This window comes from Patiria miniata, unplaced genomic scaffold, assembly GCF_015706575.1.
Source record: "Patiria miniata isolate m_02_andy unplaced genomic scaffold, ASM1570657v1 HiC_scaffold_8, whole genome shotgun sequence".
NCBI classification, from domain to species: Eukaryota; Metazoa; Echinodermata; class Asteroidea; order Valvatida; family Asterinidae; genus Patiria; species Patiria miniata.
Window position 1 is genome coordinate 13,202,899 of NW_024037075.1, and position 144,179 is coordinate 13,347,077.

Consider the following 144,179-nt stretch of genomic DNA (forward strand, 5'->3'; position numbering starts at 1 on the left):
GCCAAGCACAGTTTTACCATATCTTTTGTGAAACACCCCTCGTACTAAAAACCTCCTTTATATGGAGATTTGCAAACACACGGTGCGTATAATGCGCAATGTCGCGCAGGACGCAGCGGTGCAGGAATTATGTGTTTAAATGTGTTTAAAAACAGTTGATGTTTCATCAACTGTTTAAAACCACCCACGTGACGGGTTCTCGACCAAAAGGAATACGTAAAGTGTCTTAGGTATTTATGAATTGTCAATGTGCTTAAAGTTGCTACAAAATGAGCACCTGGCTTTTTTTCTGGTTTAAGGTACAGGCTGCAGCTCAGACCAGTTCACCTGCAACAGTGGATGGTGCATTCCCGGCTATTGGCAATGTGACGGCATGGATGACTGCTATGGTGGAGAAGACGAAATGAACTGCCCAAGTAAGTTAGAGTTAAGTAAGCACGTGGAAAGGAACAAATAATAAACACATACACACTGCCAAAATAGAGAAACTGTATTTCTTTTGGAGGTGTGGCGATCCCCCCACAGCAGCATATGAGTCTGGCCTAATCGCTAAAGAAAGAGAGATGGGCGTTCCTGTGAATACAGGTTCGCCCTCTTTACCTTTTTTGTTTCTTTTGCAAAGCGGAATACAGTGATGCACGCGGTTACCACTTTACCCATATATGCCTAGTTGTGCATTCTTATGCGAATCACTCAGTGTAACTTGGTCTTGCGAAGCATTGGGATTTATGTTTATATACTATTCAAAAAGTAACTACATTGTATACGCCTCCTCTTAATTCGTTGCACTAGAATTTTCATTCAGTCTGACCAGTGAGGGAGAAAAAGATGGTGTGATTATTCCTGCATGTAAACTGCCGGGCAAATCATTGTGCAAAAGGAATGCAGTTAAGGGAACAAAATGGCCTGGAGTGTGCCCAATTTGGCTACAAAACAAAGTGCTCAAGAGCTAGGATAAAAAAAGTTTCATAGCGGGGCAGATCGTGACCCGAGTCCTGATAGGGTTAAATTTCCACGAAGGGTATAGAGGGTAGTAAAAAAAAAAAACCTTGAAACCCAAATGGCGGGACCAGTGTTTTTAGTGAAGTTCTTTTTCTGCATGTAGCACTTTCAAAATCTAGGATATCATAAGCCCAATTCATAAGCCTTCTTTTAGTACAAGAATCATTCAAACCACTCATGTACTTTTCAAGTTAAACACAAGCATCGTTTTAAAGTTCTGTCCACGGATCACAAGAATGTAAGTGTTCTTTCAGCAAAACGAAAACAAATCACAAAGGGATGTGTGTGAATTTTTTTTGTGATCCATGGACAGAACTTTAAAACAGTGGTTGTATTTACAATTCCATAACTTGAAAGTAAATGAGTGATTTTAATGATTTTTGTACTAAAAGAAAGCTTATGGGCTTTCATATATATTCTAGAATTTTGAAAGTGCTACCTGCAGAACTTCACTAAAACAATGGTTCCGACATTAGGGTTTTTTTGCGGTTTTTTTACTCACCCTGCATACTGATCTTTGAACTACATAGCTTTTCATCAGGGCCACGGCATTCAGTTGTAGTCAGTTGATAGAGTCAGCCTGCATCCAATGTTACTGTTTCCGTGGAACACAGTCAAGTTAAACACACTTTTTTCTACTAGTGAAAGGTATTCCCCCAAAAGGAGGAAAAACATGAAACCGTCTCTGCCCAGACTTACTCTTCTTTTTTTCATAGGTTATAAGAGAGCTCCTAAGGAAAAGTGGGAGAAGCTAACCCGAAAAGTGGAGCAAAAGAAGAAAGACATGCGCAAGTAAACTCATAGGAGGTAAGAATCTCGAATAGTGTCATGATGATTGCAACGAAGAGATGGGATTATTTCAGACTTTATTCTGTGATAAATGAATCAAGTTTTTGAATGAAAATGTTAGTCCGGCAGTGGATAGTAAAACGTTCACCGTCAAGCCTGGGCGCTAGGGAGTTTGTACGCCGTAGAAAGTGGTTACGTCATACGCCGCTGAGGTCACGCGTTGCCTGGGGCGAATTGTCCACACAAACCTGTACTTATAATTACGTAGCGATACGCGCACGGTGCCCACTTTTCATCATTTTTTATTCCTTCAACAAGAAAAATAACGGTTCTGAGTAAACACAAAGCACTGTCCCATTTTCCAGTTTTAAGTTCTGAATGTCTGAGAAATTTCAACTATAAAACGTTCACTTAAATCGCCCGTACATGGGGAAAATGGCGGTCGGGACATTGTGTGGAACGACCACTTTTGTAGACGACCCCGCGTGACGTCACACTTCTCTACGGCGTATATATCTTATGTCAAAGGGCAGAGTTAGGGGGCAGTGGTATTGTGGATAGGAATGAGTACATCTGTTTGCATTCACTGTTAATTAATTAAAATAACAAGGCATACCCTCCGGGACTCCCGCAACGCATACGGTCTGTTCTTACTCAAACTACCACCTCAAGATATGGAGTCAACTAGCCGTAGGTCTTCGTAAGCTAATTAGCCAATCACAAGTCATACAGTCACATATTGCGTGCGGAAATTCCAAGTGGTATTTACGTGACTTACGATTGATTGATTGATTTGCGATTCAACTTGCCCAAAATGATACGCGTGCGTTTAAGCAGTAATGTGCATTTCACATCAAAATATTGAGATGTAACCCATGATGTAACTATGTGAGTCTGGTGAAATAGCTATTGGAATGGCGATCATACTCACCCAAGTTGGTAGTATAATCATGGGAGAATAGGCCTACGCATTTATACTACTAAAAATATGCTGTTACATAAGTCTTCTCGCGGAGTTTCCCATGTGTCTTTTTAATAGCAGAGTTTTCAAAGAATTCGTTACATTGCTACAGTAACGTCTATCAATGCTATCGTTCCAAAGCCTGTAACGCCATCTATTTGTTGTGATTTCTTGTGACAAGGGTAGTGCAACCGGGAAAGACCGACAAGGCCTCGGGATCCGACCACGGACAACGGACAACGGACTTTCGTTTTCCACTGCCACAATAGCTAGTCGTATAGTTCACAAGATTTTTCATTTCTGCATTGTTTTTCCTTTTTTTCATGGGTGATTTGTCATTTCAAGTGATTGTCACTTTTATCGTTCAATTAAATGAATAACCATTCCTCAGTTCTGAATTCACAAACAATTATAAAAATCACTAGTTTCTCCAAAAGCAAACTCAGACCACATGCATGGTCATGCCAGTCTTTATATTGGTTTGGAAAAAAACACATGCATCATAAGGAGATATTCCGATTGACTAGTGTCTAAACAATTGAGAGGGATTAGTTCCTCAAACCCGTCATGAAGTTTTCGTTGGGGAGTACATGTACAGTACTAAAATACCAACACGGCGACTAACATGCCACAAATTTAAAGTGGACTAGTCATTCTCAGTGGTCTTCATCATAAAAACAATGATAATATCAGATACATACAACAAAAGTCAGTGATTAAAATTACCAGTATCGAAAATAGCGTGTCTTCTACTACCCAATACGTTTTAGAGCTCACAACGTTTTGGCACGATCGTCTAACAAACCTCTTTACGTAATGAGGGAAAAGTTGCATACTTTAAATTAACGCAATAATTGTATTGAAAACGAAATACACTCGTTCACAATCAGAAATCTTGAGTTCTTTCTTCGTTCTTCTGTGTAGTAACCTTATAAGCACGGTAGTTTAATTCTGTGCTAGTTCGTTAATAAAATAGCGTGGCAGCTAATTCAATAAAGCAAATGGACTTGTTTCAGTGTGCCTTATTGACGTGTTTTCATTACAGAGGAAATTCGATAAAGGGTTAATCTTTCCATTTCTTTGCGATATTCAGAGAGTAGCCCTTTCTCACAATTCTTCACGGTTGTGACCAAACGGGTCTTGATTTTTGTACACTCACCAAATTTGAAGTAGAGTTACATAAAGAACTGTGGCCTCACTCCTTTTGTTTCTGTAAATACGTTTAAGATGTTGGAACATCTCCTACAATGGCTGTGAGACTGACTGGCTTGTTACATGTGATTCCTCCCGGTATCACTCGGTGAATAATTATCGGTCAATTTGATCTGGTTGGACATTCGTTTTACACTTCTGAAAATAATGGAAGCGTCGTTCCCCTAGACTTGGTTATACATGTACTTGGTTAAAATAGATCCTACTGTAACTATGGAAAATACGATTTATAGCAAATTTCAGTATCGAATAAACCTAGTTTGCACTCAAGTCACCGAACTGTGTTTTTTAAAGGTTTTTTTTCAAGTTTTTAAAATCTTAAATGATAGTGATTTTCATTTTAAACCATCTGATCCCTATAATTAGAGAGCACATTGTGAAAATCTGCATACTTACAAGTGTCATAGACAGAGGGCGCAATTTTCTCGCCAACTGGTATTACTACACGATGGAAGTTACTCACATCAACGCTAGGAATCGGTGAAAATTTTAGAATTTGTAAGAATTAAGCACGGTGACCATTAAAAAGAATGAAGCTGGGAAACAAAGCCTTCGAACCAAGGCTACGGAGGTCGTGCAGTCACTTAGCTATATTGAATAGCTTGTGCATTGGTCAAGCCTATAGGAGGCGCATTGCGCATACGTTACACCGCCCAACACATTGTCATCAAGTGACGTCATGTGCATGTGTACTATAGTTTCTCTTTTCCAATAAATATAGCCAACTAGCCGTGATATCTAGGTTACTAGTACACGTTAAAGTAGTTTCAATACATCTTCCACCTGAAATGGTGATCAAACGCTTTGAACGAAATAATAATAATAAGAAGAACACATAACACGTTTTATCAAATTAGGTTTTGCCCTTCACCGACGTTTAAACACTGTGTACTCAGTGTGTTACCTCCAACTCCAACAAAAATTCCATCTTATATTAACACGTTTACTGTGGTTTTAACATGGAAATATGAACAGAAGGAGTCAGAACTCCAGTATTTCAAAGTATTATAAGATCATCGCCGCGCTCGAAAGCAACAATGAAATGCACCTGGCGGCCAGATTATTCAGTCGCTCACTATAGGCCTACGCTAATATATTAAATAGAAATCCGGCTCTAGCGGTAGAAGAAAGAGTTTGCGTAATACGCATGCACAGTTGTCATACATCGCCAAAAATGAATAATTTTGAAAGTGTTTGTTCGGAGTTGGCTAATATAATACTGGCTATATCAATGTGGTCAACATCTGAAACAATCATTTCATGACTAACAAAATGCTCTATGCCTTCAGTATGAAAACTTTTGACATTTTCCAAAATATCACATTTATATATTTTTCAAAAAGAGCAACGACGTGACATGACTTAATATACAGCATATAGGGAGGTTGTTTGTTATACCAACTAAAAAGAAGGCGACGATCACCGTGTTCAAACTGAAGGCCGCTTGCATTCACGCTTTGAATGGGCGAGGCCTGCGGTCACATGGCGCTTTAGCTATGGACATTTCCGAGGGATTGGAATGTTAACGGTCAAAATTTAAATCGCCCAAGAGTTCTGACTCCTTCCTTTCATCGCGTATATTTGTGCCTTCCACTTTCTCTCGTACCCCTGCAAACAGGGCGCTGGGATACTCTGATGAGCTTCACAGAATCTTGTGAAGGAATTGACCTATGTATAAAGCATCTGGCTGCAGCTGTTCAAGACCGCAGTTATGATACAATGTGCGCAAATGCTCTCCAAAAACTTCCCATAGAAATGCGCGCATTCCACACCAAATGTGATTTCTGTTTCATTGCAGACCATGTGGACAAAATTTTGACTGTTCGTGATTCGAAACAGAGCCTGAGAAAGTGACGGGAATTGTAAATTTACAACACAGATAAGTTTTACAGAATTTCCTACATTATTACGTTTTTCAACAAAAATAAAACGTCTCTAAATTGGAATAAAAGAGTAATGAATCAATCTTTACGACCGTTTCAAACCTTGCAGAGTCATGACCTTGATGACGCTCTGGTCACAGGTTGCCCAAAATCTAACCAATCAGAGCGTGAATTCATCAGTTTGCAGGGCGGGGTACGAAAGAACCTTCCACTTTGTTTGTCTATTGTGCCCAGGTATCCCACTCGACGCCATCAGCCTTGGCTTAGTAAATGCGGCATGACATAATCAGTCTTTCTTACTCAAATTTTTGTTTCAATAGGTCTATTGATGTTCTTTCCCTTAAAAATCTGAGTTTTTAGGAATAAGGGGACCTTATGAATAGCCCATTGCGGGTGTATTCACTTGGGGGTTATACTTGCTGCACATGCGCAGTGGGAGACATCTACTATAGTCTTCCCATGTTGGCGACATTTTACCAACATATTCTGGCGCTATGGTGGCATAGAATGTCCAAAATTTCCATTATGTGAGTTTTCCCAAAGTTTTTCCCCAAAAAATTATACACTCAAAATAAGTTGCCAATAAAACTCACCATTATAATCAGCTGGGCTACATTTCTTTAAAAGGAATATTCGTTGCCTTCTTTTTGCCATGCAAATTGACCGTGAATTATACTGATAAAGAGCAAATCAATCAATTGTGAATTAAAAAAAACCACAATTGTGGCTCCCTATTTATCACCTGGAAGGGAACATCGACATTGCTGGCTTCACTTCCATAGATCTCCCTTATACCTAAAAACTTACATTTTTAAGGGAAAAAACAATCTTAATCAAAGAAATCACTGCTTGCGAAAAGACTACTACATCATTTGAATACGGAGCATCAATAGACCTATTGAAACAAAAATTAGAGTAAGAAAGAATAATTTGTCATGCCATATTTAAGTTTTATAAAGGGACAAGGCTGATGGCCTCGATTATGGCCTCGATTGGGATACCTGGGCACAATGAGACAAGGCTAAGCAGAAGGCACAAATATATACGTGATATACGTGGCTTCTCGTCTACGCACTGGAAACACCACACTCCCGCAGACCCAGTTGAGCCGACCACACCTTGTCAACCACCAAGAGAGAGAATGTTTCGTCTTTTCCTTCTTACTCTGGCGTTGTGCCATGCTGTCTTTGCATTTCCACAGGAAGCCAATAACGAGGTGGGCTTTTAACAATTTTGTAGCACTGTTATAGTCACAGAGCAAGCATTTATAAATATGCATTTTCCTACTTGTGTTTGACATTATAGACTTGCAAAACTCTAAGGGAGTGAATCGTGTGCAATTGAACTGGGTGGTAGAACGCAAGCCAGATAATATGCAAAATAGATTCAATCCCTTCTCGAGCCGATTTCTTCTGTTTTAACCAATAATAATCATGCCCAACTGTTTACTGAAAGGTCCTGATACTAGTTATACATAGTTGTGGAATGACTTCGGCCTTAATATTCTGCCTTGGTATTTTGCCTTGACATCAGACTAAAAAAATTGAGATTTTCTGTATGTGTTGACTAGTCACGAAATAGGCCTGGAAAGTGAAAATATAGTAAGGATCAGGAAGGATTCCAATCTTTGGCCGTCACTAATTTTTCCTTTCAGTGGCCTATCAGCCATCAGAGAGTGATAAATGTCCTTAAAGTCAAATCTAGCAGGGAAAATATTGAAGTATTTACTGAGAAAACACAGACATTTTCAGACCAGTCTCATACGGTTTGTGAATAAGGTTAAAAGTTATGGCCAGATATAGGAATCTTTCCTATAATAATATTAAGCTGAAAAAAAGAGAACTCGAGTACTTTCACCACGTTTTCGTTTCGAGCCGCAAACATTTACATGCTTTGCAAAATTCTTGTAGCGTTTCAGGTCTTATTTATGGAGTGATACAGATATATGAAGTATCAAAGTTTTACATTGGTTTTTCTCTATCAAGGATGAACTTTCACGAGACATGAACTGTTAAAGCGTGCCTTGGAAAGGAAGTACTTGGATCAGGCAGGTATGTGTTGTGTGGTCAAACCTATAGAGTAAGGAGCAAGATTAAAGATGTAGTTTAACCTTTTTTTGTGTGTCATTGGAGGAAAATGAAACGTTCTACCTCTTTTAACCCGCTGTAATAAGAAAGACTTTGAAATCAAGTTATCAAATAAAAAGGGATGGTACGGTAATTAAGTAAGGCAAAATAGGTTTTGATTTTTAAAATAAAATAAATAATAATAATTAAATCGGGCTTAGAAACTTTTAAATTCCTGGCTTTGACCTTCAAAATAAAGCCTTGTTTTGAATTGATAAGAGTTCAGGCGCTTCCATTGCTAAATTCCCGCCTTTTCTCAGCTATCAGCCACAACCCCATGGCTCAATTCTTGCGGCGAGTGAACTCGCATCACTACACTGTATACTATCAATGGGGACGTCTCTATAGTCCGATTTCCCATTGTTTTATACGTCCCACTGGCCCGACGTCCCATTGGTCTATACGTCCCATTGGTCCGACGTCCCATTAGTCGTACGGCTCATTCAGGGTTAGGGTTATAACAACTTCGTCCCCAGTGCTTACTTTATTTCCAACATCGTTTCCAATAGTAAACCCTGGATAGGAAACTTTCTTCCTGTATCCTGATTCGATATCGCACTTTTTGGCTAGAAATGGATTTATATCGTGTACTTGGTGTTGTTATTCGCAACGTGCAGTACGTGTTTTCGTGGTCATTCGTCCATGCCTTCTCGAAAATATTCATTTACTTTCCAATTTGTTCATATTAATATGAAATGTGATACTGCATGTTGTCTTGATAAGATCGTAACAGTTTAATTGAAAAAAATCGTGTTTTCGTAGCTCACGCAATGCTCGCGCTGCGACAATTTGACTCTGTTTTTACCCCAGACGCCACATACAAAAAAATGCGAATGTAACGCACAGACAGGCACCAGACTAGTCTTAATTTGGATACGTGTTCAAAAATTTTGCACATGCAAATGATCCAATACCAGGGTGAGAGAGCAGGTAGTGGTGGGCGCGTGCTGCTCGACACCCTGGGGACGAGGTTGGGGTTAAGGATAAGGGTCAGTCAACCTGAACCATGTTTCATCTGACCAATGGGACAGTGGCGCACTCAAGGGGGGGGGGGGGGGGCTGGGGGGGGGCTTGAGCCTTTTGTCGAGTAGTATAATAGGGGTGTAATAGGGACGCCAGAATAAAAATTCTGCGGCCAAAAAAATTGGGCAACATTTTTTTTTTTAATTAAACTTATGAAATGTTTGGAAAAAAATTGGGGCTCCCCAAAGCCAAATCCTGGGTGCGCCACTACAATGGGACGTCGGACTTGGAGATTAACCACTATCAATTACATCGAAGGCTGTTTCCGGTACTTCATTGCCAGATTTCAGACATGACTGTATAGGCCTACTATACGGCATCGGTAAAATTATTAGACAAACCTTTACGCAATGCAATACGCCAATTTGTTGGACAGGCGTGCATAAGTATAATGGAACGGACTAACATCAACCAATCTTTGAACAATTTAAAAATTTTATTCCGATTTCAATGGGTTTTTTTCCATGTTCGAACAGCTCCTGCGGTTACATTGGTAGATATCGTCAACCTTCAAACAGAACAGAGTTCCACCCTCGTATTCAATGACGTCACTTACGGTTCTGGTAACGCAGTGGACAAGAATTTCAACTCGGATCTGATCCAGGGACGAAGCTGCGCGCACACAGGTAAATCAGTCGTTTATCTATAGATAGCTGATACTCACGGGCTGGGTTAGTGAAGTGATATTTTCCTCGCATTTCACTATGTTCAAAGGTACATGCAGTGGCGGCGCCAGACTCTTGTGGATGGGGGGGGGGGGGCAATTGGGGGGCAAAGAAATATTTTGGGGGGGGGGGGGGCTGTCAAAAAAAAATCTTATGCCTCATGTGTACGCCCATTGTCAATGGTCCGGAAATAAGCCACTAGAGCAGCTTAGATGTGTAGTCGTTTTTATGAATGAGAAATGCATCTAACCGCAGAATGGTCTGTATACCAAATGTACAAAGACGTTGGCTGCACAGTATATGGGATCCGTGCGCCAACGAAAGAGGGCGCCCTTTTACCTAGCAACGACGTCCCATGGGCGGGACATTTAGCTGGATAACGCGCGCCGTTCCTTGTGTGTGACGCACGTACACCATGTACCAGGGGGTGATGCACACGCAGTGGTACGGCCGCACGTCACGGCAAAATTGCAGTCGGGCAAGACAGCGTCGGTCGGTCACCCCCACTGTTCCTTCTTTGCCAGTGAGGGGGTACTTGTGAACAGAGCGGATACGGCTGTATGAATACATGTGTGGCGTGTTTTGTCTGCCAAAGTACCAATAATTATTATGCTTTCATCGGCCAACAAATTAATGTGTCCACATTTTATGAATCTTAACAGCGAAGAAAATAAATCTATTTGTTGATAATTTTTTGGGAAAAAACTGGGGGGGGGGGGGGGGGGGGGGGCGGGGCGGGGCAGGGCAATGTGCGTACAGCCCTTCCCATACGTTAACACGCATACCCCCCCCCCCCCCTCCCCGTAGCGCCGCCACTGCATCAATGGAACATCTCAGCCTGGGACTTGCATGCTTTGTAACACTCCCCGTCTGAATCAGATGTATATCAAGTTTTATTTACTTTCGTTTATTGTAGCACCTCAGAACAACCCGTGGTGGAGAGTGTATCTTCGTGAGCCTCACTGTATTGTGCAGGTCGGCATTGTGAACCGTGGAGACGGCGACTGTGAGTTACAAAACTCGTGTTCAAATTTACACTAGGAAGATCGGTTTGCTCTGATTTTTTGTGTCTTTAAAATTGGCCCAGTTTGGTTTAAATATTTTATAAAGCCTCTCTTTTTATATACCCTCATTTCCAGAATAAAACTTTTAAGTCATTCTATTCGAGTGACATTTACTCCCATGACTGACTAGGGACCAGACGAAATTCATTCAGTCGGATAGATCGACCTTTTCACCAGAGTCTCTATAACAAGAGCGAGTGCACAATAAGCTCTGGCCGTCTTGCATACAAGTCAAAAATGCAACGCACAAAAGTGCGACGTCGATGGCACATAAATAATGAAACACAATACTTTAGATTTCTGCCTCGATTCATAGCACTCTGTGATAAATACCAGTGACTTTAACATTACTGCACATTTCTTGCCTCCATGTACAAACTTTTCAAAAACGTCTTTCCTACAATACAATTAAGTATTTAATTTATTTTGTTTGCTTTTTTTGAAAATGAAAATTTGGTAGCCACATTTTGTGGGAAACTTGGGGGCTTATTTTGGTCATTTTGGTAAGTTTTTTTTCGTTTGTTTTAGTCCAAAATCAGTCTGGTCCCTTGTTTCACTCTTTAGAATCTTAGAAGGATAATCGATTTCTTCCTTTTCTTATTTTGCTATCGCATTCTTTTTTTTTACAATAATGAACTAGGAGCTAGAGTATCCAAAGATGATGCAGGGATGAGTGCAACTTTCGAAAATACGAACTTTGCTCAAAGCAATGTTCTTTGTAAATTCAGTTTCGTCTTGAGATAATCTGGCTATATACGAGTGGTAGATGAAACACCGGCATAGTCGGTCATTATAAACAGAAACATTAATTTTACCTCATCTTATGTCTAACATTAAATCATTTCTTTCACACAGATGACCGTTTGGCCGGAGCTGTGGTGCGTGTAGGCGGACCAGCGTGCGGCTCACCAGTTACCGCGCAGTCGGCCAACATTCCCGGCGGGATGAACCTCGTCATTTGCGATAAGCCAATTGCGGGAGATCAGATCGTTATTCACATTCCAAGAGACGGGGCCATTTTGCAGATTTGCGAAGTCCAGGTCTGGGCCGTTCCCATGAAATTTTGCATGTAGAGCATGGAGGTAAGAATAACTCGCATATCTGTGCCTTCAAAAGATTAAGGCTAAAGAGGTCACAGCATATTGCATGAAATTGTTGCATTTGTTCTTCGTCGTTTACTTTTAAAACAAAACAAAATCGGTTCCCTAGACCATTAGGCCAAAAACGTCTCCGGTTTCTGGTACGGAGCTTGCCCAGAAAGTGGTGCGGTGACGCGGCTTTTTTTTTTTACCTGTTTTTTTTTTTTTGCTTCAAATGTCGGCTGATGACTGCAAATGGTGCCCGACTAAACTTAGTGCAAATATAATATGGGAGTCCAGAGAGGCCACATAAAGATATATTCTCGATCATAACCCCATCTAAAAACACGTTAAAATTGTGCAGCAGCAGGATTCCAGTCAAACCAGTGAGTTTGGCGGTTTTGAGGCATCATCTTTCATTGAAAAAAAAAACGTTTTCATTTTGCCGACGCACATGGCTACGGCGACGCGCGAGCATACCAGAAACCGGAGACTTTTTTTTTGGCCTTATCATGTTGCGGCCATATTGATTATTTCCCATTCCAATCAACGTAACCAAAGCGAGGCTGGAAGGAAAAATAGTCTGGTTCCTTTTTGCACAAACACATCATTCAGTACTGATAATGGATACAGGGAACATGACTGAAATGGTGGCAGCATGCATGATACAGGTCTATTGCTGGTGTTAGAGGGGCCAGCCTATAGTGCTCTTTCTTTCTACCGGGCTTGAGTCGCTGACTGTCCTTGTGACTTAGAATGCTCCAGTCTTTAATACCCAAGTTGCCCCAAAAGTTTGAAATATTCATGTACTGCTCTGAACGCATGAATCGGCTAAACTCCGCCGCATTGATTGTGTAGTCAGTGAAAACACTACCCCCTTCCAGTGAATAGCCGTTCTTTATCGATTCAATAGAATATAATATTGTACGTGCGTATAACTAGGGTTTTGTTTGCCCGTTGCAAAATAGAATTTTCGTCTGGTCAATCCATTTTCACCGTCCCGATTTTGCTTTTGAAATCTCCATCCCCTTGCAATCTTCCACTCTGCCCCCCCCCCCCCCCCCCCCGTGACCTGGGAAAAGCTTTGCTAATTAAGCTTGCCTGCTTGTATTTTGACATTATTTTGGCTACCCAGAGTTGGGAATTAAGCAAAATAATAAGGTTCATAACTTATATTTTCTTTCATATATATTTCATTGTGACGGTCTAAAGCCCATACACAAAAGAATTAAAAACTGGCCTATTTTATGGACAAGAAGTTAAATGCATACATAATTATGTCCTACAACGCATACGGTCTGTTCTTATACTCAAACTACCACCTCAAGATATGGAGTCAACTACTGAGGTCCTCGCAAGCGGAAATTGCAAGTGGTATTTACGCGACTTACGATTGATTGATTTACGATTCAACCTGCCCAAAAAGATACGCGTGCGTTTAAGTTATGACTATTAACTATTGACTATTTATGTAGACTAGCTAACAGCACTGGGCACCCTATGAGCAATGTGCATTTCACATCAAAATGTTGAGATGTACTATGTGAGTCTGGTGAAATAACTATTGAAATGGCAATCATACTCACCCCAGTTGGTATAGTATAAGGCCAAAAAAAGTCTCCGGTTTCTGGTATGCGCGCGCGTCGCCGTAGCCATGCGCGTCGGCAAAAGGAAAAAGGTTTTTTTTCAATGAAAGATGATGTCTCAAAACTGCAACATTCACTGGTTTGACTGGAATCCTGCTGCTGCACAATTTCAACGTGTTTTTAGATGGGGTTATGATCGAGAATAAGCTTTATGTGGCTTCTCTGGACTCCCATGTAATTACACTAAGTCTAGTCGGGCACCATTTGCAGTCATCAGCCGACATTTGAGGCAAAAAAATCAGGTGAATAAAAAAAAATTAAAAAACGCGTCGCCGCACCATTTTTTGGGCAAGCTCCATACCAGTAACCGGAGACTTATTTTTTGGGGGCCTAATCATGGGGAGAATAGGCCTACGCACTTATACTACTAAAAATATGCTGTTACATAAGTCTTTTCGCGGAGTTTCTCATGTGTCTTTTTTATAGCAGAGTTTTCAAAGAATTTGTTACATTGCTAGAGTATACAAATATTGAATGCTTCGAGTGGTGTAGTAAAACTAGCCTCCCGAGCTAGGTGGCCGAGGGAAAATAGAATGCTCCATGGATCACCGAGGGAGGCTAGTTTTACTTCACCAAGAGATAAATCATTATATATTGTTTTACAACACTTCAACCACAGATTCTGCTTGGTTTTAATATTTTAAATTATCTAAATCTGAACACAGTTGAAATAAACTTCAATTTCAATACAAAATTGGTTGAAAATGTATTTCTCTCTTCCAAACTACCCCTTCGTTAAATGTTTGAACCCAACTCTGTGGCGCGCTTCTCTTTGGAACAAAGCGCACAACGCGCACACAAGCATGCATTTGCACACACATGCCGCGCCGTGGAAATAGTACTTTTGTTGCTAATGGTGTAGTGCTTTGGTTGCTACGGGCTTAGTACTTTTGGCCGTGCACAGAAAGATAGCCAAAATAGAAAGTATCATGTGACTCGCTCTCGGCCAATCAAGACACAGAATCTGCGGGTGAGGTGTTATAATAACGTTTAACGTAACGTAAAACTAGCCTCCCTTGGTGGTCCATGGACCATTCTATTTTCCCTCGGCTACGCCTCGGGAAAATAGAATGTCCATGGATCAGCTAGTTTTACTATACTACTCGAAGCATTCAATATTTGTATACTATCAACGCTATCGTTCCAAAGCCTATAACGCTATATATTTGTTGTGATTTCTTGTGACAAGGGTCGTGCAACCGGGAAGGACCGACAAGGCCACGGGATCGACAAGACCACGGACAACGGACAACGGACTTTCGTTTCCACTGCCACAATAGCTAGTCGTATAGTCCTTTTGATTGTCACTTTTATCGTTCAATTAAATGAATAACCATTCCTCGATTCTGAATTCACAAACAATTATAAAAATCACTAGTTTCTCCAAAAGCAAACTCAGACCACATGCATGGTCATGCCAGTCTTTATATTGGTTTGGAAAAAAACACATGCATCATAAGGAGATATTCCGACTGACTAGTGTCTAAACAATTGAGAAAGATTAGTTCCTCAAACCCGTCATGAAGTTTTCATTGGGGAGTACATGTACAGTACTAAAATACCAACACGGCGACTAACATGCCACGAATTTAAAGTGGACTAGTCATTCTCAGTGGTCTTCATCATAAAAACAATGATAATATTAGATACATACAACAAAAGTCAGTGATTAAAATTACCAGTATCGAAAATAGCGTGACTTTTACTACCCAATACGTTTTAGAGCTCACAGCGTTTTGGCACACTCGTCTAACAAACCTCTTTACGTAATGAGGGAAAAGTTGCATACTTTAAATAAACGCAATAATTGTATTGAAAACGAAATACACTCGTTCACAATCAGGGATCTTGAGTTCTTTCTTCGTTCTTTTGTGCAGTAGCCTTAGAAGCACGGTAGTTCAATTCTGTGCTAGTTCGTTAATAAAATAGCGTGGCAGCTAATTCAATAAAGCAAATGGACTTGTTTCAGTGTGCCTTATTGACGTGTTTTCATTACAGAGGAAATTCGATAAAGGGTTAATCTTTCCATTTCTTTGCGATATTCAGAGAGTAGCCCTTTCCTGCAATTCTTCACGGTTGTGACCAAACGGGTCTTGATTTTTGCAGAGTTGTAACGAGTCACTGATTTTTGTGACTCGAGTCGAGTCGAGTCATTTTAAAGAAGTGACTCGAGTCGAGTCGAGTCATTAGGTCAACAAGGTCGAGTCGAGTCGAGTCGAGTCGAGTCACAGAGTGTGGTCGAGTCGAGTCGAGTCGAGTCAAGTATTTAGCTCGAGTCAATTCGAGTCACAAATATTTGAACACTAAATTACAATAAAAAGCAACAAACACAAGAGAGAAAGAATACAAGGCACCAGTCTATTACGGAAATCCAAAGACATAAAGTATGCTGTATGGTACCCAACCAACAGTTTCCATTGCTAGCTCACGTCACAGATAAGAAGATGTGAAACTTCGGTCTTATACATGTAACTGTAGTTAGTCGGAAAAGGGGGGTATCGTGCACCCTCGGAAATCAATTTCTAATCAACGTTTCTAGGTAAGAAAAAATGCGTAGAAAACGATTTGCTATGTTAAAAAATTCAAAAAATGTCCCACGTATTGTTTTTATGCAAATTAGTGCCGCCATTACCGAAAAATCTATTTTTAATTATATCTCAGCCAATATTGCAGATAACTGAACAAACTAGGTGTCTAAACCCATGTTTTCAAGGTCATAGATCACAATAAAACTAGTCTGGAAGTGACCACATGTGTCTGTGGCATAGGAATATGCAAATTAGTGCCGCTAATACCGGAAAGTCATGTTTTTGGCATATCTCGGCAAATATAGCACATAACTACACCAGTAAGGTGTCTAAATCCATGTTTTGAGGGTCAAGTATCATTAGAAGACTATTCATGAAGTAACTATGTGTGTCTTTGGCATGAAAATATGTAAATAATAAAGTGTCGGTTTATCCGCTCTTTGATTTTTAGCCAATATCTCGGCCAATATTGCACTTAACTACACAAGTAAGGTGTCTAAACCCATGTTTTGAGGGTCAGGTATCATTAGAAGACCATTCACGAAGTAACTATGTGTGTCTTTGGCATGAAAATATGTAAATTCTAAATTGCCGGTTTATCAAAAAAATGATTTTCCGCCAAATTATATTCAATTTCAGCCATATTACAGTTTATTTTGAATATGATGGCTTAAAATAAACTTTGATCATTATTGCTTATCAAAAACCTTCTGTCAACATTAGCTGCAATATTGGCCGAGATATTGGCTAAAAATCAAATTTCTGATAAATCGACACTTTAGATTTACATATTTACCTGCCAGAGACACACATAGTACTTCGTGAATGGTTTTCTAATGATACCTGACCATCAAAACATGGGTTTAGACACCTTACTTGTGTAGTTAAGTGCAATATTGGCCGAGATATTGGCTAAAAATCAAATAGCGATAAACCGACACTTTATTATTTACATATTTTCATGCCAAAGACACACATAGGTACTTCGTGAATGGTCTTCTAATGATACTTGACCCTCAAAACATGGTTTAGACACCTTAATGGTGTAGTTATGTGCTATATTGGCGAGATATGCCAAAAACATGACTTTCCGGTATTTGCGGCACTAATTTGCATATTCCTATGCCACAGACACATGTGGTCACTTCCAGACTAGTTTTATTGTGATCTCCGACCTTGAAAACATGGGTTTAGACACCTAGTTCGTTCAGTTATCTGCAATATTGGCTGAGATATAATTAAAATAGATTTTCGGTAATGGCGGCACTAATTTGCATAAAAACAATACGTGGGACATTTTTTGAATTTTTTAACATAGCAAATCGTTTCTACGCATTTTTTCTAACCTAGAAACGTTGATTAGAAATTGATTTCCGAGGGTGCACGATACCCCCTTTTCCGACTGAACTACTGGTTTGGCTTCGGGTCTAGATTTTGTTGTTCGCTAATCGCTGACAATGTTAAAACCTAATTGCATTATACAAAACTGTTTCTGATTATTTAAAGGTGGGCCCGTCCGTATCCATTTTTTTTTGTGTGAAATCGGGACATGAATTTAGCCAGCGTTCCACCAAGAACTTCAAAATCGCCCGAAACCAATGATGAAACCACGGAATGAGAAATGCGTTTTAAGTCTGGTTCCGGGTTTAGCATTACATGCTATAGAACCACAAGGTGGGAGTCCGCGACACGGTGTATGTTTGTTGTTTCATTATGGAGGAAGGAAACAGACTGCCGCTGTATATAAACGTACATTATTCGCGAACATTAACGTGACGTGAACAAAAACTGGCAACGCGAACGGCGCAGCGTAAGTCATTGCAAATATTTTTCGCAATTAAGTTTTGCTTTATTTTGGGACTCGAGTCTTATTAGCCTTCCTCGAGTCGAGTCGAGTCATTCTGATGAGGGACTCAAGTCGAGTCGAGTCATTTGCTCACAGTGACTCGAGTCGAGTCGAGTCATTTACCCGTCGGGACTCGAGTCGAGTCGAGTCGCCAAAAAATGTGACTCGAGTCGGACTCGAGTCGAGTCATCGACTCGAGTCATTACAACTCTGGATTTTTGTACACTCACCAAATTTGAAGTAGAGTTACATAAAGAACTGTGGCCTCACTCCTTTTGTTTCTGTAAATACGTTTAAGATGTTGGAACATCTCCTACAGTGGCTGTGAGACTGACTGGCTTGTTACATGTGATTCTTCCCGGTATCACTCAGTGAATAATTATTGGTCAATTTTATCTGGGTGGAAATTCGTTTTTCACTTCTGAAAATAATGGAAGCGTCGTTCCCCTATACTTGGTTATACCATAGGTCTAGAACCCATGTACTTGGTTAAAATAGATCCTACTGTAACTATGGAAAATACGATTAATAGCAAATTTCAGTATCGAATAAAAATAGTTTGCACTCAAGACACCGAACTGTGTTTAAAAAAAGAAATTCAAGTTTTTAAAATCTTAAATGATATTGATTTTCATTTTAAACCATCTGATCCCTATAGTATCAGTCTTTGGAAATTAGAGAGCACATTGTGAAAATCTGCATACTTACAAGTGTCATAGACAGAGGGCGCAATTTACTCGCCAACTGGTATTATATACTACACGATGGAAATTACTCACATCAACGCTAGGAATCGGTGAAAATTATAGAATTTGTAAGAATTAAGCACGGTGACCATTAAACAGAATGAAAGTGGGAAACAACGCCTTCGAACCAAGGCTACGGAGGTCGTGCAGTCACTTAACTATATTGAATAGCTTGTGCATTGGTCAAGCCTAGGAGGCGCATTGCGCATACGTTACACCGCCCAACACATTGTCCATTAGATCAAGTGACGTCATACTACGTGACGTGTACTATAGTTTCTCCTTTCCAATATAGCCAACAAGCCGTGATTTCTAGGTTAAGGCCCTGTCACACTGTCTGCAATCTTATATGCGCTCTCACTGCGTCCTTGAAAAATAGCTGGGGCGCAAAAACAACTACTAGATCGCAGCGACAACTACATAGGTCGCCAGGTGGGCGCCAGTGGGTCCTACGCCAGTGGGCGCAAGTGACGTCACATGAGCGTATTTTGGTCGAATAGGACGTATCAACAGCGAGCAGAGCGTAGTGTGAGCACAGTGACAGCGTAGCGGCAGCGACTAGATCGAGTAATTGAGCTTGACAGGGGCGCATAGAGAGCGAGTTGAGCGCATCGTAAGCGCGGGAAGAGCACAGTATGAGCGTAGCTTAAGCTTCTTTGAGACAGAAAGTTGTCATTTTCTTGCGACCTCGCTGCGATTGATAAATTTATGAAATATTTTTGCTCGCCGAAAGGTCTCCTATGAGATCGCAAATAATGTGACAGGCCCTTTACTAGTACACGTTAAAGCAATTTCAATACCTGTTCCACCTGAAAAAGGTGATCAAACGCTTGAACGAAATAATGCGGTTTTTTTTCAAGTTTTATACAAGAGAACACATAACACGTTTTAGTTACTGTGGTTTAAGCATGGTGATATGAACAGAAGGAGTGGGAGCTTCAGTACTTCAAAGTGTTATTATCGCCGCGCTCGAAAGCAACAATGAAATGCACCTGACGGCCGGCATCTTATTCAGTCGCCCACTACGCTAATCTCGATATAATAGAAATCCGGCTCACTAGTGCTGGAAGAAAGATTTTGTATTGCTTCTTGGATAGCACCATGGTAATACGCATGCGCAGTTCTCATACATCGCCAAAAATGAATAATTTTGAAAGTGTTTGTTCGGAATTGGCTAATACTGGCTATATCAATGTGGTCAACATCTGAAACAATCATTTCACAAAATGCTCTATGCCTTCAGTATGAAAACTTATGACATTTTCCAAAATCTCACATTTAATGTATTTTTCAAAAAAGAGCAACGACGTGACATGACTTATTATGCAGCATACAGGGAGGTTGTTGGTTACCAACTAAAAAGGCGGTGACGATCATCGCGTTCAAAGGCCGCTTGCATTCACGCTTTGAATGGGCGAGGCCTGCGGTCACAAAGCTTTGGACATTTCCGAGGGATTGGAATGTTAATGTCAAAATCTAAATCGCCCAAGAGTTCTGACTCCTTCCCTTCATATCTCCCTGGTTTAAGCATGAGTCAATCATCTTCTATGCTTGCAGAAAAGCAGATTATAGAGCGTTCGAGACTGAAAGCAGTCTACTTGTCTGTTATAATGCGTACAGGCAAGAAACCGCAAGCACAAACGAAATTTGTCTTGGTAAAGACCCGTGGAATTTTCAAGCGCAAATTAAGTAGATTAAAGCGCGTAATCCTTCGTTCTAGTCTAAGCCAATCCCACATTGTTGAGAACAATTAAAGAAGTGGGCAGCCTAGTGCTATATATAAATCCCCCGACATTGGGTCCCTTCCATCATTCCATTAACGCTTCCTGTCAACACGTACTGGAAACACCACACCCCAGACCAAGTTGAGCTGACCACACCTTGTCGACCACCAACAGCAAGAATGCTTCGTCTTTTCCTTCTTACTCTGGCGCTGTGCCATGCTGTCTTTGCATTTCCACAGGAAGCCAATAACGAGGTGGGCTTTTAACTATTTGTAGCACTGTTCATTAAATAGTCACCGAGCAAGCATTTATAAACATGTATTTTCTGACTAGTGTTTGACATTATAGACTTGCAAAACTCTAAGGGAGTGAATCGTGTGCAATTGAACTGGGTCGGTAGAACGCAAGGCAGATAATATGCAAAATGGGTTCGAATCTTTTCTCGAGCCGATTTCTTCTTTTAACCAATAATAATCATGCCCGACTGTTTATTGAAAGGTCCTTATAAATAGTTGTGAAATGACTTCGGCCTTAATATTCTGCCTTGGTATTTTGCCTTGACATCAGACTAAAAATTGTTATTTCAGTAAGTGTTGACTAGTCATGAAATAGGCATGGAAAGTGAAAATATAATAAGGAAAGATTCCCATATCTGGCCGTCACTAATTTTTCCCTTCAGTGGCCTATCGGCCATCAGAAAGTGATAATATGTCCTTAAAAGTCAAATTTAGCAGGGAATATATTGAAGTATTTACTGACAAAACAAGGACATTTTCAGATCAGTCTCATACGGTTTGTGCACAGGGTTAAAAGTTATGGCCCGATATGGGAATCTTTCCTGTAATAATATTAAGCTGAAAAAACCCCAAAGAACTCGAGTACTTTCACCACGCTTTCGTTTCGAGCTGAAAACATTGACATGATTGTCTTGCAAAAGTCTTGTATCGTTTCAGGTCGTAATTATGGAACGATACAAGTATCGTGGTTTTACATTGTTTTTTTTTCTCTATCAAGGATGAACTTTCACGAGACATGGAACTGTTAATGCGTGCCTTGGAAAGGAAGGTCTTGGATGAGGCAGGTATGTGTTGTGTGGTCAAACCTATAGAGTAAGGAGCAAGATCCAAGATGTAGTTTAACCTTCATTTTGTGTCATTGGAGAAGAATGAAATGTTCTACCTCTTTCAACCCGCTGTAATAAGAAAGACTTTGAAATCAAGTTATCAAATAAAAAGGGATGGTACGGTAATTAAGTAAGGCAAAATAGGTTTTGATTTTTAAAATAAAATAAATAATAAATAAATCGGGCTTAGAAACTTTCAAATTCCTGCTTTGACCTTCAAAATTAAACCTTGTTTTGATAAGAGTTCAGGCGCTTCCATTGCTAAATTCCTGCCTTTTCTCGGCTATCAGCCACAACCCCAGGCTCAATTCTTGCGGCGAGTGAACTCGCATCACTACACTGATAATATCAATGGGGAAGTCTCTATAGTCCGATTCCCCATTGTTTTATACGTCCCACTGGCCCGACGTCCCATTGGTCTATATACGTCCCATTGGTCCGACGTCCCATTAGTCGTACGGCTCATTCAGGGTTAGGGTTATAACAACATCGTCCCCAGTGCTTACTTTATTTCCAACATCGTTTCCAATAGTAAACCCTGGATAGGAAACTTTCTTCCTGTATCCTGATTCGATATTGCAATTGGCTAGAAATGGATTTATATCGTGTACTTGGTGTTGTTATTCACAACGTGCAGTACGTGTTTTCGGGATCATTCGTCCATGCCTTCTCGAAAATATTCATTTACTTTCCAATTTGTTCATATTAATATGAAATGTGATACTGCATGTTGTCTCGATAAGATCGTAACAGTATAATTGAAAAAAAAAATCGTGTTTTCGTAACTCACCGTGCTCGCGCTGCGACAAATTGACTCTGTTTTTACCCCAGACACCGCATACAAAAAATACAAATGTAACGCACAGGCAGGCACCAGACTATTCCTAATTTGGATACGTGTTCAAAAATCTTGCACATGCAAATGATCCAATACCAGGGTGAGTAGAGCAGGTAGTGGTGGGCGCGTACTGCTCGACACCCTGGGGACGAGGTTGGGGTTAAGGATAAGGGTCAGTCAACCTGAACCATGTTTCATCTGACCAATGGGACAGTGGCACACCCAAGGGGGGGGGGGGCTCGGGGGGGGGGGGGGGGCTTGAGCCTTTTGTCGAGTAGTATATTAAATAGGGGTGTAACAGGGACGCCAGAATAAAAATTCTGCGGCCAAAAAAATTGGGCAACATTTTTTTTTTAAATTAAACTTATGAAATGTTTGAATTTTTTATGGGGGCTCCCCTCCCCCCCCCCCCCCCAAGCCAAATCCTGGGTGCGCCACTACAATGGGACGTCGGACTTGGAGATTAAACACTATCAATTACATCGAAGGCTGTTTCCGGTACTTCATTGCCAGATTTCAGACATGTATACTATACGGCATCGGTAAAATTATTAGACAAACCTTTACGCAATGCAATACGCCAATTTGTTGGACAGGCGTGCATAAGTATAATGGAACGGACTAACATCAACCAATCATTGAACAATTTAAAATTTTTATTCCGATTTCAATGTTTTTTTCCATGTTCGAACAGCTCCTGCAGTTACATTGGTAGATATCGTCAACCTTCAAACAGAACAGAGTTCCACCCTCGTATTCAATGACGTCACTTTCGGCTCTGGTAACGCAGTGGACAAGAATTTCAACTCGGATCTGATCCAGGGACAAAGCTGCACACACACAGGTAAATCAGTCGTTTATCTATAGATAGCTGATACTCACGGGCCTGGTTAATGAAGTGATGTTTTCCTCGCATTTCACTATGTTTAAAGGTACATCAATGCAGTGGCGGCGCCAGACTCTTGTGGGTGGGGGCAATGGGAGGGGGGGGGGGCAAAGAAAATTGGGGGGGGGCAGTCAAAATAAAAAGTTATGCCTGTGTACGCGCGCGCGTGCCCATTGTCAATGGTACGGAAATAGGCCACTAGAGCAACTTAGACGTGTAGTCGTTTTTATGAATGAGAAATGCATCGAACCGCAGAATGGTCTATATACCAAATGTACAAAGACGTTGGCTGCACAGTATATGAGCTCCGTGCGCCAACAAAGAGGGCGCCCTTTTACCTAGCAACGACGTCCCATGGGCGGGACATTTAGCTGGTTGACGCGCACCGCTCCTTGTGTGTGACGCACGTACACCAGGGGATGATGCACACGCAGTGGTACGGCCGCACGTCACGGCAAAATTGCAGTCAGGCAAGATGGCGTCGGTCGGTCACCCCCACTGTTCCTTCTTTGCCAGTGAGGGGGTACTTGTGAACGGAGCGGATACGGCTGTATGAATACATGTGTGGCGTGTTTTGTCTGCCAAAGTACCAATAATTCTTATGCTTTCATCGGCCCACAAATTAATGTGTCCACATTTTATGAATCTTAACAGCGAAGAAAATAAACAATCTATTTGTTGATAAAGGTTTGGGAGAAAACTGGGGGGGGGGGGGGGGGGGGGCGGGGCAGGGCAATGTGCGTACAGCCCTTCCCATACGTTAACACGCATACCCCCCCCCCTCCCTTCCCCGTAGCGCCGCCACTGCATCAATGGAACATCTCAGCCTGGGACTTGCATGCTTTGTAACACTCCCCGTCTGAATCAGATGTATATCTAGTTTTATTTACTTTCGTTTATTGTAGCACCTCAGAACAACCCGTGGTGGAGAGTGTATCTTCGTGAGCCTCACTGTATTGTGCAGGTCGGCATTGTGAACCGTCGAGACGGCGACTGTGAGTTACAAAACTCGTGTTCAAATTTACACTAGGAAGATCGGTTTACTCTGATTTTTTGTGTCTTTAAAATTGGCCCAGTTTGGTTTAAATATTTTATAAAGCCTCTCTTTTTATATACTCTCATTTCCAGAATAAAACTTTTAAGTCATTCTATTCGAGTGACATTTACTCCCATGACTGACTAGGGACCAGACGAAATTCATTTAGTCGGATAGATCGACCTTTTCTCCAGAGTCTCTAGTATAACAAGAGCGAGTGCACAATAAGCTCTGGCCGTCTTGCATACAAGTCAAAAATGTAACGCACAAAAGTGCGACGATGGCACATAAAATAATGAAACACAATACTTTAGATTTCTACCTCGATTCATAGCACTCTGTGATAAATACCAGTGACTTTAACATTACTGCACATTTCTTGCCTCATTGTCAAACTTTTCAAAAACATCTTTCCTACAATACAATTAAGTATTTAATTCATTTTGTTTGCTTTTTTTGAAAATTAAAATTTGGTAGCCACATTTTGTGGGAAACTTGGGGGCTTATTTTGGTCATTTTGGTAAGTTTTTTTTTCGTTTGTTTTAGTCCAAAATCAGTCTGGTCCCTTGTTTCACACTTTAGAATCTTAGAAGGATAATCGATTTCTTTCTTTTCTTATTTTGCTATCGCATTCATTTGTTTTACAATAGTGAACTAGGAGCTAGAGAATCCAAATATATGCAGGGATGAGTGCAACTTTCGAAAATACGAACTTTGCTAAAAAAGCAATGTTCTTTGTAAATTCAGTTTCGTCTCGAGATCATCTGGCTATACGAGTGGTAGATGAAACACCGGCATGGTCGGTCATTATAAACAGAAACATTAATTTTACCTCATCTTATGTCTGACATTAAAATAATAATTTCTTTCATACAGATGACCGTTTGACCGGAGCTGTGGTGCGTGTAGGGGGGATAGGCGGACCAGCGTGCGGCTCACCAGTTACCGCCCAGTCGGCCAACATTCCTGGCGGGATGAACCTCGTCATTTGCGATAGGCCAATTGTGGGAGATCAGATCGTTATTCACATTCCAAGAGACGGGGCCGTTTTGCAGATTTGCGAAGTCCAGGTCTGGGCCGTTCCCATGAAATTTTGCATGTAGAGCATGGAGGTAAGAATAACTCGCATATCTGTGCCTTTAATGCTAAAGAGGTCACAGCATATTGCATGAAATTGTTGCATTTGTTCTTCGTTCTTGGTTTACTTTTAAAAGAAAAAAAATCGGTTCCCTAGACCATTATCATGTTGCGGCAATATTGATTTTTTTCCCATTCAAATCAACGTAACCAAAGCGAGGCGGGAAGGAAAAATAGTGTGGTTCCTTTTTGCACAAAAACATCATTCAGTACTGATAATGGATACAGGGAACATGACTGAAATGGTGGCAGCATGCATGATACAGGTCTATTGCTGGTGTTAGAGGGGCCAACCTATAGTGCTCTTTCTTTCTACCGGACTTGAGTCTCTGACTCAGAATGCTCCAGTCTTTAATGCCAAAGTTGCCCAGTAAGTTTGAAATATTCATGTACTGCTCTGAAGCATGAATGGGATAAACTCCGCCGCATTGATTGTTTAGTCAGCGAAAATACTTCCAGTGTATAGCCGTTCTTAATCGATTCAATAGAATATAATATTGTACGTGCGTATAACTAGGGTTTTGTTTGCCCGTCGCGTCTGGTCACTCCATTTTCACCGTTTTCCATTTTGGTAAAAGCTTTGCTAAGCTTGCCTGCTTGTATTTTTACATTATTTTGGCTACCCAGAGTTGGGAATTAAACAAAATATTCAAGTTCATAACCTAAATTTTCTTTCATATATTTCATTGTGACGGTCTAAAGCTCATACACACAAGAATTAAAAACGGGTCTATTTTATGGACAAGAAGTTAAATGCATACATATGTTTTTATTTTTCAGGCGTGAACTGCAGAATTTGTCGAGAATTTGGAATGGTCTTCAAGCCGAGGGATTAACAACTTTGGACGACTGATATAAAGACTAACATAAACTAGTTTGCTATCATCGAATGATACGAAAATCGTTTGCATATTCATCACAAGGGTTTTTCGACTTGTCTTCAGCTCCACTTGAGAAACTTTCGTTTGAGTTGGCGTAGGGTTGATTGAAGTTTGCATGTATTTTCATCATTCATAACCGTTTTTGTCTTCTTTTGACAATTTAGTGAAGTCGCTTAGCAACTTTTATATTCTGTAAGGAATTCAAAGTAAATGAATAATTCAGGGCATATAAACATATATTTTGGAAAATATTGTCTTTGATATTAAACTATAGTTTAAACTTTTGTAGTTACTTTGTTACATGCCGAGCATAAGAACCAAGCATAAAAAGTCTATACGAGTGGAGTGTAACAATAAACGGAAGAAACTCCAGCCATCATGATAAATGTTTGAATTCCTATCTTCAAAGATTATTTAACAAGCAATGAGCAGGAAGTGGGACCACGCTTTTAGTAAAAAAAATAATTACATTGAAAGAGTTCGAAGAGAACTTGTCTGGAAGAGGACTTTTAATTTTCTCGCGTATGGTTCCAACCCCCCCCCCCCCCCCCGCACACATTTCAAAAATAATTAACAGAGGCAAGGTGTCCGTTGAAGAAACAAAACCTGTCTATCTTTCAGCACGGATGATGGGCAAATTGCCCTTTTCACGTCTAACCCCCCCCCCCCCAAAAAAAAAATTTTTTTAATGACCTTGCAACGCTGCTGTCACTCGACCAGATCCCACTGGAAATAAGGCAATCTGGGAAAAATCACGAAACCATGATTATCGGGTTTAACATGAAGTGACCATTTTCACATTTTAAATTTATTTTTGGCGAAAACCCTGTTTTTCGCGATTGGCTGTATATTTTAACGTCCCGTGGAAAGCGTATAGCGATACATGTTATCTGACAATGACCACGAATTCGGTTTTGAACAGCGCCCCCATTGAAAGATAGTGACCAGTCCCCCGTCTACGATCCCCCACATAAAGCTCGCCGAACACAGAGCTATCCGTGCTGAGAACAAAATCAAACGGGATAGATATTTGCCTCACGGCCTCGCGAGGCAAAAAACTCGTGTTGAGCAAACGGCCTCGAATGACTTTTTGCTTAGCACGACGTAGCTCTCGTGTGCGGCACGCATAATGCATGCTAGGTGGGGCTGTACCTTCTCTCATGGATAACCAAGCTAAGGACATTTCGCACCAAGACTATACTCTCTCTCTCTCTCCTCTGTCATGTTTAAACGATCCTGAAAATAGAATGTCGTATTCCTATTTCATGATGGCTTTGACGAATAGCGCGACTACTTCCTACTTTCCTCTCCTCCCCGGCTAATGTTCGGATTTACTCCTGTAATTCGAGACTAAGGTTTAAGCATGTATATTTGATTTGTCTGTGGGCGCGCGCGCGATTAAGCGCGATAAAATTCTTAGATGTAGGCCCAGGTTTTGAGAAACTGATATGGGGCGTCACTTCCCTCGTACTGCCTTTTAATTCTGAATGGATTTCATTCTGAACGGATCGTACATCATTCTCGCCGCGTCTGAGTGCGACGCGAGCCTGGTGCCACCACAGAAAATGGCCGTCGCATGCGAATTTAACTAGAAAGCACTCGGAGAACGCAAATCTCCGCCAAAGCTAAACAATTTCCCGCCATATTGTGCCAAATGTAGGACCCTCGATGGGGCGCAAGGGCGGATCCAGAACACAATTTTTGGGGGAGGGGGCAAAAAATATTTTCCCAAAAAAGTGGGTCCAAATATTTGCAGCGTGGGGTTCGGGACCCGCTTAAGGGCTCCGAAGAATGTTGAATTCTACACGCTCGGTGGTATATGGTACGGTGGTGCGATCTGAGGCAACTTCTGACAACTTTAACCATTTCTGTTTGAGCAAAAGACCATCATTTATTAAACATCCTTTTCGAGCTATTCTGAGCTATAGAATAAATTGTAGGCTACAAATTCTATTCGGGGACGAAAAAAAGGGGGGGGGGACAAACTATATGATATCTCCCACTTTAACAAAGCTAATCCGATTACGTACTTAAACGCTGTAACAGAGCAGTGAAATTCGTGAACCCCCAAAAACATGGCCTTTTGAACGTTGTGTTTCTCAGAAAATATGCTCAGTGATTGAAATGTTATATTATAACGGAAGCATAAATTCTAAACTTCATGTTGGTGAAAAAAAAATCGCCGTCATCGATGCCGAAATGTCAATACTAGTCAGCGGTAAAGCTGACCTTCAAGTCTGGAAGAAATCGTTCGAAAACTTCCCCAAATCCATGCATTTATCTCAATTTCTAGGAATCTATACTCAAGTTGTTATTTCACGAGTAGTTGAACACTTATTGTTGCAAACGCTAGTGTTACACCTTGAACTATCTCCAAGAAAAATTTCGACGAGGAATTTTTTTTGACCAAACTCCACGTGCATGGTTTTCAGCAAAGATTCTGTAGCGCCGTAGGCGCTATGGTTGACCGATTTCAGCCCGGCAACACATTGACGAAGTGCATATAGTATATTCATTAGCGTCACTCGGCGTGACTTGACGCGGGTCTCGGTATCGACTAATGAAAGCCGGCAAAAATGGTGATATTTATTAATTATCGTGAAGGAGGCTTTTATGCACATTTTTACTGCACACCATAATGGATAGGAACTTGATCAATATTTGTGAGGCTTGAAAAGATTGACAGATATTGCAAACACCAGTGTTACAACTTTTAAAAATGCACGTAGACAGGCCTATTTTTCCAATTTCAACAAAAAGTACTGAACATGTCAAAACGATTTTAGGCACATACTTGGATCATTATAAGGGAAATAAACCCTGAAAGTTGCATGAAGATACGGTCTTTCAAACGGGAAAAATAATTTTCAAAGATTTCGCACGCCAACGTGAACATGTCTGTGTGCATGTAGTTTCATTCAAAATAAAGTGTTACGTAACCTTTGTAATCGCCCTTCGCAACTACACGGCTGGAAGTGCGTGCGTACTATCTAAGCGCGACGCGAGCCTGGTGCCACTGCAGAAAATGGCCGTCGCATGCGAATTTAACTAGAAAGCACTCAGAGTGCAACCTCGTCCCAAGGGTGTCGAGCAGTACGCGCCCACCACTACCTGCTCTCTCACCCTGGTATTGGATCATTTGCATGTGCAAGATTTTTGCACACGTATGCAAATGAGGAACAGTCTGGTGCCTGGATATGCGTTACACATTAGCGTTTGTTTTTGTATGCGGTGTCTGGGGTAAAAACATAGTCAATTCGTAGCAGCGCGAGCACGGCGTGAGTTACGAAAACACGATTTTTTAAATCAAACTGTTACGATCTTATCGAGACAACATGCAGTATCATATTTCATATTAATATGAGCAAATTGGAAAGGAAATTAGTATTTTCGAGAAGGCGTGGACGAATGATCGCGAAAACACGTACTGCACGTTGTGAATAATAGCACCAAGTACACGATAAAAATCCATTTCTAGCCAATTGCGGTATCCAATCAGGATACAGGAAGAAAGTTTCCTATCCAGGGTTTACTATTGGAAACACGGTTGGAAATAAAGTAAGCACTGGGGACGAGGTTGCTCAGAGTGCGCAAACCTCCGCCAAGCTTAGCTTCCCCGCCAGCGTATTTTTTTTCAGCATACATCGTGTTTTAACCAATCACATCACGCACCCTAACATGAATATTTATCACGCTGTGTGGATGGAAGACACTTAGGTTCTGTTTCCCTTCAATTAAACTTATCCCAACCAACACGAATATTTGATGCAAATGGACATAGGTTCGAACCACAGATCTTGCGCGCGATCCATACAGTGCGAGTCAAAAACAAACTATACGCTTTTAAACTTGGCCATAGTTTTATTCTGTAGCAAAATAGTAGATAAGATATTTTCATATATACTTTAAGAGTAACGCTTCCTGCTTCTTTTTGGTGACATTTTCAGCAGATTAGTTTTATGCTTAACTGCACAGGAGGCAATTAAATGGGTCGGTGAAATCTGACTTGCGCCAACTGGTCAGGGCTGGATAAGAAAGAGACAATTTTAAAGAACACAACCATTGTCTAACAAAGAGACAAAACAGGATTTCATTAGCTTTTAAACTTCGTGTTTATTTAAAATATTTAAATTTAATTAAAAAGGCAATTCAATTCCCCGGTGTCTTAGTCCTCAACATGGCCACCATCTCGTTCAATGCACAGCTGGGCTCGGCGCATCATTCCTGCAACAGCACGGCAAATCACCTCCCTGTCTTGTCTGAGAATGTCAATTTCATGAGTTATCCTTTCCTGGAGGTCATCCAGATTTGCCTGCTGAAACTCTTGCAAGCAAGATCTACAAACCTAAACTGATTATGCATTCCACGACCAGAACCAAGAAGTACATTTGCACTGCTACAATTCGATCTGTTATATAGTCGGCACTCTCATGCATGTTTTTATTTGCATGTACTTTTCAATGGAAAAAGTTAACATTTAGGTCTACCTATGTTGGAAAATTGACATTTTGTGACGAAGGTATTCCACATTTTCATAAACCTGCTTTTCAAAATAACTGCAAGACACCTGAACAACAGAAACTGTCAAAGAAATGCTTTGCGACGATAGGAGCCAAAATGTACGGGGGGGGGGTCGAGGCCCCGCCCCTTTCTGGCTTTACCCGCCGGTCTTAAGGTAATTAGTCTGACCTAAAAGCCCTCTTAAGTAATAATTTCATGTTCCACAGGTGCCAATTAAGGCATTAATAAAAACTGCTTTCATTTCTCCTCTACATTGCGTTGCAACAGTATCAGCAAAAAGGTAAAAGAGAGGGCCACGCCCTCCTCCGCGCTTTTCGGGCCGCTCATAAGTTAATTAGTCTGATCTAAAATCGCTCTTAAGTTATTTCCATAAATTACAAGATCCAAGCTATCAAATAATAATGCTTTTGTTCCTGTTCTCAAAATATTGATTAAATGCAAAATTGGCCACATATATGGCGCCAATGGGCCTTTGTCTGATTTGGCGAAACTTAACTTGAAGACTGGCCATTCTGCATCTGTGATCAGGGTCGGTGATACTATGCTTAAGACAATCAGGGGAGTTGTTCCCAAACTTTTGATTAAACCCTATCCAGCTCTCTCAGTCTCAGTCTAGTGCGTGAGTTCAAGCGAACCATTGCGCGCGCTGCAGACAAAAGTTTCAAAATCATTTACGTTTTTTTCTCTTTTTAAAATTTGCTGAAATTCTCTTGAACTATTTTTGGAAAATGAAATGATACTTGATCAGAAAATATGCTTGATTTGGTTGGTTCTGGCTGAAAAAAAATAGATTTTCTCACATGATTTTTTTTCGCGTGAAGCAGTTTTGATCGATTCAGAACCGATTGAACCGTACCGATATGGGCGATCCGGAACTGGGAAAAGTGACATATCGGTACTTTTGACGTCATAAAATCAAACTAAAAAGAGCATACATTTTGAAAATTATTTCGTGGTCTCTCCATTATGTCCATCACTCAAGGTGAAATTTTTAATCAATGTCACTGGAGTAGTTGAGCTGAAACTGAAAGCAGCCTAAACGATGTTTGCTATCCGGAACTAGGAAAACGACCGTCATTGACTTTATGCCGATGTTTAAAAACAAACTGTCTCACCTCGTGGTTGAGCTGTTGAATCGCCATATCGGACAGAGAAAAGACACTGTGACATGAAAGACGATTCAAGTTTTGATGAAAAAATTGTCAGTTTTCCTAAAATTTGACACCGCACCAAAAGTTCAGCACATTCACATCCATTTGTAAATGTTGCACCGTACGTATGCCTACAGCTGAATTCTATCATTAATTGGTACAGGGGTTGGCAGCCTGCCGCACTATCTTACATTAATTTCCATTGGTTATTGCAGCTGACTGACTTGTTGGGTAAGTTCGATGACCCACGGCTGGTACCCGCCCGCATGCGCTTTGCCAATACAAGGTGGCGCGTTATTTCCGGTTCCCCGCGTACGCGTGTAAATGTATACATTGTAGCTAAAACAGAGACCAGCATCTTGCTCCATGATTCCATGGACCAAACTGCTGGCTGGATGAAACAACTTCCTTGTATTTTGGGTGTTGTTATGATGATAGGACCACAGTTTCTTGCTCATTTTGAATGAATGGTAGGTACAATGTATTAATATTAGTATTGTGATTGGAAAGAATGTTGCAACCTGATGACACTTTTTTCTTCATACATGATTCTCAATTAAAGATCAGTCAATGCATTGCAAAAAAAGTTGAAAAGACATGAATCTTGCCGGACTACAATAGGCCCTAATTAAGAAAGATAGTGGATATTTTGCCGGAGGTAATGACGGCAAACTAACGAATACTAAAGGTTTGCCGGCGGCAATCCATATCAACAGAGGGCGCTGTACTCTTTAAAATAGGGCTGAATTATAAGATGTATTAAATTCCCATCAAAACTTGTGTAGCACGTTTGGTGTAGTGGTTAAGCAAAGGCTCTAGAAAGCGGGATGACTCGCGATTCCCACCACACCACATTTTTAATTTTTTTTTTTTCATCCCCAAATAAATAAGAATATTCTTTTATTATTTTAACATGTCTCAAACACTTTTTTGCAGAGTATTACATTTTCTTTTTCAGATTTGTGGCTCTGGAGGATTTTTTTTAAAAGGGAAATAAAGTCCGAAATTATAAAATGGTCTGAATCCCATCTTGTGAATACGAGGTAATTACGATAATTTTGGCATGGAGCCAGACTAAAACTTGTCACCGGAAAATGTTTTAAGTACAAAAAAACGGTAACTGCGCATGTTCAGTGCATATCCAGCAAACTAACGTTTACTAAAGGTTTGCCGTCTCCGGCGAAATATACACTGCCATTAAGAAACACTTCCAATTTGTTAGGAAATGAATAGAAAATGTTCTTCACTCTCCATAGACTTTGTACACAACCGCTGAAGTGATGTCTGGTTATACATTCTTTTCATCTACTTAAATAAAAAAGAACACTTTGATTAAAAACTAGTCCCATAAAGATGATAAATGTGACTGAAATACTGAAATACCTCCGTATATCAGCCACTCAGCCACGTACGGCCTGTGAGCGGAGTGTCCCGTTGCTAGGGGGAGCCGAAAATTAATTAAAGATCGAAATTATTTTGTCAGCAGAAACTCAACCCAGCTAGCTATAGTATGACTGCTAAATAGCACAAAATCAGAAAATCGTTAAATTCGGTACGTTCAGAGGTCTAGTTATCCAAAAATCATGGAAATTCGTCACGGTTTTGAAAAAGCATGGCGTCTCTGATATTTACCAGACTGTTTCCCGGCCACCCTAATAATAGTCAAGAGGCCAAAAGGGTCAGGGAACCAAACAAGAGCTTTAATCATCTACTGAGCGTGCGTCAACTTTGGCAAAGTGCACCGCGGCTGATTGAAGGTAGCATAAAAAGGTTCGAGAGCAGAGCGAGTAATGAATATGCATGAATATGACGTCACTAGAAGCTCATGAGTAATATATCACGGTACGTATTCGCGTTGAGTGGAGTACTCCTCTTTCTACTGTCGCGCCACCACCCTCTAGTGTCGTCCCACTTACCGATGATCATCACATTTAACAAGTCCTCTTTCCACTGTCACGCCACCACCCTCTCGTGTCACCCCACTTACCAATGATCATCACATTTAACAAGTCCTCTTTCTACTGTCGCGCCGCCACCCTTTAGTCTCGCCCCACTTACCGATGATCATCACATTTAACAAGTCTTCTTTCTACTGTCGCACCACCACCCTTTATTGTCGCCCCACTTAATTACCGATGATCATCACATTTAACAAGTCCTCTTTCTACTGTCGCGCCGCCACCCTCTACTGTTGCCCCACTTACCGATGATCATTGGTAAGTGGGGCGACACTAGAGGGTAGTGGCGCGACAGTAGAAAGAGGACTTGTTAAATGTGATGATCATCTTTAAGTGGGGCGAGACTAAAGGGTGGTGGCGTGACAGTAGAAAGAGGACTTGTTAAATGTGATGATCATCGGTAAGTGGGGCGACACTAGAGGGTGATGGCGCGACAGAACGTATTCGCGTTGAGTGGAGTACTCCTCTTTCTACTGTCGCGCCACCACCCTCTACTGTTGCCCCACTTACCGATGATCATGTGATGATCATCGGTAAGTGGGGCAACAGTAGAGGGTGGCGGCGCGACAGTAGAAAGAGGACTTGTTAAATGTGATGATCATTGGTAAGTGGGACGACACTAGAGGGTGGCGGCACGACAGTAGAAAGAGGACTTGTTAAATGTGATGATCATTGGTAAGTGGGGCGACACAAGAGGGTGGTGGCGCGACAGTAGAAAGAGGACTTGTTAAATGTGATGATCATCGGTAAGTGGGGCGACACTAAAGGGTGGTGGCGCGACAGTAGAAAGAGGACTTGTTAAATGTGATGATCATTGGTAAGTGGGGCGACACGAGAGGGTGGTGGCGGGACAGTAGAAAGAGGACTTGTTAAATGTGATGATCATCGGTAAGTGGGGCGACACTAAAGGGTGGTGGCGCGACAGTAGAAAGAGGACTTGTTAAATGTGATGATCATTGGTAAGTGGGGCGACACGAGAGGGTGGTGGTGCGACAGTAGAAAGAGGACTTGTTAAATGTGATATCATCGGTAAGTGGGACGACACTAGAGGGTGATGGCGCGACAGTAGAAAGAGGACTTGTTAAATGTGATGATCATCGGTAAGTGGGGCGAGACTAAAGGGTGGTGGCGCGACAGTAGAAAGAGGACTTGTTAAATGTGATGATCATCGGTAAGTGGGACGACACTAGAGGGTGGTGGCGCGACAGTAGAAAGAGGAGTACTCCACTCAACGCGAATACGTACCGTGATATATTACTCATGAGCTTCTAGTGACGTCATATTCATGCATATTCATTACTCGCTCCACTCTCGAACCTTTTTATGCTACCCCGATTGAAGCCCTCTGCAGTGAAGCGCGCCCTCTTATGTGCGCTCTATTCGCGGTCGCGTATTGCATCCGGGCACTTCACAGAGCGCCAAAGATTTTGGAATGACAGGCAACAGCCGCGGTCACTTTGCCAAAGTTGACGCATGCTCTGTAGATGATTAAAGCTCTTGTTTGGTTCCCTGACCCTTTTGGCCTCTTGACTATTATTGGGGTGGCCGGGAAACAGTCTGGTAAATATCAGAGACGCCATGCTTTTTCAAAACGGCAAGATTACCATATGTGAAGTTCACTAATTTTCCTCTGTATTGACTAACAAGCCCCCAGATAGCAATTTCATGTCATCAAAGTCAATTTGAGCAGTGAGAAAATACAAGCATTTTCTTAGAAAACACTTAGAATTTTTCAGAGCGAGCGTTGAGTGAACTTCGTATATGGAAATCTTTCCTTCAAAACCGTGACGAATTTCCATGATGGATAACTAGACCTCTGAACTTACCGAATTTAACGATTTTGTGCTATTTAGCAGTCATTCTATAGCTGGGTTAATTTTCTGTCGACAAAATAATTTTGATCTTTAATTAATTTTCGGCTCCCCTAGCAATGGGACGCTCTGCTCACAGGCTGTACGTGGCTGTGTGACTGATATACGGAGGTAGTCCAGTATTTTCAGTCACATTTAAGAAATCTGTTCAAAAATATATATATAAAAAAAAAACGAATAGGGGCCTAGTGCACTGCTGCGCGGGGTTTGAACCAGGGTCCCCAGCTCATTGATCTAGCGTCTGTATCTACAATGTATTGTGCTACCGAAGCGTTCTGTTAACATGCCGTAACGATAGTATTTGAAAATTGCATTACAGCTGTCGTAACGATAGACAATACAAATATTTTTAACTCTAAGAAGAAATTCCAAACTTCAAAATTTTTAACATTATTAGAATCCTTATTATAATAAGTTGATTTTTAAATCAGTTTTTTTATATCTCATTATTAAAAAAGTTATGATTTTCTTCTGGAAAACTACCGCGATATCCTGTCATTACGGGTCCCTCTTTAGTTTCGATCAAATTAGAGTCAAGGGTGTTTTTTATTATTCAAAAATGACCTTTTCAACCTGAAGAAGACTTTTCCCAATTCTAGTGACACCTTTTTTTGTAATTTTCAACAGTTTCCTGGGGTAGAAGTTACAATTTTCGTACGGAATTTACCATGTTTACAGTTGGTACTGTGCAAGTCAGCACGCCTTGCGCTTTCACAGTGCATTGCGGTGATCGCCATCTATATTTTCGTGAACATTTAATTTTTCGTCATTTTATCCACAAATTTCCTCAAAAATTCAAAACCCTTTCTATCTGTGTCATATGTCTGCAAGTTCATAATGTTGCCAACTAGTTTGGTAAGTCAAATAAGTTAAAAGTGGATTTTGTTCTGTTATAGGGAACTGGGCCAGTAACTATACGATCACCCCAAATTAAGTTCAAATCACGCTTCGGACTACACGGCCACGCAGAACATATGTGCGTACACATAATCGTAGTTTCCGCGTGCCAGACTAAATACATGTAGGCATATAAATCGGCTGTGCCGCACCAATGCGCCATCATTTGTTAACAAAAAATTATGTCCTCCTGAAAGTCTAAGTGTTTGAGAAAACACTGTTTCATATACGTTTCATCGACTCCTTACGCATGCATTTTGTAATTAAATAATTGTTACAAAAAATGTTATTTTTTGTTGACTTCGGATAACGAAACAATTGCACCCCTCTATCCTTGGCCAAATTCACCGAACCGCACATCAGAATGACCAGTGTTTTTTTTTTCTTGTACAAGGCTTCAAGTCGACCCTTAACTCCAAGCAAGCAAGACTTAACCACACAATTGTTCATTAAAATGTTTAATTTGATGCACAAAAGTGGGAAAAAAGGTTGATTGAAAATAGGTATTTTTTACTCAGTTCTAGATATAAATTTCTGAAGGGTCGTTTCGCTGGCCTCCCTACCATTTCCACTTCGCCCCTGTCCCTTCGCCTTTTGCCCATTTCCACTATGCCCCATCGCCATCTTCAGCCCACTTCACATTACATGCGCATGTTGTACCAGCATTACGCTGAATATGCACAGTGAGTGTTGTTTGGGACTTTCAAATTGTTACCATGACGAATCTTTGTCTGGTTCCAACGTGTAGAAATGCTTACATTGTCATTGTGACTTTGTATTCAGGAGACGGGAATCAGACCTATTGCAATTTTGGACTTTATTTCCATTAAAAAATCCGTCAGAGCCACGAATCAGATAGCAAAGATGAAATATTCTGCAATTAAATGTATTGTAGGATTTGATTTTAAAACAATAAAGAAAGACAATTCTTAATTTTGAGAGAAAGAAAAAAAAAAATTAATGAGTTGCATGGCTATCATCCCACCTATTTTTTTTCTGGCTTATGAAACTTGGAGCTGAAAATATATATTTTACCAGCTCATTACCCTTATTTGTTATCCAAATGTAGGATGTAATGTTTACAAGGCCTTAATTTATTACTGTATTTGCGCTTAAACTGACGAGAATGTTACCAGTCAGGGTCTTGTTCTGCCTAAAACCTTGGGTCATCTCACAGTATAGAAGTACGAAAGCCTCAGAGATGAGATCCTGGTTCTGCATTAGCAGTTTGTCATAAGATTTGGGATCCTATTACATTGTAAGTCGGGTATAATGTGGGGGGGGGGTCTTTAACTTCAACTGTTGGAGGGAAGGCATCCCCATACAGTGAACCACCACTATAATGAACGCTGCTATAACAAACAGTTGGCTATAACACGCATCCTCTTTGGCTCCCGAAATAGTAAATTCTATAATAATGCACAATCACTATCACGAACGACCACTTTAAGAAACAGTTTGAATGGACCCATCCTGTTCCATTGTTATGAGTGAGAGGTTTTCTATGTGACCAGATGTGGCTTTTTGATGCCCATTTTTTTTTTCTCTATTGTCTGATTCTGGATATTAGCTGGCTGTATAGGGCATAAAGCGATTCACTTCAGTGACTTGGAAGTACCCACATAATACTGGGCAAGGGCCAGCGCTATAGACAAATCTGGCGGCAGCCATTTTCTGCAGTGGTGCAAGGCTTGGGCAAGTCAGGCTTGTGAAAACTATCTGGTCACCGGATTCCACACTACCTGCCAGAGACGATTAGGCCTTTTTAATACAGAACCTAATTGTTGGTAGTTTACATCGGTACAGTAAGATTACTTTAACCCTAACAATACCCATCCAGCCAAACTCCAACACCAGGGTTTGTTGGAATCTGTTAGTGTTAGGACGAGTACTGCACTAGTAAACTGAGGCATACCACCAATAATCAGAGTCCAACAGTCCCTTGTGTGCCTTTTTGGAGAATGTTCAATTTTATTTTTTAAATCTATGTGCGGTGAGTTACCATTGAGTTTACTTGTGACCAGTAAACTCAGTGGTAACTCTCCTGTCAGGAAATCGACAACTAATATGTACAAAGAACACCAAGTTTCCACCTACATGTAAATTTACATGTAGTAATTTTAATTTAAAATTACTACTTAAGTGAAAAATTGGTGTTTCTTTGTACTTGTTAGTTGTCAATTTCCTGACAGTTCATTTTTCTCATCTTTCCCACAGTTAATTGTCTGGATGTATCCAGCTGAGGGGCCTACTGTATCCTGGAAAAAGTTCTTGCAGATAGAAATGGTGGACAACATCCAGCTTCTTTGTGATCCAAGCAACAAAGAAAATCATATGTAAAAAAGTAAGTTGACTTGAGAATTGTAAAGAACATGCTCATTGAGTATTGAGAGAATGTGCATTCTGGCAAAATGCAACGGAACTGGACACAGACCTTGGTGGGGAAAAAATGCCCAAAAAAAAACTGAATGGGAGTGGATTTTTTTGGGGGGGGGATTTTCAGATTTATTGATATTTGTAATCTTTGATATGTCTACTACATATATTTTATAGAAATACCTTACAAGTTGTGGAGTGCAAGTGTTTTCACGGAAAAAAATAATTGGCATCTTTCATTTTCACAAATACAAACCTGAAACTTTAATTGCCTTTTTCTCAGTACTTTACTTTTATAAGAGTGTACTTTAAATAGCCATAACTTGTCAACACAATATCTGATTGGTGGTAAGGAGCATTTTATTCTCTTTCTTAATACGCAAAAAACTCTTATTGAGGGTACCTTTTCTTAGTAAGACATTGGGTTAGTTTCCTTCAACTAATCGGATAAGTAAGCAATCTTAAGTATGAACTTTAAATGAAAAATGAGTATGAAATGTTCATTGGTGTTGCCATTTCACCGCTTTACCATTCATAATTGCTGTAAACTCTGTTCATCACCACAAGCTGTTGTTCCTCCCCAGAGCAAAGAAGTTTGGAAACACCCATCATGGCGGACAGTCAGCAAGGCGTTGGCAGCGGGCGTGCCCGTGGTCGGGGGCGAGGCCGGGGCCGTGGGCAGGCCTCTGCAGGGCAGCAGCAGGGCCTGCCCCGGCGGCCAGGGGAGGCAGCGCCTGCCACGCCCATGCCTAGTGGTGATGCTGAAGCCATGCCTGCCCCAGGGAGGGGCAGAACCAGGGGCGGGGCTTCCCAGGTCCCTGGATCAGGAGGTGGGTGTCTATTGACAGAAATTTTTCAGGCTGAGAGTTACATGTAAGGTTGCTCCATTTTAAAAACCAAATTTTTTTTTTTTGGAGGTTGAAACTTAACACAAAAAACTCAAGCAAATTTACATATACACGTACATGCTCTAATATGATGTTACAAGACATGAATTCTTTGATCACTCTATAAGTTTAGGGTTCAGAGTATGACACTTTTGTCCTACCCTTGGTGCTTTATTTTCCATAAATTTGTATTTGTTGGGTAAGTGGTTTGCTATAAAATCAAGATGTCGGATGTAACAGGGACAGGGAAAAAGTGGACCCCAAATTTGTAAAATGATCCTATAGATACAGTGTGAGTAAAAAACCTATACACTTTTAAAATTGGCCATAGTTTCATTCTGTAGCAACATAGATAAGATATTTTCATAGTGCAGTTTTGAGAGTAACTCTTCCTGCCTCTTCTGGTGACATTTTCACTGGATTAGTTTTCATGCATGACTGCACAGGAGACAATTAAAGGGGTTGGGTGAAATCTGACTTGCGCCAGTTGGTTTATACTCACTCTGTTTAAACTACTTTCTTTGTTACACAGCTGCTATAAGCATGGAGCAAAGAGCGGCCATGGCCGAGAGTTACCATCGTCATGCCCCGAGACCAATGCCAGCTGAAGCGCCCCCTACAGCTCAGATGGCAGCGTTGAGCGTGGGCGGGGCCCAGGGTGCTGAGGGAGGGGGAGTCAGTGGCCGCGGCAGACAGACAGAGCTCCGCTACGGAGAACAAAAAGCACCCAGACCCATTGATAAGAGAGGTAGGTCTGGTGCCCTGTAATCCCTTATTGATGTGCCAATAACAAGGGTGTGAAATCTCAGCTTTAAAGCTGATTTCAGCTATTTTTATTAGTTTTGGATTCAGCCTTTTTCAACTTTTTCCCTCACTTGTTGTGTAAAAAAGTATAGGAAATTTCCAAAGGTCAGCTTTTTTACACCTTTTTCAGATGTTTTCAGCTATTTTTATCAATGGTCACTCACACCCCTGCAATAAATATTCCATTTTCTCATCTAAAAGCTGTCTTTAAAGGTAGGGGTAGATCATTTGTCATTAGTGCAGTTTTTCCCACAGCGCCATGAAAATACGCCTTTGGCCTTAGCTCACTGTGTTGGTTGGTAGGTAAGTTTGTTTCTGCATTCAATAAGGGACAATAACCTAGTCATGTTTTAAATTGCGCCCTAAATCTGCATCTGGGACAACAGAATGATTCAGTATCCAGCATTGCCTTTGCACAGGCACCTACCTCACAGCAACAACAGCATTTAAGTTTGAAGTCATATCTCTCTGTCACAATTGAGTGAGAACACGTGCACAAACTCCATTGTACATTAAAAAAACCACACATTTTTCTCATAATCCTCCAGGCAAGAAAGGAAAGCCGGTGGAGGTCTTGACCAACTGTTTCCGCATGAAGGCTGCTGATCAGTGGCTTCTGCACCAGTACAGCGTGGACTTCAGCCCCGTTGTGGACAACCCTAGGGCACGTCATGCCCTGCTACGGGCTCACTCTGAGATCCTAGGCACCCCCATGGCCTTTGATGGGATGATGTTGTTCCTGCTCCGAAGGCTTGATGAGCCGGTGAGTAGATGTAAAATGTGTTTTTAACCCCAACCTTCCCAAATCTTTCATAATCCTCTCTGCAAAAATGGAGGATTTTGCAAGGCTATACGGCAAAAGTATGTCACTGATTTTGAAAAGAAATATTCTTAACATGAGATAAATGCCATATTTCTAGGAACCTCCCTCAATCTTCTAAAATCCTCAGCTGTATAGGAAATCAAAGTTGCATTCTTTGTTCCTGCCCCATGTTATGTGATTTTAGCTGGGCTCTATACCTTCCTCAAAACTAAGGATCTGAGAGTTACAGGGCTTTCACTACAGGGTAGTAAAAAAAAAAACGAAACCAAAATGTCGGGACTATTGTTTCAGTGAAGTTCTGCATGTAGCACTTTAAAATCTAGCATATTAAAGCCCAATTCATAAGCTTTCTTTTAGTACAAGAATCATTCAAATCACTCATGTACTTTTCAAGTTACAGAATTTTTAACACAACCATCGTTAATCATTCTGTCCACGGATCACAAAAAGGTAAGTGTTTTTTTAGTAAAACGAAAACAAATCAGATAGGGATATGTGTGAATCGTTCTTACTGAAAGAACGCACACTTTTTTGTGATCCATGGACAGAACTTTAAAACGGTGTATGGGTTTAAGATTTTGTAACCTAGCTCACTAGTACATGAGTGATTTGAATGATCTTTGTTCTAAAAGAAAGCTTCTTAATTTGCCTTTCATACCCTAGATTTTGAAAGTGAAACAAGCAGAACTTCACTGAAACAATAGTCCCGACATTTGGGTTTCATTTTTTTGTACTGACACTGTCGAGTTACATACATACATTTCACATATTTTTTAGAAACAATCAATCTCAACACAAGATGCAAAGTTGTGAGATGAGATGTACATATATTTTCTATACATATTTTTGCCTTGTTTTGCAAACTCTAGGTGACCAGGTTTCAAACCAAACGCCGTGACTCTGATGACATCATCACCATTACTGTGGCTCTCAAGAATGCGCTGCCTCCTACCTCACCAACCTGCATGCAGGTTTACAACATCATCTTCCGCAAGTATGTTTTTTTTTTTTTCATCATTGCTAAAATTAACCCTTACCCCCTATTAGGCCATGGGCCAAAATCTGTATCAGGTCTAGAAGTTGAGGTTCGTCTTAACTTTCTGGTGTCAACTTGCAATAAAGTCACTTTTACTAATTTGATAGTGCTGAATCTGAATCTGGTTGTTCACATTGGTCCAAATTGCACATTAATGTTATGACGACATTTTTGCTCATTATTTTGCCCATTTTTGGTCAAAAATAGTATTTTTGCCATAAATTCTATGTTATAAGTTCAAATGCTTTCAAACTCGACACAGATAAATAGGAAGTCGGCATGAAAAATATATGTTATTATTTAAGGTATGACGCGGTGCTTAAATTTTTGAATTTTTTTTTTTGTAGAATCAATCCTTTCAAACATGAGCATGATGAGATTTCAACATGGAGTTATTTAGTAAGGATTTATATTAAATGTACGTACCACTGTCGTCCCTTTACAACACAAATCAATCACAAGTCATTCAGTTTCAAGTCAATAAGTGACACACTATTTGTGACCTGTTCTGTCAAAATCAGACTTTTCTGGGCATAAGGTCGAAAATGATATTTCTACATATTGTTAACATATGTTCTTTTTCGTTTTAATAGGTGGTTTGATTTTTGAAACCGGTCATTCCTGGGCAGAGTTATGCTATTTTGAAGTTCATTGTGTCGAAAAGTAGAAAACGGAGAAAATGGCCACGAATGTCACAAAACAGTTATTTCTTTAACTGATATACCTTATCAAAATCATCAAAAATAGTATATGTAGAGTTCAAATTCGGGTTTCAAACTTTTATAATATATTTTAGACATGTTCAGGATTACAAATATGCAAAAATTTGAAAATCGATAAAAATTACCCCCGCAGCATTTTTTGGCCCTATCTCAATTTCAACCTCTGCCCAGAAGCGTCTGCTTTTGACAGAACAGGTCATTTTTCCCGAATCTTTGATTGAAAAATCTCCAAAACATTTTAATTGGTCATCTTTAAAGCCTCTCTGTATAGAAATTAAAAAGTTGATGGGCTTTGAAAAAAAGTTGAGTTTGGGTGGAAAAGTAGGAATGTAATCAGTTTGCTGTCAGGCTAATTTAAGTTTTATGGACATAATGCAAATTTTCAAAATTGTCAACAAGTTGTTAACAGTGACAAAGATGCACCTTTACAATGCCTTCTAAGCTATTTGCACAAAATGTTTAATTTCATTTCATGGCCTCTTAAAAACAAAGACACAATTTTGAAGTATATTTTTTTAAGAAATTCAATGAAGCATAATATGTGCTCGCAATTATTTTTTCACATTTTTACATTCATTGGTTTAGGATCCTTGGATTGGTTGGCTTTGAGCAGATTGGCCGGAACTATTTCAACCCCAACGCCAAAAGGGAAATCCAGCAACACAAGTAAGTGAAACCATTTAGCTCATGTCTTAAGTTGAACGTAGATGTGAAATATCTGTAGCCATAGGTCAGCATGGCTTTGAGTTTCTTTAAAAATTGTTTGAAGTAGCGGAGATTGTATATAGTAATAGACAGAGCCATGAAGCAGAAATATGGATTGCCATTAAATATGAGAGCCTTTTGTGTGGATTTTGCAAAACATCTTTCATTTTTGCAGGTTTGGTAGTAAAGTGAGGAAATTTGACACTGCACATGTTGGCCTATGTAGACTTGCTATATGTCACCTGCCATATCATAATGAGGAATAACCCCCCCCCCCTTTGACTTTTCAAGTTACGTACATCATGTCAAGTGTAAATCATTAGCGTTCAAATGATACCAAATTTGTTTCTGTAGCTTAATGTTCTCCCAAGATATGCCGCAGGAACTTCATCAGTGTCCCACCGAACTTTACCAACCTCATTTCGAGAAAAACGGCTTTGAAGAAAGAAATGCACATTGCGCCGCAAACGGCAGTGAAAAACGTTCTTCAGTTTCCAACTTTTGGGGATATTTATTTCTCAACAAAAAGGCAAAGTGTGAATATTGGATACCTTGGCTATTCAAAAATAAGAAAAAAACAACATTGATTTCAGGAGTTGATTACATTGTTTTGGGGGACATTCCTCATTTTGCCACAGTAGGTCACATATTGTCGCTTTGCTCACGAAGTGACAAAAACTTTAAAAATCGACAAAAGTTCATCCAGAAACAATCGCATTTGAAGTTATTTATTTTTTCAAAAGACATTTTCGACTACTTCGCAGTAAAAGAATTTGGAAATGTTTGCATTGTCCCATAGCTTATGATTTGCTCTTTGCTGATTCATAGTTGTTTGTTAAAAATAAATAATTAAATTAAACAGTAATTCATTAATAAAACTTGTTTACGCCCTGTGAAAACATCAATACTTTGGGTCCCATATTTTCCCCATTACTTTGTACACAGTTTTTGTGACTTCGTGGGAACATGAATCGCGGAGGCTTTACTTATTTGTACTTTTGTCGATGCAACAAACTTGCAACTTTTACGCGTCATACGACAGTTGAGCGCACGCGCGTCTGTCCTTTTTCAAAGAACGTTCGCGCGCACGTGTATGCTCCCATCCTGACGTGTGTAGTTCCTCCGGCCCTGCCCACGAGGTGACTTTCTGTCACTTCGTGAAAACATTTTACACTTTTTACACTTCGTAAAAACAAAAACACGGATTTCAGGCTTTTTGTCAAATTTTGTTTACAATAAGTAAGAAAGTAAACAATTTTTCGCTTTGAAACTTGGTCAAATTGTTCCTTGAGACAACTATAATAAAAAGGCTAGTAAAACTCAAAATCGAACAGTTATCGATTTTCGAGGTTTTTGTCACTTTGCGAGTAAAGCGACAATATGGCAGATCAAATGTTTACAATGGCAGAAACAAATTAAATTATGCTTACACAGTTTTTAAGACTGTTTTTTCTCCGTCATTTCTCCCCTCATCCCTCCAGGATCCAGCTCCTGCCCGGTTTCATCACCTCCATCTTGCAGTATGAGCAGGAGGTCCTCCTGATGGCGGACGTCTCTCACAAGATCCTGAGGACGGAGACAGTCTTGGACATGCTGGCTGAGATTGAGCAGACCAAGGGAGCAGGCTGGGCGGATGTGGCCAAGAGAGTACTGGCAGGAGAAATTGTCCTGACCAAGTGAGGAAACAGCATGGTTTGGTTAAGTTTGTTTCAGATCAGGTCTGTTTGGTTGGATTGAGTTAGTTAGGTGTGGTCAATTTCAGATCCATCAGTTCAATTGGGTTAAGTTTGGTACATACAGGGTGAGTCAAAAAAAGTAAACACCCAAATGTTGGGACTATTGTTTTCATGAAGTTCTGCATGTAGTACTTTCTAAATCTAGGATATCAAAGCCCAATTCATAAGCTTTCTTTTAGTACAAGAATAATTCAAATTGCTCTCGATTTTTAAACACAACCAACGCTTTAAAGTTCTGTCCACGGATCACAAACAAGGTGTGCGTTCTTTCACATCCCTACAGTGTATATGTGATTCAGTTTCGTTTTGCTGAAAGAATGCTTACCTTTTTGTGATCCATGGACAGAACTTTAAAACAGTGGTTGTGTTTAAATTTCCCTAACTTGAAAATTGCATGAGTGATTTGAATGATTCTTGTACTCAAAAGAAAGCTTTATATTTTGAAAGTGCTACATGCAGAACTTCACTAAAACAATGATCCCGACATTTGGGTTTCTTTTTCTGTTGACTCACCTTGTATATCAGTTCAGTTCACTTGAGTTTGGTTTTTTTTAGTCCGATGTATTCGGTTCTGTTCGGTTCCGTTCTAATCACTTTGGTATGGTTGAGATCGGAATGGTTTGGTTCGGTTCAGTTCGCATCAACTCAGTGTGTTTGATTTGGTTTGCATTGATTCAGTTCAATTTTGTTTGTTTGAGTATGACCTGGTTGACTTTAGATCATTTCGGTTTAGTTCCGTTTAGTTGAATTGGCTTTGGCTTGATTTGGTTTGGTAGGGTTGGGTCGGCCTAGGTTGGGATCAGTTGGGTTGAGATTATCAGTGAATGGATGGTGTTTGGGTTTAGATTAGTTTTGGGTGATATAAGCAACGGCTACCCACCCCCCCCCCCCCCCCCATAAAAAAAACACAGAAAATTTGGCATCCGGAGAAAGCACAGCCATATGAGTTACCACGATTAGCTGAAAGAACATAAAGTCCCTTTTTTCTGTGAAACTTTCAAAAGCAAAACTTTTTTTTTTGCGAGTGGTTGTTTATTGTAAACGTCCCTTAGAAGCGAATAGCGGTAGTTATTGTCTAATGTAGCCATGATATACATTTTGAACGCCCCCCCCCCCCCCCCCATGGGAAGATAGTGTCACTCCTCCCCCCCCCCCCCACACTATTTGGTTGTACAGAGGGCGGGTGTCCAGTGGAAAAAACCTTGTCTACCTTTATAACCTCAAGCCCCACCCCACATGTACCCCCCCCCCCCCACCCTAGGATGAGAACCCTGGCTACGGCATTGGATATTAGTGGATTGAGATCAGTTGGGTTGTGATCAGTGGACTGAGAGAAGTTGGGTTTGGATCAAATAGGTCAAGGTCAGGTGGGTTAAGAGCAGTTTGGTTGAGATCAGTTGGGTTGTGATCGGTCAATTGAGATCAGTTGGGTTGAAATCAGTTGAGTTGAGATCCGTTGGGTTTGGATCAGTTGGTTTGGATCAGTTGGGTTGAGATCAGTTGGGTTTGGATCAGTTGGGTTTGGATCAGTTGGGTTTGGATCAGTTGGGTTTGGATCAGTTGGGTTGAGATCAGTTGAGTTGAGATCAGTTGGGTCGAGAGAAGTTGGGTTTGGATCAGTTGGGTTGAGATCAGTTGGGTTTGGATCAGTTGGGTTTGGATCAGTTGGGTTTGGATCAGTTGGGTTTGGATCACTTGGGTTGTGATCGGTCAATTGAGATCAGTTGGGTTGAGATCACTTGGGTTTGGATCACTTGGGTTTGGATCAGTTGGGTTTGGATCAGTTGGTTTGAATCAGTTGGGTTGAGATCAGTTGGTTTGGATCAGTTGGGTTTGGATCAGTTGGGTTTGGATCAGTTGGGTTGAGATCAGTTGAGTTGAGATCAGTTGGGTTGAGAGAAGTTGGGTTTGGATCAGTTGGGTTTGGATCAGTTGGGTTTGGATCAGTTGGGTTTGGATCAGTTGGGTTTGGATCAGTTGGTTTGGATCAGTTGGGTTTGGATCAGTTGGGTTTGGATCAGTTGGGTTTGGATCAGTTGGTTTGGATCAGTTGGGTTCGGATCAGTTGGGTTTGGATCAGTTGGGTTTGGATCAGTTGGTTTGGATCAGTTGGGTTTCGATCAGTTGGGTTTGGATCAGTTGGGTTGAGATCAGTTGGGTTTGGATCAGTTTGTTTGGATCAGTTGGGTTTGGATCAGTTGGTTTGGATCAGTTGGGTTGAGATCAGTTGGTTTGGATCAGTTGGGTTTGGATCAGTTGGGTTTGGATCAGTTGGGTTGAGATCAGTTGAGTTGAGATCAGTTGGGTTGAGATCAGTTGGGTTTGGATCAGTTGGGTTTGGATCAGTTGGGTTGAGATCAGTTGGGTTTGGATCAGTTGGTTTGGATCAGTTGGTTTGGATCAGTTGGGTTTGGATCAGTTGGGTTTGGATCAGTTGGGTTGAGATCAATTGGGTTGAGATCAGTTGGTTGAGATCAGTTGGGTTTGGATCCGTTGGTTTGGATCAGTTGGGTTGAGATCAGTTGGTTTGGATCAGTTGGGTTTGGATCAGTTGGGTTTGGATCAGTTGGGTTGAGATCAGTTGGGTTGAGATCAGTTGGGTTGAGATCAGTTGGGTTGAGAGAAGTTGGGTTTGGATCAGTTGGGTTTGGATCAGTTGGGTTTGGATCAGTTGGGTTTGGATCAGTTGGGTTTGGATCAGTTGATTTGGATCAGTTGGGTTTGGATCAGTTGGTTTGGATCAGTTGGTTTGGATCAGTTGGGTTTGGATCAGTTGGTTTGGATCAGTTGGGTTTGGATCAGTTGGGTTTGGATCAGTTGGGTTTGGATCAGTTGGGTTGAGATCAGTTGGGTTTGGATCAGTTGGGTTTGGATCAGTTGGGTTTGGATCAGTTGGGTTTGGATCAGTTGGGTTTGGATCAGTTGGGTTTGGATCAGTTGGGTTTGGATCAGTTGGGTTTGGATCAGTTGGGTTTGGATCAGTTGGGTTTGGATCAGTTGGGTTTGGATCAGTTGGTTTGGATCAGTTGGGTTTGGATCAGTTGGTTTGGATCAGTTGGGTTTGGATCAGTTGGGTTTGGATCAGTTGGGTTTGGATCAGTTGGTTTGGATCAGTCTGGTTGGATCAGTTGGTTTGGATCAGTTGGTTTGGATCAGTTGGGTTTGGATCAGTTGGGTTTGGATCAGTTGGGTTGAGATCAATTGGGTTGAGATCAGTTGGGTTTGGATCAGTTGGTTGAGATCAGCTGGGTTTGGATCCGTTGGTTTGGATCAGTTGGGTTGAGATCAGTTGGTTTGGATCAGTTGGGTTTGGATCAGTTGGGTTTGGATCAGTTGGGTTGAGATCAGTTGGGTTGAGAGAAGTTGGGTTGAGAGAAGTTGGGTTTGGATCAGTTGGGTTGAGATCAGTTGGGTTTGGATCAGTTGGGTTTGGATCAGTTGGGTTTGGATCAGTTGGGTTTGGATCAGTTGGGTTTGGATCAGTTGGGTTTGGATCAGTTGGGTTGGGTTCAGTTGGGTTTGGATCAGTTGGGTTTGGATCAGTTGGTTTGGATCAGTTGGGTTTGGATCAGTTGGGTTTGGATCAATTGGGTTTGGATCAGTTGGGTTTGGATCAGTTGGGTTGAGATCAGTTGGGTTTGGATCAGTTGGTTTGGATCAGTTGGGTTGAGATCAGTTGGGTTTGGATCAGTTGGGTTTGGATCAGTTGGGTTTGGGTCAGTTGGGTTTGGATCAGTTGGTTTGGATCAGTTGGGTTTGGATCAGTTGGGTTTGGATCAGTTGGGTTGGGTTCAGTTGGGTTTGGATCAGTTGGTTTGGATCAGTTGGTTTGGATCAGTTGGGTTTGGATCAGTTGGTTTGGATCAGTTTGGTTGGATCAGTTTGGTTGGATCAGTTGGGTTTGGATCAGTTGGGTTGAGATCAGTTGGGTTTGGATCAGTTGGGTTTGGATCAGTTGTTTGGATCAGTTAGGTTGAGATCAGTTGATCAGGCATGGAACTTTTCTTCGGATCAGCTGATTTCCTCTTTTTTTCACTAGAAAAACACTGTACAAAGTCTTGGAAAGATTTCACTTTCCTCTTTTTTTGTGACTTCCCAGTTGCATGCCTGGTTGATAAGATCAGTGGACTGAGAGAGGTTGGGTTTGGATGAAAAAAAGTAACCAAATAAATTCTGGATGGCTGTCATTCAGGTACAACAACAAGACCTACCGAGTGGACGACATCGACTTTAATATCGATCCCATGAACACATTCGACAAGTTGGATGGCACTAAAATAACCTACGCCCAGTACTACCGGGATGCGTACGGGCTAAATATCAGTGATCTAGGACAGCCACTGCTGGTCAGCAATCCAAAGAAAAGGGTGAGTTATTTCAGATCTTATTGAAAGGGCATTATATAACATCCAAGTAAATCCTTGTCATTTGATTGGAGGATTGTAGGTCAAGGGGCATTCAATAAACAAACCATTGCACGGCCTATGTCAAAACCATTCATTTTTGGTTCCATTCACCCTGCATTTTTGTCCCATCTCTTTTGATCTATTGCACGCCGCGCGCACTCTACGACGCGCAGCGGCCCGACACTATACAATCTTTGCGCTATTTAAACCATTATCATGCATAAAGGCAGTACAAAACTTGCCTTTGAAGTTGATGCAGTTGCAAAGATGGGTTTTTTTTTTGCATTGGATTAAGAAATTACAATGTTGATTTTCATTATGGTCAATGATTTGACTTTTCAACCTCTGTTAGCCTTGACCAAGCTGAAAAAAGTAGTGGATATGGTGCAATTTTGTGAGTTTTGTTTGTTCTTCAAGTCTTAACCTCCAATCGAATGACAAAGATCTCATTGGTTGTTATGCAAAACAAATAATGAATGTCTTGCATTCGTGCAATTGTGAGAATATTTTCATTCGTTGAAAGATGGAGTGTTTCATTCAACTCGGCTTCGCCTCGTTGAATAGAACATTAAATCTCTCACTGTCCTAATTATCTTCACTATTAGGCACAAGCTTATTTACCCAATCATAGATCGGGTAGGGCGTAGTGTTGGGGATGACAATTTGGGGAGTTAAATGTAAATGGGGATATAGTTCAGTTCAGGAGACATGCAGTTATAGAAAAGCAATTTCTGTGGCGTGATCTGAGGCAATTTCTGACCACTAAAACCAATTTCTCACCACTAAAACCAATTTCAGCAGATCATCTTTTAAAGTTTGGAGTTTGGAGTAATTGAATCAGCTACATGTATTCTGAGCAATAGAATCATTGTTGTAGGCTACAATTTTTATTCGGGGAAGAAAAAGTGGGGGGGGGGGAACCAAACAATGTCCCCCGCTTTAAAATGGGGGGAGGGGGGGTCCCCCTGTCCCCCGTCGATTTACGCACATGATAATTATGTACCATGGCAATCGCAACTGTCTGTAAATGTTCCCGTTGGTCTGTTAAATTGGCATTTTGTGAGGAGGTCGCATTTGGAAAACGCAGTGAAAAGATTACCGTAGTACACAGGCGAAGGCTGATTGTACAGTTTTGACAATAAATCATAATGCAATAAAACGTGAAGGTGTCATTTGAAATGAAAATGTTGAGTGTTACCCATAAAATTACAAAGGGTCTGAATCATGGAGGAACGTCATAATTAAAGTTCAGTATTGGACTCTTCAACAAACGTAAACTTGAACTTCTTACAATTTGCGAGACCGTCTGCGAGGAAAAAGTCGATTTAACTTTTATTGAAGTTGGTGCAACCATCTATATAAGAGCAAGTTTTACTCGGCCTCCGAGAAATGTTTGCTCCTGAAAGGATCCGAGACCGCGGTCTCCCGCGACACCAAAATGGCTCCACGTCCGTGGAAAAATGTGGGTGTCTTCCGCCGGGTTGGACACTTTTTCGTCGATTTTTTGTGTGAATGCATCGATCCTTCGTTGACCCCAAAAAGGCCCCCGAAATAATAACACGACACTGAATTATACGTCACGTGGCGGGCAGCGAACTCACAACGCTCAGCCTTGGTGGTGGAAGCATGGCCATATGGAGCTGTAAACACATCATGGAAGCAATAGCACTCTATCACGCGATGTCACATGCTTGCGCTTCAAATAGAGAGCACCGTAGACCCAACCTCGTTTCCAGGGTGTGGAGCAGGCTGCAGTATGCGTTGCCATCGACAGTTTTGCATAGCCCGTAAATACTACGCAGTGTAGACTTTCGATTGGTCAGACTGCGCAAGGCATACTAATGTGTAGTCCTTCTGAGTATTCGTTGCACTCGGCGCAGGGGCGGCAAGCAAAGCACAGGAAAGAATAGGGACACTTGGTGGCCACTCTACGTTCCGTAGGCCACGCACCATGGAGAAAAAATATTTTGCCAAGGTCACCCCATACTACCGTTTGGTGAACGCTTTTGCAGTACGGCCGAGTAGAACACGTAAACGAAACCCCTACGTTGACCTCGCTGACCTCGCACAGTCTAGACATGCAGAAAGGCCAGCACAGGGGGCGGCCAGGCAGTCAACGTGAAAGCGCACACGACGGCAAATTCCTGCGCAAAACGTGGTCACGAAAAATCGACGAAACGGATCGCCGGTCCGTACGGGAAAATCAGGACGACCCGAAATGTCCGACCCGGCGGAAGACACCCTCCGCATTTTTCCACGGACGTGGAGCGATTTTGGCGCCACGAGAGACCGCGGTCTCGGATCCTTTCATGAGCAAACATCGTCTCGGAGACCGAGTTAAACTCTCTCTTATATATATAGATGCGTAATACAACTAATGTATCTGTATTTCATAGAGTCCAAATTTCACACAACACTCGCCCGTCAACCACAAAGTAAGGACAAGGAGCCAGTCCATAATCACAGGCAGATTTATTTGTGTTGTTTTTATTGTAATAGGATCAGCGCCGAGGAATGATTGATCACATCCACCTGATCCCTGAGCTGTGTACCCTGACGGGGCTCAGCGAAGCTATGCGCAGTGATTTCCACGTCATGAAGGACCTGTCTGTGTACACTCGCATCACGCCCAACGTCCGCATGAAAGAGCTGACCAACTTCATCGGCAGCTTTCCCAGGTCAGTAAGGTTTATTTTTCCTTACATCCGGAAAAATGTTGTTAAATAACAATTGATGGTAATCTACATACAGCCAAACTTTTGTGCACCATTTTAACAGTAAGCCAGCACTTTACACAAAAATAACCTGCCCAGTGATGTAGAACTGGAGCCCAGGACTCGGATTCAAGTCTGTCTCGAGTCGCAATTTTGTTGACTCTGACTCAACTCGAGTCACGTAGGCAAAAGACTTGGGCTTGGATTCAGACTCGGCCATCATGACTCCGATTTGACACTAATGACTCAGAACTCGTGAGCAGAGAATCATATATTTATTTACACCAAAAACAAACCATTTAAGCATATTTCTTTTTCCCCCAAAAGTAACATTTCAGTAACACTAAAGAATGTTAAGCACATGAAATGTACCACACCTCACTCCAGGTGGTGTTGCAAATGTTGAAAGTTTGTCATTTAATGCACCCCTCCCTATGTCCTGCAACATCTCATATATTACATATCACTTTAAGTGAGTCCATCCTGATTCACATCCATCCATCATCCATCTGTTTATAGTCCGCCCCCCCCCCCCCCCCCAACTAGAGGGTTTGACTCCATGGTGATCATGTCTACTTGACCCAATCGCTTTCTTCCACTCCATTGATCCATAGAAATTTCATCCATTTAATATAAATGTTACTCAGACTCGAACTAGAATCAAATGACTTGTCGCTTGGACTTGGATTTGGACTCAGACGCGACCCAATTGACTTGAGACTCTCACTCGGACTCGACCCTCAAGTGACTCAACCACAATACTGGTGACATGAAACATAATAATGTGTATGCTTTACAGAGTGGACTTTTAATATTAGGTTTTGCCCTTCACCGATGTATAAACACTTTATACTCAGTGCATAGACTGGACCTTTGCTGGTAATTGAAAACATAGCTTGTCAATGGCAAAACTGAGAGCCACAATCACAAAATATTTGATTCGGGCCCAGGCTGACCTAGAAAATAATGATTTGTGACCTGTGTTCTTAACCTTCTTTCAGGAATCAAGAGGCGAGTACTTACCTGCAAAAGTGGCAGGTGAGCTTTGAAGCTCAGCCAGTCAGGATCAACGCTCGCATCATGGATCGGGAGAAAATCCTCACCGGTCACCAGGGAAAGAATGTGAGTCTGACAAAGAGATTGGGACGTTGAGCTGAAGACCAGTTTACAATTAACATGTAGTTTTTGTGAATGCGGAGTGAATTTGACATTTGGCTAGAAAGGTTTGTTGGATACTTTCTATTTCTTTTCTTTTTTTTGGAGCAACACAATTGTTCATAATAAAGAAGGGTGCCTAAAACTAACCTGTTGAAGTTTCAGCTCAGTGGATAAAATACAGGGTGGGTAAAAAAAAAAGTGAAACCCAAATGTCGGGACATCTGTTTTAGGGAAGTTCTGCATGTAGCACTTCCAACATCTAGCATTTGAAAGCCCAATTCATAAGCTTTCTTTGAGTACAAGAATCATTCAAATCACTTATGTACTTTTGAAGTTACGGAATTTTAAACACAACCTTTTCATATCTTAGATTTTGGAAGTGCTACATGCAGAACTTCACTAAAACAATGGTGCCGACATTTGGGTTTCGGGTTTTTTTACTCACCCTGTACATTTCGAGAAAACAAATTACAAAATGTATGCGCAAGTTTTTGTATCTTGTAACCAAATTCAGTTGCTAACACGCGTAAATATGTGTGTGTCCATAACTATATTTTGAAAACACTTTGTTATCAGCACCCAGACTCTAAGTGGTCTTGAACAGAGTGATAAATACCGATGGAGCACATATTTATTCCCATTCATAAATACCTTTTCAGTAAAAAAAATCATTTAATTCTTTCAAAACATCCCGATTTTGTTCAACAAATTGACTTTATGCTTTTTGAAACATCCCTCTTGCAAAATAATGGAGTGTTCAGCTGGCGAGTAAGATGTAAACAACCCTTTTATGGAGATTGACGCACGCGTATCATGTTCTGCGCGATGCCGCGCAGAACGCACCTGGCGCGTTGCGTTTTGAATTTAGAACTATAAAATTCTGACTCCCTGGTAGTGTTGCGCATGCCTACATGAGGATTGTGAACGTTCAACCAATGAAACGATAAGAGGCACTGGATTTTTAGGAGTCCACATTTTATTGTGACACTGGAAAAGTGTTTAAGACCAGCTAGCCATGTCTTTATCATCCGTTTAAGACCGGCCACGTGACGGGCTCTCGACCAATAGGAATGCGTAAACTGTCTTAGGTATTTATGAATGTTACTTTTCTTTTGAATGATATCATTTTAGGTGGAATAATTTCTCAGGATATGTGATACCAGTCCTTTCTTCACTTTGAGCAGGGTTTAACTGACATTAATTAGGTAGAAACTTTTCTTTTGGACATTCTTCTCTGGAATTTTGAACAAAATGCATGAAAAGAAAATGATCCTATATGCCTTTAAACACCAACAGGAGATTTCCTTGGGTGAGAATGCAGAGTGGAGCAGAGATCTGCGGAAGGATCTGCTGAGCTGTATTGGTCTGCACAACTGGCTGCTGATCTACACAGCGCGTGATAGCAAGAACGCCATGGAGTTCCTGAACGCCTTCAACACCGTGGCGCCACGTTTGGGAATGGAAACCAGACCACCCTTAATGTAAGGCTGTTTACAAGATTGTTAGTCGAGTTATTTGAGTCAAGTCCAACTCCAGGTGTTGAGGCAGTTGGGTCGAGTCCGAGTCCAAATTTGGAAGCAATAGGGTCGAGTCTGAGTCCAAGTTTGGAAGCAATAGGGTCGAGTCTGTGAGTCCAAGTTTGGAAGCAATTGGGTCGAGTCTGAGTCCAAATTTGGAAGCAGTTAGGTCGAGTCCGAGTCCAAGTTTTGAAGTGATGGGGTCGAGTCTGGAGTCCAAGCTGGAAGCAACTGGGTCTGAGTCAAGGTTTGAAAGCAGTTTGGTCGAGTCTGAATCCAAGTTTGGAAGCAGTTGGGTCAAGACTGAGTCCAGGTTTGGAAACAAATGGGTCGAGTCTGAGTCCAAGTTTGGAAGCAATTGGAACGAGTCTGAGTCCAACTTTGGAAGCAATTGGGTCGAGTCTGAGTCCAGGTTTGGAAGCAATTTTGTCGAGTCCGAGTCTGAGTCTCAAGTTGTCGGTCAGAGGGCGCTGTTCAAGATGGAAGTTTGCTCTCATTTTCCCTCTGTTACTTTGAGGTTTTAATCCAATTTTATCACCTTTCCTGTGTGCCATCCATCAACTTTTTAACAACTGCTGTCCTTTTGAGGAGTCATAGATCAAAGTAGAATGTATTTTGACAGGAATCTACAAATCACAGCCCGGATTTTTGTGATTGTTGTGATTGTTGTTCTGAACTGGAGGGCTTTTGTTGTGACTTTTACCAGCTCGCCCCAGAAACCACCTTTCAATAGGAGTTGTGCAGGTACGTTTGAAAACATGTTGACTATGCAGTCGCCTATGCTGGGCTACAATGACATTCCTGTTGTGGTTGGGAACCGGCCATTGAGACTTAACAGCTTTCGTGATGTATCCCGCACTCGCGACAATCTACTGCAAGTACATATGACACAACAACAACAACATCATCGAATGCAGTTGACCACGTTCTGCATGCTGAATGCTCGCAGTATCAAAAACAAAACAGATGAGTTTGTGGAGTTTGTGCGCGAAAATGATATGGATGTCATCGGGATTTCTGAGACTTGGCTGACTCCAAATGACCCGGCTGTTATTGCTGGTCTAACTCCCGATGGGTACTCGTTCCATCACGTACCACGAGCCAATAAGCGGGGAGGAGGTGTCGGCTTGTTGTACCGGAGCACCATCAGTGCATCAGTCCGTTCGTTTGTCTTGTCTGTCTGTTGTGTGTGTCTCTTAGTCTGTTGTTTACGTCTCTCTGTCGTGACCGTCGTGCTATTTACATTTTGTGCCGTGTGTGTTGTGTGTTAGTTCATCTGCCTGTCCATCGTTTGTCTCGAGCTTAATTGTGTGTTTTTGACAGTCTTTTATCAACCAGTGTGTGTGTCTTGTCTACTGTTAGTCCGTTCATCTGTTCGTCTAGTGTATGTTTCCCACTCTGTTGTGTAGATGTAAGTCTGTCCATTTATTTATATGCCTATATTAGACAAAACTTGTTCACCGACTTGTATTTGCATATTTTAAATTATTTTTAAGACTTCAATTTAATTGTAACTGGTTATTTGTAGTTCTGTAATGAAGCGTCTTGAGCGTCACTTTTTTTAATGTTTTTTTTTTTTATATTTGATATACGTTATGGCTTTCGTGCTATTAATTCTCTCTGTCATGGTCATCTCTCTGTTTACTTGATTGATGTTCTGTGTCTGTCCGTTTATATCTGCCTGTTTTAGACAATTTTAATTTGTACACCTTTTGTATTTTAAAATTTAACTGGTATATCCGTATTGATGTAAAGCGCCTTGTGCGTCAATTTTTAATTGCCTGTTTGTCTTATTCTTATTGCCTATCTTGACAGTTTGGCTGTCTTTTATCAACCATATTATTTTATAGTTATTTTAAAGGTTTTGTCTTGTATAAGTTTTAGTTTATTCTTAAATTTTAACCTGTTCATTTTTATTTCTGTGAAGCGCCTTGAGCGTCAATTTTGACGGATTTGGCGCTATACAAGAATTAGATATTATTATTATTATTAAGTTGCCAAAAACTTTTCTGTGGAGAGCAGTGAAGCATGACTGAATCTGCCTGCTTGCCATGAGCTTAACGACACCAAAACATTGTGCAGGGATTTGAAGTGTTTCTGTACTCCACAGAATATTGCCTCAAAATATTTTGAAGTGTGGATGCCAACTCGATTGGCTAAAGTGGTTTTGCCAATCTTGAAGGGCAGAATTTGTTGCTATCCTTTTTCTCTCTCTCTCATTATTTTTGTTGGTGTTCTTTAGATGTGAGTTACGTGATGACCGCACTGAAAGCTTTATTCGTGCCATCCGACAGAACTTGAGTCCCCAGACACAGATGGTGAGTGTGATTGAAGGCTGCCTTCTCAATTATGACTTGAAAGCCTGTACTCCCATAGCCTTGACCAAGTCTGTCTACTTGTTCCCTGAGAGAAGACTGTTTACCATAGCCCGTACTACTTATCATAGTGAGCATATAATGTGCGTCAAGGCTGTCTTTTGCCTCGACTGTTGGGGAAAAGTTAGATATGTGTGTGTGGGGCGTAAGCGTGCAGATAAGCAAGGGGATCATTGAGGCTACTGTGCACGGCGCAGTGTTGTGGCAATTCACATGTACAGTACAACGGGTACGCAAATCAGGCTAATATGTAGCGGCCGCTTGCTACGGGAACAAGTAGACAGACTTGGTTATGATCAAGGCTAGTATTCCCATCAAATGTCATTGCAAGCTGTTGTTTGAAGTGATTCTGTATACTCAGTCACCTCATTGCCTTACTTTCACAAAGCCTAATAAGCACTTTTACCAGTAGAGTTCAGAATTTTGTTTACCTTTTTGTTCCACCGTTACCCAGGTTGTGTGTATCCTACCAACTATTCGTAAGGATCGCTACGACGCCATCAAGAAGTTCTGCTGTCTAGAGGCCCCGGTACCCAGCCAGTGCATTGTGGGTCGCACTATCAACAAGAAACAGACCGTCATGTCCGTAGCTACCAAGATTGCTATGCAAATTAACTGCAAGATGGGCGGAGAGTTGTGGACAGTTTTAATTCCAGTAAGTCATACAATGGTATTCAATCTCATGAATATGTATGAGCCTGATGTTCTTTATTCATTTTTTGTAATCATGTCCAAAATATTGACAGTTTTAACGCGAAATTCAAAACAAGGTTTTTCCCAAATACGTCAATGTTGGCAGTTATTTTATGTTTGTATCCAAATGAGAAATTGTTGGCAAACATTTTCATTGTTAACGGTAGGCTTAGACGTGAGTCAATGTCATCTTAAACTGTTAGTCCCTGTACCGCCCCAAAGCACCCTACCTGTTAACTACTTATACTGCCCAAAACCACCTCAGCACTTTGCATTAAATACAGTGTATTACAGGCAAAAATAAGTCTATTACAATGTTATGTGTTTATTACTTAAAGTGCAGTAGATAAATTTGGTGTCTGGTTCTCAGACTGCGGCCTTACTATCATTGCATGAAAAAATAATCAGTGACCCGTCTAATTTCTGGGACACACTAGGGTTTTGTAACTGAGTCACCAAAAAATGTTCCAATTTTTAAAGGGGCTGCAGAGAAACCTTTAAAACATGACCATTAATTCAGGTAGAAACTTGAAAAAACAATTTTAACTAGAGGTTGTAGGAACAACTACACGGTGTTGGGCCATGGATTACCGAAAACTTTGCCACACACATCAACTCAAAATATGCATGTTTAAATCCATGTTTGACTTTTTCAACATTCCGCCAGAGGGCGCTCTAACATTTGATGACGTCTCCTGTAAAAAATTTGTACAGTACTGCCTAGGCAGACACTCACATCATTGAAAGCAAGTTCGCATCTTCTGCCAATTTCTAATAATAAGGCACTTCCGGTTTCGACCGGAAGGAAGGGTCACTTAATACCAAAAATGAAGACCCTGCAATATTGTATCGATTGCCATAAAAAAAACCAAATCAAATCTGTAGCAGTTGATTTTATATTGATTTTCAAAGATTAAATCTAGAAATTTTTGATTGCTTGTAATACGATACTTGATGACGTAATTATGACGTCTTTACCAAAAAGTTCAAGAGCTATTTTAACTGTGGTATATACAGCCATATCTTGATTATATCTATCACGGTATATTTTCTAGCAATTTTTTAAGGTTTAAAGGTCTTTTTATTGTAACTTCCGGTCTGATGACGTTATTATTTTTTTTTCGCGCACAGGTGTTGTCTGCATTACGGTCATCATGTATATTAATTTTGAAGCGATTACCACAAACTTCGCCACAGACATCAAGTGAAAATGCACTTTTGACATTTTTTAAGCTGCCGCTAGAGGGCGCTTCATGGCGTCACCCATTATTTTTTTGAAAGGTCAATCCAGGCAGACACTTAAAATGTTAAAAGCAAGTTCATATCTTTTTCCACTTTTAAATTATTAGGCACTTTCGGTTTCGACCGGAAGGAAGGGTCACGTGATTTTACGCGCACAAGTTAAAATGAAGATCATGTATTACCATGTCGATTCCCACAAATTTCAGGTTCCGGTCTCTCACAGTTGATTTTATATGGAATTTCAAAAATTAAATTTATTAAGCTTTGAAGTGACGTCACGTGACCCGTGATGACGTCATGATTACGTAATTGCAAAAAAGCACATCTGCGGTAGGTTGTGCATTCATGTATTGACAATTGAAGTTCAAATATGTTTTCAGTTTGACGGACAGTTCTGGAAACGAAATGTGTCTTGGAGAATAATAATAACATTGAACCCATACATGCAATAACAATAGGTGTTGGGCTAAAGCCCAACACCTAAAAAGTGCTCCCAAATTCATCCGTGTTGGCCATTTGTGAGAAACTGCTTAATTGTTAGCAACATTATACATGTAGTATGCTCTGTCTCCTGACGACGGGCAGAGTATACTGTCCGAAATGTTGAGTTTCTCCGCGGTTCTTTTCAGAACCTCACACACTCATAAAGAGATTTGTCACATCCATAGTGCTACTGTAAATCTTTATCTTATTGTGAAAATTTGTCAATCTACACAGCCAAATAAAGAGCTGGAGATTCCTTTACATTTTATGTAAATGTTTCACTTTTTGTAAGTTAGTTGCTTTGTGCAGATAGTTTTACATGAACCCTGTTACAGTTTTGAGTTTATTCACAAGTTCCAGTGAATTCATGTATTGATGCATGCTTGCAATACAATGAATTGGTGTTCTACAAAAGTTAAATAGCTTTGTCTTTGGCTCATTCTGTCTCCGTTTGTCTTCCCATTTATTACTTTCAGTCCAAAATGTTGATGATGGTGGTAGGAATCGACTCTTATCACGACTCCGCCACTAGAGGGCGTTCTGTCGGTGGCTTTGTCGCTTCCATGAATCACGACCTTAGCAGGTAAGTACACTATTTGGTCATTGTTTCACAGTGTTACTTTTCATGCAGTCGTAAGCAAAGTAGGCTGCACAGCTTGAGTAACTTGAGCCTCGCGGTTACTGTACACATGAGGAGCAGACAACATCACTTATAGCATGGTCAGTGTCGCTTGCAGAAAGTAAATATCTGCAGGAGTTGTTCTGAATCATGTCCCAATTCCGTGCTGTGGCCTTGTGGTTACGGGCATTGGATTCATGGTCTGCGGGTAATTCTGCAGGTTGTGGGTTCGAGTCCAGCTGGGGTTATGGTGCGTGTGCCCTTGGGCAAGGCACTTTATCACACCATTTGTTTCTCCCCACCCAGGAGTAAATGGTTACCTGTGAGGGCAGAGATAGTTATTGTGGTTGAATTAGCTTTCTTGCGCCTAACAGGCAGCATCGAGCTGTATACTACCCAGGGAGCTGAGATGGTATTTGGAATGTTTAATTGGCCCAATGAGCAGGGGTAATAATGATGTAGCACCATGAGCGCTGGTACCTGGAAGGTACGTGCGCTTTGTAAACACCCACTATTGGTATCATTCTTGGATAAACTTGATGCAATCCAAAATCACATCACAGATGTCATGCGCTGAAACGACCAATAAGCGCAGCCGTGCACGCCTGTGCGTCAAAGTTGATCAAAATGATCCTATGGACCTTTTAAAATATCCACTGTCACTCGCCATGTTATTGTGTTTCCAGGTACTTTTCACGATGTACATTCCAGCACACAGGACAGGAGCTCATTGATGGTCTGAAAGTCTGCATGACAAGTAAGTATCTGACGGAGCAAACATGCTTTGAGGGACAATAAGTGTGAAATAGCTTAATTTTTTCGTCCCAATTTTGCTTCTATCAGCGTCTCAATTTTGCTTCAAATCTCCATGCTATAGACCATTATCACGTTGCAGTTATCTTGATTTTTTTCCCATTCAAATCAACGCAACCAAAGTGAGGCTGGAGGAAAAAAAGTCTGGTTCCTTTTTGCACAAAAAAGGTTATCATTCAGTAGTGTTATAGGATACAGGGAACAGGACCGAAATGGCAGCATGATAAAGGTCTAATGCAATCTGCCACTCTGCCCCTCCCTTGGTTATGCTGCTGGTCATGACTTTTATTGCATGTATATTTTTTCGTTTAGGTGCATTGAGGAAGTTTAAAGAAATCAACGGTAAGTTGCCCGAGAGAGTCATCATCTATCGCGATGGCGTCGGCGATGGGCAACTGCCGGCTGTGGTGGAGTATGAACTACCGCAAGTAATTGATACCTTCAGGATGATAGAAACAGACTATAGGTAGGTTGAGCACTGTCACTAGTGTCATAGTTGAGTCCGTCACCAGTCCATCACACAAGTCGTAAGTAACAGCATAAACAGTGACAAAGGAATGTTTTCGTAGAGTTCGTTTGAATAGCTTGTGACGTGGCTTGTGATGGACTTGTGATGGACTAAACTACAGCGCGTCCCAAAATGCCCGCAACATATTTTTGCGAGGCTCTTGCGTCACTTTGGAGCACGTACTGCAATAATTTGTATATAATTTTAAAGTTTGGAATCTTAAGTTTATCCCTGGGAAGTATTGGTTTGATTTTCAAAAAAGTTTTGAAATGATTTGTGTTCAAATAAGGCATATCAAAAACAAATTTAACTGATTTCAAGGAAAATCAATCATCCACATTTTTTCTAATGTGGAAATGGTTTGTCATGATGCGACGATCTTGTCGTCTTTTACTTTCTGTGTTTTCTATTCTCTTTGATCCACGTAGACTACACCTTAAAAGAATTCACATTATTATTCTTCGCTTCAAGTTTTATTTTGAAGTTTTTAACCTAATGACTCGACTCGTTTCAACTCGAGTCACTTCTTTAAAATTACTAGACTCAACTCGAGTGACTACTTTGAAATAACTCGACTCAGCTCAAGTCACAAAATTAGGACTCGATACAACTCTGCCCAAAAAAAATATGTGACATGGTATATCTGTGTTGTTGCCTCAAATTATATTTCGTTTTGAATCTTTTACATTTTGCTTTTTGACATAGAAGTGCCGTTTACTAGTGTCTCATGTCATGATAGACAAGACTGTACCAATGTTGTCTTTGATTGTTTGTGTTCAGCCCTAAGTGCGCTGTGGTCGTCATTAAGAAGCGAATCAACAATAGATTTTGCTCCTTGAACCAAGGAAATCTCGTCAACCCATCCCCAGGAACGGTGATCGACTCGGTGGTCACAAAACCAGACTTGTAAGTAAACAACTCACTGGAAAAAAATCAAACAGAAAACAAATTATTATCCCTGTACACTGTAACTAACCAAAACTAAAAACCACAAATGTGGTGGTATAGAGGGCAGTGCCCGTAGAAGAGCGCGCCATATCTACACCTCATCGTTGCGCGATCATCCCCTTCAACAAATGGTTGAAGCCCACCACACTGTTGCGCGATCTTTCCCCTTAATTCTGCAGGTTGTGGGTTCGAGTTCAGCCTGGGGTTATGGTGCGCATGTGCCCTTGGGCAAGGCACTTTGTCACTCATTGCTGCTCCCCACCCAGGAGTAAATGGGTACCTGTGAGGGCAGAGATGGTTATTGTTGTTGAATTAGCTTTCGTGCGCCTAACAGGCAGCATCGAGCTGTATACTCCCCAGGGAGCTGAGATGGTATTTGGAATGTTTCATGGGCCCAATGAGCAGGGGTAATAATGATGTAGCCCTGTGAGCGCTGGTACCTGGAAGGTACGTGCTCTTTGTAAACACCCACTATTGGTATTATTCTTGGAAAAGCTTGATGCAATCCAAAATCACATCACAGATGCCATGCGCTGAACCGACTAATAATAGCAACCTTGCACGCCTTAAAGAAATGGTCGAGTCCATGCAGCCAACCCTAACCCTGCTCCGAGTATTTTTATGACCCTGCTGGATCCAACAATCACCAATAGATATTGAAGTATGAAGCCTGCTGAAACTATCATAATTTATTTTGACTGTATGTATCACTCTGACTGGTCTCCATTTTGTGTCCACAGATACGACTTCTTCCTTGTCAGTCAGTCTGTACGCCAGGGCACGGTCACTCCAACCAGTTACAATGTGATCTGGGACAACTCGGGTCTGGCACCAGACAGCATGCAAAGCCTGACCTACAAGCTCACTCATCTGTACTTCAATTGGCCGGTAAGGAGCGGGGCAAGTTATGAACAGCATTCCAAAGCACTGTAACTATCCTGTATGTATGGGGTGGGGGGGAGGGCTAATCGTCCTTGCAGCAAAAGCTGAATTGCAAAGGACGTAGCTACAATGTGGTCTAGCCAAAGGCATGTGAAGGCACCTTAGGCTGCCGCCATACAACCCAATGTCTGACCACGGAGCACAGCCAGATCAAAAGTATTGATTTTTGCAGAGGGAAGAAAACCAGAGGTCTAGGAGAAAAAGCATCATGGCATCATTATGACCCGAGCTGGGAATCGAACCCAGGCCACAGAGTTGGCTTCGGTATGTGCATGTCATAAGACATGTCATTAGGGAACAAAGATGGCAGACGCCTGCTTCAGTATGTGCAATGTCATAAGACACGTCATGAGGGAACAAAGATGGCAGACGGCTGCTTCAGTATGTGCAACGTCATAAGACATGTCATGAGGGAACAAAGATGGCAGACGGCTGCCTCAGTATGTGCATGTCATAAGACACGTCATGAGGGAACAAAGATGGCAGACGGCTGCTTCAGTATGTGCTATGTCATAAGACACGTCATGAGGGAACAAAGATGGCAGACGGCTGCTTCCGTATATGTGCAATGTTATAAGACATGTCATGAGGGAACAAAGATGGCAGACGGCTGCTTCGGTATGTGCATGTCATAAGACACGTCATGAGGGAACAAAGATAGCAGACAGCTGCTTCAGTATGTGCATGTCATAAGACACGTCATGAGGGAACAAAGATGGCAGACGGCTGCTTCAGTATGTGCATGTCATAAGACACGTCATGAGGGAACAAAGATGGCAGACGGCTGCTTCAGTATATGTGCAATGTTATAAGACATGTCATGAGGGAACAAAGATGGCAGACGGCTGCTTCGGTATGTGCATGTCATAAGACACGTCATGAGGGAACAAAGATGGCAGACGGCTGCTTCAGTATATGTGCAATATTATAAGACATGTCATGAGGGAACAAAGATGGCAGACGGCTGCTTCGGTATGTGCATCCCAGCTAACACATTCACGTTGTGACAACGTTGCCAGAAGGTCAGGTTTTCGTTGCCGCAACGTGAGGAAAATGACGTTGCGGCAACGTAAAAATGTCGACTCGCGTGCGCGTTGCTACAACGTTATCACGCAACGTTACAATGACGTTTCCACAACGTAAACGCAACATACATCACAACTTTTGTTTGGTCGTGATTGCACATGATTACCACCTTGACGCCACGTTATTTGCGACCAAATTGACACATAACAGCAACTTCTACGCACGTTTCTACAACCTTTTGGCGACATGATTACCACTTGATTAGCACGTTACTGCAACCTAATTGGGGACGTCACTGCAACTTACTGGACACGTTAATGCAACTTATTGTACACGTTAAAGCAACGTATTGGACACGTTTAAGCAACTTTATGGGCACGTTTCTGCAACTTTATGGGGACGTTACTGCAACTTTATGAGGACATTGCTGCAACTTTGTGGGCACGTTGTTGCAGCTAAATGGGACGTTTCTGCAACTTTAAAGGCACGTTGCTGCAACTTTTCGGACACGTTACTACAACTTAATGGACATGTTGCTGCCACCTTACTGCAACCTACTGGGCATTTATGGAGAAATGTTTCTGAAAACGATAACAAAATAATTAAACATACATGTAATTCATGTTTCTCTAATTTTATTACAAAGAGTGTTCAGAAACAACAGCATGAAAAAACATTACTAAAATGCAATCACTAAAACGGTAAGTGTAATTAATACTCACTGCAATTATTTGGACAGATCAATATGCACATTTTACTACAGTGTCCATTTCGTGAATGGTATAAAATTAAAGTCTTTTACTTAAATCCACAATAAGGAATTCACGCCTTAGTGACCGGGCTGAGCTCTAACGATCGGTTCATACTTCAAGTGAAAGCAAATTTTGATATGTTGACATCGAAACCATTTGACTCAAAATTGCCCAGAGTAAAATGTGGTACACTCTTTTTTCCCCCAATTTTTTAGCGCTGGCGTTAATGATTGCCGTAACTTCACAAAGTGAATTGCCGTAACTTCACAGAGTATGAACCGACCTTTTAACAAGACAATAACGTTGTTACTGAGCAATTAGAAGATAAAGGGTCTGGTCACCAATAATATAGCCAGAGCCGGAATGCAAGGGCTATTATCGTCGACCTAGCCACTAACCGGTTTTATACATCACCTTTAAAGGGGCTCCATATCACAATGTTACCCACACTAGAGAATACCTATTCATGTATTGGATCAATTCATGAAAAATACACAGTGCTATACGTAACGTACATTCAAGCAAAAGTATGGTTTCAAATAGTATTTGAACATTAGTATTTTCCACTGTCCGTGATGAGAAATATAGTATAGGAAGGCGACTTCCACATCGAACAAATAAAATAGATCCGACAACTTTTAATCTACTGAATCACATGCTTTTTAAATCTGTCCTCTATCTAAATCCTTCATTTTCGTTCTCTCCCATGGAACATCTTCAAAAGAAAACTCAAAGGAATTGTTTTGGTTTTTTTGTAGCTACAGAGTCTATGAAAAAGAATAACACTTGAAAGGGATACTTGAATAGCGTTTGTTGGTGAAGATATATTTGTATGCAGGGAACTTGCAAAAAACCTGCATTTTAAAATATTGACATTTCAACATGATTTTCTTTGAATACCTCCATGCACATTGGCTAATTGCCCAATCTATGTTTTAGAGTAACATTCATTTAATGGAACCTTTCATAGAAGACTATCCAGATGTAGAAGTAAGTGGATTCCTTGTTCAGCAAGGTTGTCAATATGGCACTTCTCCAAAGACACGAATCTGACAAGAAAATAAGGAAAACAAAAAACAATGTATCAATTATTTAAACATTATGAACTATTTAATGTTTGCTGCCTTAGGCTTAAAACACTCACTGCGTGTCACGCTGGCTCACCAGATGTGAAATTTAAAACTACATGTATATCCAGATAATGTCTGTCTTCTCAATACATGTAGGCTACTTCAAACAGAGCTGTGCCTGTGTTTCTACATGTACAATCTTTAACCCACGAGAGACAAATTTAAAGGGTAACCAAAAACCCTGGTTGAGAGTTAAAGCGCCAGCCTGTTTTAAGCATTTGTATGTAATCTAAACAACTTCATGTTCAAATGTATGTACGTAACGATCAAAATGTTGGTTCTTTCGCAAGTTTATGGTCTTGGTGGTCGGCATTGCATTAGGTCTATGGTGCTCGTTTCAGAAGTCTATACATGTATAGAAGGTCAGTGTATGTTGAATTACTTACAGCAACAACATTGAAGAGATGTACGGGGTGGTTTTCAAAATAATTAGAAACTTCCTCCCTCGAAGACTGCTGAAGTTAAAAGTTTAAACTTGCCACATCCTGCAGCCAGTGCACTCACGTATGTACTGCCTACCTGGAGAAAGTAACGATGTTTTTTAAGGTTGAGAAATATATAAAACTAATCAAGTTTGAACAAAGTGTAAATATGATGTCCCCGTGCTCTTTAACCCACATAATGTCTTATTTTCACGAAAAAAACTAGGCTACAAATGACCCTTTTTAGAAAAGGCTTTTATAGTTCGCGTATTTTTCATTGATCTTGTAACAGTGCTGACCTGGCCCTGAACCCTACTCCACACACTTTGGTCAAACTCCCTTAAATCACGCCAAGCCCTGGGAGCTATACAGCCCGAAAGCCCGGATTGAAACTGTATACACTTGTTATGTACAAGCCAACGAAAGCCAGATGACCGTTTATACGTGTACAGTCCTGGTACGTGAACTTTAGGCCTGACCCTTGGGACTGAAATGCTAATGCGCGTTGCTATTAGTATTACAACCGTACACTGTGTCTTTGAGCGGGAATTTTATAACGGACTGTTTATGCTTAAATTTGCGCTAGTTTTAGTTGAGAGAAAATCAAATCAGATCTATAAATTAAGAGATACCCCAGGTAACAATTTCACGGTTGTTGGCTCGGGTATCATGGGTATCTCAATACAATATGTTACAGTTTGATTAATTCATCAATTTGAAAAAAATACAAACATAAGCCTATACTATAGTACACAAATCAAAAGTCTTCTCGATATAATGTATACACTTCCAACATTTTGCCATTTGCTCAAACAATATCTGTTTTATCTAAAAATATAACTATCGAACAAATAACTTTCCAACCTAAAGTGTTGTTTAAAAGGTCTAACATGTCTCACATGAATTCAAGTAAATCTGATCCACATGTATATTATTTCCTTGGAATATTACCAAGATTTTATTATTAAATTGAAAACCAGATGACTTGAACATTTCTTTCAGTGTATGATCCTCCAAAACTGTTCGCATTGACGAGCCTCCAATCTCAATTGAGGCACATATTTTCACTCTTAATTAATCTACATTTATTCTGATCGAGTCTGAAGAACTTTTTCAACATTTATAAAAAAAAAACCAAGATGATAGGCATAGAAAAATCTTCATTTTTTTACAGCGACTTTGTTCGAAAAGTTGTTTTACTTTAATTTGATCCAATTTCTTCAGATTTTTAGACAATGTGTTCGACACAAGAATGAAGCCAAGATACAGAAAAAGTCATTCCTACCTTCTAAGAAATGCTGTAGTGAAAATAACTTGCTTGGTGATCATGGCTAATTCACATCAACTGGACGGCGAGTCGGCGACCGTTATACTAGTGAGCTGCTGCTGCTAGATCGCTGACTCGACTGAGCAGAGCGATTCAAATAGGCTATCACGCGGTCTGGACGTGGAATTTCTGCTGACGCGCATGCGCCATGGTAATATTTTCTTTGAGAACAGGAATCATATTTCAAGTTACGTTGGTGTGTGCAATAAATATATACATTGAGTATACAACAATGAATATGAGCGGGAAACAGTCGCGCTTTGACCACGATCTCATCCATCTTGGACCATTAGAACAACACATGGAAACATTATATTCCTACAACGACAAAACAAACATGATGATGTTCGAAATTTCATGAGTTACATTATTAATGCAAGGCGGCACCCAAATGTTCATTATTATCAAATAAAACATCATTGATTAAAACATTATGTTCACTTCACATTCAGTAAATCGTAATCACAATGTTTTTGTCAATACCACAACAGCATGGATCATAACCCACAGCATAATTACAACTTAAATTCAGTGTCAAAACACCTTTATAAAACGTAACAGCAACGTGAGGTTCACAACATAGCAGCAACGCTGTGAAAATACCAAACTGCAACGTCACGACAACATGATATTTACAACTTAACAACGACATTATGATGAGACTTTTATGCAACGTCATCATAACGTCATGAACACAGCAACGTGGTGTAAATTTTTATCTACAACGTCATGACAACGTGAGATTGACAACATACCAACAACGTTGTGAAAGTACCCACATACAATCTTACAACAACGTCATGATTATTACATCACAGCAACGTTTTGAAATACCAAACTACAACGTCGTGTCAATGTAATTTTCACAACTGAAAAAAACGTTATAAAATAACGTAGATGGAACGTTAACTCAACGTCATGATTATAACCTCACAGCAACGTTGTAAATATTCTAAATTACAACGTTCTGACAACGTAACATTGACAACTTAAAAACAACGTCATGAAAACACCTACATTTAACGTAACCACAACGTCAGATTTATTACTTTATTACAACGATTGTGAAACGACCACCATACAACGTCAATAAAATGTCATATGATGACTTTCGTACAACGTTGTACAAATTACCAATATACAACATTTTTACAACCAACAATTATACAGTCAAACGTTGTGTCAAGGTTGCTTGAATGTCATCGTGACACGTTACCAAATGACAACATTTTCACAACTTTGCACAACGTTGTGGCAACGTGATGTGTTAGCTGGGATGTCATAAGACACGTCATGAGGGAACAAAGATGGCAGAGTGCTGCTTCAGTATGTGCAATGTCATAAGACATGTCATGAGGGAACAAAGATGGAAGACCGCTGCTTCAGTATGTGCAACGTCATAAGACACGTCATGAGGGAACAAAGATGGCAGACTGCTGCTTCAGTATGTGCAATGTTCTAAGACATGTCATGAGGGCACAAAGATGGCAGACGGCTGCTTCAGTATGTGCATGTCATAAGACATGTCATGAGGGAACAAAGATGGCAGACGGCTGCTTCAGTATGTGCAATGTCATAAGACATGTCATGAGGGCACAAAGATGGCAGACGGCTGCTTCAGTAGCAGTGTCATAAGACATGTCATGAGGGAACAATGATGGCAGACGGCTGCTTCAGTATGTGCAATGCCATAAGACACTTCATGAGGGAACAAAGATGGCAGACAGCTGCTTCAGTATGTGCAATGTCATAAGACATGTCATGAGGGAACAAAGATGGCAGACGCCTGCTTCAGTATGTGCAATGTCATAAGACACGTCATGAGGGAACAAAGATAGCAGACAGCTGCTTCAGTATGTGCATGTCATAAGACACGTCATGAGGGAACAAAGATGGCAGACGGCTGCTTCAGTATGTGCATTTCATAAGACATGTCATGAGGGAACAAAGATGGCAGACGGCTGCTTCAGTATATGTGCAATGTTATAAGACATGTCATGAGGGAACAAAGATAGCAGACGGCTGCTTCAGTATGTGCATGTCATAAGACATATGTTATGAGGGAACAAAGATGGCAGACGGCTGCTTCAGTATGTGCATGTCATAAGACACGTCATGAGGGAACAAAGATGGCAGAGTGCTGCTTCAGTATGTGCAATGTCATAAGACATGTCATGAGGGAACAAAGATGGCAGACGGCTGCTTCAGTATGTGCAACGTCATAAGACATGCCATGAGGGAACAAAGGGCAAGTTCGCGCAAGGACTATAGTTAACCATTGGTCGACTAACGCTTGCCCGAACTCTGTCTAGTCGACGATAGTTGACTACTCTAGTCGACTATTTGGAACCAGCCTACTGGGGTTGGTTGCTTCGCTGGTAACCATAGCCGCGCGCATTCATAACGCTAGCAGGGAGCCAGGATCCAGAAGTTTTGCGATGCCATTTTGACTAGCGTTTGACTAGAGACGTTCACACGTTGCTATCAGTGCGCAGGCGTAAGGTACGTCACAAATCAACTACTAGTCGACTAATGGTCCTTGCCCGAACTTGGCCAAAGATGGCAGACTGCTGCTTCAGTATGTGCAATGTTCTAAGACATGTCATGAGGGCACAAAGATGGCAGACGGCTGCTTCAGTATATGCATGTCATAAGACATGTCATGAGGGAACAAAGATGGCAGACGGCTGCTTCAGTATGTTCACTATGTCAGCAGACATGCCATAAGGGAACAAAGATGGCAGACTGCTGCTTCAGTATGTGCAATGTCATAAGACATGTCATGAGGGAACAAAGATGGCAGACGGCTGCTTCAGTATATGCAATGTCATAATACTTGTCATGAGGGAACAAAGATGGCAGACGGCTGCTTCAGTATGTGCAATGTCATAAGACATATGTCATGAGGGAACAAAGATGGCAGATGGCTGCTTTAGTATGTGCAATGTTATAAGACACGTCATGAGGGAACAAAGATGGCAGACGGCTGCTTCAGTATGTGCAATGTCATAAGACATGTCATGAGGGAACAAAGATGGCAGACGGCTGCTTCAGTATGTGCAATGTCATAAGACATGTCATGAAGGAACAAAGATGGCAGACGGCTGCTTCAGTATACACATGTCTTTAAGACAGTACAGAAATTATAGAGTTCAGTGTCTAGTTCCATACTCATCTTGTTTGTTTCTTCTGTTGTTTTGCAGGGAACCATTCGTGTACCAGCCCCCTGCCTCTACGCTCACAAGCTGTCTTTTCTTGTTGGCCAAAGCCTCCACAAAGAGCCCCGGATTGAGTTGGCTGACCGGCTGTTCTTCCTATAGGCAGTAATACCAGGGGTAATATGTAAACAATAGCTTACGTTTGCCAACGTTAGCAGCTTTTGCTCAAGTGGGACTGACTTTTTTCTGCTGACATTTGCGAATGTTAACAACAAAGGCATACGGTCTTCCTGTGTCGTATTATCACAAATTTAACTTTCATGCTGTAACGCTAAAGCTTCATGCTGAAGATGTCTTCACTGTTTTGCTCATAGAAAATTTGGAAATTAGCATAAACAAAGTGACTGGAAAGATTCAAAATAATGTAAATGGGGCACAAAACAGCAATTAACGATTACTCCTCTTTCAGTTTGTCATCAGTTAAAAAAAACATGAAAACTACTTCATGATGAGGGTTTTGAGGTCACAAGAAGTTGGGTCATTCCATGGGTCGGATGGTCACCATCTCAGATTTTATTTTTAATATTCTTCCATAAGATCCAATTGTTTGTTATTCTGTAGGATCCAAATTGTTGCAATTTTCCATAAGATCCAGTTTTTGCAATCTTCCATACGATCCAATTGTTGCGTTATTCCAATTGTTGCAATGTTTTTAAGTTCAAAAGAAAAGTTAATTAAGAATTTTTTGTTGTAGAATTGTGAACTTGCACAAAATGTAGGCTTGTAGATATTAGGTGAAATTTTTAAACGTGATTTACTTCAAGTTGCAAAGTTTAAAAAACATCACAATTTTCTGAGGTTTCTACAAGTCTTTTCGAAGTGTATAGCAGTTACAATGTAGAAAATCCATGATGTGGTTTGTTATTTGACTGAAGCATGACAGCAGTGTTTTATTCATCTTACATCCTGCCAAAATGCCTTTGAACAAAAATAATGACTTTGTTAATCTTAAAAATGTATTTTTTTATACCTACAATTTTCGCTGTTTTACAAAATGTGAATCAAAATTGATGTTACTTTTTTGTAAGAAATGTCAGCAATTGCAGATTGAAGTCTAGCAGTGATGTATAGTCAAAGGGGCTTTGAATCAGACTTTGAACATGGACACGTCACTTTGCCGTATGTAGGCTTACAATGTTGCCAAATTTCTGATTGGTATTCTTAACCCAGCCTAGTGTTTGCATGGCACTTGTGTTCTTGAGCAAGCCACTTTACTGTGACTTTATACTCTCGACACCGTGTACTGAGAAACCCAAATCTTAACATAGTGCAACCATGCAGCACAAGAAAACAGACTTTTGCTTGAAGTCCAACACATAGACCTCATGCATCACAGGCATCTCAGAGGCTGTTCGTTGTTATTTTAATCTAGTAACAATGAATACACAAAAGGTAGACTCATGCCTAGCCAAGCAATACAAAACCATTGCCCTCTAACTCCGCCCTAATGCATAAGGTAATAAACATTTCCATAACTGTTATAATATTACAGATGCCAACCCATACAAGTTACATGCTCCAGCACGACGGACAAGGCATGCACATGAACACATCTTCCGTGTCCCATGGAGTCGCGTTGAAGTGACAAAGCGTGGATTTGTTTCTAGGATCTCTACCACCTACAATGGGCTCCATGGGAAATGCGATGTGTTCGGTGCACCGTCTCTTCATGCTTTCCGTAGACAGGTGTCCCGTGCTCTTTCAAATACAAGTGGTTAATGTATGAATGTTTTACCTTTTTTAATGCATTGTTGCTTTCATTTTTAACTCACTTGAATGAATTGTCATCGATTACTTCAAATATATGTATTACCATCCATTTTTTGCAACTCCTTTTAATATTTTTATACTGTCATCACTTCTCTGCAAATTTAGTTCCTTTCATGTGATTTGTTTTTATTATTTTTATTTCTGTAACAAAATTATTGCTATCTTGTTTTTTCGTAGATAGTGTATTTTTTCTTACTTTTTTGTTCTGCTTTCTTTTGTTCAGTTTTGTTCTGTTCTGCTTGGATTGGATTTTTGTTTTTTGTTTTGTTTTGTTCTGTCTTGCACTGTTTGTTTGTTTTTTTATTTTGTTTTCCTTGTCTTGTCTTGTTTTTGTTTTGTTTAGTTAGGTTTGTTGTTTTGTTTCACTCTCCTTTTTTTCTCTTCTTTTTGTTATATTGTTTTGTTAGTTTTGTTGTTGTCTTTGTGTTTGTCTCAAGTATATGTGCGTTGTGTCTTCTGGGTTTTTTTTGTATCCATTACTTTTAGCATTTTATATATCTAAATATGCATATCCAATGAAATCGTCTCCTATCCCAATTCACAGTGCTTGTTTCAACCCTACATACATATAATTTGTTTTTAGTTTGTTTTTATAACATCAATATATATTTTTTATAATGATTCTTTTTGATCATATTTGTGTATATATATTTATATATATATATTTTTTTTTTTAAATAATTGTATAATATTTTTTAACCAGTCCTGTAATTGGCGGTTTGTTCTGCTGTTGGATGTGGATAATAAATAAATAAATACATAAGGTCTATTAGTACTGGTCTGTAATGTTTCAAATCATGTCATAGGTTTCTTCATAAACTCTTTTCACAGCCTTGCATCCAGTCTGCTAAAACTGTCCATCTTTTCAAGTTGGACAGACATGCACATAGACAGATAGATTGTAATGATTATATAGTGCTGTCCATCGTATCAACAATCTGAAAGTGCCCCGTTCATCAGGCCACGAGACCACGCGGCAGCTGATATATATCAGCACACATTCGGTCTTCTACCCTCACAGTATACTGATTTGTACTCCTGGGTGGAGAGAGGCAATTGTAGGAAAGTGTCCTGCCCAAGGACACAAACACCATGTTCCTGGCAGGGTTCGAACCCCGTAACCACAGGACCATGGCATTCTTTAGCCAATCTACACTTGAAATGTTAAAATTGGTCATTATTCAAAATCAGTGGCAATAGTTGATAAGATAGAGGAAACTTCTGGGTTTTTCTTTTTATTTGAATGAAGACATTAATTATACTTGAATCTCATATTTACCTTATTAAAAAAATGGCAAAGTTGTCTATAGGTTTTCCGGGCTATTTTAAAATGTTTATCATTCGAATTCACCGTTTTTTAATATTCAAATTCGTCAATCAACATCGATTTAGTGCACTTCCAGTGTTTAATTTCGTCTTTTGTCAGACAATTTTAAATTTAGTTCAAACAAATTCAAACAAGAGCACACGTTCGATTTCGTCTCGTCCACGCCAAACCTTGTTATTCAGAATTCAAATTCGTCTAATTGATTTATATCGGACGAATTCGATCTCTGAATGCTGCCATTCGGCAACAGCTTATACGAATTTGATGTGTAATGACAAATATTCTTGACCCGGTGACCAAAGAGGGTGACTAAACTTTGAAATTGAATAGTAAATGACTGAATTGGTTTTGTTAAAAGCGTGTGAAATTTTTCTCGGACGAAATTGAATGTTAAAGTTGGTGAATTTGTGTAAATAATGTTTTAAAATAGCCGGGAAAACCTATATTAAAATACGAATGTCGTACACTCAAGATTTTTTATCTTAACCAGTAATTACTCATGTGCTTTCATTTCAGTCTTATTAATTATCAATTATTACTAATTCTTAATTAATTGTATCTTATTAATGAGTTAGTTATTAGAGTTCTTTATTTGATTGCCTATTATGTTTTAATTTGTGTTCATTTGTACGCTTGTTTTGTTTTCAGTGGTTCTATTTAGTTAATCCTGCTTTTTTTTTTAATCCAGAAAGGTATCTAAATATTTATTAATCCTGAGTGTTTACGTTTTTGTGTTTTCTCATGTAATTTCACTTTGTAACTTTATGTTGTTTGGGTTGAATAAATAATAATAATATTAATTTTGTCTGTTTTTTATGTTGATCTTGTACCTTTGAAGTAGTAACAATTGGAAGTATAATCACATCTACAATTTCCCCTATTTTATTGAAGTTATAGTGTCATGCACAGTCGCAAGCAGATCAAGGGGCACAGGAAGACCTAGATTTGGCACTAGAGGGAAAATTCAAAATGTGCAAAAGAACTTTCACTAAATTGTGGAAGGGAATCCTTACGTGAAGAAAGACGTCAAAAACCCTTGAGAGAAAAAAGAATATGTAGGCAGCTGTGAGGGGGGATCCAGAAGATTCTTTATCTTGTAGGAAAATGTGTTGGCCCTGAATAGGACCGCTTGGGTTTAAACAAATGTATACAGTTAATGTAACTGAATAAACTGATACAGTGGTAAAAGGCAGCTCTATTTTTGTCAGTCTTGGGTGAACTTCGTTGCTCCTGTGTGAGGAACTCTAATGTTTCCTTCACTGTCAGCTGCACGGTGATCATGCCTCGGCCGCCAATCCTTGGGACGAAACGAGATGCATGTTTTCCTTTTTTTTTTAATTTTTTTTTGCTCTTGAGATACAAAGGCATCATTTGCATTTATCCCAAAGTACGAATTGCTATCAAAAAGCTTATTTGGATCACGGGCGTCAATCGATGCTATGTACACTGTACAGTGAAGTGGTAAGACTTGCACCACAAAGCAGGTGGTCGTGGGTTCGAGTCCCACCCGAGTGATTTTTTTCCAACTTTCACTCGGCAGGTAACACACTGAGTAAACAGTGTTTATACGCCTTTCACTGCTTGGGCTTATTTTGACTTTTATCAAAGAAATTTTCACGAGCTGGTTTACCTCCAATTTAGGCAACCAGATTTGTGTAAGCAGATCAGCTAAGCAATTCAGGTAAATGATTTTGTTTTGTTTTGATTGTTTTGGGTTGTTAAGACAAACACAATACGAATTAAATGTAATCTTCTGCCTTTCTGTTTTCTGAAACCTGAAAATATATTTAAACTTTCCTCATTTTGTTGAAATTCTCGATTTTGGGGGGGAGTAGGCCTAGCTACTTGATTGTTATCTTCCAGAAAACCCAAACCTCCACCGTGATGAGAGTAGTATTGATTTGTTGGCATGCAAACGGTGAAGTTTCCCAATTTTGTTCTTAAATTCCAGTCTCTCTTCGGGGACGAATAAATTGGCGTGGTACGTATTGCTGTTTGTGTGAAATTTGCAGTGTGTTTGATGGCAATAATTGCCTTGTTTGGATCAAATATCATGAATTTACATCACCCGGACGTAAATTAATTGTTTGGATCTGATTTTGTGCTGCTCTGACAAAAGAAAAGCGGATGTCCACTTTTGGTCTGCCCAGCCATTACAGAAAAACATAACCTGTATCTCTGGTAAGTTGGGTAACAGAAAAACAAAAAGCTAAAAAATTGAACCTTGAAAAACTTTTAAACTGCTGTCTGCTATTTTGCACGTGACGTTCGCTACCCTTCGCTCAGTTTTCTTATTAACAGCGCCCTCTTGCGCCAAATGGTAAAAACAAAAACACATACATGACATGTGCTCAATTATCATTATTTACAATTGCAAATGCAATTGAAGTGCCGAAGTACCCTGGACTTCATGGACTTTGGAGGTAGGAAAACTGCTCTTTTGATATTCCCGTGAGTATTTTTTTAAGAATAACCGGAGTAATTGCAGAATACCCCGCCACTCGGAAATACACCCCTAAAATCACTGGCTATACGAGGTATGGAATCACTGCAAAAGAAACAATTCAAGTCCATTGCCAGCTACGCGGATACTGAGCTGAGTGGGGGTCTAGCCCAGGTTGGACGAAGTCTTCATTGCAATACGACTAACGTAGGGAGGAAAGGGAGTCCACCAGGGCTAAGTGGGGGTCCATTATTTGAGAACGAAGCAACACAAAATGATTGGGAGTTGCTGAAAAAAATTCCAAACCAACCACCCTGTTGGCGGCTACGAGGCTACGGAGTGGGAGTCGCCTTGAATATGCTTGAGAACGAAGCAACACAAAAGGAATGGGACTGGGGGGGGGGGGGGGGGGGGGGGGGAGTTGCTGAAAAAATTCGAAGTCCAAACCAACTACCCTGTTGGCGGCTACGCGGTCACGAAGTGGGAGTGCAATGGAGCATGACGCATACAAGTAGCGCTGAGAATGTTTATTGAGGTCAATCAACCGTGACCTCATAGCCGGCTACGAGGTGGATAGATCGAGTGGCGGGGTATTCTGCAATTGTGCCGAATAACCATTGAATTAGCCCCATAAATGTTGCCAATTTACTGGACTACCTCCGTAAATAAGTCGAGTCGAGTCGAGTCCCCCGCGCAAGTTTAAACTTGCGCGAAGGCTCCCCTACACTGCGCCATTTTATTTATTAATTTGCGTGCGCACGTTACCTGGTTACAACTTGCGCGGAGAAAGGCGATCGCAATTTGTGAACCTTGCGGGCGGGATTTTCATTGATGAAGAAAAGCAATGTTACATGGAGAAATAAATTAATAAATAATGAAATAAATCAATGAACAAAGACATAAATAAAAAAATTAGCGTCAATGAAAAGAAACATTCAGATTTTCAGAAATCAGAAATCAGAGAAGTTTTTTAGGGGGCGGGAGCAGGGTCCCAGGGAGGGGACAGGGCAAGCAATCAATAAGCACACTAGCGGCGATTGCTTCGAAAGGGTACTGAAGTTGTGTAGACTAATTAGCATTTTATTTATATTCTTAAATGTAAATAAATCACAATTTCCTGGGGTATCCCGTTGTTAATGTCAAAAGAATGATTATGATCCCTTCAATTTATTGTTCAAGTTTTGACGTTATTATAGTAATCATTTACATTATTTTTTAAATGCTTTAAATTACTTTACATGTACCAGAGTTGTAACGAGTCACTGATTTTTGTGACTCGAGTCGAGTCGAGTCATTAGGTCAAGACGGTCAAGTCGAGTCGAGTCGAGTCACAGTGTGTAGTCGAGTCAAGTCGAGTCAAGTATTTAGCTCAGTCAATTTGAGACACAAATATTTGAGCACTATACAATAAATAAACACAAGAGAGAAAGTCATTTTTTGGCTTTTTAAATTTTATATTCGGGCTACTGCATATGGCGACACCACATTTGGCTCTTAATGAAAATAAAAAGGGGGTGCCAGCTGATCGTCATTCAACTAATGGGGACACTGATCAAACCACGTATGATGTATACATTATTCGCGAACATTCTAACTAACTTAATTCTAACGTGACGTGAACAAAAACTGGCACCGGCGTAAGTCATTGCAAATATTTTTCGCCGAGTCAAGTTGAGTCATTCTGATGAGGGACTCGAGTCGAGTCAAGTCATTTGCTCGCAGTGACTTGAGTCAAGTCGAGTCATTTGCACGCAGTAACATGAGTCGAGTCGAGTCGAGTCATTTGCCCTTAGGGACTCGAGTCCAGTTGAGTCACCAAAAGTTGTGACTCAAGTCGGACTTGAGTCGAGTCATTGACTCGAGTCATTACAACTCTGACACGTACTCAATTAAAGAAGTACTTATTCTTAAAAAAAAAACTCATTTAGGCCTAATTAATCTAGCAATTAATTAATTGAACGGTACAATAATTCATTTTGTTTTTAAAAATACTGTGCATAACATTTCAAGCGCTGTGTACACTTCAAAATGCATAATTTGAAAAAAAATTAATGAACTCATTACTAATTTAATTAATTAATTTAATTAATTAAATTATTTTATTTGCAGGCTCAATAATTCATATTTAATGTTTACATGTTTTAACTAAAAAATGCTATGCATATAAAATGGTCATTATTTAAAAAGTAAATACATTTATTAATGATTTAATTAAATAATTTAATTTATTAATTTAATTAATTAATTCGACTTAATGAATAAATATGTTGTTTATTGTTTATTAAACAAAATCCTAATGAGCCATAAACAATAATACACATCATGATGCAAAGTGATAAATTGTTTGCATTACCACCCCGTATCTCTGAACCTCTACACAGTCAACCTCATTAGCATAATATGTTTCAAAAAAGGCATTAATTTAGGCATTGTCTCACGAAGCACAGTGGTGCTTTTAATCGGAGAAAAATATGCTTTAAAAATAATATTACATATCTGCATGAGTTTACCAGGAAAAAAATTAGTTCAGCGGCTTTGCATGCATGGGGAAAATCTATGTGGCGCGCAAGTTTAAACTTGCGTGCTCAATTTGTAGCAAGGAATTAGTGCACGCGCAAGTTTAAACTTACCTGTGCACAGGTTTGAACTTGCTCGCGCAAGTTTAAACTTGCTCGGGGGACTCAAATTGCGCTCGACAAGCATGCTCACCCTCTTTATAGGCTTATCTATAATCATCTCTTTATAAGCTAATCACTTACATGTATAGGCTAATCAGAAAGTGCTGCCTTTTTCTAATTTTCGTGAAATTTCATATTGAAATTTTGATACGCAAACGGGTGCAAACGAATCTGGAAATTTCACGAAAAATAGACATCTGAAAAAGGCAGCACTTTCTGATTAGCCTATAAAGGGGGCGAAAATGCTTCTAAAGCCAAAAAACCCTACAAACTAAGCCTAAATGTGAAAATCAAAATTTGACAAAGTTCGACATGTTTTTGTACATGGTGGTGTGGCCTTTATTTACAGAGGTAGTCCAGTAAATTGGCCACATTTATGGGGCTACCATTGAATGAAACTCGACTTTTAGTACGGTCTGACTGAACTGACGAATGATTGACCTCTCTACCCATTTTCTTGTAAAAAGTGAGAGGAACAGTGGTGTTGTTGATAATCAACAGTGGGAGTCGAGTGTACGCAGCGCCAGCAAATGGCAATGCCAGCAGCATATGGCCAGCAAAAAAAAAAATTGATACATATTTTAATCTACACACACGTCCATTGTGGGGGGGGGGGGGGGGGGGGGGGGAGTTAGGGGGAGTTGGGGGAGGGGGGAGTGGGGGGGGGGAGCATGATGCTACATTGGTAGACCCTTCAAAACTACGCGATCTTACTTCTACGTAGCCCCATAAATGTGGGGCACTGAGCCAATCTCACAGAGATTATGATCGATATATGATTTTCGGTTCGCTCGATCGGAGCGCGCCCTGGGGGGTACAGTACTTGCACTTGTACGTAGGCTTGGATGGTATTGCCTTGTACTGTACCGTGGTATACCGTGACAAAAAAAACGCGGTATTCACTAAAACCGCGGTATTATGTTAAGTGGGGTATTAGTTACGTCATTATCAGAAGAAAAAATAACTAACCACCAGGCACCACGTGCCAAGTTGATATTAGCCGCCGGCGCAGCATAAATCACGCAAATGCTTCACGTCGCAAATCTCCTACACCAAAAGTGTCTTGGTTTCATTATCAGTCCATTTGTTTGTAAAAACAATATATCATTGTAACAGATTAATAAACACGGGGAGCTTACTTTTTGTGGTATTGCATTTTCGAATTTGTAAGTCATTGACTTGACAAGGTCCACTAAAAAATAATGCAGATCGTCGACCGATGCCAGAGGCCGACCACGCGATGATCCCCAGATCCTAGCGAACGTATGCTTTTCAGTTGGTGTCCATTGTGAGTGATTCAAAAGGCTCATGCAATTTATGCCGGCCACCAGCGACTCCTTACGTGCTTCGCCGGTGTCATGTGAAAACCGGACTCCTATAAAAAATATCGTACTCCTTCTCACGTGATCGTTCCGTGATTGATAATAGTAAACATCACAATGTTACGCATGCGCAATTGTGGATGCTGAAATATGAAGTTGCCGCGACCTTCATAACGAACGGACCAATCATTCCAAAACATGAATGGAAAATGTTTCGAGCGCCGTTTTAGATGGCCAATCAGCTTGATCTACACAGTGCGTGGGAAAAAGCACGTGCAATTGTGCTTGACGTGGGCCCAGCAGGACGGGCGTACCTTTACGTGTGATCGTGCGGGCATTACGGGGGGTTTTCCCACGGTGAGAAATCATGGCTCTTGTATTACGCTTTCTTTTGGAGTATTTTCTTTTCTGGATTTTTATCTGGACGACTCGGCATATTCAGGCGAGTCCCTTCCCTTTGAACGTCGGTACCGATGAATAACTAACGGACCAATCGAACCAAAACATGAATAAAAAAATTGTTCCAAGCGTGGATTTAGATGGCCAATCAGATTCTTTTAAAAGGGTGTTTGACCATTTTTCATCTCACCATCGTCTCGGTAAAACCTTCCAAAAAAAAAGGCGAGTGTGGACACGGCTTTAGATCGATAAATGCAGTGGGTGGGGAAAAGCACGTGTTCCAACTCTCTCTGTGTGGAACCAGTGTGGAACCACGTGTATGCGTATCATGCACTGGCATGTACGGCCACGCACATGACGTAGGAGTATTCGGGGAATTTCGTAAACACTAAAGTGTACACTTCCAGATTGTACAAGAGTTTTTACCCACGATGAGAAATCATTCGTTGGAATATTTTCTTTTCTTAATTTTCCCGGACGGTTCACACTCGCTGCATCGTATATTCAGGCGAGTCCAGGTTTTTTTCCTTTTGCGCGTCGGTGCCGACACTGCTTGATTGTACATTTATTCCCAAGGCCCATGATGAGACATCATGATGGCTTTGATATTGCGCTTTCCTTGAAATATTTTTTTTCTCATTTTCCCCGGATCGGACGGCTCAGCATCGCATGTGAATCCAGACGTCCCTTCCTTTTGCACGTGCATCTCGCACGCATATAGCACTAGACTGAAGCCTGCAAGTTTTGGCGGTCATATATAACCAAGATTGACACGTTTTTTATGCCCCGCGGCGAAGCCGAAGGGGCATACTGTTTCCGCCTTGTCCTTCCGTGGGTGGGTGGGTGGGTGGGTGGGTGTGTGGGTGTGTGTGTGGGTGAGCTTGTCTTACATACGCAGTGTGGACTTCCAAACAAAAGACGTCCACATAATGTAGGTAGCACCGACGTTGTGTGGACTTGCCCACGTCCACACAGTGTTTCCCCATTTCTGGAAAACAGGTTTAGCGGCATTTTTGGGTTAGGTTTATCTGTAGCAGAATGAAGAGAAACACTAAAGGGAATCATAGAAAAAAAATTGGGTTGAAAGAGTTTTCACAGTTTGAGAAAAATGAGTTTTTTCACTGGTTTTTCTTAACTACACGAAAGCAATGGAAAGTCCACACTAGTCATGTGAAACAAGTGTGTGTGGGTGGGTGGGTGGGTGGGTGGGTGTGTGTGTCCGGACAAATCTTGTCAGCGCGATAACTTGAGAAATACTTTACATATGAACTTCAAATTTGGTTTGTGGATTGTCCTTGGTAATCCTAAGAAGCCTTTTGCATTTGGGGCCGAAAGGTCAAGGGTCAAGGTCACAGTGGCTGAAACAATAGAAATTTTGTCAGCGTGATAACTTGAGAAATACTTTACATATGAACTTCAAATTTGGTTTGTGGATTGTCCTTGGCAATTCTAAGAAGCCTTTTGCATTTGGGGCCAAAAGGTCAAGGGTCAAGGTCACAGTGGCTGAAACAATAGAAATTTTGTCAGCGCGATAACTTGAGAAATACTTTACATATGAACTTCAAATGTGGTTTGTGGATTGTCCTTGGCAATTCTAAGAAGCCTTTTGCATTTGGGGCCAAAAGGTCAAGGGTCAAGGTCACAGCTACTAAAACAAAAGAAATTTTGTCAGCGCGATAACTTGAGAAATACTTTACATATGAACTTCAAATTTGGTTTGTATATTGTTCTTGGTAATCCTAAGAAGCCTATTGCATTTGGGGCCGAAAGGTCAAGGGTCAAGGTCACAGTGGCTGAAACAATAGAAATTTTGTCATGGAAACAGTCACGGTTGCGGGGCATTTGTGTTTGTAAACACACCTGACTTGTTTTTCTTGTTGCTGATATTCTTGGGAACTATGTTGTGGCAAAAATTACGCATGATGATGTAAGATTTCTCTGAAACAACCACGGAGAAACAATTAAGACGACCAGTTTTTATCACGACCGTCAAAAGATTCCCACGTGTAAACAGTGTTTGAACTTTCAGCGGAGACACTTTACACACAAAGAAAACCGCAAACACGGCGGCGTTAGCAGAACTTCAAAGGCCTTTGTGGTATTGCAGCTGCCGAATTATGAGGTTTTCTAGTCGAGCTTGACAATTGTGTTCAATCTGTTAACGGTAATTGACAATGCAGACATGAAACTGGATGCCTGAAACCACAAAGAATGGAATCAAACATGTCAAAGAGGTTGCTTGTCTTTCTGTTTGAAAGGCTTTTGCAAAGATTCTGAACACAAAGGAAGAATACCGCGGTATTGAAATTCCATACCGAGTTCACCGGTGTTTCGGTGTTCATGAATCATTAGTTGGTGTTAGTCGGTTATTAAAAAAAACCTTGACTATCCGGTAATACCGAAATACCGTCCAAGCCTACTTGTACGCATGCGCATACTATCATTTTGCATGTACCGTACCCCCCGTGGCACGCTCCGAGCAAACCGAAAATCATCGCTCGATCATAATCTCTGTGTGCACGTTTTAAGTGTCAGATTGGGATTGGGATTTGCCAATTGAGGCCTCTAATCGAGGTGACCAATCGAAGCGCCCTGTGATTGGTCTGTCTGATGCTTGGGGGAGGGGGGGGGGACAGTCCTGGATGCCACAGTGGTGGTGCTCAATCTCTGTAGCATCCATGGGCGTCAATTGGTTGGGGGGGATGGGGAGGGGGGGGGGGGACGTGTCCCACTTTTTTATCCCCGAAAAAACACTCTGACCACGGTTCCATGGTGCAACAAATTTATTGAATTTGCGTACTGATGTGAAGCAGTGTAATAACAAATAGAAACCTAGTCATGGTGACTGACTCACTTGAAGTTATCGACACATTTAAAAAAGGCAAAATCAATTCTGTGTGAGCCACTTCAATGAAAATGGCATAACTCCTCACCAGACCACTAATATGAAAAACTAAAAATTCCTGTGGAAGACAAGGTGATGACCTTTTATATAACACGCTTCAGTTGGGCAAAATGTCCGCTTGTTTTGTAACTGGCCTGTGAAAGGAAGCGCGTAAAGGCAAAATTCTGGTTTCCTTTGGAACGTATCGGTAGCCAACATTCATCGTTTTTTCGTTACTGTATTAGGTTTTCTTGTAAACAAATAATCTCAAGCATCACTGAGTAATAATGATTTTGGCATTTGAATTAAATTAATTGCTGTATTCGCCGAAAGATTTTTATCCCCATGAGCGACAGTTGTGGATCACACATGCACACGATGCAGTATTGTGTGCAGTTTAGATGATGAAGGCGTAACACACAATGCTCGCGCACTGAGCACGCTGTGAAAGATGAATTTGTACATGTACCAGGTAGCACAGCGTGCGTGATCTGGAGGTGTCGAAAGTGATTCGCAACTGTCGGGTTCAGTCCTGTCCAAAAGACATGATTTGTTTCCCTTTAAGTTGAGTCTGTGTGAATATATGTGGTTTTAACTTGAAGAGGAGGAATTTTACTACCAAATGATGTCACTCGGAAACTCCGAACAAGGGCGGGTGTAAAGCGTTTTGTGTAAAAAGTGATCTGGAACCGTCGCAGTATTTTACTCCAAAAATTGGTTAAAGTTGTCAGAAATTGCCTCTGATCACACTATGCACACACCAAACGGGCCTCGTACCCCACGTCGTTAGGGCTTAGCACTTTGCGCTCGCATTACTTTTGATCAAGGTATGCCCCCCCCCCTCCCCCACCTGATGAGAAGCAATTGGTGCCCTTGGTAGCATCCGTGCTGAGTAGACAGGGTTTTGTAACATCGCAGTGGATATTGTTACGGCGTCGATTGTGTACTGATGCTGTACGGGCCCCTCTTTAAGTTTCGATCAAATTGGAGTCAAGAGTGTTTTTTTATTATTCAAAAATGACCTTTTCAACCTCAAGCAGACTTCTCAGTTCGCTCAGTTCTAATGACACTTTTTTGTAACTTTGATCAGTTTCTTTGAATAAAAATAACGATTTTTGTACATGGTTTACGATTTTCATGCTCGGTTTAGGTGCCGTGCGATTCAGCTTTCCTGACAGACGTCAGCAATCATCCAGATGACATTTCAGGCTTGCAGTTTGCAGTCATTGAACCCTAATATCTTAGTTTATTCGTAAGGAGCCTTCCTGATTTCTTGAAACCTGGCTCTGAGCAGGAAACCAAAAGACGCTGTTCATGAAAAGCCCATTGTCCTCCACCTTTCTCAATCCTTAGAATTCCTCACAAACTGTCAGTGTCAGTGACATTCAGAAACCCCTTTGCAAGCAAGCTTATTAGAGTGGGACTCGAACCACGACCTCCTGCTATTCAACCGCTGGATTCTTCAACTTCAGGAAGTGAAATCTAAGTTTTTAAACTGTAGCTCGTCTTTAATTTGCGGCTGGATTTCTTGGTGAAAGCATCAGAGGTTTGTGCAGGAAGTGACAGGTTGAAGGTGAACCTGAGGTACATTTTTTTTCCCAACATATTTGTAACAATTTTATTGGACTGTCAGATTGGCTATTGAATTAAAATGGTTCCTAATAAGTGAAAGGCTTGATGCCTTTGTAGAGTTGGTCCAAACATTATAGTGTCAGTTTTAGTAGTAGGCCTACTTCCAAATAATGATTCCAGCAGTTTTTAGTTGCATTTTATTATAATTTTTCTTAATGCCAATATATCAATATGTCACTAGATATATTTGCTGTATCATGTATGTTTTATTGTTCATATCATTCCAAGCTATGCAGGCCTATACACATGTTGACTAAAGGCTCAAAGGTGAATTAATTTGCATTGAATTGATGCTGAGCTTAGAATAACACTTCTGAACATATGTGATGAAATCACGCCATTTGATAAGGAAAGTCACCCATTGACTCGTCAACTTTGTAGATCTTTCCATAACAACAGACCAAACAAAACACTTCAGCGTGGACTTCAGTGTTGACTAAGAACAATTTGGGAAAACCCAGATGTATTTATGTAGGCCTACTGGGACAAATGTAGTTGATATAATATCGATACGCGATTTGCCTGGATTTAAAACAGCCTAGCTTTTATTGCTGTATAAGATATATTTAGTAAAAAAATAGACTTATTAGGACAAAATACAGATATTAAAAGTGCATGTTTTGTTTCATTGGGTGCAACCTGCTTGCATGTGACAGAATATCAAAATCATTTGTGAATCATTAACTTGTAAAGTTTGAGTCAATGCCATATATGGACATTTATTGAGAGATTAATTTGCATAATGTAGTTCCGTCAAGTGGTCATGAGATCGGTGGGCGTAGCAGCTGCAGTGCTTTAGTGTCGTCTTGGATGTCTCTGAATCAACCCGCTTCAAACTTAACTGTAAGTTTTGCCACAGCGATGGTTCAGTTTCGTTTTTGATTTTTGACTTTTTTGTTTCATGGATTATACTAAACATCAGCGTAACCTACATGTATAATGAAGAGGTTTCACTGTTGTATTTTACCTCTCTCACTGACTGACGGTCAACTGTGCATTAGTCTGGAGCAGTATCAGCGACTCAAGACCACTTTTTCTCGGTCTTGGTCTTGTCTCGATCTTGTCTCTGTCTCATCCTATCAGAGTCTTGGTCTCGAATGGGCTGGTCTCAGTCTTGAAAGTGCTGGTCTCGGTCTCGGATGCCAAGGTCGCAGATTTTACCCTCGTGACCCATCGAGACCACAAAATGTACCATCTACGCATGGCTTTATTCATGTGCAAGCTGAATTACATACAAACTTACAGTCTTTATTCTAAACATAAATGACATTGTAAGTACACATTTTCATGCTGAAGAATGAGATTGAAGCTGGAATGAAGACCAGTGTGTTACAGCTTTTCATTTATTATTGACAAACAGGACTTCTTTTTGTGGCCGGGCGATCCAAAGTACCATGGGCCGTGCACAATCTAAAGCAGCCTGCCGGACTGCTGTCCCTACCACGATGCAACAGGAGGCACAGGTACCCACCGCCTCAGCTGCAACAGGTGAGTACATTTAGTACGGTAGCTACAATCCTGGCCAAATCTCGCTGGGCCCCCAACCCCCGGCCCCCTGTCAATGTTGTCTCTCATTGCGCGGTGTGTGCTCCATCAGCTGGAGAGAACAACATTGACCGGGGGAGCAGGGGAGTGGGTGACCGTGGAAGGCTAAGGTTATTTCCATGTGTCCCAGCCATTTTTGCCGGGATTGTAGACTATTTGCATGGGATCGATGAGGGAGGGATGGGCATTAACTCCCCTTCCCCACTCACTCACTTGCCCACACACCCACGTCGCCACAAGATTTGTTTGTAAGTCCTCAGGTTTTAACTTCTTTTTGAATGGTCATATTTTCCCATACATGTAATTATATATCTTCATTAAAAGTCACAGTTTTCCAAGCACGGACAGCAACTAGGGATGGAATCAAATTCATGAATCGTTTTGCAGTGTCCTTTAAAGGCTCATTTAATTCTTCTAATTGTAGATTCTCCACAACGAGCTGGAGCCATCGGAAACATGGGCAAAGTCAGCGGTAGCTACAATCCTATCATTACTGGTTCAAGTGGAGTTAGTATCACTTACAACTTGCAGTCGGATGGAGCAGGTAAATATGATCTTGTTCGTTGGACTAATTGATATCTAAGTAGATTAGATGTCAATGTAATTTTTGTGGGGGGAGGGGGGATATAGATGATATACTACACAAACATGGACACAAAAAATGGATTGCCAGTTCTGCGAGAGAGTCTCCAATTTTTTTCCCAACAATTATAAACCAGTTTGTAATAGGATATATGGTGAGGACATTAGGAGTCTTGTAATGTGTTCTTTATATACCCACACCAAATGGCACCCCGTATTGTGTGTGTCACACTGGGAAGAAAAAAAAGTGGGGGGAAAAATGGAATCAAGTTTTGGAGGCCTCCACATGCAGTTACCAGGTTTTTGTCTGAATTTATTTTAGTGTAAAAAAGTGTAAATACTATTTACCGACATCTGACAACTTTGTGTCGAACAGACGTACAAAAGCCAAAACATTTGTTGGATTATTATTGTGTTTTGTTTTGTACTCTGCCTTACTAACGAACTGTTAATTTGCCGCCATAGAAGAAGACTGTTCATTTGTTTCAGAAACAGTGATAAACTGAAGTGATACATGTACATTCAATATTTGGTTTTGCCCTCCACCGACATATTTCATAAACACTGTATACTAAGTGTTGTCCCGAGTGATAATGAGAAAAAAAATCACTCGCGTGGGACTCGAACCCATGACCTGCTGCTAACTATTACATGTACATGTTGCTTGTTAAATAGGAGTACCTGCACAGAGTCAGAGACCAGACCAAGAACCAGGAGTGGGGGGTCTCCACCAAGAAGTCGGTAACAAGACCAGGGACATTTTGATGAAATGGTACAAGACAACGGGTAGTTACATTCAGTTGAACCCCGAGGTTCCTGACGATCAAAGATGCATTGTTGGCATTTACACTAAATTGCGAGTTAGAGCAAAGGAAGGTACTGCAGAAGAAGTATACTCTGACGAAATTGTATATTCCACAGAGTATGAGAAAATATTGAAAGATTGGCCTGAGACTAAGTTCAATCGTGCTATTTTATTTGGCATTGGTGGTGTCGGGAAGTCAACCATTTTTGACAAGATTGCATATGACTGGGCCGATGAGGCATGTGAAATCCTAAAGAGATTTAAGCTTGTCTTTCGTTTGAAGATGTATCCCCTGTTTCAAGATTCTGATCTTGTTGATTCCATTTTTGATCAACTTCTAGGCACAAAGTCAGGAGTAGCCACAGATGAACTTGATCAATATATTCAGGACAACTCAAATAAGGTCTTGATTCTTTTGGATGGTTTTGATGAAATGAGGACCAAACCACTTGATGCAGCCTCATTCGGTTCTATCTTAAAAGCACTCAGTAGAACAGAATACAGGGATTGTTTCATTATAGTGTCGACTCGCCCCTCTCATCTTGAGACACTGATGTCAAAATCACTTGTAAAAAATCCTTGCACACACATAGAGATTCTGGGGTTTACCAAGGAAGATGTTAATGAATATATTCGGAAATTCTGTTACAAAGATCCTGATAATGGCAGTGCACTGATCCAAAAGATTGCGAAGTCCAACACATTTAGTGATTTTGCAACAAATCCGATGCTTCTCCTTCTCATGTGTTTGTTGTGGAGGGAGAAAAAACAACTCCCCGAAACAACTTCACGCCTCTTCACTGAGGCGGTTGATCACATGTTCAGAAGAAAAAAATATAGCTCCGAAGATGCATCAAAAACAGTGATTGCTATAGGAAAAACTGCACTGAGTGGTTTCGTAAGTGCCGACCAGAATTTCTCATTTCAAAAAGATGAGTTTGGACCAAATGCGCTGGACCTGGCACTGAAAGCGGGCATCCTTACCCAGCAGAGAGTTATCAAAAACCTCAAATGCCACAACAACATACAATTCAGGCACAAGACTATTCAGGAATACTGTGCTGGTAAATACTTGCAAAGTGTACATATGTCAAACCAGGGATTTGCAAAGAGTACTGTGTGCAAAGTTGAACAATTCAGTGAATTTCAAAACAATTTAAAGCAACTTTGTCAGTCATTTGAGTGTGTTGTTTCAAATAATTTCATTTTACGTTTTTGTTCTGGTGACAGTGAAAAGTGCATGTCTGACATTGTAAACTTGCTTGTTCATAAGTTCAATGAGGAATCTAAGTCTGGGGGCAAGTACCGTTCAGCTGTTATACAAGCCATTAGTAGACAGTGTTTTTTTGAAAGTCGATCCAAAAATGTCCCACAGTGTCTCCCAAGTGATTCACTCATCTCATCACGTATCACTGTGCTTAGCAATACTGATTTCCTCAGTTTCATACACCTCCTTCTAATCATCAGTAGGTCAGACAGCCAGACAGCACAACTGGCATGTATTACATGCTTTTATGTTTCTGGCGTGTCTTTGGTCAGTGCTTTAGCCCTTGCCCTGGGTTGCATGGAAAACCTTGAGGATATGAAACTCGTGAGTTGTCCTTTAGTGAAGGGTGATCTTGAAAAAATCCTGACATCACTGAAATGCAACCATGTCTTGACCAGTCTTAAAATAGATGATTGCAAGACATTGGGAGGTAGAGCTGAAGAATGGGCCCCTTATATCAAACACTTGACAAGCCTTGAGAAACTTGAATTAAGGATTTGCAAACTTCAGAGCACAGACATTGAACACATTGCCTCGGCTGTACAAGACATGCCCAAACTGACTGACTTGATGCTTACTGGCAACAAGACATTGGGCGAATCCAATGACTTGTGGGCCAAGGAATTGCCCAAAATGAAGCACTTAAATAAGCTGGACCTGAGGGCTTGCGATTTGACACAGTCAAACATTCCACACATTGCCTCGGCTGTAGGTAACATGCCCAGACTGACTGGCTTGGATCTTGGTGCCAACTGGTCCTTGGGTGGATGTGCTGCAGTGTGGGCCAAGGAATTGCCCAAAATGAAGCACTTAAATGTGCTGGACCTGAGTGGTTGCAATTTGACACAGTCAGACATTCCACACATTGCCTCGGCTGTAGGTAACATGCCCAGACTGACTGGCTTGAATCTTGGTCTCAACAGGTCCTTGGGTGGATGTGCTTCATTGTGGGCCAAGGAATTGCCCAAAATGAAGCACTTAAATAAGCTGAGCCCGTTCTCTTGCAATTTGACACAGTCAGACATTCCACACATTGCCTCGGCTGTAAGTAACATGCCCAGACTGACTGACTTGGATCTTGGTCACAACAAGCCATTGGGTGGATGTGCTGAGTTTTGGGCCAAGGAATTGCCAACAATGACACACTTAAATGTGCTGGGCCTGTACAATTGCGATTTGACAAGGTCAGACATTAAACACATTTCCTCGGCTGTAGGTAACATGCCCAGACTGACTAAGTTGAAACTGCTAGGCAACAAGGCATTGGATGGATGGGATGAGTTACAGTCCTTCTTCCCATCACTTACATTGTAGGGTTATATTTAAATCTGACTTGCCAAGCCCACTCTAGAATTACATTCATTAAGTCATTCATTCATTCATTCATTTATTTTTTCGCAGGAATAAAAAACACGCATACAATTATAAACAGTAAACTCCAATTATGGAAATTAGAATGACCAATGTAAGAGAAAATTGCACCCCTGCAGGATCACTAAAAAAGTTAACTTAAATAACCATCGAGTAATTCTCCAGGCACAATTTGAACACAAACAGAATTGCACTACGAGAACAATGAATACAACCCCCACAGATATCATTCCACTTAGTGGATAGCACTAATTAATATACGAACAAGGAATTGAAGTAAAAGGCCATGTAGTAAAAACAGTAACAGCAAAAACGTATTACCCCCTCCCTGCATGAAGCTTCAATGAGAATAATAAGAGACAACATTAGCATAGATAATACGAATTGCACTTCAAAAAGCATACTTAAACAAGACCCCTTCCAGTAACTATGTAAAAGAAGGAAAAAGAGAATTACAAAAGAAACATTAAAAATACATGAAAGTCATCTTGGCAAGAACGAGAGGCTACTTACAACAAATAATCAAACTTGTTGTACATGTACATTTCCCTACTAGGCATAAAAATGATAACATTCTCAATAAAAGAAAATGAAATGTTAAAAAACTTTATAAACTTAGAGGGTCTAATGTTTCAATCCTAAGGCCAAAAAAAAAAGTCTCCGGTTTCTGGTATGCGCACGCGTCGCCGTAGCCATGCGCGTCGGCAAAATGAAAAAGTTTTTTGAAAAGATGATGTCTCAAAACTGCCAAACTCACTGGTTTGACTGGAATCCTGCTGCTCATCAGCCGACATTTGAAGCCCCCCCCCCAAAAAAAAAAATGGTAAAAAAAAAAAAAAGCCGCGTGGCCGCACCGCTTATTGGGCAAGCTCCATACCAGAAACCGGAGACTTTTTTTTTTTGGCCTAAGCAGGACCATTCTCAAAGGCAAAACATTGTAATACATTCTCATATTAGATCATCAGTAGGGTCACACTGCATGTAAGACAATTAGCTGTTCACCATTGGAAAAAAAATACTATAAAATCAGGGACCTGTGCGAATTCCAAAAACAGATAATTAAAAATGTGTTATTCCAGGATGCCTGCTTGCAATTTAAACATAAACATCATAACACATTCTGGATTCAGATGGTCAGTAGGGTCACATGACACCGTAGTTTGTCATCAAAGTCAAACTGACACTCTTAAAGTCCTGGTTAAGATATAACCCTGCATCCGGGTCAGATTGGACCTGACCCCTTCTGGGTCAAAATAATTTTTTTTGGTCAAATGGCCAGAAAGGTGACTCAAGAGAAGTGTGATTTTGACCCGGAAAAATGTCAGGTCAAATTTGAGCCGGATTTGGGTCGAATCTGACCCGTGACTTTATAGAGTGTCTATGATTTGCTGATTGGGTCAATGAGAATGGACAAGGAACTGTAGATTCGTGCTAAGAATGGACGGGGCGAATCTTGCCCAAATCTACAGTTCCAAGTCTATTCTCTGACTTAAACTATTTCTTAAAACAACAGCAGTTTATGCAAATAAGATCCCTGGTTGACCACAATCTCCATGTTTGTGAATAAGTGTAGATTCCACATCTGGAAACTCTTTATAAAGTGGCAAACAGAATTACTGTAGACTTCAGATCTGTACATGTGTGCATGAAAACATCACTAATTTGAAAACCCAGTGGATATATGGTATTTGTTGATTTCTGAGGCTGTATGGGTGGTTTGGTCCATTTCCAAGTTGAGACTTGTTGGCCTGACAACAGTTGTATATATATCACCTTAAAACAATGAGAAGTTTTGTGATTAATTCAACCTTAGATGGTAAATACATGTACATTTTGTAAATAAAATTATATTTTTGGAGACTTGTTAGCCAAGTGGCTTTATTGTACTTAACAGGCAGGCGACTTTTCCTCAGATCCCCTGATTTCCTCGTTTTTTTTATCACGAATGCCATTACAAATTGCAAAACACTGCGCAAAGTCTTGTGTGGTTTGGAATGTTCTCGTTTTTTTTCTTCTTCTAAATTCCCAGTTGCATGCGTGACTTAAGTAATATGGTTAAAACAATTAAGTATTACCAGGAGTAGATTTGGGATTATTTCATCCACCAATTAATGACATTTTTGGTAAATATTTGTTTTGAAAAGAATGTTTATTTTATATTTTATTTATATTTTGTATAAACTTTGGTGCAGAGGTTGGTGGGAAGATCAGTTTTAAAAACTGCAAAAGATGGAATAACTGATTTGACCCAGTATTGAAAGGGGGGGGGGGGTACCTAAGCAATTGTTTTTGGGATTGTATTCCTTGAAAATTTAAAACTACTAAATGAAATACGAAGACAAAGGATTGTTTTGTTTTTTCAAGTAAACCACAAAAGACAACTCACAAGGGGCATTAGAATTGTTTTCATATATATTTCAAGCCAAATAATATAATGACATATTTGGATGTTAATAGAGTGTGATATGTCAATTCTCTGTCAATTTCACAAAGTTTTTATATATATATTTTTTTTCATGTATATCTGTAATCATACATTAATTGACCCATTATTCTTTTAAACATAATACAAAAATTCTCATTTGTTGGCAAGTAGGGCCAAGTCCAAGAAAAGTCCCATATGTAATGTACCATCTTTACCTCAAAGACTAACACAAATTGTTGTGGGTACAGTATTCTCCTTTTGGATGCCCAACAATAGAATATAAAATAACACTGATCTAATTGCTTTTTAGACGGTTAAATTTTCTGGGACATAATTATAACGTGTGTGAAATCTTGATGGAGTTGATATGTGGATTGCATTCAGGTTTCATATTAAAATACATGATGTTAGTATCTCACAATTGTTTCTGGTGTTATAATTATTGTTGGCTCAATCACAGTTTGTTCTTTGCATCTTGCCTTAAGAGATGAGTATGTGAGGAAGAGTGTATGGTGTGTTTACTTTCCATTTCCTCAGAATTGAATGGTTGAAACCCACCATCATCCATGTCTTCGTTGACTGATATTCAATCAAACACAGGAGAGGGGCATGCCCCCATAAAAAGTTCGCGCGCCCACAATCACCCCCCTCCCCCATAAAAATTTTGCATCCGTAGGCGGAAAGCACAGCCATTTGAGTTACCATGATTAGCTGGATATTACATGAAGTCACTTTTTTTTCTGGTGATTTCTTGCTTGTTTTTCACCAAAACGCCCTCAAGGAGCTGTTAATTGTAACGTCCCTCGTGTAATGTAGCCATGGTATTCGTTTTGAACGCCCCCATGGGAAGATGGTGTCCACCCCCCCCCCCCCCCCCCACCCTCCACTTTTTGATTTTACGAAAGGCGGGTGTCTGGTGAAAAAAGCCTGAGTACCTTTCAGCATGGATGAAATTTTTGGGCGCCCCTCCATTGTAACCTCAAGCCCAACCCCCCACACGCCCCCCCCCCCCCTCCCCCAGGATGAGACCCTGCAGTTACGCCGCTGAACAGAATCCATACTAAATGGAATCCTTAATCATTCCCATTTATGTGAAAGGAATAACAAAATGAGATGGAAATAGTTTCAGAAAACTATATTCATGTCAAAATATTTGTAATACTATCAGCTCTGCAATAATCAGAAACATACCGCAAGGATTGACTCAATAAATAACTGTGCCCTCATGTGTAAGGTATATGACACACACGGGTGTGTAATTAGCCTGATTCAATGACCCCTGGACAAAATAGATTTTCTTGAATTACTCTGTATCTCCCGAAGCAAGAAAGCAAAATTGATGAGGTAAATGATTTTATACATGTACTTGTCTTTAAGTTGACGAAAAAAAGTTCCTTTTTACAAGGTACCCATCTTTTTGACTCGCCTAGTACAACTTACGTTGAACTGGGGCCCTGAAGTACACTTTTACTCAGCGGCATTAAGTTATGAGAAATGTCCTTCCTATTGTTAGGAATATTAGGACCGAGTTTGTGGGGACTTCCTGCTGTCCCCATAATAACTATCGCTCAACAGGTGTGTGGTCCCCAATGAACAATACTGTGCAGGATTGTTCAGTCCTTCCTCCATGGTTCAGTGTGGTCTTGATGTACAGATTGGGAACTGTGATACAATAGTACTTCATTTTTATTACAACTTCATAAGGTACCGTTACAGGCTTGCGCAGATCCATTTGGGGGCTTTGAGGGTCAAGAAATCCCCCCCCCCCCCCCGCTCACAATTTTTTTTTACAAAATTGACAATTATACTACTAATATTTACCCATATGCCTGCCTGTCCGCAACACTCGACACAGGCAAGCCAGCGGGGGTAAGGGGGTAATTGTACACCGTGCGATATATGGTGGTGTACCCTAACGTGGCGCACTTCGAAGCATACCCAAATTTCCTCGTGTAGTGTTGCCAAACCTCTTTGTTGACAAACCTCAAATTCATGCAGTGAAATACTGGTACTTTTACCTTATTAATGCTTGCTGTTTAACCTCTGTGAACAATTTCGGTTTCATAAAATTTAAGCCGAAATTAAAAAACGGTGGCGTCCGGAAATTGGGCACAATTTGGCGGAGTGTTCCCTAACGTGGCGCACTTAAATAAATCTCGGAAAATTCCAAATTAACACTTAAGAATTTCTGAAAACTTGATAAATTCTGATAAATCATTATTATCCCTACTTACATACCCAGCCAGATGTTTGTCACAAAATTATTTTCTAATTTTTCGGGGCATTTTCAAAGGGTACACTTTGCACTTGAAAATAAAATCGGAAAATCACGCCAAAATAAGTTTTTCTTTTAACTTTGTAGCGGGTAAATAAATTCGCGATTTATGAACGGGAGTGTTTATAACTTGATGCAATTTCACTTTCTGTGAAATTTCAGTTAAAACTTTTGCTCTAGCTAGGCGCTACAGGCGAAAAATCAAAGTGCGCCACGTTAGGGGCCGCGCCACGTTAGGGTACATCAACAATAGTGTGCCTGATCGTCAGATTTGAACAGTGACGGATTTGAACAGCGCCCCCATTGGAAGAATGGTACCAGGCCCCAGGAGTGTCCTGAAAAAAAAAACACCTGACAACATTCCAGCACTGATTTGCTGATTAAACAAAAAGCTGACGGGCCTGAACCCCCCCCCCCCCCCCCCCCCCCCCCGCAAAAATTCCTGAATCCACCCCTGATAGGTCTGTATTTTTATGCCCTGTCGGTGAACGATGGTACCTACAATTCAACCTTGGTAAAACGGTACGCCAGAAGGGAAATTCTGTACAACTTTTGAGCAATTGAATCGAATAGAGATATATTCCTCCATGGTTAACAATATTTTATTATTATTTTTTATAGATTTTTTTCTTTCCATTGTTATTCAGTACAGGCTTGAACTGTGCTTTCCAGTGAACCAAAATGCTCCCCAGCTGCAAAACAGGGCTTCTCATCTTAACCTCACCGATAAACCAACTCATCAAACGAATCAGTCCGATACTGTGCCATGCCGCCAGCTGCATATTGAAAACACTCTACGTACAGCTGCCTCCCGGCCTTGACCACGAACTGGAACCGTACAAACAGAGACTGATTCCCGTTACGCAAGATGTCTGCGCAACCATCATTGTAATCTATGCAATTAGTCAGCACAGCTACAAGGGCAAGATGTCAGAGCACTCGTAACCAATATTAGTAACTGGTCTGGCACCTTGCCTACCACTAGAATTCTCAAAGGAGAAGTCGGTCTGGTAAAACTGACTGCTCCACTACAAACAATCTCCAAGCGTTACTCAAGTCGTGGTTTGTAGTGCCAACAAATCATGTTGTGGAAATAATACCAGAGTCTGTCTGGACAAATGTGGACAGCTCTCCACCAGTTGATGCTGATCACTGATGGGATTGAAGTAGAATCTCGCCAGTTAAGAGCTACGGAAGCGTGGTTCTACTGGGAACGTTCGATCGCATCCACGCTGGACATAAATCCTGCTGAGTGAGTCGGCGATGAGAGCAGAAGAGAAGATTACAGTTGGTGTGACAGACATATCCATGCTGCAACGTAAGAACCACTGATCTCTATATAAAGACTGGATAGCGAATATGCATACAACATTCACACAGTAGACTTTGCATATTGACCAATTCGCCCCCGGTCTCACGAAGATGGCCGTGTATAATACGAACGTTCTACGCGTAAATACGCGCGTGTTGTATCAACAGTTGACGCGCATTTTGGTCACGTACACATATTATGATGTTCTAAAAGGGACACATTTCCGTAGTGATTATTATTTCAAAACGCCGAAAAAGTGATATTTGCGGCATTTTAGTAACCACAACGTTAGAAAAATTGTAGTTAAACTTGGTCAGTGGTGGTGGTCAAAATATAAGTCAAGTGAACTGCGACGTTACAAAAGAAATCATGCTGTCTATAAAAACGGCAACTTGTCCTTTGTAGATCACCAGCCGGTCTCACCAATATGGCGTCAAATTCATTCATTGTGCGGCTCTTTATTAGCTATCCAGTCTCTATATAGAGGTCAGTGGTAAGAACCCATCAAAGCAAGTATAAAACAACCTTTATTACATTCTTTCTCTTCATTGACTGAGAGTAGGTCATTAATGTATGGTGTTCAGTATTTCATATTAATACAACACTTGAATATATCCCCCTCATCTGATTTCAGGGAAAACACTTCCAGAGTTGATCGGGCCAATGGATGCGCGCATCGCGTCTGTCCGTGACTTCATCCACGATATCAAACCAAGCATCTTACAATCAGACTCCATCGTGGCCATCACGGATCACGAGGTGCATTGTGGTCAGTGAGGAGACCAAGAAAGGTGGAGATGCTGTTAATAGGGTCAGACAGGAAAAGGTATGCACCAGCTTGTATGTGTTAAAGGGATATAGGATCATTTGCTTTTCATGCATTTTGTCCGTTTCCAATAATAACACCAATCAAAATCCAAAGAACTTGATCAAAACCTAACCTGTTGAAGTTCCAGCTAAGTGCATATTACAGTTTTTTTGAGAAAATGTCTAAAACCATGCACAACCTTTTGATCACGAAACATGAAAATGCAATCAAGGTAAACCAAAACCAAAAACTGCAACCAAGGTAAAGGGGAAACAAGTTCCTAATTTTTATATACATTGCGTGTATTTGAAGATTTGACAGTACTGTTTATCAGGTTTTGAAAATTCTCACTTTTTAAATTTTGCATTCAGGGCCTATGTGTACTAGACGTGCATGAAATATCTCTAGTAGAGGACATCAATCATGATGCACATGAAGAAGCCAAGATAAGTTCCTCAACACAAAGGATTGGACTCCTAGGAACACTGCTCAAGCAACTCAAGGTGAGTAATGCAGTGTTGCATTCATCTTGCATTCAGGGCCTGTGTGTACTAGACGTGCATGAAATATCTCTAGTAGAGGACATCAATCATGCTGCACATGAAGAAGCCAAGATAAGTTCCTCAACACAAAGGATTTGACTCTTGGGAACACTGCTCAAGCAACCAGGAGTAAGTTTTTAGGCCCAAAGGTTGACCCTTTTTGTAAAGTGCTTTGCTGTGCTAACCAAGGAATAGGCGTGATTCACCACAAAGAGTCCTTTTACTCAGTTCAAATGTGGTTTATTAATTAAAATTCCACATTTTGCAGCATGACACTGAATTACAGATGTATCCACAAACATAAAAACCTTAATAACTTATTAACTAAAAAAAAAAAGTTTGGAGAATCTTCAATTGCCTATGTGAGTATACTGAAACCACCAGATAATTGACACAACCTATGACTTTACAAAACTGTTTTATAAACTGATATTCCAAAAAAGATACGCATATATTACAAAAAAGTATAAAATGGTCAAATAAATTTAAAAACCTAATATTTTTAAATGGCTTAAGGATTTGAACAAAGGAGATAGAGTGCTAATTTTCATTGGGTTTTGTTACAATGAAATTTGGTATTTATGCACGGTGCCCGCGTGTGCAGTATGCAGGGCTTAATGTAGACTTGGCCAAGTCTGGGTTGCACTCGGTCGGTGCCTATAGTAAATCCACTCACAGCGCATATCGCATACGTCCTTACAGTACATAACGCGCGCCCTCATGCATCAAATCCGGACCATCATGTTAAAAACGTACATGTTCATGTTATTTTCAAGTGATGCAGCAACCCAGACTTGGTCAATCTGCCAAGCGTACGCGCTGGTTTGTTCCACGTTTGTACACAGTCTATGGAAATTAATTTTCCCTGTGATTGGCTTCTACCGATTTCGGTAGAAGCCAATCATATCACAGTATTTCAGGTAATGAGCGTTTTTATTCTTAATAAAGCTCGCAGGTTGTTTTGATATCATTCCTAACACGCAATTAACCTTGTCTGTGTGTATTCGCGCAGCCAAAGTTTCGCAGAGAACGCACACGCATCCCATATTGAGGAGTAGAAACAGATACACGCACACGTATGTTCGAACAGGGGCGGCAAAACCCGGGGGGCTGGGGGGCATTGCCCCCCCCCCCCCAGATTTTACCAAGTGCCCCTTTTGCGGCCATAAATGTGCCCCCTCAAGATACAACAAAAATGCCCTTAAAGTATCTTACTATTTTTTAGAAGTAACCATATCCCAATAATGGTATAGATATTTTTGATATAAATGAGGAATATGAAAACCAAGTCCCAAAACCCATACAATGTGGCCTGAAAATGGGCACATTATGCATTTTTAGCATATAATAATTGGTTTGGAAGAGTGTCCCCTATGTTGGAAGATGGTACCAGCCCCCCCCCTCCCCCCCCCCCCCCCCCCCCCCCCCTTTTGATTTTACGGAGGCCATAGTGTCCGGTGAAAAAAAAATGTCGACATTTCAGCAAGGGTTTGCAAGTGCCCCTTTTTGGTGATGCCCCCCAGTTTTAAACCCATTCCACCGCCGCTGCATTCGAATGCTTTGAAACGCTCTGGGTATGCACAACACGAAGCGGTATCAATGGATCTCAACATCTTTTACAGGTTAACCCCAATAAAAATTCCCTTTTGTTTTGAATAACATTTTGAATGTCTTGAACGACTTTGTACAGCAATTTACTTCAGGTTTGGTGAAACACCCCTCTGGCCATGTCTATGTACGTGTCTCGTGCCCGCAGTACGAAGAATCTCCTATGAAAATTGGCTCGCTCGGCACGTACTACATGGTGCAGAACACAGGAATTGAGTTGAAAACCAGTCAGTGTTTTATCAGTGGCTTAAACCCACCCACTTTACGGGCTCTTGACCAATAGGAATGGGTAAACTGTCTCAGGTATTTATGAATTATCATGAGCTAGGAGCAGTAAGCTTTCCATTGATATCTTGTATGCATTCCTTTGGTCATGCATCACTAAGTTTTGTTTTTGAAAATGTGAAAACCCTCTTGGGACAGTTTTGGGCATTAAGGGGCACATCAGCGTTAGTTCATGAAAACGAAAATGTACGGATTGCACGCATCCTGTGCCACACTATGCTGGCTGTAGTCGTGAAACTTCTTGTCGGTCCCAACATATGTTGGGACTGTCCCAACTTGGGTGATCCAGTTGGGCAGGCCCAACTTGGGCAGCAACAATTTTCCCATGATTTTGTCCAGCAAAACGATGATAAAAGTAAAGTAGGCCGTTGGGATGAGGTTTGTTGGGATGCGAATATTTTATTTACACAAAAGTACAGGGTACCCATTTTTCAGGCGACTTGAATCAAGGTTATATGATTGTAGAGCGCCGCGTAACCTTTTACCTACGTGCGCGCACGTGTGAAAGTATTTTATGAATTTCAAGATTTCATCGAGCACCGCCGTTGCCTAGTGTTTATGCAGACCGGCTAATGATCAGTGGTACCGAGTTCGAATCCTTGCTCTGTCCCTTCAAGTTTTGCTCTTTTTTTTTTCAACAAGTCAAAGTTTTATCTTAGAAACGTTATTTTTCAGTCGGATACTACTTGTATAGCAGTAATTTTCTTTTTCTTTTCTGATCCGAGGCTCCGGAGGATTTTTTTAAAGGGAAATAAAGTCCGAAATCCATACCAAGTTGAAAAATAGTAGCCTCCACTGCAGCCTTGTTTTAATAAAATGCCCCATAGAAAAGCGCACAGGTACCCCAGATAGTTGTGTGATAAACAATATCGCAGGCTGGGCCTGGGAGCTCAGAGGCAGATCAAACATGTTGTCTTTTTGTAGCAACTTCCAGGGAAGCCTTGTAGAAAATGGCTCAGTGTGTCTGATGACACTTGATGGCCGTGGATGTGCTCATCACGTACGCTTGTACGCTCGTTGGTAAATGTGCGCCCTCTATAGCATCCATGTATGAGTAGCAGTGCCCAACCCAAGTTAGGCCTGCCCATTGCAACTTGAATGATCTAGTTTGGCTCAAGTTGGGACAGTCTCAACACAAGCTGGGTCCGACGACCAAGTTGGGGCATAACGCATGTGTGAAGATTCTTGATTCTTATTTTGTGGTCTAATCTCTTGTTTCCAAATCGACAAAAGTGTGAAAAGTGAGGACCAACATTATCTCTCTTGTTTGATAAGCTGTAGGATAATACACAATGGGAACATTTCCATATCTTTTGTTCATTTCTACTAGAATCTTCCGTATAATTTTCCTGTGGGTTTGTTGTTTTTGTCATTCCAGCATGTGACGTACCTGGAGGTCCTGTTGGAGGTCAAACAAAGGTCACCCTTCGAAACTAACACTTGCAATTCATCGCTACATGGTGAGTACCATCAATACTTGAGAAATTCAAGGCATTATTTGAAGTAATGAATTTGAAGTACAATGTGTGAGTGAAATTGATTGAATTGTTCTGAATAAGTTGACTCCCAGGGTTGTATGGTATCGGAATTTTTTATTTATTAATACATACCAGTATATCTTCAATATCGATTCATGTTCAATATATCGAATATTTGCAAAATACGTTGCAATTTCTTACCATGCAATCGCGGATCAGGTGCTTCTGAAAAAATTCCTTTATGAAGTATTTTTTAAGTGGACAAATTGTTTCAACGAACATGCTTCTCAGCAGCTCTTCCACCACAAAAAAAGATTGGTTTGTTTACTTCAAATGAAAGGTTTGTTTACTTGAAACTCAGTTTTCTGACGAGACTTGCAAGCTTTCCTTTGCCTAGGTGAAAGCATGCACCGTACCAGTACATGCAGGATGTATGGTTCCTGCCACTGTAAAGATAATAGCCAATGCTGGAAGAAGTAGGAGCAGTTTACAGCACTGAACATAAAGTCAAATCTCTACATCATAAAAAGGTCATGCAAACATCTTTAGAAAACAGGTTTCTGTGTGATCATTCACAAAGCTTGATCTCACTTTTCTGGGTTTGTCTTTTCTGACTTTGTCTATATACATGCAAGTTACAAATCCTGGCCTGCCTGCACTCATTTGAAACAGCAAGTGATCTGAAAAGAGGATTTTTTTCTATTGGCCTACTCCCTGGTCATCAATATTACAAAAAGTGATGACACATATATTTTGCGTACACCAAATTACTTAACACACGTGGCTCAGCGAGAGACGTAATGTCACACGCACACATTTTGCGATGCACTGCACGTGATCTCTTCACAAGCTACACATGCTCAACTCAACTCAGCTGAACTCAGTAAATGTCGCTTTGGACCGCATTCTTGCACTAGGGGTGTCAGTCATTGTTGGGACATTTGCTTACTTTTCGTACGATGGAAATTACAATTATTAGGAAAAACACTTTTTCTTTCTTTTATACTATATTTTTGAAAAAGTTGAACAAAGAAATTGACTGAGTAGGGTTTAAACCTGCGATATCCAGATAACCATTCCTGGGTCTGTTTCATGACTTTGGATGTGATCCCTGGCTACGACCGGTTTATGGCTTCTGACTAGCGTCCCTTGAACAAAGATGTTGACAAATTGGGGCATTGCCAACATAGGGCTGGATAGCTCAGTTGGTAGAGCACTGGAATAATTATTCGGGGGTCGTGGGTTCAAGCCACACTCCAGTCAGTTTCTTTGTCCAACTTTTCAAAAATTGTTACAATTCCCCTAGTCAGTTTATCTTTGTATCTTTGTTTTTCAAAAAACAATTTTTAAATAGTTTAATGGTATTTACATATTTGCTTTTGTGCTCTTGAGCCATGCCAATTAGTCAATTAGCCACCCTCCCTCCCCCAACCCCCCACCCCCCCCCCCCCCCCCCCCCCCCCCCGAAAAAACCCTGAACTGTCCACACAACCAAAATGGTAATGACTTCAGACATGTCAGATGTGGATAAAGTTCCAATAAACATGTATATATACCAGTATGTTTCAATAAACATTTACCGGTATGTACCGTAGTTTAACATTGTGAAGCACTGATGATATTAGTTAGTTTAAACCTTCTTGTCATTCCAAGCGACCTCATTTGTATTTTTATTTAGGATGGAAAACAGATCCTGCTTTGTCTTTGTAAATACAAAGCTTTTTTCAGCGGTCCATCCACGCTCGCTCATGCAGCTCGTATGTTCATGCCAATGGACTTGCGCACGACAGTCACTGGCATTAGCTGAGATTTTGGTGCATGCGCACAAACTAAGTAGAAGGGACGAACATACGTGGCAGAGACACATATTTACACTGTTGATAAACTCGAAATGATTTTAATTAAATGATATCAACAATATTAATCACATTGACATCAAGTAATTCAGTAAATCAATGGACCCTATTGGCTGCAAAGTACATTCCGAATTGGCTGTGAAATCTTCACTGGCAAGTAACAATGTAACTAGTATTACTACAATATTAAACTTCAATCTTTAATCTTTCCTGATAGACATCAGCAATCACCCAGATGACATTATTGGCTTGCAGTTTGCAGTCATTGAACCCTAATATCTTAGTTTATAACACCTCGCCGACAGATTCTGTGTCTTGATTGGCCGAGAGGGACTCATATATGTTACTTTCTATTTTTGCTATCTTTCAGTGCCCGGCCAAAAGTACTGTATGTACCCATAGCAACCAAAGCACCGTACTATAGCCATAGCAACCAAAGTACTATACGCACGGTGTGCAAAAATGCATAGGGGCAATTCCACGGTTACTCACATTACATTTTTGATGTACTTTTGAGTTTCCTTGGGCTGTAATTACCTTACTGAAAAGGTTTAATAACTGTTATCCCCATGGTAGATAGAGTAGACCTAGACCTACCTAAGCACCAAAGATGACATCCGGAAAAGTGTGTTATGTATGATTAACAAGACACACAAAATCGGTTACTCACGTTACGAAAATGTAACGTGAGTAACCGTGGAATTGCCCATAGGGGTGTTTGTGTTGCCCGTTGCGCATATTGTTTCCAAGCATGCACTACAGATGGGGTTCAAACATTTCGCGAAGGGGTAGTTACAAAAAGTGCAAGTTAATTTTGAACTAATTTCATCAAACTAACTAATTCAAATAGAAGTTAATTTTTATTATATTCAGATTAAATTAATCAGTTATCACCTAAAATCAAGCATAATCTGTGGGAGAGGTGTTATAAAACAAAAAAATGACTGCTTTATCTCGTGATGAAGTAAAACTGTCCTCCCTCGGTGATCCATGGAGCCTCGGGAAAAATAGAATGCTTCATGGATCACCTCGGGAGGCTAGTTTTACTACACAACTCCAGGCAGTCAATATTTGTATATTATTCGTAAGGAGCCTTTCTAATTTTGTGAAACCTGGCACTGAGCAGGAAACCAAAAGACACAATTCATGAAAGGCCCGTTGTCCTCCATCTTTCTCAATTAGTCCAGACTCCAGAATGCCAAATCGCTTGAACCCTAAAAGGGCCGGGGGGGGGGGGGGGGGGGCGGAATCCGGCCTCCCCCCCTCGACTTTTTCCGCGATGGCCTTTAAAAAAAAATTGTTTCGCGACCCGAGCTGTTATGACTTTTTAGCCTCGAGCCTTACGCATCTTTTGACACCAAAAATATAAAAATCGGACGAGGGGTTGTCGCGCGACGAAAATTTTTCCGGTGCTACTGGTATGTGCTGTGAAAACTTTTCCCATATTTGTCGTGTACACAGACCAGAATTACCATTCATACATATGAATAATTAATTAGCAATAATTCCAAAACCATGAAGAGTTGCTCCATGCATGTACCGAGTTTCAAAGTTTTTCGTCACTCGATGGCCAAGATCTTAGGGGGGGGGGGGGGGAATCTGCCCCCCTGGCTGAGAGATGGTCAAAATAACCAGGCCCTTTTAGGGTTAAGAAATGATGATCCTACGCCATCGGCTCCCCTTAATTTCTTGTTTGTTTACGATTTGCGTAGTTATTCTTATGAAGAATCGAGACGGCGCAAAGAAATTACCCATTAAAGAAAGAAAAAACTGCTAGTGACATAAAGAATTCTATCAAAAACCCCTTGGCAAGCAAGCTTATGGGACTCGAACCCACGACCTCCTGCTATTCAACCGCTGGATTCTCCAACTTGAGGAATTGAAATCTACGTTTTAAAACTGTTGTCCGTCTTTAATTTGCGGCTGGATTTCTCGGTGAAAGCATCAGGGCTCTAGTGCAGGAATTGACAGGTTGAAGATGAACTTTAGGTAAGATTTTTTTTTCAATGTATTTGTAACAATTTAATTGGACTGTCGGATTGACTATTGAAAAGGCCTGATGCTTTTATAGAATTTGCAAAACATTAGTGCCAGTTTTAGGATGTACCGGTAGGCCTACTTCCAAATACTTATTCAAGCACTTTTGAACCAAAAAAGAAAGTCCCCCCTTCCAATTCTTTTTGGTCTAACTCAAAAACTACTGACCTCTCGCTCAAATAACAATTAATCAGTACAGAAATTCCTGAGCAATCCAGCCATACTCTTTGTTTGGTTCAAAACAGTGATAATGTGTACGAAATTATGCAATTGATGACAAATGATACCAAAAACAGTTGCACTTTTGTACACGTGCTAGTTGTGGTTCACTCACCTTGCACGTATACAAAAGTGAAACTTGGTAGCATTTGTCATAAATTGCATAATGTTGTACACATTATCACTTTTTTTGGTTTAAATAAAGAGTATGGCTGGATTGCTACGGAATTTCTGTATTTAGTTGTAATTTGAGCAAGATCAAAGTAGTTTTTGAGTTAAACAAAAAAAGTGTTAGGGGGGACTTTTTTGGTTGAGTGTAGTTTCTCATATGCTGGTATTAAAAATATGTTTGCTGTATCCCAAGCTGTTTAGGTCCATATACATGTACACGTACGTGTTGACTAAAGGCTCAATGGTGCATTAAGTTGCAATGAATAGATGCTGAGCCAAAAATAACACTATTTGTGAACACTTGAAATCAGGTCATTTGATAAGGAAAGTCACCCATTGACTCGTAAAATTTGTAGATCTTTGCATGACAGCAGACCAAACAAAATTTCCATTGTTGACACCAGGCATGCCAGGCTAGTGTTGACAATAAACATTTTGGGAAAACCCAGATGTACACAATATCTGTAGGCCTACTAGGACAAATGTAGTTTATATATTTGTATCGATGTGCGGTTTTCCAGGATTAAAAATAACCTTTTATTTTTTATTAAGATATTCTACAACATGTGTGATTAGTTTGTTCACAGACTTACTGGCACAGGTTACAATTATTAAAAGTGCAATGTTTTGTTGCATTGGGTGCAACCTGCTGGCATATTAGGCCGTCAGCTTCTGTCCAAGAATTGGGCCACCGGTATCAAATGATTGAAAGGAACAATGCTCATAGCAAGTTTTGGCAAAGTATGCACATCTAGAATTGGAAAATGTGTGATAGCTTTACAGTATGAGCGGTGGTAGTTGTTTGCGTGTTATCACTTTTAATTTTTTTTTTTTCAAATGGCTGCCAATATGCTTGTTACCGGATTAATTATATGTTGTAACAAGCATGTTCTGAAGCCATTTAAAAAAAAGAAAGTGATAGCACCCAAAAAGCTGCCACCACTGCAACGCTATCACATATTTTTTCAACTACAGCCTGGGGTGCATACCTTGTCAAAAATCACAATGAGCATTTTTCCCCTCATTTGATACAGACCAAACCCCCAGGCTAATGGCCTATATGTGACAGAATTTTAAAACACTTGTGAATCATGACCTTGTAACTTTTGTAAAGTTTGAGTCAATGCCATATATGGAAGTTTATGGAAGTCTGTGTCCCACATACCACTCGGCCTTCGGCCTCTTGGTATGTGGGACACAGACGCACTACATTATTCCATGTTCCACTCGCGCTTGAGGGATAACGTATGTTATTGACGGATTAATTTGCATAATATAGTTCCGTCAAGTGGTCATGGGATTGTTGGGTGCGGCAGCTTCATGTACAGGGCTGTAATGCTTGGGCGTCTCTGAATCAACCTGCTACGAACTCAACTGTAAGTTTTGCCATGACATTGGTTCATTTCTTCTTGTTTTGGGTTCTTTTTTTGGTTTCATGCCCCCTTGAGTTATTTACTAGGAACCTACCTCACCCTGGCTAATTCCAACACTACAAAAATTTGTATGGCAAAATATTATGGTGGTATGCATAACCCCATGTACATGAAAAGCATAATCAGTTTACTAGTGCAGTACTCAATCCAACAGATTCCAACAAACCCTGGTGTTGGAGTTTGACTGGATTGGGATTGTTAGGGTTAAGCAGTTTTGCAGTCGCATTTTACTGATCTCACTGACAGACGTGAACTGTGCGTTAGTCTGGTGCAGTTTCTACTGTGACTCCAGACCACTTTTTCTTGGTCTTGGTCTTGTCTCAGTCTCGCCCTATAAGAGTCTCGGTCCCAGGCAGGCTGGTCTCAGTCTTGAAAGCCTCGGTCTCAGTGTTGGTCTTGGTCTTGGTCTTGGATGCCAAGGTCTCGAATGCCAAGGTCTTGGGTTTTACCCACAAGACCCGTCGAGTCCACAATAAAATGCCCCATCCACGTATGGCTTTATTCATGTGCAAGCTGAACTACTTACAAATGCAGGACAGTTGCAAGTGTTACAGAGTGACAACACAAGACATTTTCATATTTCAGTTTAATATTAATAAGGGAATAAATGTGTCTTTGGGAGGTATTAGGCCTATAACACTCTGATTAAGACAGGTTTGAGTTCGCCTCGGGTAATTATCGCCCATCCAGACTCAAATCGGTCTTAAACAGAGTGTTTAATACCGACCGAACACACATTTATTCCCATTCATAAATACCTTTTCGGTCCAAAAATAGAAAAAAAATGTCAAAAACTAGACGTTGCCAACCATTTTGTTCATTAATTTTACATCATGTTTTACGAAACACTCCTCTGACTATTATATGGATTGCCCCTCCACAACTCGTTACCTTATAGGGACATTGGCGTGCGCGTCGCGCGTACTGCGCATTCTGCGCGATGTTGCGCAAAATGCAGCTGGGCTGGTGAAGTGTGAATTTTGGACCATGAAATACTGATTCACTGGTAGTACATTGCGCATGCATACGGGAGGAATTTGAACGTTCAACCAATGAAACGTTAAGGCACCAGATTTCATAGGAGTCCAAATTTCATGTGACACTGGAAAAGCATTAAAGACCAGCTAACCATGTCTTTATCATCCATTTAAAACCAGCCACGTGACGGGCTCTCGACCAATAAGAATGCGTAAACTGTCTTAGGTATTTATGAATGAACAAATAAATGGTACATTAAGACTGCTATTCACTTTCTAAAAACACTCAATTTCCAACCTTGATTTGTCATATTTATGAAACATGAATTTTCATGATTACCATGATGGATTGACGCAAAATGGACTTGAGTTTTGGTCAAACATGCAAATCATGCCAATTCTGTCCATTTCAAAAGCCATCATATTTTTTAGCTCAGTCATAGTGTTTCTATATTACAGGTGATATTTAAAAACAAAAGGCTCATTTAGGGCAAGAAGAGACATTTTTTAGTAGAAGTTGGTAACATAGCTATTTTACCTAATTCAGGGGTGCTGAATCTGAAAATGATGGTTACCAAGTTGATTTTTAGTGGCAATACGCCTTATCGTAGGTGTAGCCCGCTGGGGGGTAAGGGGGGTATTTATCCCCCAAATATTTTGTAAAGACTGCCTTTTTCCATTCAAATGCCATTTTTTCAACGGGCTTACCCCCCAATAATTTGTAAACAGTGCCCTTTTTTTACGAAGTGGCCTTTTTTTCTGAACAAGTGCCCTTTTCAGAAAAGAATTGGTACCCTTTTTTGTGGTATCTGCCGTTTTGGGTGCCTTTTTCAGAATTTCGCACATGTATCGCCCTGAAGAGTACCAAATATTGGCCCTTGAACAACTTCAAGATAATCCCCCAAAATAAAAGATTGTTGTTGCTTACAATAATTACGTCAACGTCAAAACGTTTTTTTACCAATAATTTTGATAATTTCTTGTTTAAGTCTTTCATGTTAGGCAACCCTTCACCTACTTTTTAGCCCAATTGATGAACACCTCGTTTCCCCCCGTTTTATATCACAATGTTATTTTTGTTTACATGATTTTCCATAAGGTTTTAAATAGGGTACCAGTAAGCAACAAGTGTGTATAAAGTGACAGCTCAGTTTTCTGAAATGTACGGTATACACATTCAAACAAAAAGCAACTCCATGTATGAACCTTTCTCTGTGCCTGTAACCACGGTAACAAAAACCCACAATAACCTTTGCATTTCACATGTGAAAACAAGGTGCCAAGAGGACTACCTACAAGAAATGTATTTTACCAATGTCACAAGAAATGTCCAAATTCTTCGTGTACAGTTAATTCACCTTTTGTCATTTCAAACTGTATATGTATCTTTGTAATGATGTAAAATGTTTTTAATAGTTGCATTACAATCATGCAGTAATCCCGTGTGCTCTTATTTTATTTCATTGTGTTGTATTCCATTTGTAATGTATTGTATTTGTATAGTCTTTTGTAGTTATGCAGTAATCATGGATGCTTTTATTTTATTTCGTTGTTTTGAATTGTATTTGTAATGTATTGTATTTATACATGTGTGTATAATCATTTGAAGTGTATGCAGGGCCCCAATGGAAACCAATTTTAAACTGTTTGGGCATACCCTGGGTAAATACAATAAATTCAATTTAATTCCATGCACATTTGAGCTTGTGATTCTTGCAGTTCTGAAGATTTCACAAATGTTCCACTTTGCCAGCCACTTTCGCTTGGAATTGCCCTCATAAACAACACTTTGAGTACAAGTTTTCGTGCTGAAGAATGAGAATGAAGCTGGAATGAAGACCAGTGTGTTACAGCTTTTTATTTATCATTGACAAACAGGACTTCCATTTGTGGCTTCGTTCCAAAAAGAGCAAACTTCTACGATGAAAAGATCAATGCACTGCAGGTGGGTAAGGTCTGAGTGTGGATGGGTGACCCAGAGTACCATGAATGCACAATCTGAAGCAGCCTGCCAGACTGATGTCCCTACCACGATGCAACAGGAGGCACAGGTACCCACCCCCTCAGCTGCAACAGGTGAGTACATTTAGTAGCTAGACCATTTGCATGGGGTCAATGAGGGAGGAAGGGGCATTAATCCACCCCCCCCCCCCCCCACACACACACACACACACACACCCAAGTTTACATTACATACCAAGTGTGGACTTTCCATTGCTTTCGTGTAGTTAAGAAAAACCAGTGAAAAAAAATCATTTTTCTCAAACTGTGAAAACTCTTTCAACCCAATTTTTTTTCTATGATTCCCTTTAGTGTTTCTCTTCATTCTGCTACTGATAAACCTAACCCAAAAATGCCTCTAAACCTGTTTTCCCAGAAATGGGGAAACACTGTGTGGACTTGCCCAAGTCCACACAGTGTCTCCTCTACCTGGTTTATGTGGACCTCTTTTGTTCGGAAGTTCACACAGTGAATGTAATGCCTGTACACACACACACACACACACACACACGTGTAGTCATGTTTTACTATACGCCTGAGTATTGTGTTTCCCTTTGTCCCTGTACTTTAACACTTTCCTATAGACTAAGCACATAAACGTACGATCGAGGACAGTTTCGAACAAAACCACCGTCGTTCGAGGACTGAAAGGATCTGAAAGAAAGGGCAGGACAGGAGACTGGTGACGAGTCTATGATTGGTTGATTTGCTCTCCTTTAATTACTGATTGTTCTCCAATTACAATGATGAAGATAGTAGCTGAGCTGATTAGGTTAATTTACTGATGAAGACTTTAAGCCGTGGTATGGGAGCTGTGAACTGCAATGTAGGTTGTGTAAGCCGTGTGGTAGGCCGTGGTTCTACAAGAAAACCAAATTAATACAATAATAAATATTGGAACCTACATTTATGAGGTGACATGAAAAACACATGAAAATGGACTAAGATTCATGTAATAATTTCCCCAAGTATCAACTAAACTATCTAACAAACTGAGGGATTAGATAAGCTATTATAAGCCCCAAATTACACTAAATTAACCAGCAATAATGATTAAATATGAGGGCATAATCCTTAGTAAAAAGATCAATAAAATGTACGTACATGTACCCATAAAACAACATGTGATGAAACCCACGTTATTTATCCATTACAAAACCCCCCACAAAATATCCCTTAAAATCATCTATAAATCTACTCACTGTTAGCTTCTACGCACGGCCGCTGATGGACGGCATACAGATGATTAGGAAAATTTGGGTTAACCTGGGATTTTACGTTTGATTGAAGGAATAAATGTGACTAAAATTGGAATCACGTTGGAATTTTTCTAGATTCATAATCACGAGAGGGCGCTATACCAATTTAACGCTTAGACACTTTCGTACAGCCGCCCCTAAATTTGAGCATAAAATTTACTAAATATGAAAGTGTCCCTCGGAATCACAAGAGTAATGATACAAGGTAACAGTTTAGGTGTTGTCGGGTTCACCATCGGGTAGGTTGTCGTCACTGACCTCCGGAAGCCTGATCAGTCGTGCCACTGGGCGAGTGTAGGTTTTACCTCGAACGCTCACGCTGGCAGTGCGGACACGACCGTCGGAACCCGGAAAGGTCTCTGCAACTCTTCCGATGGGCCACTGAGCTCTGCTGAGTGCTGGGTCGACAATCATAACGACATCATTGGTGGTCAGGTTTGGACGGTCTGTATGCCACTTCTGGCGCTCCTGGAGAGTCGGCAAGTAGGATTTGACGAACCCGGACCAAAAGTGATCAGCGAGGACCTGACTATGCTTCCAGCGTCGTCTGCCAAGTAGATCCCTTGCAGGATAGACAACCTGAGGGAGAGTCGCATCATGCCGTCCCATCAGCAGAAGGTTTGGAGTGACTGGATCGGGATCTGCAACATTAGATGAGACATACCCCAGAGGCTTGGAATTTAAGATTCCCTCGACTTCAATGAGCACGGTGCGAAGTACTGACTCAGGAACGGACTGCTCATTCAGGGCAACTCTCAGGCCATCTTTCACGGACTTGATCTCCCGTTCCCAGGTTCCTCCAAAGTGTGGAGCCTTCGGAGGGTTAAACACAAACTTGACCTGGTGCTTGGCAAGCTCCTGCTGTAAGATGGGATCCATGGCAGCAAAGGCGTCCCGTAGCTCATTATCACCTCCTTTGAAATTAGTGCCACAGTCGCACAGGATCTCGAATGGTTTCCCTCTTCTGGAGATGAACCGTCTAAAGGCCATCAAGAACGCGTCAGTATCGAGGCTGTCTAGTAGGTCAAGGTGAATGGCCCTGGTGGTCATACATTTAAATATGATCTCCCAACGCTTCTCGCTCCTTCTCCCAGTCTTGCACGTCATTGGACCGAAACAGTCTACCCCTGTTGAGTAGAAGGGAGGCTTGAAGAGGCGGAGGCGTGCTGGAGGCAAATCTCCCATCTTCGGAACTTGAGGGCTAGCTCTCCACTTCTGGCATTCGAAGCACTGGCGTTGATGCTTTCGGATTGCTTCTCTTCCGCGTAGTATCCAAAACTTACGTCGGATCTCTGCCAGGATGCGCTCAGGTCCGTAGTGGAGCAACTTCTCATCGTAGTCACGGATGATAAGCTTTGTTATGGGATGAGCTGGATTCATCACGATGGGATGCTTGGTGTCTTTGGGTAGATCTTGGGTATGACGAAGACGTCCTCCCACTCGGATGAGGCCGCAAGATTCGTCATACTCTGGAGCAAGCTGCAGGAGTCTGCTACCACGGGGGAGCTCTTTGCCTGCTTGGATGCAAGCAATCTCCTCTGGGAAGGAATCTTGTTGAGCACGCTGATAAAGAAACATCTCGGCTTCTATCCGTTGTTCAACCAACTTGGTAGGATCAGCATCCTCGGCCGCCCCATGAAGATGCTGCATGGTAGCTGCAACAAGGTCACTCCAGGTGTCATGTTCGGATGGATCAGGTAAGTTGGGCTGAATGACGACCACAGCACCGCAGAAGGTTGACTTCTTGAACTCAGATGGGTCTTCTGTCTGTGTAGACGGGTGAGCTGGCCATGTGTCGGGAGACGACCGGAGAAAGGAAGGACCATCTCTCCATCTGTTGGCTTGGCTGAGGTCAACCAGGGTTTTGCCTCTCGTAAGGTCATCTGCGGGGTTGTTCTTGGTGTCAACATACCGCCACTTGTCAACATCGGTCAGGGTCTGTATTTCTGCGACACGGGTGCCAACGAACACTTTATACCGGCAGGATTCTGATTGCAGCCAGGTGAGCACAGTAGTCGAGTCACTCCACAGGATGACTTCATCAAGAGGAAGAGTCAACTCTTTCTGGACAAGATCAGCTAGTTGGGCACCGGCTAAGGCTGCAGAGAGCTCTAGACGAGGCATTGAGAGTTGCCGTTTGGGGGCAACACGGGACCTGGCCATGATGAAGCTAACATGGACGTTGTGATCTTCATCTTCTGTTCGGATGTAAGCCACAGCTCCGTAAACTCTCTCCGATGCATCACAGAAAATGTGAAGTTGGCGATGGGCAGCCTCTGTCTTGACATTTGGTGGTGTGTAGCATCTGTTAAGCTTCACTCCAGTCAGGTGGGGAAGTTCACTCTCCCAGGCTTGCCACTGGTCTCTGATATCACCCGGCTCAAGTGGATCATCCCAGTTGCGCTTCGTCTTCCACAGGTCTTGGACAATGACTCTCGCTCGGGCTGTAAATGGGGTTAGGTACCCTATAGGGTCGTACTGGCTCGCAAGGATCTTATACATATTCCTCATGTTGAGGCAGTCATAGCTGATGGGTCTGTGGCGGTACAGCAGGGCATCTGAACTGCATTCCCACAACATTCCAAGTGTGCCTTCAGTGGAATTTGTCTCCCCGAAGGTTAACCACAGCTCACAGCCATCAGAACGGGCATCTGGTGGGAGATCTTCTACTACAGCAGGAACGTTGCTGGCCCACTGTCGTATTTCAAACCCACCGTCAGAAAGCAGGTTTCGCATCTTCCGGACAAGGGCTTTGGCATCTGTCTCGACTGGTAGACTCTGCAAGCAGTTGTCAACGTAGAAGGACTTGTCGACTGCCTTTGCAACTTCTGGATAGTCCTTCTCATGGTCAAAGGCGTGCTTTCTCAGAGCATAGGTCGCACAGCAGGGACTACAAGTCGAGCCAAAGGGAAGCACCTGCAATTCGTAGATGTCTGGCTCTTTGTCGACTTGTAGGTTGCGCCACAGGCATCGGAAGAGGCATCGGTCTTCTGGTAGGAGGCGTACTTGATGAAACATCGCTTTGATGTCTCCTGAGATAGCTACTGCGTGTTGTCTGAAGCGGAGTAGTACACCTATGAGCGATGCACCGAGTGTTGGCCCTGGCAGGAGGTGCTTATTAAGGATCTGGTTGTTGTATCGGAAGGAGCAGTTGAATACTAGTCGATACTTTCCGTTGTGGTATACGGTATGGTGTGGGATGAACCAGGATTCTTCGGACTTGTCTGCTTCATCCTTTGGCAAGATCCTCACGTGACCCGCATCGACCAACTTGGTGATTAGCTCGTTGTGTTTCTCAGCAAGCTGTGGGTATTTGTCGAGTCTCTTCTCGGTCCCCTTCAGAGTCGGTAGCACTGCCTCTTTCGGGGCATGGAATTTCGTCTCGTCCCTTTGCCTCAGGAGCGGTGTGGCGTAGCGCCGTATCCCGTTGACTTCAACGCGTTGAGTTGAGGTCTCAAGCATCTGGACTGCCTGCTGATCATGCTTTGAGCGGGTAGCTTGCTTGTCATTCAGGTACGGTAGCACATCAGCCTGCCACAACCTCTCCACGTGCTGCATGATGTCGGTAGTTTGTGGAACAGAGAAGTTTTGAAAACCTTCTGTTCTTTCAGCTGCTTCTGGTTCCCAGCAGGTCCCTGGAGGGTCCAACCCAGCTTAGTGTTGATGGCAACTGGAGCTCCCCGTGTGCCAGATTTGATTGGATGTCTTGCCACGATGAGATCCGCCTGATCAGATCCAATGAGGACCTGTGGAGAAGCATTATTGATTACGGGCAACTGAAGGTGACGGAGATGGGAGTAGCGGTGTTGTAGATCTTCAACAGGATATGTGTACTGGGATAGGCACAAGTTACTGGCCGAGAAGGCTCTAGTTACAGTGTACATCACTTCAGGTTGGTCTCTAGCTGTCATCTGGAAGGTACAAGACTGGCCTTGACATTCAACAATGTCTTCACGAACAGTCCTGAGCAACATAGTCTCTGGGTTGCCATGAAGCTTAAGTCTGGCAGCTGCTGACTGGAGTAGCATGGTTCTTTCAGAACCGTCATCCAGTATGGCGTATGTGTCGATGGATCCCCCTGGACCATGGAGGGTAACTGGGAGAATCTTGAGCATGACGTTGTGGGGGCGAGTTGGTTTGTCCACGAAGACTGCTTGGTTGGACGTCTGGAGCCTATACACATGACTGGTTGCCTTCTTGGCGGCATCATGTAGTACAGTGAGGTGGATTTCCTTGCAGGTATGACAAGGCTTTTTCAATGTGCAGTCCTCTGGCTTATGGGTTCGCCCACATTTCCAACAACGTCCCTTGTCTTTGATCCATTGGATGATCTGGTCGGTGCTCAATTTCTTGATCTCTGGGCAGCCACCAAGGAAGTGTTCCTTGTTGTCGCAGTAGGGACAGTATGGTTTAGGCTTGAACTTGGGTTTGTCCTTTGTGTTCGGTGAGGCCATGAACACAGTTGTGGAAACCTCCTTCTTCGGGGCTCGGTGCTGGCTTTGTTGGTGGGTTGGTTTAGAGCCTGCTGAGATGTGACTTGATACAGCTCTACTAGCGAAGCTCTGGGACTGTGACTTTGTGCGAAGCCACTCTGCAAACTGGGGCAAGGTGTATGTCTTGCTGCAGTTCGGTTCCAGTATGCCCTTCTTCAGGCAATGCTCCATGAAACTGTTTCGGTGAGAGGGGGCCAGTTTTCCCAGCAGACGATCGACATGTGATCCACATCGAAGTTCAACTCCCTCCGCGCCCTCCAAGGCTTGGAGCATTCCAACGAGTGACAGAACATCAAGAGAAAAGTCATCAAATGCATCTGTATCTCCATACTTGATTGAAGGAGTAGACATGATGGCTCCAATTTCATTCTGCACAAGTTGTCTGGGTTGTCCATACTTGCCAGTGAGGGCTTGGAGGGCCTGGGTGTACAGTTGACCGGCGTACAGGAATGACTTGGCAAGCTTTAATGCTCGGCCACCAAGTCTGTCGATCAGTATTTGGAACTTATACTGTTCGGAAAGATGGGGATGCACATCAATGAGGTTCACCAAAGCCAGCTTGAGGAGGGCGAATTCTTTCTCCTTCCCATCAGAAAACTTTGGCAGGGTAGGTTTGGGGATCCCGTGTGATGATGCAACAAGGAGATCCATAACGGTTGGTGCTGATGACACCGTTAAGGAGGGTACAGAAGCCATTGGGTATGGCAAGTGCGGAGGACAAGTCCCTGGAGTAGGAATGCCTTGTCTTGGAGTGACATCACTGGTTACCACTGATGCGGGTAAGGTCGCACTCACTGGGGCACCATGACAAACAGAGGTCGAAACACAGGGTAGTGTTTGCTGAATGTCCGGTGGTGAGGTCGAGGATGGGGCACCAGATGGAGTCAGATGACAGACAAAGGAGGAAACACATGGGGGTGCTTGCTGAATGTCTGGGTGAGATGTCACAAGTGGAGCACTTGGATTACCATGACAAACAGAGGATGAAACACTTGTGGATGTTTGCTGCATGTCTGGTTGTGGAGTTGAGGATGCACTCTGTGGGGGTGACTGATCGTCTGTACCCATTAAAGGATGTGATGGTGATGGTGATGATGATGATTCATTATTCAACATGGCACTGATGGCTTCAGCCTCGCAGAGTTCTTGACGAGCAATCCGCACTCTGCGTTGACGGGATAATTTGGAGGTGAGGGCCTCACGCTCTCGCAACGCCTGTTGCTCCACTTCTTCAGCTTTAAGTCGGGCAGAGCGGGCCTGCTCGTCAAGTTTACGAAGTTGCTCATCAGCGGTCTGATCTTCCTGGAGTTGGCACTCCAGCTCGTTAAGACGAATTCTTCTTCTGAGTGTTCGCATCTTAGCTGCATCCTTATCACTAAGACCGGATAGGTGTGAGTTACGGGAACTTGATGAGCTAGTAGTGCGTTGGCTGCCGGAGTGCTTTGAGGCAACAGACTCATCACAGTTCTCCTCGGCCAGAACATCATCGGCATGGTGTTCAGACATTGTGGTAAAATCCATAGGTCACTGGTTCGAATCCGGCTCGAAGGACCATGAAAGAAAGGGCAGGACAGGAGACTGGTGACGAGTCTATGATTGGTTGATTTGCTCTCCTTTAATTACTGATTGTTCTCCAATTACAATGATGAAGATAGTAGCTGAGCTGATTAGGTTAATTTACTGATGAAGACTTTAAGCCGTGGTATGGGAGCCGTGAACTGCAATGTAGGTTGTGTAAGCCGTGTGGTAGGCCGTGGTTCTACAAGAAAACCAAATTAATACAATAATAAATATTGGAACCTACATTTATGAGGTGACATGAAAAACACATGAAAATGGACTAAGATTCATGTAATAATTTCCCCAAGTATCAACTAAACTATCTAACAAACTGAGGGATTAGATAAGCTATTATAAGCCCCAAATTACACTAAATTAACCAGCAATAATGATTAAATATGAGGGCATAATCCTTAGTAAAAAGATCAATAAAATGTACGTACATGTACCCATAAAACAACATGTGATGAAACCCACGTTATTTATCCATTACAAAACCCCCCACAAAATATCCCTTAAAATCATCTATAAATCTACTCACTGTTAGCTTCTACGCACGGCCGCTGATGGACGGCATACAGATGATTAGGAAAATTTGGGTTAACCTGGGATTTTACGTTTGATTGAAGGAATAATTGCGAGGTTTATCAGAATGATTTCAGGACAAATGTGACTAAAATTGGAATCACGTTGGAATTTTTCTAGATTCATAATCACGAGAGGGCGCTATACCAATTTAACGCTTAGACACTTTCGTACACGATCTTTTGTTCTCCCTTTGTGTGTCTGTCCTCGAGCGTAATACAATACAAGAACGCTTACATAGGCATAGAAGTGGGGTACTTCCTTTGTTCTCGTGTACTAAAATTTGGCAACGTCGCACACTTATGTCAAAATGCTCTTATTTTCCATAGTTAATTTCCTGGGCTGAAATTCGGACTTAATATCCCTTTTCTAAAACTCTCCCATTTGCGACGGATCAACCCACCTTGGAAATTCCTAGTTTTTGAGTAAAATCCATATATCTATTTCGTGAAAAACTTTAGGGGTACCAAAACGGTACCCCGCAAGTCGGTGAGCATTCCTTGTGGGGTACCTCCTATTGTTCCGGTACCCCACAAGGTAGTGGTTGTACAGGCAAACACCCCCACACACATGTTTACGTTACATACCAAGTGTGGGCTTTCCATTGCTTTCGTGTAGTTAAGAAAAACCAGTAAAAAAACTCATTCTTCTCAAACTGTGAAAACTCTATCAACCCAATGTTTATGCCCCGCGGCGAAGCCAAAGGGGCATACTGTTTCCGCCTTGTCCTTCGGTGAGTGGGTAGGTGTGTGGGTGTGTGTGTCCGGACAAATCTTGTCAGCGCGATAACTTGAGAAATACTTAACATATGAACTTCAAATTTGGTTTGTGGATTGTTTTTTGTAATCCTAACAACCCTTTTGCATTTGGTGCGGAAAGGTCAAGGGTCAAGGTCACAGTGACTAAAACAAAAGAAATTTTGTCAGCGCGATAACTTGAGAAATACTTTACATATGAACTTCAAATTTGGTTTGTGAATTGTTCTTGGTAATCCTAAGAACCCTTTTGCATTTGGGGCCGAAAGGTCAAGGGTCAAGGTCACAGTGACTAAAACATAAGAAATTTTGTCAGCGCGATAACTTGAGAAATACTTTACATATGAACTTCAAATTTGGTTTGTGTATTGTTCTTGGTAATCCTAAGAACCCTTTTGCATTTGGGGCCGAAAGGTCAAGGGTCAAGGTCACAGTGACTAAAACATAAGAAATTTTGTCAGCGCGATAACTTGAGAAATACTTTACATATGAACTTCAAATTTGGTTTGTGTATTGTTCTTGGTAATCCTAAGAACCCTTTTGCATTTGGGGCCGAAAGGTCAAGGGTCAAGGTCACAGTGACTAAAACAAAAGAAATTTTGTCAGCGCGATAACTTGAGAAATACTTTACATATGAACTTCAAATTTGGTTGTGTATTGTTCTTGGTAATCCTAAGAACCCTTTTGCATTTGGGGCCGAAAGGTCAAGGGTCAAGGTCACAGTGACTAAAACAAAAGAAATTTTGTCAGCGCGATAACTTGAGAAATAATTTACATATGAACTTCAAATTTGGTTTGTGGATTGTCCTTGGCAATTCTAAGAAGCCTATTGCATTTGGGGCCAAAAGGTCAAGGGTCAAGGTCATAGTGGCTAAAACAAAAGAAATTTTGTCAGTGCGATAACTTGAGGAATTCTTCACATGTGTACTTCAAATTTGGTTTGTGGATCGTTCTTGATAATCCAAATAGGCCTATCGCATTGGGGTCGAAAGGTCAAGGGTCAAGGTCACAGTGGCTTAAACAATAACAATCTTGTATTTATTCTGAGATCATAGGGATTAGGGATTAATTCATATAAAACCTACAGAAGACACTAATGCCGTCAATGAACGTTCCATGTGACCAAGGTACGGTACGTGTAAGTTGATGTTAAAAAAGTGGTGTTATGTCATGGGAACAGTCACGGTTGCGGGCATTTGTGTTTGTAAACACACCTGACTTGTTTTTCTATGAATCCCTTTTAGTGTTTCTCTTCATTCTGCCACAGATAAACCTAACTCAAAATGCCTCTTAACCTGTTTTTCCAGAAATAGGGAAAAACTGTGTGGACTTGCCCAAGTCCACACGTCTCCTCTACCTGGTTTATGTGGATCGCTTTTGTTCGGAAGTCCAAACAGTGAATATAATGCCTACCCACACACACACATTGAAATTTGTTTCATTGTGGAGACATTTCTTTGTTCTCATGTAGTAAAGTTTTCAAGTTTGAAAGTGAAGTTTGAAAATGCTCTTCTTTTAACCAGAATTAATTTCCTTGGCTGAAATTCGGACTTAATATCCTTTTTCTAAAACTCTTCCATTTGCGACAGATCAACCCACCTTGGAAATTCCTAGTTTTTGAGTAAAATCCATATATCTATTTCGTGAAAATCTTTTGGAGATGTATTCATCTATAGAAATTGTCCTGTGGAGACATATACAATCTTTTGTTCCCTATTGTGTGCACGTCTCCAGAGGGCACGGTGTATCAGATCACACACACACACGTCCAAGTGTGTATTTGCCTGCAATCGGGAACCTCCTATTGTCCCTCTTTTGTTTGTTCTTTAACTTTTTAGGAAGACCTCTCATATGTTTTGTACACTACGAATCCAAATTGGGGACCTGTTCAATGTACCCTATTGAATGCCGAAACAAACTCGCCCACCCACCGACCTCTTCACAATATTTTATATTTTGTCAGGTTTTTAACTTTTTTTTGATATTCAGCTTTGTCATAATTATACATGTTCATTATAAAAAGTCACAGTTTTCAAAGCACGGATGACAACTACCCGCTAGAGATGAAATCAAGTACATGAATCAGTTTGTCAGTATTCTAAAAGGTTATTTTAATATTTTTGATTTTAGATTCCCCAAAACGAACTGGAGCCTTCGGACACATGGGCATAGTCAGCGGTAGTAACAACCCTATCATTGTTGGGTCAAGTGGAGTTAATATCACTTACAGCTTACCATCAGGTACCAGTAAATATAATCTTGTTCGTTACACTAATTGATATCTTATATTAGATAATAATTGTATTTCTTGGGGGGGGGGGAGAGTGAAATACTACACAAACGTAGACACAAAAGGCGGATTTCAGGTAATGCAAGAGTCGCAATTTCTTCACTACAAGTATAAAACAGTTTGTAATAGGATATATGGTGAGCACATTTGGAGCTATATAGTGGGTAAAGTCTTGTAATTTGTTCTTAATGTACCCATTTCAAATGGCGCCCCCTATAGTGTGTGTCACATTTGAAAGAAAATGAAAAAAGGTGAAAAAAGGTGACGATAGCTCTACAGAAGTCACACATTAGTTTTGCACTGATAAATGAATGAATGGAATAATGAATCAACTTTTTTAAAGCCCATGCACTGCAGTTATCATTTTTTTGTCTCAAGCATCCACTTGAGTCGACTGAGTGAGTGAGTGAAAGAAAACAACGTGAATGTTATTTAAACCAACTTGAGACACGTTTGTGTCCAACTGAAGTACAAACTGCCTATATTAACAAACTGTAAATCCGAAGTCACCATGTCTTTTACATGTTTGCCTCCATAGAAGAAGACTTTTCAATGGTTTCAGATCACTGAAGTAATACATGTACATTCAATTTTAGGTTTTGCCCTCCACCGACATATTTTATAAACACTGTATACTCAGTGTAGTCCCAAGTGATTATGAGAATAATCACTACCCAGTAAACAGTGGAACGTGAAAATCACTTTAAAATCACTTCAAACTAAGGTAACCGGATTGGTGTAAGTTACGTTCTGCACACGCGTGATAACTTTACCCGTTTTATTATCTCAACTTTCCCAATCTTGCATCACGTTAAAACAAAAACGTAAAACGCGCGTAAGTAGCTCGTTGTATTATCACGCTCTGCACACCTAATAAAAATGTTATTGTCAGGTTTTTAATCAGGTTTTGCACACCTAATATATACGTGAATCGTTTGCTCTGTGATCACGTTTTGCACGACTTATAGTTACGTTACCAATTGAGTGTGAATTATGTTAGACACACGCGTGATAACAGCGTGAAAGTGTTAATGCGATTTTTGTACACAGTCACTTGATTTCAATCACGTTAAAAAAACGGTAATAGTACCCGTTTTAATAACACCAATTGCTCGATTTTGTATCACGCTTAAAAAACGCAAAATGCACGTACTTGTATCATACCTCCGTTATTGTCTATGTTTTTTAATCACGTCTTGCACAGCTGAAATAAACGTTATTGCTTCGTTCTTTTGTCACGTTTTAAATCCCTCCTAGTCACGTTACCAATGTGGTGTAAATTAAGTTTAGTTATGTTAGCAATTTCGGTGATACAGTTCCTGAAACTCATTATTATTGGTTATTATTCAAATAATTATTAAACTCAATTTATATTGGTTAGTAGACAGACACTATACACATATAACGAGACATCATGGGTCCTGTGATCATGCCCCTTCTCCAATCTAAGAAGGTGCTTAATTGGTATGTGCCTCTCGACCACCGTCGTCTGTAGTCACAGTTTGCACGTAAAAATATGTTATTTACTTTGTTTGTATTTTTTTGGCAAATTTGTTTCTTTTAGACTTTGAATAGCTAAATATTATAACATTCTCTACATAGAAACATCCTAAAACGTACCGCCAAAAAGTGACACAATTGCTTCACCAAGGTTTACCACGCCCACCTCGGGTCAACATGTAAATTAAGGTCACAGTAAAACAATCTGTTGGTCTTTAATAAACACAAAAAAATAACCTTTTACACACACTAAATAATTACGTTATGTAGGGCAGTAAGATGCCTAGGCAAATAACAAGACACAATAACGTGAAGATTACCAATGAATCACTGGTAACTGTACAACCTAATCTATTGGTCTTTAAAGAACGAAAACATAACCTTTTACACAAACTTGATAATTACGTTACATGTATACATGTAGGGCAGTAAGATGCCTATGTAAGTAACAAGACACAATAACGTAAAGATCACTAATGAATCACTGGTAACCGTACAACCTAATCTATTGGTCTTTAAATAACGAAAAAGTAACCTTTTACACACACTCAATAATTACGTTATGTATGGCTTACTGATGCCTAGCTAAATAACAAGACACAATAACGTAAAGATCACTAATGAATCACTGGTAACCGTACAACCTAATCTATTGGTCTTTAAAACACGAGATAACAACCTTTTACACACACTAAATAATTACGTTATGCGGGGCAGTAAGATGCTTAGGACTTGGAAATAACAAGAGACAATAACGTTAAGATCACTAATGAATTACTGGTAACTGTACAACTAAATCTATTGGTCTTTAAAAAACGACATTATAACCTTTTACACACGCTAAATACTGACGTTATGTAGAGCAGTAAGATGCTAAAGTAAATAACAAGAGACATTAACGTGAAGACTGCTAATGAATTACTGGTAACTGTACAACAAAATCTATTGGTCTTTAAAAAAGGAAAAAATAACCCTTTACACACAGTAAATAATTACGTTATGTAGGGCAGTAAGATGCCTATTAAATAACAAGACACAACTAGACTTATGTTTGTGGACAAACACAGGGCTGTTTCGGTATTTTTTTGTGACATGTGACATGTAAAGTTTCCAGTATAAGTTCCATCCAGGAAGGATGTGTAGTTCTGTTGATAATAACTGGTGGGTATAATATATGATTAAAATCCCATAGGGCTTTGAATTTTGATGTTACATGTGATGTGATGACCTCACGATGATGTCACATCAATTTTCATCTATAACTAAATTTTTGTTTGTAAATAACAACTTAGCCATAGCATATATCGTTGAAAGCAAGTTCACATCTTTCCTCAATTTCAAATTACAAGGCACTTCCGGTTTCAACCAGAAGGAAGGGTCACATGATTTGCACATAGTATAAAAAAAATTAAGCCCCTGGATTATTCTATCGATTCCCGCAAACATTAAGTTCAGGTCTCTCACAGTTGATTTTATATTGATTTCAAAGATCTATTAATCTTTAACGTGACGTCACGTGACCCATGATGACGTCATCATGACATCAAGTGATTTTTCATCTATAAGACATCCCGGTCTAGGTACATACCAACTTTCAACCCCATCGGACCTGTAGTTAAGGAGATATAGGCCTTCAAAATATGTTTATATGATATGATGTCATATGTCACATGATGACATCATCATGACATCAAGTGATTTTTCATCTATAAGACATCCCGGTCTAGGTACATACCAACTTTCAACCCAATCGGACCTGTAAGTCTGGAGATATAGCCCAATCTGTCAGATCTAACCGAATTCTGCTAGAAAATGGTCACAACAGAAAAATCGCATATAATGTCACGTCACGTGACTCATGATGACGTCACAATGACGTCAATGTTCGGCACACAACTTCAGGTGCTGGTTCAACTGTGTGCCAAGTATAAAGGCAATCGGATTGATTTTAGTGCCCAAAGTGACGGGGTCCAAAAAACGTGCACAAATGCTATGGGCAAAATGACTTGAAAAAGATAAAAATAAATTAAATACTAGAGATCTATGTCTGTTTGCAGCAGAACATAGGGCTTTTCCTATTTTTTAATAAATAATACGTCTCTGACTATGCGTGAACATAAAGTCTGTCAAAGTTAGTCGAAAATCGGCTAAAACGGTCACTATGGTCAGGATTTGACCTCAGCAACACGTGCCCTGCGGGCTTACTGACATACGATGTATGTGCGTATGTACACGTACGTGCATGTACATGTACATTGTGGACATCCTGTGCATGTTTTGTCAAAGTTAGCCGAAAATCGGCTAAAACGGTCACTGTGGTCAGGATTTGACCTCAGCAACACGTGCGCTAGCTCTGCCGGCTGACTGACATACGATGTATGTGTGGATGTACATACGTGCATGTACATGTACGTTGTGGACGTCCTGTGATTGTCAACCTGAAGTTTTAAGCGTGCGCAGGCCATGTTTGAGTTCGCTTATTGCCTCGAAGCTTTAAAATGTTTTAGACCTACCCCTCAATCGACAATTAAAGTAAAAACAAATATAAAAACTGCCATGGTTGATTTTTCAGCAATTTTCAAAGGAAAAAGGGTCTTTTCATTATAACTTCCGGTCTGATGACGTCATACGCCTAAAACTTCTCACACGTCTTAAGGGGGTCAAGGTTATCATATACACCAATATTTAGGCGATTCCGACAAACTTTGCCACAGACATCTATTCAAAACACATTTTTGAAAATTTTCAACCTGTCGCTAGAGGGCACTCGAAGATTGCATGACGTCATCGGTAGATGATTTGAAGAATACTATCAGCCAAGAGACTAACACCGTTAAAAGCAAGTTCATATCTATTACCACTTTCAAATGATAAGCCACTTCCGGTTTTGGCCTTTTTCGACCGGAAGCAAGGGCCACTTGATTTCACGCACACTGAATGAAATAAAGACCTCAACCTATTCTACCACTTGCCGGCAACAAAATGCTGCGGACGCGTACGGTTGATTTCTTATGCATTTTTTAATATTAGTGTCACAATCTAATTGCCTATAAATAAACACCGGATGACGTCATCATGCAGTCATCATTACACAATGTTGTTTAAACAAGGGTCTTTCCTTGGACAAAGATTGGTCTAAATGAATTACTGGCAAAGAGTCAAAAATGCCCTTTGAAAATCAACAATTTTTTTAAAATTTCTGTGTACAAAGTCTATGGGAAAAATTAAATATTCAAAAATCTATAATAAATTAGTCGATGACGTAATCATGACGTCACTCTTCGAGACACAACTTCACTATAAAGTCTTTACCTGAGATAAGTTTCATTGGAAAAGGACTTTGTTTTAGGTCAAAAGTGGCGTGTACCAAAAACGTGTACAAAGTCAATGGGATTTGGGGTGGATCCAAAAAGATCAAAAAGAAGAAAAAAGAAAAAACAGAAACAAAGGCTTTTCCGCTGTTCAGCGGAATAGGTATTGGGCAGGGTGTCTACTACTCCTACGGCGTGAGAGGGTGAGACCATCGTTTGCATTTAATGCTGTCCGCAGGGCATAATCTAGAACTATGATGAATAGGTAGGGGGCGAGAGGATCACCTTGAAGAGCTCCAGTGTTGACGGAGAACGAATCTGATTCACCTTTGGGAGTGAGAACAACAGCACTTGTATCTTCATACATAATTTTGATGGCATGAATGGTCTCCTCCGGGATACCGTAAGCATGCAGGATCTTAAACATTGTTGGTCTGTCAACAGAGTCAAATGCTTTACGGAAATCGATGAAAATGATGGCAGCTTCCTTCTGGTGGTTACGAATTTCCTCAGTAAGGCGCCTGAGGGCAAGCATTTGAGATGAGGTTGAATGTAGAGGCTGAAAGCCAGTTTGATTAGGACGGAGTATCTTCTCAACTTCCGGACGAATGCGATTCAGAAGAAGTGGATTGTATACCTTGGCAGCAGTTTGAGAGAGGCTGATTTCCTGGTAGTTGTCTGGGATGGTGAGGTCCCCTTTCTTTGGAACTGGGACGATGCCGGACAAGCCCCATTCTGGAGGGCGGTTACCTTCGAGGGTTGCATTGCAGAACCTTGTGAGATATTTCTTAAGTTTACGAAGCCTCCAAACTTCAATAGGTATGTTGTCCAGACCAGGAGCCTTGCCAAGCTTCATTTGTTTAATGGCTATGTTGACCTCGGCTTGGGAGAATTTGCCAGTTGGGATGTTAGGGTTTGGATCAAAGACGGGATCAATGGAGACTGGGTCATTGGAGGCAATATCAGAGCTGAGAAGCTTCTCAAAATGAGATTTCCAAGTGGCAAGTCGATCATCACCTTGAATGAAAACGGTGTTTGGACATTTACCAGAGAGCTGTTTTACCAGTTTCCAGGCATTTTGGATGGAGTTGGTCGATTCCCACTCGTCAAAAGCACTGAGGATGTTGTTGACTCTGAGGTCTTCTTGCTCTTCATACACACTACTGAGGTTGGATTGAGCAGCAGAAAGATTGGTTGGTAAGGAGGTGAGTACCTTTGTTCGAGCTACATTGACTGGTGTCGATGATGCAATGCTAAGTGGTCGTTTGGTTTGTGATGGAAGGAGAGACTCCCCAACACTCTCACACACGTTGACGAAGGAGCCATAAGATTGATCGTCAGGGCACAATGAGGACCACTCATGGGTGATACGGTCCTCAATAGAAGATGCAAGTTCTTTATCTGAAGCCATGCAGACCAGTTAAGTCTAGGACGGGCAGTAGGTTTTGTGAAATGAAGACTGAGCCTTATCTTAGCACAGACTATACGATGGTCGGAGCCAATTGGGTCAGATGTTGAATACGCTTGAGAATCTAGGATGCTGTTTCTCCAACGTTTACGGCACAGGATGAAGTCAATCTGTGACAGGTACTTGTAGGTGAACAGCGAATCCAGAGCTTTATGGAGGACTTCTGAAATAGTGTGTTGGTAATCAGAAGGTTGTTACGATTGACAAAGTCACTGAGGAGCTGACCATTACGGTTGGTAGTAGAGTGGTAGAAGAACTGCCTTGCAACATGAGCGTTGAAGTCTCCTCTGATGACAAGGAGGGCATGTAGGGGAATGGAGGCAAAGGTGCCATTCAGACATTTGTAGAACCCAGTAATAGACGCCTCATCACTGGTGTTAGTGGGAGAGTAACAGGAGACTACGTATGTCTTAGGATTGCCTTTGAAGACGGCGAGCATAATTCTGTCGTTGATCTTAGAGATAGAAGTCAACAGCGGGCGCAGTGATGTTTGAACAGTTATTGCTACACCACCAACGGCTGCCCCTTGTCGATTCCGAGTTGCAGAAGAGGTGAAGATGGTTGATGATCCTAAACTAGAGATACGGATATCAGGGTCTTCAGATCGATGCACTTGAAGGTGCTCTTGGATGCAGGTAACAGATAGGTTGTTCAGCGTGTGTCAATAAAAATGCAGGATTCAAAGCGATTTTTTTCTGAGAAAATTATGCTACTGGTGTGCCTAGTTTGATAATGATTTGATTGTTCATAATTTCATCTTTGACAAGATTTCTGTGTGGTGGAATTTGGACTTTTGGTTCAAAAGTAATGACAAGTTTTGTGAAGCCCTTCTGAAGTGGGTTGGTCTGATTCAATGACCTTAACACAACGACCAGTTATGTACAATGCAGGTATGCATTGAAGACAATTAAACCAGAACAAAACTTTCTTTGAAACAATTGATGATAAGTATCAGTTAAATTTAATAACTGGACTATCATTGTTTCAAAGCATCATGAATTATTGACTAATAACATTGATTGCGGACTAACGGATTATGTAAGCCTAATCCTGCCACACATGTCCTTCTTTGTGACCCACAAATACTTTCACCTGTACTGAATTCAAACATTTCATTATGTATGTGTGATTTCACAAATCAGACCAGCTTGGAATTTATAACCCTTCTTCAATGTACTCTATCTCTGGACAGGATTGTCCAAATGAGATGGGATAAAAAGCATAGTGAAGAGAAGGAAAGGTACTTTGAAAAGAGGGTTAACATTATGATGAATAGGGGTGGTTTATATTCTTAATATTTTTGTTTCTAATCCTGCGTTTTTATTGACACACGCTGTAGTCACATATGTGTTTATTAAGTTCCTCTCTTGATGACAGCGAAGAGAGACTTCGACAATTAAGCTGACCAAAAAGGATGGTTTTCCTAGGTCGAGCAAGACCCTTCCAGAGACTATTTTTATCAGACGATGCCCTTCTAAGAGGGTTTCGGACGCCGTCGTCATAAGACTGAGTGTCAATAGTTCTGTGAGAGGGCAGATTTGAAGCAGGGGCTTTATACCCTGGTGCTGTAGGCTGAACTCATCATGTTTTCAAGTGGCTGAATACTCAGTGTGACGCCAGAACTACTGAGGTTTTGATACAGTTGACTCTGCTAGCCTTTGACAAACCAATGCCTCCAAACCGCAAGGCAGCGGGAAAATGACAATCCCCAAACCACTCTTAAGGAATACCACAGAAGGAAGTGCTGCATGCCATCATTACCAGGTGAATTAGCCTATCGACCAAGCCTGCCTATTCCGCCGATACAGACTTTATGTACTACAGGGGAGAGGTCCCTCACCTGCAGGAGTCCACCATACAGGGTCACTCATGTAGTTTAGCTTACCAGCCGAGGTCAGGATACCGGGGGTGGCCACTGCCGTCAAGCAGTTCCGTGGAGCCATACATGAGCTAGGGTGAACTGTTGGAACCAGTGGTAAGAGCCCCTAAAAACATGGGACGGCTGCCCCTCGCCAAAGGTACTATCCATCCAGAACACCCCAACGCCCCAAATCTATTGGTCTTCAAAAAACAACATAATAACCTTTTACACACGCTAAATAATGACGTTTTGTAGAGCAATATAGATGCCTAGCTAAATAACAAGACACAATAACGTGAAGATCAGTCTAATGAATCACTGGTAACTGTACAACCTAATCGATTGGTCTTTAAAACAAAAAAAATAACGTTTTACACACACTAGATGATTACGTTATGTAGGACAGTAAGATGCCTAAGTAAATAACAAGACACAATAACGTGAAGATCACTAGTGAATTACTGGTAATTGTACAACAAAACCTATTGGTCTTAAAAAAAACCGAAAAAATGACCTTTTACACACACTAGATAATAACATTATGTAGGGCAGTAAGATGCCTAGGTAAATAACAAGACACAATAACGTGAAGATCACTAATGAATTACTGGCAACTAAAGAACCAAATCTATTGGTGTTTTAGTTACACACAAAATTACTTGTTATATACACCAAGTAATTACGTCAAATTCAGTGGTAACTAGTCTAGGTAATGAATAGATAATAATAACGTTATAATCACCGGAAATTCGTGGTAACTGTAAAACCAGAAGTATTGGTGCTTCAAAAACGAAACAATCTCCTTTTGTAACCACCATATAAAGATGATTTTAAAAACATGTAATTTGGTCAAGTGAATATATAGTGATCATAACGCGATTCGCACTAGTTATAAAAACCTTCCGGAATCACATTTCTTTATTCGCGTGATGAGTTGGTAATTTCCAAGTGCCATTGGAACGAGAAAACAAAGTTCCGTTTAAAATTAATTTAAAAATCATGTTTTAAATAAAAATGCGAAAATTTATTTTAAAAACTACCAAACCAAAAATTCAATAAAAACTCTCTCCCCAAAACAGGTTCTTTTTTGGTGTTTTGTTTACTGGGTAGAACCCATGACCTCCTGCTCACTATTGCTTGTACATGTTGCTTTTTTACCTCGATAGGAGTACCTCCACAGAGTCAGAGACCAGACCAAGAACCAAGAGTGGGGGATCTCAACCAAGAAGTTGGTAACAAGACCAGGGACATTTTGAGGAAATGGTACAAGACAACACGCAGTTATGTTCAGTTTAACCCGGGGGTTCCTGACGATCAAAGACCCATTGTTGGCATTTACACTAAATTGCGGGTCAGAACAAAGAAAGGTACTGTAGAAGAAGAATACTCAGACGAAACTGTTTATTCCACAGAGTATGAGAAAATATTTAAAGATTGGCCTGAGACTGAGTTCAATCGTGCTATTTTATTTGGCATTGGTGGTGTCGGGAAGTCAACCATTTTTGACAAGATGGCATATGACTGGGCTGATGAGATATGTGAATTCCTGAAAAGATTCAAGCTTGTCTTTCTGTTAAAGATGTGTGCCCTGTTTCAAGAATCTGACCTTGTTGATTCCATTTTTGATCAACTTTTAGGCATAACCTCAGGAATAGCCAAAGATGAACTTGATAAATTCATTCAGGACAACTCAGCTAAGGTCTTGATTCTTTTGGATGGTTTTGATGAAATGAGGACCAAAACACTTCATGCAGCCTCATTCGGTTCTATCCTAAAAGCACTCAATAGAACAGTATACAGGGATTGTTTCATCTGTGTCTCTACTCGTCCCTCTCATCTTGAGACACTGATGTCAGAATCACTTGTCCAAAATCCTTCCATGCACACAGAGGTTCTGGGGTTAACTGATGGGGATGTTATTGAATACATTCGGAAATTCTATTACAAAAATCCTGATTGTGGCAGTGCACTGATCCAAAACATTGCAGGAAAGTCCAGCACACTGCGTGAATTTGCACGAAATCCCATGTTGCTCCTTCTCATGTGTTTGTTGTGGAAGGAGAATGAACAACTCCCCCAAACAACTTCACGCCTTTTCACTGAGGCAGTTGATTACATGTTCACAAGAAAAGGATATAGCTCCGAGGATGCATCAAAAACAGTGATTGCCATAGGAAAAACTGCACTGAGTGGATTCGTAAGTGCCGACCAGAATTTCTCTTTTCAAAAAGATGAGTTTGAACCAAATGCACTGAACCTGGCACTGAAAGCAGGCATCCTAACCCAGCAGAGAGTTATCAAAGACCTCAAATGCCACAACAACATACAATTCACGCACAAGACTATTCAGGAATACTGTGCTGCGAAATACTTACAAAGTGTACATATGTCAAACCAGGGATTTGTGAAACGTGTCTTGCACAAAGTTGTACCATCCGGAAAATTTCAAAACAAGTTGAGGCAACTTTGTCGGACAAATGAGGGCATTGTTTCGAATGAGTTCCTTTTGCGTTGCTGTTGTGGTGACAATGAAAAGTGCATGACGGACATCGTAAATTTGATTGACATTAAGTTAAAAAAGGATAATGATAAACCTTTGTACCAATCAATTATAGAAGCAATAAGTCGACACTGTTTTTTTGAAAGCCAATCTGAAAAGATCCCACGGTGTCTCACCAGCGACTTGCATATCCCAGCAAATATCGATGTGTCGAACAATGATGATTTCCGCAGTCTCACATACCTTCTTGATGTCATCTCTCGGTCTGACAGGCACTCAACCCAACTGGCATGCATTGAAACCATTGACGTTTCTTGGGTGTCATCAGTCAGTAGTTTAGCTTTCGCCCTTGGTTACATGGAAAACCTCAGATATCTGAAGCTCTTCTGGTGTTCTTTCTTCATGAAGGCTGATCTTGAGAAAATCCTGTTGTCATTGAATTGTAACCAACTCATGGCCTTGTCGATAGAGAGTTGCAGAACATTGGGAGGTAGAGCTGTAGAATGGGCTCACATCAAACACTTGACAAGCCTTGAGAAACTTGAAGTAAGTAGTTGCAAACTTCAGAGCACAGACATTGAACACATTGCCTTGGCTGTACATGACATGCCCAAACTGACTGACTTGATCCTTGCTAGCAACTGGACATTGAGTGGATCCGCTGACTTGTGGGCCAAGGAATTGCCAAAAATGATGCACTTAAATAAGCTGGACCTGGGCTCTTGCAATTTGACATTGTTAGACATTGAACACATTACCTTGGCTGTAGGTAACATGCCGAAACTGACTGACTTGGATCTTTGTGGCAGCCATCAATTGAGCGGATGTGCTGATTTGTGGGCCACAAAAGAAATGCCCAAAATGATGCACTTAAATAAGCTGAACCTGGGCTTATGCGATTTGAGACAGTCAGACATTCCACACATTTCCCTGGCTGTAAGTAACATGCCCAGACTGACTGACTTGAATCTTGATTACAACAATCCATTGGGCGGATTTGCCGGATTTTGGGCCAAGGAATTGCCGAAAATGACACACTTAAATAAGCTGGACTTGAGAGGTTGCAATCTGACACAGTCAGACATTCCACACATTGCCATAGCTGTATGTAACATGCCCAGACTAACTGGCTTGGATCTTGGTGGCAACCATTCATTGGGCGGATGTACTGGGTTATGGGCCAAGGACTTTCCCAAAATGACGCACTTAAATAAGCTGGACCTGAGAGATTGCAATTTGACACGGTCAGACATTCCACACGTTGCCTTGGCTGTAGGTAACATGCCCAGACTGAGTGGCTTGGATTTGGGTGGCAACCATCCATTGGGCGGATGGGCTGAGTTTTGGGCGAAGGAATTGCCGAAAATGACACACTTAAATAAGCTGGACCTGAGAGACTGCAATTTGACAGAGTCAGACATCGGACATATTGCCTTGGCTGTAGGTGACATGTCAAGCCTGGATGAATTGGACCTACGTGGCAATGAGGCATTTTGTGGATTGGATGAATTGGACGAATTGAATGAGTTCCAGTCCCACTTTCTGTCGTTTAGTTACACATGGCAACTCACAGACTATTATACCTTTGATACACTATGCATGCCAAATCTAAGTGTTAACATTCTCAAGGATAGGGAAAGTCAATCAACACAATTAGAGGGCCTAACTTTTCAATCCTAAGCAGGGCCATTCTCAAAGGCAAAACATGGTAATACAATCTCAATTGAGACCATCAGTAGGGTCACACTGCATGTAAGACACTTAGCCATAAAAAAAATCTATAAAATCAAGGACTTGTGCAAATTCCAAAAATAAAAATGAAAAATGTGTCATTCCAGGATGCCTGTTCGCAATTGAATCAAAAACATCATAACAAATTCTTGATTCAGATCATCAGTAGTTTTGCACTGTGTGTAAGACAATTAGCTGTTCACCCTCTACCTATCGTTAAAGTGGACCTGACGCTCTTAAAGTCCCGTGTTAGATATAACCCTGCATCCGGGTCAGATTGGACCTGACACTCTTAAAGTCCTGGGTTAGATATAACCTTGCATCCAGGTCAGATTGGACCTGACACTCTTAAAGTGCCGGGTTAGATATAAACCTGCATCTGGGTCAGATTGGACCTGACATTCTTAAAGTCCCGTGTTAGATATAACCCTGCATCCGGGTCAGATTGGACCTGACACTCTTAAAGTCCTGGGTTAGATATAAACCTGCATCCAGGTCAGATTGGACCTGACACTCTAAAAGTCATGGGTTAGATATAACCTTGCATCCAGGTCAGATTGGACCTGACACTCTTAAAGTCCCGGGTTAGATATAAACCTGCATCTGGGTCAGATTGGACCTGACATTCTTAAAGTCCCGGGTTAGATATAACCCTGCATCCTGGTAGTTTTGGAGTACTCATACTCGAACTCGAGTACAACTTGAGTACCAATAAGTACTTGGCCTGTACTCGATCATAAGTACTCGGAAAAAACAAGTACTCGGCACGTATTCGTAATCTTGTACTAGGACTCGTCCCTCAACTCGACAAATTGTACTCGGTGAACTCGTCCCAGTCGTGCAGTACTCGAAAGAAAATTTCAATTATTTCAATACTAATTTTTCGATACTAAACTTTGACCAAAAATTTCATAGAGTGTATATGAAAATGATGAAAGTATTGCGCTGTATTCTTTATTGACTCTAAATCGAGTATTCGTGAATGGGTATTGGCAGCGCTCGCAGTATCGCTGGTGCACATTTTTTACTCTCCTATTCCTACTGAATACTACAAGAATACACGCGAAATAAATCACAACCTTCTTTCCATGGGCTGCATGTGCGTTCATCACACGAGGCATTTTCTACAAACAAGGCGCAGAAAGAAAGATCTTATCCGTGGGGAAGAGGTTGTGCACATTAGTTTACTCTTTGTTGGAAACGCGTCACATTCTCTGGCGCATGGCGGCGAGTTCGATCCAGACGTAGACATGTCTTAGTTCGTCAGAAATTGATATCTTGAGGGTTTAGAGATCAAAGGGAATATTTCGCTAACGGACAGAAGCAGCAGAGTGCAGTATACAAGTCATGTGGGCTGCGGATTTTGGAGAAGTCGGGAACAACTTCCAAATTCAGTAAGCACCTTTGACGCAATAAATCAAGAATTCCAAGCAAAACAACACTTTTTAATATGGAATAGGCCTACTAGGTAATTTACATATACATGTACATGTAAGTAACGGTGCTAATTTCCATAATGCTTTAGTATAAAAATGTACTTGATATCTTTGTACTCGTACTCAACCCGTACTCGGACTCTGAAAAACTCGAACTCGGATATTTGGCCAAGGACTCGACTAAAAAGTACTCGGACTCGGCCCGTACTCGGCACTGATGTACTCGGAAAACTTGGTACTCGAGTTTTGGTACTCGAATACAACAATGCATCCGGGTCAGATTGGACCTGACACTCTTAAAGTCCCGGGTTAGATATAACCCTGCATCCAGATAAGATTGGACCTGACACTCTTCTGGGTCAAAATGCCAGTGACAATTTTCTTGGTCAAAAGGCAAAAAAGGTGACTCAAGAGAAGCGTGATTTTGACCAGGAAAAGTGTCAGGTCAAATCTGACCCAGATTTGGATCGAATCTGACCTGAGACTTTTCAGAGTGTCTATAATTTGCTGATTGGGTCAATGAGAATAGACAAGGAACTGTAGATTCATGCTAAGAATGGACGGGGTGAATCTTGTACAAATCTACAGATCCAAGTCTATTCTCCGACTTCAACTATTTTTGAAAACGTTAGTTGATGCAAATAAGATCCCTGGTTGACCACAATCTCCAGTTTGTGAATAAGTGTAGATTCTACATTTGGAAACTTTTTGAAGTGGCAAACAAAATGACTCTAGATCTCAAATCTCTACGCGTGTGCATGGAAACATCACTAATATGAAAACCCACTGGATATATGGTATTTGTTGATTTCTGAGGCTGTATGGGTGGTTTGGTCCATTTCCAAGTTGAGACTGGTTGGCCTGACAACAGTTGTCTTTATGTATCACATTGAAACAATAAGAAATTCAAACAGTGAGAAGTTATGTGATTATTTCAAGATGGAAAACATGTGTATATTTGGTAAAGAATATTATATTTTTGGAGACTCATTGGCCCTAGTGGCTAATTAATTGTGCCTGTATAATGGTTCAAAAACTGTATTACCCCAAGTAGTTTTGGGATTATTCCAACCACCAATTAGTGACTTTTTTGTAAATAATTTTTTTTGAAGAATGTTTATGTTATATTTTGTTTATTAGGCTGCCTGAATATTATTGTACTTATGCCAGACATTTAAAAGAGTTGTTTGGGATTATTCCAACCACAGAATAGTGACTTTTCTTGAAAATAATGTTTTTTAAGCATTTTGATTTTATATTTTGTTCATATTTTGTATATAGGTCACTCCACAAAGTTGAGATACAATAATAATAATAATAAGTTAAAATTTATATAGCGCCCGTCCATGAAGAAAATCATGCTCCAAGGCGCTTTCTATATAAAAAGTTAAGACACAGGATAAAATTACAATGAAATGTATACTTAAGAAGATTGAAGCCTGGTTCATACACAGATAAAAATACAACGAGATGTACATGTAAACTTAAAAAGAAACGGAACCCCGCCTCGCCCCAGCATCAACGCGTTGCCCGAACCGGCTTCAAACAATTTAAAACCATTCTACACAAACAGTTTGCTAAAACAGTATATACTTAGAACAATATACGATAGCAATAAGCAAAATAATACACAAGTATAAAAACAGCTTTAGAAATCAGTATATGCAAGAACAAGACATGTGGACAATTAAGTTAAGTTAAAAACGCTTGATTAAAAAGATGAGTTTTTAGCCCTGATTTAAATTTACCGAGAGATTCAACTTCTCTTAGGGTCATATTCAGCTTATTCCACTCCTGTGGGGCAACCGATGAGAATGCTCTGTCACCATACAGGGACAACTTACTCCTTGGACAGTGCAACCTTGTTGCATCTTGGGACTGGCGAGTGGTTCTGAGGGAGACGGATCTGGTACTACAAATTAATTCATTCAAGTAGTCAGGACATTGACCGTTAATACATTTATAAACAAGCAAGCACAGTTTGTAAATAATTCGGTACTTAACTGGGAGCCAGTGAAGTTCCATGAGCACCGGAGTTATGTGATCAAACTTTCTAGTACCTGAGAGAATCCTGGCCGCACAGTTTTGGACTCTTTGTAAGGGGGCTAGGGTAGACTGGGGAAGGCCAGCAAACAATGCATTACAGTAATCAATTCTTGTCATGATAAGCAAAGTAATAACCTGTTGAATAACAGTGTAACTCAGATACTTTTTGATCCTGCTAATATTGAACAAGTGATACATACATTTGCGGGACACCTCCCGTATATGTGTCTGCATGTTCATATTACAGTCCATGATGACTCCAAGGTTTTCACTTGAGTTGATGCAGTGATGCAATCATCCCCAATGGTGATGTTGAGAGCAGGAACCTTTTTCAAGTTCGATGGTGTTCCAATGACAAGAACATCCGTCTTGTTGGTATTCATTTTCAGGTAATTGGAGGTCATCCACCTTTTGATGTCAATGCAACAGTTCTCAATGGTAATGACACTGTCCGTCACATCCTCTGATACTGGCGACATTGACAGGTACAGCATTGTGTCATCCGCATAAAAATGACAACTTAGGCCATGTTTACGAATCACATCACCTATGGGAAGCATATAAATGTTAAAGAGGATTGGACCTAAGACAGATCCTTGTGGCACTCCAAACCTCAGTGGATAGGTCGCATGACCCGTAGTGTCTTGAGTGTGGACTCGCACTGTCTGATGCCGGTTGGACAGGTAGGACGTAAACCATCGCAGAGTGTCAGGTGATGCACCTATATAAGACTGCAGCCTCCGGAGAAGAATTTGGTGGTCGATGGCATCAAAGGCTGCACTCAGATCCAGCAAGACTAAGATGGCCACTTGTCCCCGGTCAACACTCATCAAGATGTCATTTTGGATGCGAGTGAGGGCCGTCTCCGTCCCATGAAATTTCCTATAAGCGGACTGACAATGTTCGTTCAATTGATGACGAGAGAGGTGATGTACAAGTTGTTCAGCAACAACTTTCTCAAGAACCTTTGCGCAAAAAGGTAAATTTGTGATAGGTCTATAATTCTGCAAAACGTTGCCTTCATCAGTACTCATTGTTCGAAGTTTGGGAACTGGTGTCACGGTTGCCGTTTTGAGAGCTTGCGGGACAACACCATGCACTATTGATGAGTTCACGATAGATGTCATCACTGGAGAAATGACTGGCAAGCAGGTTTTCAGAAGCTTAGTCGGGATAGGATCAAGATCACTCTGTTTTGGTGGAGACTGTCTAATTATCTTATCCACCTGAAGATAGGACACCGTTTCAAGTGAAAACTCACACCCAGGTGCCCTAGCTGTCGGCTTGTCGATGATGTCCGACGGTCCAGCTGCGGTTTCTTCACATTTCAGCCGTATAGTGAGAATTTTCTGCTGGAAGAAAATACAAAGTGTGACATTGGGGTCAAATTTTCAAATTACTTGTACAAGTTTTGATTATGCATTTTTTTGATAGCCCATACATTGTGGTTTAACAATTCATTCAAATTTAAGTCACATGATTTTGGAAAGTTGGTAAATTTGTACACAATATGTATTTACATGTAATGACTATGGAGAAGTTGTGGATGTAACCGGAGGCTACCGTCCTGTTACATCCAAACCTTGTTTTGTTCTTAAATAATACTTCAAATGCTTCAAATTCACACCAAACTTGAGTTTATCATCAAATAGCTTTATTTAATAATATCCATACTTATTTACTTTTAAAGAATGCTAAAATTGTTATTTCCAACAATAACAACAAAAAATAATGGTTGAAGATGTAACATGTGGGACATCACTACATCACAATGCGGTATTTTTCACCTCGATATGAATGGAACTAAATGTTGTTTGTGTTTAGAAATGTTGTTTCCAAATCTCTGTTTCAAGGGCACTTGCAGATTGCAGGTCATGATTTTCATACTTATTTTAGGCATGACCATGTCAACCGGTTGTGGATGTAACATGGACACCATGTGCCAACAGGCATAAGATTTCTTCATATTTGGCCAAAACATTTATTTGCATAGACTACGATCACATTATTTTACAAATACCAGTTCAATCCGAGTCAAAATTGGGGTCAATCCGACCAAAAATTGCTGCAAAAAGAAAACTTTGCACATGCCGGTTGTGGATGTCACATAATTTGTAACAAGGGACACCATATGTTACATCCACAAGCCATTTTAAATTGTGCATGTCATTTTGGCAAAACATTTTAAAATCTGATATTTATTTTTTTCAATAGAAAGGGTACATCTTCTTGCTCTAATTTGTGTAAATCCTCAACTCCAGTCCACTTGTTTTCTTTTCAAAATGAGTTATTTTTGAACTGTAGGTTGCTTTGTCACACTTTTTCCTCATTTTTTTTATGCCAGACGCCATAACATTTACAGAATTTGGGTATGAAAGTTATTTCTGAATATCATCAAGCATGGTATCATTTAAAAGCTTATCTTATAGCCTTATTGTCAAATGACATTTGTTTTAGAAATAACAGTTCCATAACAAAGAAAAAACTGTTTTATAATCAGACCTCAGAAAATTATGGCCTGTTCCTCAACTTCATGGAATGACCCATAAACATTGGTGCAAAGGTTGGTGGGAAGATCAATTTTAAAAACTGCAAAAAGATGAAGGGATAACTGAGAAAATGTTTTCAGAATTATATTAATTGAACATTGAAACTACTGAGGGAAATATGAAACCAATGGTTGGGTTTTTTTTTCAAATAAAGCACGAAGAGTAACTGACTAGGTGCATTGTAATTGTTTTCATATTTTTTCATATAATTAAAAAAACAACAACAATATTCTGACATGTTTGGATGTTAATGAAGTGTGGTGTCAAATTCACTTTCTATGCTTTGCAGTGGCTGAAAATGTTGAAAGTTTCTCTTTATTTGCATACTTTTTAATTGATAGACTAGTTTTGCATTTATATCTGTAATCACATATTAAAAGGCCTAGTACTCTTAAACATAACCTGATAACTAGACAAACTTTCTTTTTTTGCAAGTAGGTCAAGTCCAAGAAAAGGTCCCCTTGTGGTCCCATACGTAGCGTACCATGTCTTCTTCATCACAAAGAATAACAGTACAGTATACTCCTTTCAGACACCCAACAGAATACAAGAAACGCACTGATCTATTTGCTTTTTAGAGGGTTAAACTTTCCTTGGACGTAACGTGTATGAATTCACTTGCCCAGTTATAGCCTGATGGAGTAGACATATGGATTGCATTCAGGTTTCATATTAAAATACCTGATGTTAGTATCTCACAATTGTTTCTGGTGTGATCATTTTGTGTCAGTCACATTCTGTTGTATTGCATTTTACCTTAAGATGAGTATGTGAGGAAGAGTGTATAGTGTGTGACTTTCTGGTTTGCTCAGAATTGAATGGTTCAAACCCACCATCATCCCTGTCCTCTTTTTCGGATATTCAATCAAACACAATCCAGCCCATGTGTTTATCGGATACCCGATTACCCTATTATCTTGTAAACTCACAGCCCAGCAGTACTTCAATGAGGGAGATGGGTCTAAGGCCGGCCTCAAGTTGACCTGCGATTTGCTTGCACCGCGACGGAACTACATGTAGCCTTGGTCAAGGCATTTGTTGACATTGTCCGTGATGGTATCTGACATGCGCTGGGCATGCGCTATGCACTGTATAAAGCACTATTGACGAACACCTTGACCAAGGCTAGTTCGTCACGGCACAAGTAAAAGGCCAGTCGAGAAGCGGCCTTAGTTTAGCCGTTGCCTTCAACAAACCTGTTTTGTTTCTGACCTTACACTACCTGTACATGTTTTGATTTTTACACGTTGGACTGAATCAGTTTAATGAAAATGCCTTTATTGTAGGTCACTCTCAATTATTCATTCCCCGCCCTCCCCCCCCCCAAAAGGCACGCACAAATAAAGGGATAATATGAACAAGCATTGAACTTAATGACCATTTTAATGGAATAAATATGTATTTGGCCGGTTTGAAACAAGTACGTTGAAACCAACTAGGGTCTGGTTGCCAATAATGACCCGGCCGAAGGCGAGGGCCAATATCTGCTTCCAGGCATGCCATGCCCCTAGCCGGTTTGAAACATACAGCCAAGCACAAAGAAATTCCCACTCATAAATACCTTGTAATCAAAAAATCTGCAAAACAAGTCAACAAATCACAAATCAGTGTTAGTTCGTGAAAACGAAAATGTATGGATTGCACGCATCCGGTGCCACAATGTGCCAGCTGTTACTTCGTGAAAACGAAAATAACGTGGTTCTGTAAAAAAAAAAAAAAAAAAAAACATGCGTGCTTGGCACCCATGCAGAACTGAGGATTACTTCGTGGTCACGGTGTCGGTAACGAATTGCCTACCTCACGCTAAAATGCTGACCTGCAAATCCTGTACGTTGGCAGGGTCCATGAAGTGAATTTTATTGAGGAACATATTTTTTTTTACTTTTAAGAAACATCAAAGTTCATTGAACCTGCTATGATACATTATCCGCAACATTGTATTTATAAATTGAATTATCCATGCATGACTTGAATTGCTGGAAGAATTTTGAAAATGTTTACACAATCGAAATGAATTGTGTATATAGAGTTGATTTGTTAGGAAAATATGAAGGTTATGAAAGTAAATGACTTTTTGATGTTTAATAAGGGAATAAATGTGTGCTCCGGAGGTTTTTATCACTCTGTTTAATACCACTTAGAGTCTGGGTGCTGATAATTACCCGAGCCGGAGGCGAGGGTAATTATCAGCACCCAGACTCTAAGTGGTATTAAACAGAGTGATAAATACCGACGGAGTACATATTTATTCCCATTCATAAATACCTTTTCTGTAAAAAAAAATCATATAATTCGTTCAAAACATCCCGATTTTGTTCAACAACTTCACTTTATGCTTTTTGAATCATCCCTCCTGCAAAATAATGGAGTGTTCAGCTGGCGAGTAAGATGAAAACAACCCTTTTATGGAGATTGACGCGCGCGTATCATGTTCTATGCGATGTCGCGCAGAACGCACCTGGCGCGTTGCGTTTTGAATTTAGAACTATAAAATTCTAACTCCCTGGTAGTGTTGCGCATGCCTACGTGAGGATTGTGAACGTTCAACCAATGAAACGATAAGAGGCACTGGATTTTTAGGAGTCCACATTTTATTGTGACACTGGAAAAGTGTTTAAGACCAGCTAGCCATGTCTTTATCATCCGTTTAATACCGGCCACGTGACGGGCTCTCGACCAATAGGAATGGCTAAACTGTCTGAGGTATTTATGAATGGATTACAATAGCCGCATCAGTTTGCTTAGCCTATACTGACACGTGTGTTACGCCCCAACTTCTCGTCGGTCCCAATATATGTTGGGACTGTCCCAACTTGGGTGATCCAGTTGGGCAGCAACATTTTTCCCATGATTTTGTCCAGCAAAACCGGATGACAAAAGTAAAGTTGGCCCTTGGGATGAGGATTGTCGGGATAGGGCCAGGATGCTTGCATGGTCCTACCGCCAGGACAGTAGGACCAAGGGCACACGCTCAGGCCGGGCCTGGGAGCTCAGAGGCAGATCAAACATGTCATCTTTTTGTAGCAACTTCTGGAAAACCGTGTAGAAAATGGCTCAGTTTGTCTGATGACACTGTGCAGCACATGGCCGTGGATGTGCTCATCACTGGCACCTACGCTCGTTGGTAAATGGTGCCCTCTAACATAACATCCATGTATGAGTAGCAGTGCCCAACCCAAGTTAGGCCTGCCCATTGCAACTTGGATGATCTAGTTTGGCTCAAGTTGGGACAGTCCCAACATAAGCTGGGTCCGACGACCAAGTTGGGGCATAACACATGTATGAGGATTCTTCAAATCATTTTGTGGTCTAATCTCTTGTTTCCAAATCGACAAAAGTGTGAAAAATGAGGACCAACATTATCTTTCTTGTTTGATAAGCTGTACGATAATTCACAATGGAAACATT

At 40.8% G+C, this 144,179-nt stretch overlaps 5 protein-coding genes, 3 long non-coding RNA genes, 1 other non-coding gene and 1 pseudogene across 12 annotated transcripts in view; 7 read left to right on the forward strand and 3 right to left on the reverse strand.

Moving 5' to 3' along the window:
• The window catches only part of LOC119719108 (very low-density lipoprotein receptor-like), an 8,813-nt gene extending 5,068 nt beyond the window's left edge, over window positions 1-3,745 (forward strand). Inside the window, exons 5-7 of one of the 3 annotated variants that reach the window (XM_038188426.1) lie at window positions 300-416; window positions 1,719-1,809; window positions 2,934-3,745. In XM_038188426.1, coding sequence (XP_038044354.1) covers window positions 300-416; window positions 1,719-1,798 — 197 coding nt within the window. In that variant the 3' untranslated portion in view covers window positions 1,799-1,809; window positions 2,934-3,745. The remainder of the gene's footprint in view (window positions 1-299; window positions 417-1,718; window positions 1,810-2,933) is intronic. The other 2 variants (XM_038188427.1, XM_038188428.1) reach the window with 2 other exon arrangements.
• Window positions 3,746-6,925: 3,180 nt separating this feature from the next.
• Window positions 6,926-15,405, forward strand: LOC119719827. Its single transcript, XR_005270004.1, has 6 exons — window positions 6,926-7,063; window positions 7,833-7,898; window positions 9,473-9,622; window positions 10,578-10,667; window positions 11,581-11,807; window positions 14,640-15,405. It is a non-coding gene; the product is annotated as an uncharacterized LOC119719827 (long non-coding RNA).
• Window positions 15,406-20,340: 4,935 nt separating this feature from the next.
• Window positions 20,341-26,581, forward strand: LOC119719654 (fucolectin-like). Its single transcript, XM_038189154.1, has 6 exons — window positions 20,341-20,548; window positions 21,309-21,375; window positions 22,950-23,099; window positions 24,047-24,136; window positions 25,054-25,289; window positions 26,095-26,581. Exons 1-5 carry the CDS (start codon window positions 20,474-20,476, stop codon window positions 25,278-25,280), a joined length of 609 nt encoding a protein of 202 aa, XP_038045082.1. The 5' UTR covers window positions 20,341-20,473; the 3' UTR covers window positions 25,281-25,289; window positions 26,095-26,581.
• A 5,526-nt stretch (window positions 26,582-32,107) lies between these two features.
• Window positions 32,108-75,012, forward strand: LOC119719434 (piwi-like protein 1). Of its 2 annotated transcripts, none has more exons than XM_038188891.1 (21): window positions 32,108-32,337; window positions 38,811-38,937; window positions 39,554-39,799; window positions 40,389-40,604; window positions 41,209-41,423; window positions 42,353-42,477; window positions 43,827-43,907; window positions 45,428-45,622; window positions 49,875-50,049; window positions 52,588-52,766; window positions 53,804-53,924; window positions 55,257-55,441; window positions 57,720-57,795; window positions 58,307-58,507; window positions 60,747-60,853; window positions 61,576-61,646; window positions 62,015-62,168; window positions 62,991-63,116; window positions 63,899-64,046; window positions 71,961-73,431; window positions 74,510-75,012. In XM_038188891.1, the coding sequence occupies exons 3-20, from the start codon at window positions 39,580-39,582 to the stop codon at window positions 72,075-72,077; spliced, it is 2,712 nt and encodes a 903-aa protein (XP_038044819.1). In that variant the 5' UTR covers window positions 32,108-32,337; window positions 38,811-38,937; window positions 39,554-39,579; the 3' UTR covers window positions 72,078-73,431; window positions 74,510-75,012. The 2 variants fall into 2 exon arrangements, with proteins under 2 accessions (XP_038044819.1, XP_038044820.1); XM_038188892.1 differs by lacking the exon at window positions 32,108-32,337 and adding an exon at window positions 37,880-38,393.
• On the reverse strand, window positions 66,055-69,038 carry LOC119719435. Its single transcript, XR_005269931.1, has 3 exons — window positions 68,716-69,038; window positions 67,395-67,527; window positions 66,055-66,927 (listed from the first exon to the last, which is right to left on the reverse strand). It is a non-coding gene; the product is annotated as an uncharacterized LOC119719435 (long non-coding RNA).
• A 12,863-nt stretch (window positions 75,013-87,875) lies between the features above and the next one.
• On the forward strand, window positions 87,876-98,032 carry LOC119719750 (annotated as a pseudogene).
• Window positions 98,033-103,923: 5,891 nt separating this feature from the next.
• On the forward strand, window positions 103,924-103,996 carry Trnai-aau. The gene has a single exon. It is a non-coding gene; the product is annotated as a tRNA-Ile (tRNA).
• Window positions 103,997-112,899: 8,903 nt separating this feature from the next.
• Window positions 112,900-116,148, reverse strand: LOC119719752. The gene has a single exon (XM_038189243.1). It carries the CDS (start codon window positions 116,146-116,148, stop codon window positions 112,900-112,902), a length of 3,249 nt encoding a protein of 1,082 aa, XP_038045171.1.
• A 12,564-nt stretch (window positions 116,149-128,712) lies between these two features.
• LOC119719753 lies at window positions 128,713-130,591 on the reverse strand. Its single transcript, XM_038189244.1, has 2 exons — window positions 130,489-130,591; window positions 128,713-129,272 (listed from the first exon to the last, which is right to left on the reverse strand). Exons 1-2 carry the CDS (start codon window positions 130,589-130,591, stop codon window positions 128,713-128,715), a joined length of 663 nt encoding a protein of 220 aa, XP_038045172.1.
• Window positions 130,592-143,692: 13,101 nt separating this feature from the next.
• The window catches only part of LOC119719334, a 6,056-nt gene continuing 5,569 nt past the window's right edge, over window positions 143,693-144,179 (forward strand). Inside the window, exon 1 of the long non-coding RNA XR_005269901.1 lies at window positions 143,693-143,895. This is a non-coding gene — a long non-coding RNA (uncharacterized LOC119719334). The remainder of the gene's footprint in view (window positions 143,896-144,179) is intronic.

Coding starts and splice junctions, on each gene's coding strand:
- LOC119719753 (XM_038189244.1), bottom strand. CDS start 130,591: ATGGCTCCACGGAACTGCTTGACGGCAGTGGCCACCCCCGGTATCCTG. Junction 129,273..130,488: donor TGTATGGTGGACTCCTGCAG/GTGAGGGACCTC, acceptor CCTGCATCCAAG/AGCACCTTCAAGTGCATCGA.
- LOC119719752 (XM_038189243.1), bottom strand. CDS start 116,148: ATGCTTGAGACCTCAACTCAACGCGTTGAAGTCAACGGGATACGGCGC.
- LOC119719654 (XM_038189154.1), top strand. CDS start 20,474: ATGCTTCGTCTTTTCCTTCTTACTCTGGCGCTGTGCCATGCTGTCTTT. Junction 23,100..24,046: donor ACAAAGCTGCACACACACAG/GTAAATCAGTCG, acceptor CGTTTATTGTAG/CACCTCAGAACAACCCGTGG. Junction 24,137..25,053: donor GAACCGTCGAGACGGCGACT/GTGAGTTACAAA, acceptor TCTTTCATACAG/ATGACCGTTTGACCGGAGCT.
- LOC119719434 (XM_038188891.1), top strand. CDS start 39,580: ATGGCGGACAGTCAGCAAGGCGTTGGCAGCGGGCGTGCCCGTGGTCGG. Junction 40,605..41,208: donor CAGACCCATTGATAAGAGAG/GTAGGTCTGGTG, acceptor ATAATCCTCCAG/GCAAGAAAGGAAAGCCGGTG. Junction 53,925..55,256: donor CCGGTCACCAGGGAAAGAAT/GTGAGTCTGACA, acceptor AAACACCAACAG/GAGATTTCCTTGGGTGAGAA.